Consider the following 133,516-nt stretch of genomic DNA (forward strand, 5'->3'; position numbering starts at 1 on the left):
TTAAAAGCAAATTGACCAGAAAGGATGACTTTGAAGAAGTCTCAGCCACTGCCAGCTTTCCCTGTGAGCTATGTCTTGAGCTATCAGTGTGAATGGACCTACATGTGTGTCCTGTGTGGTTAATTCAAATACAAGAAAGTTTTCCATCCAGTGACAGTCTTTCCACACTCTCTGTGATTTCTTCCAAATGTTTGATTTTGCATTTTGTATGAAATGTTCCAAAAGTTTCCTTCTTTTCACTAGCCTGATTGGGCATTCAGGTCTTCACTTAGAAAATTTGGTATCTACCCAGATTTAATCATCCCCAGCAAAAATGAAACTTATACTCTGTGTTTGCCATCAAATAATGTAAACAATGTGATTGTAAAATCCTTTTCAGTGAATGCACCTTCTAAATGTCCAAAGTTGGTTTGGTCATGCTTTTTGTGACAAAATGTCTCAAGGGATTTGTTGTATCTTTTTTTTTTTGGAAAAAATCAAAGTATGATTTCACTTGCAGAAGATATTCATTTTCCCTTTTTTCATCCTCCAGATGTAAGGTGGGGTTTTGTTTTTGCAAATTTTGTAAATCACCAATTCACTATGAAATTAGTATTGTGGGAACATAAAAATGTGCAAAAATTACAGCTTGCAAAAATTTTCACCCCCCCCCCCAAAGAAGAAAGTAAAGCCATGTCAGTACTGAATCATACACAACTAGTAACTACTGTGGGTCTAACACGCTTTGTGGGCTGTAATGTAGTGATATCTGGGGCATAACAAGATGCTAGTACAGTACTTTGAATACATAATGCACTACTCGTTATAAAGGGAATCAGCAAGTGAAATCATGCAGTACGAGTATCGTCGCTTGTTACTCATTCATATTTGTGCCATAAAAGGTGAAGTAACCATTACTTGACCCTTGCAACCACTGAAATAACAACATGGGACAATGTCAAGTAGAAATTCACAAAAATTCAAGCTCATGCAGTACTCTTGCACATCATCCAGTTATAAATTTACCCTTTTAAACTTTATAGTTTGATGCCTTTGGTAGGTCAAATTGGCCAAGCAAATTTTGCTCATGCTCTAGGAAACGTCTATAGAAAAACCATCATTGCTGATCTGACACAATAGAACTATTCATGCTATTGAGCATCATGCTGGCATTTATTTCTATCAAATTGAGAGCAAACAGACAGAACAGCAAAGGTTGTGATAAATATCAGATACAGTTGTATAACTTGAATGGGAAATGACATAAAGAGGTTGTGATTTTGTGACGGGGGGTCTCACTTTGTATCACCTGAGGGTGGCAACATAATGGAATCCACAACAAAGCTCATCTTCTGATGAACAGATTGTCATATTGCATTCTTTTTCATGGTTATTCAAAAAAAAGAAAAAAGGGTTCGGGCGAGATGGAATGAAGTAGCTTAAAGAGCATGAAAAGTTCTTTTCAAGGGCTGTTCACTACATCGAGTTATGGGGAAGGATGTTAGCCTTCCTTTAGTTGTTGAAAGTTTGCTCTGTAAATGCTTACAGATTGATTGTCCATAAGATCATTTGTGAGTCTTAATGTTAAGGGATTTCAATCGATATCTGACAAGGTGACTGGAAATTTGGTGAATATTCCTTTTAAAAGTTATTCCTCTATTTTTTTTAGTGTTTGCCAAGTAGGCTACTATGGGAAACCAGTTTTGCCACACACACACACACACACAAAATATAGTGGGCTGTGTGAGTTTGCAAAGGCATATTATTGATTGGGAAGAAGTTTGGCAGAATATAACATGATGCAGGTGATTCCCGTTATAACAAAGCCTTGGAGACCAGCAGTTCAATTGTTATCTATTGAAATTTTGTTACAACCGAACATAAAGGTACCGGTATATATGATATATAAAAGATAATATTTTGCGAACCTGAAGTTTTACTTTATTTCAACAAAATTTCATTGTGGCCATGTTCGTTGTAGTGGGAGCGCCCTGTAATGAGAAAATGATACTAATTTTGTCATTCTGGATACCCATTGCACTGGTCCACTCAGCAGAGGACAGTGAACATACTGCAAGTATTGTTACAGCAGCGAGGAATAAAAAAAAGCTTATAAATGATTGTTGGGGATCGTTTAGCCCTTTAATCTGTAAACACAATATGTGGGCAAATGTGACAAGGTCTACTGAGTACCTACATTAATTCTTTTTCTTTCACGGTCATAGCGTAAAAGAATCACAGTATATGCAGTCATCTGTTTTTTGACACCAAGGTTAAATGCCACAAATGATTTTCCATCGGCAAAATATCTTGAGTGATTTGGATACTTGTCTGTAATAATACCCTGTTTTGAAGAAACAAAAACAAAACATGTTTGCCATTGATTTCAACAAAGTTCATTTGTCAGCGAATATATTTCGTGTTAATGAATTAAATTATCTTTTGTATAAATACTATTGTCCTTTTCTGTTTGTGTCTGTGTAGCTATGGTAACTGTATGATTGGCTGAGGATGTAGCTATTATTTTTTTTTTGTGTGTGTGTGTGATTTTACCCATCGGATAAAAAACAAAGCATATCGTGGAATGCACGTTAGTATACACATGATAATGAATGCCATTGCTTCCATTCAGCTTCGTCTATGACAGCTTTTCTGATGAAATTATCTTTCTTTAAAGTATACAGTAGTTTTGATTATCAAGTTTATAGGTCCATTACATGTACTACACTAAAGAGACTTTATTCATTTGACCTAGGTTCTAGTTTCTAGTAATCACACACCAATACTCATGATATGAATCATTCATGGAAATGAAAAATTATGCAAAAATTTTAGGGTATAAACAATGTTTCTAAGTCGGTAAGACAGTAAGAAGTACTTATACTTTGTAATTACGTGCTTCTAAGTCCCGGGCAAAGCACACGAAAAATTCTGAGGTTACAAAAACAATTGCAAAGGAATGACTGCAGTGGATTGCTGTTGAAGTGTGCAATGCACATAAAACACTCATATAAGCAGAAATGATAAACTTGGTATACTTGTACCAATGTATTGTAGGTAGACCTACAGCTGTATACGTATATATCTTCAATAGTGAGGTCTATACCCGAAGCTCCAAAGCTGAATGTAAAGTCAATATTTGATTGCAGACAGTTCAAGATCGTGACACCTTTGTTGTGGGTGTAAGTTTGTACCTCTCTGGGTTTCCTTTTAATTCTTTTGCCCTTTTTCTGTTGGAAAGATTTATCAACAGCCCTTCCATTTTCCTATTTATATATGATTGGTAACAGAATTATGTGGGGCAAGACAACTCAACATGATTCAGGAACTTGTTTTTCTTTTGGTCAAATGCAAACAAAAGCCTTTTGAAAGCTCATTGGCATGACACAAATGTGATGTAGACAGCAATCCACGGACTGCATTACACACGTATACACATGCGCGCGCACACACACGCACACACAAAAGTGATGATGACAAAAATTGTGAAATTAGAAATAAAGAAAATACTATTGGAACTGCACCTATGCATGTATTATCAAAAGTTGTTGTTGAATACGGCACATCCAGTGAAGATCAGTAATTTTCAGGTAAGTTAGTGTTAAGTTGTATAGACCAATACATTTGTATAATACAATATCAGTGGTTGTGTAAGATTTTGAACGACTTAACACAGTGCAATGTAGTTTGTAAACCACTATAGCTTATACTTTTTCTTATAGCAATATAGCAATCATGCATGTTTGGTTTTGTATGTTTGACTGTGTGTTTGAGTTCTTCGAAAGCAGATGTGTCATATGTTGTTCAAACATTCGGGTGTATAAAATTCAAAAACCTAAGTATTATTGCCAAGACTTTATTACTGCCATTATTATTATTATTAATGGCCATGTACCTGACATGTATTATTGCCATTTTCTGGCCAAGACCGTAAGTAGCAATTTTGAAAGCTTAGCAAACATTGCTTGATGTCCTCCTTTCTCATATGAGATCTGCAAAATATCCATTTGAATGAATGAATGAATGAATGAATGAATGAATGGATGAATGAATGAATGGATGAATGAATGAATGAATGAATGAATGGATGAATGAAAGAATGGATGAATGAATGAATGAATGAATGGATGAATGAATGAATGAATGGATGAATGAATGAATGAATGAATGGGATGAATGAATGAATGAATGAATGAATGAATGGATGAATGAATGAATGATGGATGGATGAATGAAAGAATGGATGAATGAATGAATGAATGAATGGATGAATGAATGAATGAATGGATGGATGAATGAATGAATGAATGAATGGGTGGATGAATGAATGAATGAATGAATGAATGAATGGATGAATGAATGAATAAATGGATGGATGAATGAATGAATGAATGGGTGGATGGATGAATGAATGAATGAATGAATGGATGGATGAATGAATGAATGAATGAATAAATGGATGGATGAATGAATGAATGAATGGGTGGATGGATGAATGAATGAATGAATGGATGGATGAATAGGTGGATGGATGAATGAATGAATGGATGGATGAATGAATGAATGAATGAATGGATGAATGAATGAATGAAATAATGAATGAATAAATAGAATGACTGGATAAATGAATGAATGGATGAATGAGTGGATGTATGCATGAATGCATAAATGAAAGAAGGAATGAATGAATGAATTTTGTTATCCAATGCAATAAATAATCGTTTTACATGTTTAGAGTCATGTTCAGTTACGTCATAGAGGAGCAAGGGTAATGATAAGAACCAGAAAGGGCCGTAAAACACCTAGTATTTAATGACGAAAGTGACTTTAAGAGTCTTTCGGTATCCTTTACAGCTTCTTTAATTTTCATTTTTTAAAAAGTCAATATACAGGGTGTATAAAAAAGTTACACTTTTGAAAAAATTGTCTAAATTACATTTCAAAATATTTTGAAGATTTTTTCACATTTATGGACGCCCAATAGTGTCATCTATCAAGTGCAATCAACAAAACAAACTTTTATTCACGCTTGGCTGAACACTGGCGCACTTTGTCCAGAGTGTGAAAAATGACTCGCGCCAAATTGAAAGAAGATGGAAAATTCAGTCAGCGGTCCAAATAAGTGCTCCTTTTAAAACAAATTGCTTTTTTGCTTAAAGCTTTGATTATGTTATGATAGTCTGAGATTTTTTTTTTGGTCAGATTTATCGTAATTTTAATGATTTCATTTCTAAATCAATTGGTGAGAATTAGAGTGTGTAATTACTTTAAGATCTTTAAAGTACAGTTTTCACCATACACGGACACATCAATACTTTATGCCAGTCATTTATTAATGTGGTAATGGTACCAAATTCATCAACATTCAAATCATTCATCCTATTTAGTGTTAATCAATCAATTGATTGACCAATCAATCAACCAACCAATCAATCAATCAATCAACCCATCAATACACCAATCGATATATTAGTTAGTCATTGAGTCGTTCAATTAGTGAATCAACTCATATGATAATCAATTAATAACTTTTCAATCATTGAAATGATTAATCGGCTGATTGAATGAATAAATCAACAAATAAATCAGTTTTCAAACATTGATTAGCTTTTAAGCTCGGGGGGGGGGGGGGAGGGGGAGGTGATATTCCCTATGTCGATCTGCTCCTTTTTATAAAACATACATACAATTGTGACTGACTGATTGTTTGATTGATTGATTAAATGAATGATTGATTGATGGATTGATTGATTGATTGATTAATTGATTAAATAATTAATTGATTGATTGATTGAATGCTTGATTGATTGGATTCATTGGATTGATTGTATTGATTGAATGATCTGAGGATGCATTAATTTTGTACTTTTCTTCTTGACTGAGTGACTGGCATGTGGGTTCGATATGTCTGTGCATGATTTGTGATACCCGTGCTTAAAAGATCTTGATGTTGTTAATCAACCTTTCGTAACACAATGGAATCATGACCAATGTAAAACGTGACAGAAAATTGCCAGAAAATTCCTAAACTATCATAACATAATCAAAACTGTGAGCAAAAGAGCAATTTGTTTGAATGAGAACACCTATTTGGGCTTCTGGCTGAATTTCCCATCTTCTTTCAATTTGGCGCAAGTCATTTTTCACACTCTGGACAAAGAGCGTCAGTGTTCAGCCAAGCGTGAACAAAAATTTGTTTTGTTGATTGTTATAACCTTATTGCATTGGTTGGTTCGAATCTAGCCTGTTGAGTATCTTTGCCCATGATGCTTTATCATGGCTATTACTAAAATACTAGTCATTTCGGTGTCTATTTACGTCGATGTAGGGCAATTTGTCAATCAGTTGCAATAAAAGTCCAGCTTGTGAGAGAGCCGGGAAAGCCACCGTCCACTTTTAATGAATCTGATCATCTGTGGTTAACGCAGGATGTAAAGTCCCTCTTTCTCGTGACCAGCGAGACGCACTTACAGCAAATACATGAGAGATACAGAATGCTTGCTCTAAACTATTATTTCATTATATATATATATATATATATATATATATATATATATATATTTTTTTTTTTTTTTTTTTTTTTTTTTTTTACATACACATTGTTCTTGTTATCATCCTGAAACAAACAACTTCATTTCCGGATACCATTTCCGGATGCGTCATTATTTTAAGCTTTAATGCCTTATTATGTACGCCGAACATGAGGGTGGGCATGGGATACCTTTTATCAGCATAATCATTCCATTTCGAGAGATAAATACAACTTCGAACAGAATGCATGGTATTCCGTCGTTGCTTGATGGTTATTGATTGCTTTATTCCCTCAGATAAACACTTACCAAACAATCGAAGAGTTTAGAGAGGAGGCATGAATTGCGGAAATCCTAACAAAGGACTATGGATACCATTTTTTTTTTATTCAATCGAGGGGATAAACGCGGGGAATAATGAATCAGCAACCACATAAAATGAGGTAACAGAAGTGCAAATAAAAGCGACTCAAAAGCAGACAGAAAACTAAAAACATCCTAAAATGGGGCTTTTGTAGTCAAGGTCGTGCAGAATGAAGAGAGAGAGAGAGAGAAAGGGCCATTCATGGCACCTATAATGAAAACCAACAGACGCAGCACGCTATCACATTGAAAGGAACTGGCGCATGCCAAAGTATGCAATTCAACCTTGGCATTGACACTGAAAAAAGAAAGGCAGACGACTAAACGTAGCCCCCAACAATAGCTGGTGATGCTAATTCATTGTATAAATCGCAAGATATTGTTACTAAAGAGCAAAATGCATATCTCAGGATTCACACCAAACTCGCTTGTTATCAATAAGTTTATATGTTCGGCAATCTTACCGCTTACAGAGATAATATAACCATCTTAACATTTCGACCTTGATAATTATATATACGGCCCTAGTATAGCCGGTTAATGGGTATCTTGCTCTCAAGGTTGCACCCAGCAAGAAGGGATGGAGCCATAGAAATTCCCATAGTGATTTTGACACTTGTTTTGTTAATAAGGTATAAAAATACCATTATTAGTTGGATTCGCAGCACCTAGTTCAAAGACGGTCCAAAGTAAAACATTTGTCATGGTCTAGTTTGGTAAAGTTTACCATGAACACATTCTTGCAATCTTTAGTGATCCCATTACAAGGTATGGAAGCTCTTTTCACTGGTATGTACTTATCAATGTTCCGTACCACCCACAAACAAACCAACACACACACATACACACGCACACACACCCTCACACACACACGCACAAACAAGCAAACATACACGTAAACACGCATACCCTTGAAACACATACATAATACATTATAACATGTTTTATGTACACAGCGAAAATTGTTTTTAGGGGGTTACAATCCAAAGAATCAGTTGTAGTTTGGCAAGGGCTGTTTAAGAACGTGAACGAAAAAACAAACAAACAAAGGAAACACGTAGAAAAAACAGCAAACTAACAGAGTCACGTGTTTGTAGGCCTATAGGTTACAACAATGACGTTACCACGTTCTTACTCTTATTGTCTTTATGTCTTATCTTCTCTGACAAGCACAGGTGTGCCCTGAAACTTTTGAACGACTTCTCTCTCTTTTTCTGTATCTTCTTATAATTGAAGTTATTATGGAAACAGTAGAGGAACAAAGAACCCAATCAGAATGTGAGCATTAATTCGGATGATCTTTAATTTGTCACAAGGTAATAGTTAGTAGATCCTTCAGTAATTTCGAACATCTTTGCTAATAAAAAGTCCATGCATGGATTTGTACTTTCACACACAGACACACACACACACAATATTGTCGACCATTATTGCACAGTCTATGCTGGTACCCATATATATATATATATAGATATATAGATAAGTAACAAAGCTGCAACAAAGTTCATGCTGTATTCACCAATGGTTTATTTCTTCACACAAATTTTCGAGCGTCTCGCCGCCCTTTCTCAAGTGTTGAGTATCAACACTGAGAAAGGGCGGCGAGACGCTCTTGTGAGAGCTCTCCGCAGTTGGTCCGCACCTGAGAGTATATTAAGCGCGTATCTCGCCCGTAGTTGCCCGGAGGTGCGAAATTTTGAGCATGACCAAAACTATTTCCAGGTGAGTCGCGGGGATTGCCCGCAGAGGTCCACGCAGAACGCCAGTAGGAAGCCCTTAGCAGCATCACCTCGCAGGCAACTCCAACGCAGGTACTTCGCAGTCCCCGTATGCGGCCAAGATAACGACTTTCTATGGGACTTCTGCCATTCCTGCAAAGGAATAGATTCCTTCACTGAGTTGTCAGCCCCCACGCGCCTGGCATGCAGGTCACACAGAATACCCGGAAGTAGAACTTAAGTTATAGAACGCGTCAAGCAAGTAAGACGCATGCAAAAACTCGCCTAAGTCCTTGTTCGTCCGCAGAAATTGTCCGGTATGCTTGAAAATCCCAACACGCAACAAGCCCGCGTAGCTTGCCCGGAAAGATGTGACAGGGCCTAAACATGGTTGCGGGTAAAAAAGGATTTGCGTGCGCACCTCCGGGCGACTACGAGTGAGATACGTGCTAGGTACTGTCATGTGCGGGTCATCTGCGGGGACCTCTGGGTAGTAAAAAATTGTTTTTCGCAAGTCGCATGCAAGGCTTGCCCGGAAAGGTGTGACACGGTCTTTAAGGTACACTTGACGTACCTCCTTTGGAAGTAAGAAAAATGATGTTACTCACAAGACGAGGGAATGTGTATTTTTCTTGAAAAAAAAGTGGAATTAACTTTGTCATTGAAAGCTTTGCGGCTTCATGTGTCTTACAAGAAGTTTGCAGATCCTAGATACAACAATAAGGGTAAATGTTGCACCTTCTAGTTTATTTTCTAACTATTCGACAAACTTCAACTCGTTTGATTTTTCTCAACTCAATGCACTGATGTGTTCTACCATTATTTCTTCATTTACTGAATCAGGAGTTAATTTGGGATGAATTCCCTTTAGAGGGATGGTTTAGTTTTGGTTGAGACATGGGGATTAACTGTCGATTTTAACTTTTTGTGAGATTTTATTAGAAACTCTTTACGAAATATTAAAGAGAATACAATTCTAGAAGAGGAATCCAAAGTTTATTTGATGAAAATTGGTTTTGAAATAGCTGCGTTATCCAAAAACAAAGTAAAGTAAAGTGATCCTAACAACCGCCTTTTATTAGGAACTCTTTTTTATATCTCGGCAATTTCAAAATCTACTTCCATCAAATGAACTTTGAATTCCTTTTATTTGTGTGCTCTTAAGTATTTCACTAGAGGTTTCTCATTATCACACACACACACACACACACACACACACACACACACACACAAACACACACACACACACACACACACAAAATGCTGGAAACCTGAAGGCCCATCTCAACCAAAACCATATTATCACTTTAATATACACTTGACTTTCAAACGCAGTTTCCGAATTCTAGTCCCACTAGGATATGTTTTGTGTTGTGTTTTTAACTCATAATACCTCTCCATTTAAATGCATAATTCTCTCTTCTTGACAATGCATGGATAATAATGATGGCATTTTTCTCCTGCCAGAAGTGTAGCAACAGCACTAAAAGATACTGCCCTGGATATCACTATTCATGGCGTCCATTTCTTTAACGCGTCATTATAATTATACGCGTACGATTTATCCAAGCCTAAAAGGCATTTTCGCATTGTTTACCTTTTTCCGTCTTATCTGATACGAGATCTCGTTGCACTCCATTTAGTCCGACACGCTTCTATCCATGGACGCCCAAGGATTATTTCGCGTAGCTTATGAATTATACCATTTTGACTGGAGAAGAGATCACTGACGCCTGTATCGATTATGAAGTTCAGAAGAACAAATCTTTTGTTGGAGGTAATTGAGCAGAGTGGATTTTAAAAGAAAACAACAACAACAACAACAACAACAACAACAATAACAACAAAAAACACATTATCCATGTGCTTGTGGTAAGCACATTAATAATTCTTATAAAGGCCCGCTTCCATGTACAAATGGTTAAAGGTATACTAAACACAAATAGGGCCTACTCTTAACACTGATATGAATCATGATGTATGATCTTGTATCGCCACATTGCTCCTATAAGATATTCATGTGAACATATATGAATATTCTTGCAGGGTATTAAAATGATGCTTTTGATTTTAGGGTGTATACGGTCAGAGATAATAAACGTGCATGTTGTGACAATATACCTGATATAATAGAGCAGTTGTAGCTGAAAGATCGAATAGGGTTTCCGCAAAACTATTCTTGTTTCATTTTGCTTATAGCCCTCTTCGTAGTTCGTAAGTTTTTATGATTTTATTTAGTTTGTTGTTGCAACTTTGTGATAATACATGATGTTAATAATGATGACGATTATCATTAGTAATTATAGTAACGATATTGATACAAATCAGTTTATTTACGATTAGTTCTAAAGGCTCCTGGCACAAATTGATATTACAAACAGTCCTGTAAAGCAGTTTTAACAACTTGCTACGAGTTTTAGATAAGATTGGAGTGATAGTGAGGATCGCTGATATTAGTTGATTTAAGAAACAGTGAGAAATCTGCTGTTTTTTCGATGTTTTGACGGCCAAAGTCTGACTTGGAAAGTCAAGTAGGCACATACATTCTCGTCTGGCGGCACGATTGATTTGTCGCTAGCTTCTTCCAATCATGATACTAGTATTATTGTCAAACAGGAAGCATCGTCCTATTTTGGGGAATCATTAGACTGAAGCCATGCGAGCTACCACAGCAAACAGTCGCAAGTTGCATGCCCCCGCTACGGTGCCGTGAGCAGTGACTGCATTCTTACCAGGTGAATATAATATGACATGACTCCAGGTTTTTTTTTTCTTACCTGTTTTCCCCGTGTTCGAAACAGAACAAGGCGTGAGCGGCGGGCGTGCAAGTGTTGACAGGCGGTGGAAGTTCGGCTTGATATTATACATCGGAACGCAACTTGGCTAAACAAGCTCCGCTCTCCTCAGCGAGCAGTAAACCCGCTTGACTGGACCATGTGCAGACGATGTTCATCTGTATGGCGCGATTTTCTTGGCACAGGTAAGCTTCATCACTTGAGCCTGATCCACCACGGATGCTGCACTAAATCCCGAGCATTTTCTCCCCCTCCGTTTTAAGAGCTAAAACCGACTGCATTGCACCTTTAGTGTGGTTACACACCTTGCTGATACGCACCCAAAATAGGACTATTAACGAATCGAAGTTCCAGCGGCTTTTCCGTTCCGTTTGGCGTTTGAAATCTTCGTAAATTTTGTACTTATTAATCTAAAGTTATTACTATGTGGTATCATGGAAATGTTCGACGATAATAATTGTAAGGAATAAATCTTTTGGCTCTTTGTTTTTTAGAGAAGATTCTCTCATTCTTCCTAATAAACTTCAGTTGTCTTTTCTATTCATGGATGCGCGTCTCGAGTCTTGAAATGGATACACCCCATGACAAGTACGCTCTTATATAAATCTGACGGTCATACATGAACAAGAATATTGAGGCAGCGGCCATCTATTCAGATCCTTATTGGTTTAAAAGTGTATTATCTCTCTGAGAAGTGATATCACAATAGCCTGCATCAAACGTTTAGAGTTAAGAGGTAGCGATTGAAAAGGAAAACAGTAAACAACAAATAATATCTTTTAATTTAAGCCTTTGAACGTGATTCATTAGCACCAAGTTGTTTATGTGCAAACATCTCGCTAAACACGGCTAAAAGTCTTGAAAATGGTACACAGTATTGATGTACGGATGTTCACATCTTAATTATCACCGGACGCTGCAATACTCATGATATTGCATGGGTACATACGATTGCCTGGAAATACAACACAGAAATTTTAGTGGTTGAATTTATGGATCAACAGGAAATCAGTAAGACCACATTTCAACGCCATGTTTACAAGGCGATAACTCGCCATTTTATGATCAGAAATCTCCTTCGGGGTACCTGATTTCTTTTAGTTGTTCACATAGCAGTCTTTGATAATGTACCATCAGTGCGCATTGAATACATTTTATCTCTACCTATGGTGTGTATAAAAACAAGCTACGACTTACAGACATCTGCTTTGCTGTGTTACAGTTCAGTAGCATACTGTCTGATTACACATTTCCCTGCACAGTTTGATGCCCTGTGCAATGATGTCTTTAGGATTCTCCCTTCTCGTTATGTTTTACGCGGCTGGGACGACGGCGCAGGAAGAACCATACTGTCCATACAATGAAACGTGAGTAAAATTTCTTTGGATTCTAACAAAAGTTTTAGATCAACTATATTTGGGCATCTGCATCTTTGTGTATTCACGAGACGATCGAAACCTTATCATAAGGGGAGGGGGACCGACAAAAGTATAACCGTATGCTTGATGGAAGCGTCTATATGGATGAACGTTAGATGTTATATGAAGACAACTCCACACACCTGGAATCTATTCTAATGCTGTCAAATTCTGATTGTCAAGCTTTGTCATTTGTGTAGTACAGTGATTTGTGCGATTGAACCTCATTTGCGTTGGGTCGTATGATGCACTGCCATATATGACCACGACATCACCAAAAGCGAAATTTAAACGCCGGTCGAGCCCTTTATTAATTCATAAATGTATCTCATTTATTGGTTAACCTTAAGTGTGCTACATTATATCCTGTCCGTAGGTATGTATGCGAAATTTGCTCATATTTGAGTAATTGGCACGGAAGGGGTTCATCAGTGTTAATGGTTAGAAAATGTTATTGAAGATAGATGTTGATAATTATACTCTAATATAATAATATCTTATTACAATTTACGACACGTGAAGATTGACTCAAATTGCAGATAGATGATTCAGATTACTAATAACAGACAAGGATGAAAATGTCCGTTAAAGGTAATAATTCTAAACGTAACTTTTTATATTGATTGAAATTCGTCTTCATCATTTTTATCTGTTCGATCTCGGTTTCATAATTTGATTGCTCTAAATATTGATGATAACAGAAAGTTTGTTGAATGCACCATAATCTATGATTACACTTTTTTAAATACAGTAGAATACAATACAGTACAATAACCAGAATAGCCACATCATATTTCATCACATGTTCACAACACATTTACTAACACTTTTGATGAAGATGATTACAGTAGTATTTTGCATAATTGTTGATTCGATCATTTGCCAGTATTTCTTAGATCTTCACGATTATTTCAAAATACCACTGATATTAAACGAAGTGTAATGGTTGATATGAGGAAAGAAAGTATTGAAAATGTAGCAGCCTTAAATGATATTTAGGGAACAAGCAATGGTTTGATGTTTATGAAGAATTAATGTTAACAACGCTTATGAAAAGATGACTGAATGAATTATTTCAATATTGTGATAAGAATATAAATTCAGTAAATCCTAAGCCGTTAAAGATATCCGTAAAATAGCACCTTGATTATGCAACAATATCAAATTCAATAAGACCTGTAATAGGTTCTGAACCCAAATATAATATATTGAAATATAATTTCGAACAATATTGAAATAAGCTTACTTAATTCGTCAATCTAACGTAATGTATCATTGACAAAACTGCAAAAAGCTGAAATTGATATGAAGTAATATTCTAAAAATGAATGATAAACCACAAAGTGGAATTTATTATACCAATATTAAAGATTAAAAGATCCCTATTATGAACGTAAATTATAAATGAACGTTACTATTTATTTTTTCCTTTTTAATTAAGCTTCATAGATACACGGTGATAATCATTTTTTCTGCATGTCTATCATGTCCAACAGCTAAAACAATGGTTTTATTACCGCCGCTCAAACTGAAATTGCAAATATTGTTCACTAATTTCAGCCTAAGACGTCATCTGTGTATTACGGAGTTAGTATGACGTTACTCGGACAGATAACATATTCATTTGCATCTCCATATAGAAAATAATATCTTCTATATGCCGTCACCATTACGAAATATGACCTTATAACTTGCTTTAGATGGCAAACGTGATACCAATACATAAAAAGGATACAACACAGGTAACAAATATAGGCTTATTTGAGTCTTGATCTCTATTTCAAAAGTCTTTAGATAAAGATTGTATATAAAAGATTAATTTCATGGGTTTTTTGACTGTTAACGACGCCCTTGTTCAATCTCAATTTGGTTTTAGGAAATATCGATTGGCCGATTTTGCAAACGTACAGTTAATAGATAAAGTTACAAAACAAGTCTCACGAAAATCTTATTATTGTCAAATTCATGGATTTCAGCAAGGCCTTCGATGCCGTTGATGAATTGAAATTGACGAAAATTTCTTGTTTTAAATACAGCAAATTATTTATGAATATTGGTAAAACGAATTTCGTGGATTGTTGAACTACACACGCCAATTACACTCCGCATACTGAAAATAATATAAAGACTGATGGTTTATTGTTAGGTAAAAGGGGTCATGCTAATTCTTTTTGAAGTTACTATTGATAAACATTTAAGCTGAAATTACTGTATTGCTAACACATTTTTCCGCAATTATCTAGAATGACAGGAATATTACAATAAAACATTATTTTGCCTTAAAACACACATATCTCACTGGCTTATAACACTTTTATTAGCCTATACCATACTGCAATCGCATGTGTGGAATTGTGGTAGATCCAAATCAAACAAATACATGAAAACACTCTATTTTAAACTTCTAGCAATTTTGTTCCAAACAACAAAAACATATTTACATATCCAACACTTATGCGCAGTAACATTTACTAGAATAACCAAGGGATCCTATTGGCTCATAAATCCGCGAGACCTGATGTGCTGAATAAGCTTCCTAACTATTTACGCAGTTATCATCTTTTGTTTAAAAAAAAAACAAATGTAAACTGTTAAAGGGGAATTCGACAATTTGATGATAATATAAATACAATTTGCTTTTTAAATGAATAATCAAACCTTAAAAAAAAAACAGTAATGAAAAAATAAAGATGAAATATTGATAAAAATTATGCCAGAAACGAATGATTATGTTATATCATTATTATTTTAAGCGTTTACAATTATGTTTATCAATTAATAATCAATTATTTTCATAAGTAAAATCAAACCAGACCAAATCGCGTATCTGCCCTCCCGCATTTGCATCCTCCAACTTATTGTGTATGTTAAACCTAGAGAACAGTTTTTAATCATTATATGTGGAAAGGGCTGTAATTTTATGAAGCACTGTCATTCATGTTTATTGCGTCGTGCCCTGCAGCATGAAAGAGAAAAGTGGAATAATTTACTGTATTTTGCATCTACGGAACTTATCAAAATTGTTTGTATAAAGACTTTGATTTTTCGTGGAAAATTTGAAAGAATGAACTTGTGTGGACCAGATGACCAGAATGATCCGTCGATTAACACTTGGGAAAGCATTCTTTTAATTATTTTAACAATATCTTTCTATTAATTTTGCCAATTACCACTTTCGCTCTCAGGTGGATGTGCTGGCAAGCAGCATTTATAAGGATTACTTGAATAATCATTACATCCCAGATGCTTATCCCAGTGAATTTAAAAACCAACATGCGTGTTGGTACGAATGACCCTTTTTTTTTCTGCTCATGCGCAAAGTGGAACTGCGCAAAGTGGAACTACGAACTGGCTTATTGAAAAGCAACCAAAAATTAGCACCTAATAGAAGTATAGTGGGGAAATATATATATATATATATATATATATATATATATATATATGGTGTGTGTGTGTGTGCGTGTGTATGTGTGTATACACTCAGCAAAAAAAGAAAGTAAACGCTTTTTTAAGTTTGGATTTCTCATAGAATATTTGGCTGAAAACTAATGTATTTATATACCATATTGAAGGTAATTTAAATGGCTATCAGCCTGGTAGGTCAACAAAAAGGGAAACTTTATGCATGAGTGAACACTATTGTTTTTCTCTTCCAGGGCACAAAAGTAAAAATTACAAAACTGAACAAGTTGCCATTCATGCGTATGTGCTTTTCCATTGAGCAATAAAGAACAAACAACAAATTTCACACAAAAGAGACATGAATTAACTTGCAAAAATAAACCTTTGATCTCTATGATATCTTTAAAGCCCAAAAGATCAATGAAGACCAAAAATAATGGAGGAAAATAAAGCATCTTATATCAAATCTAAATTCAAATGAAATAAGAGAAGAAGTAAAAATCAACAAAAATGGTAGAAATGTGAGGGTTTTTTTTTCAAATTAGGAAATTGCAAATATTTTTTGGTCTCGAAATTGTCACATGGACTCTTAAATCACTAGATTAAAAGAAATAGATACAGAAATTCTGCCTATTTAATTATCTTTTATGCTTATTATTTCCTATGTCATTTGAAGTATGACTTGACAGAAAATTCTTTTTTCCCCTTTAGTTTCCCATTTTGTTTTTCTTAGAGGTTATAGAAAGATAAAGAGAACAAAAACTTATTTTTCATATTTCATTCATGTCTCTCATTGTGTTAAACTGGTCTTTTGTTGTCAATGTTCTCATAAAGGGCACTTGCGAATGAAACAGAATATGTCAATTTTTGTAATTTTTAATGTTGTGCCTTGGAGGACAAAAACGAATGTACTCAGTCATGCGTAGAGCTTTCTTTCTAAAAAAACAATTAGCTTAATAGCCAATTAAATTACCTTTAATATGCTATATAAAACATTCATTTTCATAAAAATCTTCTATGAAAAACATGATCTCGAAAAAGTGTTTACTTTCCTTTTTTGCTGAGTGTATATATATGTATATATATATATATATATATATGTATATATTAATTTGTACCATGACCTCTGAATGAATTCCAGCCTATGAAAAGACCACACCAATGGGTAGATTAAAATAACTGGACGAGTTTGAGTTTATTTTGTTTCACCACGGGTCACTCACTTCAGCCAATGGCTGTTCTTCCGTGAGTCCGTAAAGTAAAAAATCATACAATTACAAATTCAACATTTTATACATAGTATACATGGTATAGGAAACTTCAAAAAAAATAGACATTCTTTACCTGCAGATCACTTCCTCTTGCAATGTTTCCCCAATCGGTTGTCTGTGGCTGAATCCGACTTCAGAGCACTGTAACTTATGGCGGCCATACCTGGGGGGCTTCGAAAGAAGAACAAAAGCACTTTCAATGAGTTTTGCAATGAGCCAGGGGTGTTGATATGTCAGTGCATGAATTATCTTTTGTTAGGCATACTTGAAGTCCCCAGTTATAAAATTACCATAAAAAAACCCGCTACACCCAAACCGAATTGGTCTATATGCGTGCATATTTCGGCAGCCTACGCACACCAAACCATCCCTCCATGTTTGATCATCATGGAAAAGATGATCGATAGGGTTTTGAAAGTTCACACACAGTCTCTCTTGCAATTATCTTACAGCAATCTTCAGAATGTATCGTCGATAATTACAGCCACGAGGAAGGAATTTAGCGGTATGGGTTACCGGTAAGTCCTTTATGGTATAATGATTATGTACTTCCGTCCTTGCATAATTTTGATATTAATGATGATATGATATGGTGAAATATAGAGATAATAATATGATATGATTATATGGATCAAAGCGATGTACTTTTCGTTACATTTGAATATAAATATAAAATGGCAAAGATATATTCATTTTATATCTGTTTATATCTCATTCTCAATTTTCTCTTCTATCTCTTTTTATCTCTTTTGTTATCTCTTCCTTGCTATTTCTCTCTTCTTCTCTCTCCGTCTCTATATACACAAATGTATAATATCTCCCATGTGGTTACTGTCTGGATCTCCTTTTTTTCTCTTTATTTTTCAGTCTAAACGTATTATGAATGGTTTGCTGGGGAAGCATAATGATTTACCTATATCTAATACCTATTTAAGTTTGTATTATATATATATATATATATATATATATATATATATATATAGATATATAATTATATGTATATATATATATATATATATAATTATATGTATATATATATATATATATAATTATATATATATATATATATATATATATATATATATATATATACATATACACAGTCCGACCATTCTTATCCGGACTTGTGGGCACCGGCGCTCATCCGGATAAAGGATTTAGCCGGATATGGGGGACACAATGTCTATCGATACACGCAGCTGCCTACCCAATGGCTACAAGTTTGCGTGAACATCAGTCACGTCCTCGTCAGCTGATCAGCGTTCAGAATTTTCTGATAATTTGCTCAATGAACGATCACATGACTGTATACCATGCTCTGATTTGATGAAAAATTTTCTGTCCGTGTTCCTGCGGTATAATTGGGAGTAGTAAATGTCTCAAGCATGTTATTTACAAGAAAATTAGATGTGAATATATATAAGATATTATGGGAATGATATGTAATTCATGTGAGTTTGAGAGATCCGTATGAAGGGAGGCCCGATAGGAGAGGTCGGACTGTATGTATATAAATTTGAAATGAAAATTTTGTTTAATTTGCTTATCACCAGTGCTTTATAGCAGTTGTTTCAATGCATATGTGTAAGTGTATATCAATCTGATTAACTTTGAAATTTCGTTCATCATGTGTTATTCTATAGTTTTTTTTTTTAATGATTGTATGGTTTTACATTTTAATCGAAGTATGATTGTATGATAATGTATGTCACTAGTACTAGCTAATACAAATGTACAAAATTCTGCAATTCAGCCATCTGCATGGCACCAAATGAGTTTTCAATAAACTATTACTGCTACTACTTCTAAATTTTGCTCCTCTAAACTTCTCTCTCTCTCTACCTGTCTTTAATTTCTCTCTTTCTCTCTCTTTAACTTTTCACTCTATATTTTCTTCCATTTTCTCTGTTTCCTTTTTGCTTTCTACCTCTCTTTCACTTCTCCATCATCTCTTTATGTGACCATATCTCATTATTCTGTCTGTGTCTTTCATGTATTAATTCTATTTGTAAGTACTTGTACGTCTTGTTGAATTACAAAACTAACACGGCAATACAGGCATATATCGAATATTTTTTTCAAGTAAAACGTTATTGTTAGATCTATATACTCTTCCTTGGGTATGTATGTGGCCCTGAAAAGGGCCTACCCTCTCCTGACGTTTCTCTTGAAAACGGTAAGAACATGCTTGGGGAGTCGAGAGTAGGTAGGCCCTTTTTAGGACCACATACATACCCAAGAAAGAATACGTGGGCACTGTTAAAGGCTTCTACCAACCAACGTTCTACCGCCACGGAAGCCTTTTAAGATTTTCAAATTAATATACATTATATACAAAAAGGATGGATCAGTATTTGCTAATATGTCTGATTGCAATTTCTCTCTCTTTCTCATTATTCTTTCCTTATCTTTCATGTATTAATTTTATTTGTAAGGACTTCCAAGTACGCTTTGCTGAATTCAAAAACTAACACAGCAATATGGGCATTTATCAATCGACATTTAGGTCTATTGTTAAATCTAAGGCTAAGTAAGTAATTCGAAAGATTTATATATATATATATATATATATATATATATATACATATATATATATATATATATATAGACATACATATATATATAAACATTTATGATACATATATACAAAATAATATGGGTTAGTATTTACTAAGGTGTAATTTAAAGTATATTTTGTACACAAGGAAGTAGGATGCTTTTGTCAAATTGTACACATTAAACATGTAATAAGGACATTGAATAAGTACATCAGTAGATATAGATATTTCATTATGTACATTTAAATGCAAAGATCATATGTGAAGATGTATTTACACATTTATATAAATTGCCTTTGAAAATAAATCATCTCTTTCACTTGGACCGACGCATATTATTTCCCACAGCATAATGTATTTCAAGAAACCTGTCATCTTGGAACTAAATGTGACAACAACAGTTAACGCATGTTGCCCTGGTTATGTCGAGATTGGCTCTGATTGCGAAGGTTTGTTTGTTGTTTGTTTATTTCTATTTCCGAAACAGTAATATCATTATACAAAATAAACCGTGTTGAACATAACACAAATCAAGGTTGAAGTATCAAAACACAATGAAAACAAATTGGCAATGATGATAATGGATTGCCCATTTCAGACCCATATGATGAATCTGTTCTTCCGTGGGGTCCAAGATCTATACGCCTATATGTAGGTAAGGAATGACATGGCTGTCACTGTGAAGCTGTGACTTTCAATCGAAGTTTATTATAATGACCAAAAACCTCTTTACATTTAGCTTATCTAATATAGGTACATACATTATACATGAATATACATGCATGTGCTTTAGTTATATACATACATATACATAGATTTTCCTACTATAATCAGGGCTTCAAATAATTTTCTTTTTGGTTTTAATTTTTAAGATATTTTCTTTTTTGCAAATTAGATTTCGCATTTTTCATGTTCTTACATTTCCAATCGGGTGGGTAGATTTCACCATATTTTATAGTTGGTTACAGTTCGTTATTCCGAAGGTTCTCTCGGCCGAAGGTTCGTTATTCCGAAGGTTCGTTAATCCGAAAATTTGATAAGGTTTGTTATTCCGAAGGTTCATTCTTAATCCGAAAATGAAATAAGGTACGTTATTTCGAAGGTTCGTTATGGACCCTATTTCATTTCGGATCAACGAACCTTCGGAATAACGAACCCTATTTCATTTTGGCATTAACGAACCTTCGGAATAATGGACCCTATTTCATTTTCAGCTAAACGAGCCTTCGGAATAGCAAACCCTATTTCATTTTCGATTTAACGAACCTTCGGAATAACGAACCTTCGGAATAACGCCACAGATGTCCGAATTAACGAACCCTTTTTCATTTTCGGATTAACGAACCTCTAGGTATAGGGAATTTGTGTGTTTCGGATTAACGAAACTTCGGAATAACGAACAGCACCCCTTATTTATAGTTTTGCTCTGCCGATATGAAATGTTCCTTGTCCCGGGCAAAAGCTAGCATCGAACTCTGATTACGATTATGAACTCTGATAATCAGCGTTTTCATGTCATTTTAGGTTTTCATCACACATATATTACATAAATTATATCTATCATCCAATAATTTTTTTTCCCTGTAGCTGTAAATTGTACCATACCCGACCTGCCACCTTACCTTAAGAGTGTGGATGAACTGTGCAACTCTGGTTTCTACATCAGTTACCCTTCAACGTGCGAGTTTGGCTGTGCCCTTGGTTACAACCTCAAGGGAAACTCAAGCGTAGCATGTTCCTCAACTGGCGAGTTGACACTACCCTCTTGTGAAAGTAAGTAGCAATATATTTCACCTCTTTTTTTTCTTTCTTTTTGTTGGATGAAATGAATTAGTCCAATGTCGACCAGAGATGGCACATAATTGAGCACGTATGTTATACAATATAGGCGTACTAGGATGTTTACTTGATCTGGCATTGTAAATAGGATACGTTGATTGCATTATTACAAGGATGATTACATAATTATGGACAGCACCTCACAGCAATTAGCAATCTAGTGGAGATGGCGCCTGTCCGGAGATCAGGAGGTCGTAGGTTCGAATCCTGCTCGAGTATGTAGGCCCATGATTTCTTTAATCATGGCTGCTACTAAAACACTGATCAATTCAGTGCCTATTTACGTCGATGTATGGCAATTCGTCAATCAGTTGCAATGAAAACATCTCGACGGAAGAATTTCATAAATTTGAGCCTCATAACAATGTTTCCATTTTATAGTTACTTCTGCCAAGGGAGGAGGTTATGTTTTCATTACCGTTTGTTTGTTTGTTTGTTTGTGCAAAACAACTCAAAAAGCTGTGCATGGATTTGGATGAAACTTACAGGAAAGGTTGAGAATGACACAAGGAAAAGAATTTTGGAAGTGATGCGAAAAATTTTACGGATTCTATGAAGGATTTTCGATATTTTGGCAGGTAGGGTCAATGAACTTGGGATTTCAAGCTGCGCGTTTTTGAGGTTTTCATTGCTCTAGTTTCTGCTAGGGCGAGGCGCGCCGCGCAGCTGAGGGTTTATGACGTAACGAAGCCTTCTTATAGGGAAATCGGGAGATTTTTTTTTTTTTTTAGCATGCATAATGGGTGGAAATTACTGAACTCTATGGAAGAGCAAGATCATCGGTGCAAAGTAGCTGCTTGGCGGAGGTCTGCGCTCTCAGAGTGTTTTTCTAGTTGTAAAAATGTCATATTTCGATGACTGATTACTCTGTCCGTTTGATATTTTGTCCGAACATCTGAGCACCTGAAGTAAAGCTCGAGTTTGTACCTTTTGTCTTTCATTCTTGAGTTGTGAACTGCTCCATTCCCGAGCTGCCAACGCAACTGGAGAGTATAGATGATAACTGCAGTCCCGGTGCACTCATCAGTTACAACTCAACTTGCGACTTTGTCTGCGCTGTTGGTTATGATCTTATTGGAGACGCGTCACCAAGATGTCCGGCTTCTGGTGTTTTCACTCTCCCGTCCTGTGAAAGTAAGAGGAAAAAACATTGAAGTTTTCTTACATGTGAAATGAAATGAACTCTGGAAAGAAATCCTTGCGCGCCATTTTGACGATTTGTCTCACATCGTTAATTATCTATTCGTGTTTATTTGTTGTTGGTTTTTTTTTTTTCTCGAGGCCACGGTGATAAGCTTAAAGGCATTATTCACCATTCGCAGATGAAACGAAAACCCAGCTTTAGTGCTTCAAAATAGTATTAAAATGTGAGTTAGAGATAGAAACAACCAATGTAAAGATTAGAATCAGTGTAACAATGTTAAGTATTGTAAAAAACCAAACAAAATGTAAACAATAGTTATGATAAAATGTTTCTGGACTGAACCGTCTACAGTTTAGTTTGGTGTAGTGAGAAAAATAGTGATAATCTCCATATATCTTAGGCGTTATTGCAAAATGTTTATAATTTATGGTAGGATGTATTGCGAAACAACTGACCTACACATATGCATCATGTAATATATCTAACATTTTTTTTTTAAATTCACTGCTCCCAGTGGTATAGTATACATTTAACATCAGTGGAATTATTTTAATTTGTAGTTGTGAACTGCACCGTGCCTCAACTCCCATCACAACTTGAGAGTGTGGACGAAAACTGTAACACAGGCTCTATCATTACTTACAACTCATCGTGCGAGTTTAGCTGTGCTGTTGGTTTCAACCTTACCGGAGACTCCAGTGTAACGTGTCCGGCTTCCGGCGAGTTAAATCTTCCGTCTTGTGAAAGTAAGGCGGGGTTTGTTATACATTTGTATTTTTGTCGTTTCTTTGTATTTTCATCTCTTTTGTTCTGTTGTGTTTATGTGGGATTTTTTTATCAAGAGGGAGAAAGGAACAACAAAATTACGTAAAAGTTGTTTTTTGCTAGTAGAAAATTTGTTGTTTGCATTGTTTCAAGTGAATAAATGACAAGTTGCAGCGATTGGCCTATAAGCATTACTTAAGTGAACTATTTGTTTTAATTTGTAGTTGTGAATTGCACCGTACCTCAACTCCCATCACAACTTGAGAGTGTGGACGAAAGCTGTAACACAGGTTCTATGATCACTTACAACTCATCGTGCGAGTTTAGCTGTGCTGTTGGTTTCAACCTTACCGGAGACTCCAGAGTAACATGTCTGGCGTCCGGGGAGTTAAACCTTCCGTCTTGTGAAAGTAAGGCGGGGTTTGTTATACATTTGTATTTTTGTCGTTTCTTTGTATTTTCATCTCTTTTGTTCTGTTGTGTTTATGTGGGATTTTTTTATCAAGAGGGAGAAAGGAACAACAAAATTACGTAAAAGTTGTTTTTTGCTAGTAGAAAATTTGTTGTTTGCATTGTTTCAAGTGAATAAATGACAAGTTGCAGCGATTGGCCTATAAGCATTACTTAAGTAAAATATTTGTTTTAATTTGTAGTTGTGAATTGCACCGTACCTCAACACAGTGATAAGCATGGCATTAGTACATTTTGTCTTGATTTGTAGTTGTGAACTGCACCGTGCCTCAACTCCCATCACAACTTGAGAGTGTGGACGAAAGCTGTAACACAGGTTCTATGATCACTTACAACTCATCGTGCGAGTTTAGCTGTGCTGTTGGTTTCAACCTTACCGGAGACTCCAGTGTAACGTGTCCGGCTTCCGGCGAGTTAAACCTTCCGTTTTGTGAAAGTAAGGCGGGGCCTGGTATACATTTGTGTTCTTGTCATTTCTTTTTCTTTTCATCTGTTTTGTTCTGTTGTGAGTGTGTATGTGTGTTTGTTGATTTCTTATCGTTTAGAAGGGAACAGAGGAACAACAGAATGCTATACTTGAAAGGTTGCTTATTCCTACATTCTAAACAATAATGTTGTTTCTTTCGAGTGATAAGTGATAAGCTACAGTGGTAAGCCTGACATTAGTACATTTTGTCTTAATTTGTAGTTGTGAACTGTACCGTGCCTCAACTCCCATCACAACTTGAGAGTGTAGACGAAAACTGTAACACAGGTTCTATCATCACTTACAACTCATCGTGCGAGTTTAGCTGTGCTGTTGGTTTCAACCTTACCGGAGACTCCAGAGTAACATGTCTGGCTTCCGGCGAGTTAAACCTTCCGTTTTGTGAAAGTAAGGCGGGGTTTGTTATACATTTGTGTTCTTGTCATATCTTTCTTTTTTTCATCTGTTTTGTCTTGTTGTGTGTGTGTGTGTGTTTGTTGATTTCTTATCCTTTAGAAGGGAACAGAGGAACAACAGAATGCTATACTTGAAAGGTTGCTTATTCCTACATTCTAGACAATAATGTTGTTTGTTTCGAGTGATAAAGTGATAAGCTACAGTGATAAGCCTGACATTACATTTTGTCTTATAATTTGTAGTTGTGAACTGTACCGTGCCTCAACTCCCTTCACAACTTGAGAGTGTGGACGAAAGCTGTAACACAGGTTCTATCATCACTTACAACTCATCGTGCGAGTTTAGCTGTGCTGTTGGTTTCAACCTTACCGGAGACTCCAGTGTAACGTGTCCGGCTTCCGGCGAGTTAAACCTTCCGTTTTGTGAAAGTAAGGCGGGGTCTGTTATACATTTGTATTTTTGTCGTTTCTTCGTATTTTCATCTCTTTTGTTCTGTTGTGTTCGTGTGTTATCGTTTATGTGCTTTGCTGTTGTTATTTTTATTTTCAGAGGAGAGCAGAGGAACAACAGACTTACATACTTGAAAGTTTGTTCATTGCCACATTATAAACAATATGTTGTTTCGTTTCGAGTGATAAGTGATTACCTCCAGTGTAAACTAATCATCAAGGCATTTGTTTTCATTTGCAGTTGTGAACTGCACCGTGCCTCAACTCCCATCACAACTTGAGAGTGTGGACGAAAGCTGTAACACAGGTTCTATCATTACTTACAACTCATCGTGCGAGTTTAGCTGTGCTGTTGGTTTCAACCTTACCGGAGACTCCAGAGTAACGTGTCCGGCTTCCGGCGAGTTAAACCTTCCGTTTTGTGAAAGTAAGAGGGGGCCTGTAATTCATTTGTATTTCCGTCGTATCTTTTTCCTTTCATGTGTTTTGTTCTGTTGTGAGTGTGTGTGTTTGTGTGTGTGTATGTGTATGTGTGTGTGTGTTGATTTCTAATTTTATAAAAGGGAACAGAGGAACAACAGAATGCTGTACTTGAAAGGTTGCTTATTCCTACATTCTAGACAATGTTGTTTGTTTCATGTCGTGAGTGATAAGCTACAGTGGTAAGCCTGACATTAGTACATTTTGTCTTAATTTGTAGTTGTGAACTGCACCGTGCCTCAACTCTCGTCACAACTTGAGAGTGTGGACGAAAACTGTAACACAGGTTCTATCATCACTTACAACTCATCGTGCAAGTTTAGCTGTGCTGTTGGTTTCAACCTTACCGGAGACTCCAGTGTAACGTGTCCGGCTTCCGGAGAGTTAAACCTTCCGTCTTGTGAAAGTAAGGCGGGGCCTGTAATTCATTTGTGTTTTTGTCGTTTCTTTGTATTTTCATCTCTTTTGTTCTGTTGTGTTTGTGTGTTATCGTTTATGTGCTTTGCTGTTGTTATTTTTATTTTCAGGGGAGAGCAGAGGAACAGCAGACTTACTTACTTGAAAGTTTGTTCATTGCCACATTGTAAACAATGTGTTGTTTCGTTTCGAGTGATAAGTGATTACCTCTAGTGTAAACTAATCATCAAGGCATTTGTTTTCATATGCAGTTGTGAACTGCACCGTGCCTCAACTCCCATCACAACTTGAGAGTGTGGACGAAAGCTGTAACACAGGTTCTATCATCACTTACAACTTATCGTGTGAGTTTAGCTGTGCTGTTGGTTTCAACCTTACCGGAGACTCCAGCGTAACGTGTCCGGCTTCCGGCGAGTTAAACCTTCCATCTTGTGAAAGTAAGGCGGGATCTGTGTATACATTTGTATTTTTGTCGCTTCTTTGTATTTTCATCTCTTTTGTTCTGTTGTGTTTATGTGGGATTTTTGTTTATCGAGAGGGAGAAAGTAACAACAAAATTACGTATAAGATGTTTTTTGCTAGTAGAAAATTTGTTGTTTGCATTGTTTCAAGTGAATAAATAATAAGTTGCAGCGATTGGCCTATAAGCATTACTTAAGTGAACTATTTGTTTTAATTTGTAGTTGTGAATTGCACCGTACCTCAACTTCCATCACAACTTGAGAGAGTGGACGAAAGCTGTAACACAGGTTCTATCATCACCAAGGGCGTACCGAGGGGGGGTGTTTTGGGTGTTCAAACACCCCCCTTTGCCAAAAGGGGGGTGTTTAAGGTGTTCAAACACCCCCCTTGGGCAAAAGGGAGGCAGGCGCGCCGGAAGCAGTTTTGGATTGGGGGGGCAAACATTGGAGGGGGCTCAAGATTAGACCATGCATATGTTACACAATATACACATACACACACACACACACACACACACACACGCACACACATCTATTATTTATATATATAAGAAATATATATATATATACATATATATATATATACATATATATATATATATATATATATATATATATATGTAAAGTGGCGTACGGTGGGTCGAAACATGGGGGGAACCATAAAGTAATTTTGACGGTCTGTATGCTTGTGCGTGAGTGCGTGAGCAATAATGGGACTATACATTACGGAATGTGATACATTCAACAACGCAGTCATTGAGGAACATTGTAAGTTTCCCTTACATGGATTATGGAATGACGGAGTGAAACGATCGACAAATTATATACTGTCAGCAACATAAGGTGAATGGCATAACAATAAAATGCAAGCGAGCGAAGTGAGCGAGCTTGAAAATTTTGATATTCTACAGTTCCAAAACTGGAGTTTTAATTGTAGCTACATATTTCGCTTTGAAATAAATGGGGGCGCATCGGGCGCAACTGCTGGCAATTATTGGCAGCAACATTAGGAAAATGGCATAACGATTCAATGCGAGCGAGCGAAGCGAGCGAGCTTGAAAATTTTGACATTTTACAGTCCCCAAACTCCCGTTTGTAGCTATATTTATCTTTCGCTTTGGAAATTAAGGGGTGGGGGCATCGGGCGCAACTACTGGCAATTACTGTCAGCAACATTAGGAGAATGGCATAACGATTCAATGCGAGCGAGCGAAGCGAGCAAGCTTGAAAATTTTGACATTCTAGAGTCCAACAACTGCCGTCGTAGCTATAAATGTTTTTCGCTTTAGAAAATAAGGGGGAGGCGCATCGGTCTCAACTGCTGGATGCGAGCGAGCTTGAAAATTTTGACATTTTACAGTCCAAAAGCTGCCGTTTGTAGCCATATTTTTTCCCTTTTATTCATATATATACATATTTATTTTATTTTCTTTGTTTATTCATTTATTTTTATTATCATTATTATAATTTTTTTTTTTTGGAGGGGGCTTTTTGGGGGGGCAAAAATGCGTTTTGCCCCCCCACTTTTTGGATTGGGGGGGGGGGGGGGGGGGGGGGGGGGCGGCCGCCCCCCCTGCCCCCCCACTTCCGGCGCCTATGAAGGGAGGTGTTTGAGCTATTCAACACCCCTCTTCAGCAATGCGTAGATGTTGACAAATGAAACAAAAGCTGTCTTTACCGCTTTTATTTCCGTTTTGAATTCCGCCTTTCCTTTCTTTTGCGTTCATTTTTTTTCTCTCTCTCTTCCTTGTTTTTATGTTTGTGTGGATGATGATACATTATGGAGTTACATAATATCATACGCAATAAAGAACTCGTGTACAGTACGTGTTTAATACGTTCTGCACCGCGCGCGAAGCTGACGCGCAAACAGTAGACATTCCCGATCCCTGCTTTGCTTTCTGACCGAATCGCGAAGATACATTGCGCATAATGTTCACCGTTTACCAGTATTATACCGTACTCGGTACCGTAAATTGTGTATGATGCATAATTTTATGTGTGTTTATAAAATGGGTTCAAGAATGTAGCCAATAGGAAGCGCTGAAATGAGACACACCTCCTTCCTTTACTTCAGTACAACTGCACTGCCTGTAATCCTATGGTAGATTGCCGATCGTCTGTGCGCGCGGCGGCTCCTTTGATGAATTGCATGCATACGCGTACGCGCTGTCAATCCTGTAAACAACTTCTAGTTCGGGCTGCCGGCCGGCCGGCCTGTCTAGTTCTTCCCTTGTGCATAACATATGTGGCGTACGTACGTATACTCTACTATACGTACACTTTGTACAGTACAGTAGACCAAGCGTTATGGGACCGGACGCGTACATGGAGTCACTTTGAAGAGCAAATCCAACGATTTAGCAGGTTAATTCTCACGCCGTTTTCAGAGTATGTTGTCTAGTAGGCCTATATGAGGAGTCTATATCAAGTCTTTAAGGTAAAGGGTGCATATTCTATGTAAAATAAGTAAGTTTTCATGCGGGTGTCCGGAAACCCAACCCCCCATTATACTTATACACACTGTACTGTATGTGCGGGACTTCCGCGAGTGCGACGTGCGTAAAAGTTTGGGACGAACATCTTCGGACGTCTTGACCCACAAAGGTACGTGAAAAACGCTGAAAAATGATGTTAGTTTTCGAATTTTCGACCCATTTTATAAAACAAATGATGCACAGGATTATTTCGTGGCGTTAGTGTAGGCGTAGCTCACTCTCGGGTATTTACAATGTAGTGCAACATGCACTCGGCTTCGCCTCGTGCATGTTTCACAACTGTAAATACCCTCGAGTGCACTACGCCTACACTAACGCACTCTATCCTGTGCATCATTTGTATAACAATGCATGCTGCGCGGCAGCCTATTATAGGCACAATGCATGCTAAGTCAGTAGTATCAACTACCAACAGTGGCGTATCTAGGGGGGGGGGGGGCAAGGGGGCACGTGAAAAAAAAAAACGAAAAGAAGAAGAAGAAGAAGAAGAAGAAGAAAAACCTCGCCCGGACGGGGGGAAGGAGAATTGGGGGGGGGGGGGGAGCAGAAAACCAAATCAAACAAGATAAAAACAAAACATGAATTCCGTGAATTCCATGTTTTGTAACGCTGAAATATACAGATTTTCGGCTCGCTCGCTGCACCCGCTCGCCAAAATTTATCAAAAAAAAAATAAGAACAAAACGTAATGATGACGTGGAAATATAAAAATTTCGGCTCACTCACTCGTAGTAATTCAGAGTATTTTTCCAAGTCCTTAGTTTGTTGGCATAAATCGTTATCTATGAAGCTGTCACTATATCTTGATTAGAATTGTAAGATTTAATAACCAAAAAATGACAAGAATTCCATGTTTTGTAAGGTGAAATACGAAAACTGTCGGCTCGCTCGCTGCGCTCGCTCGCCAAAATTTATCAAAATTTATCAGATTTTATATCACCCTCAAAAAAAAAAACTTTTAAGTGCTTGAAAAAGCATATCAAGTGGACTTTTTTTAAGTCCCTACCGGGATAGGATTGGGGTTGAACACTGTTGGTATAAATCGTTATCTATAAGGCCGTCACTATATCTTGATTAGAATTGTCATTCGAAGATTTAATAACCAAAAATGACAAGAATTCCATGTTTTGTAAGCTGAAATACAAAAATTTTCGGCTCGCTCGCTGCACTCGCTCGCCAAAATTCTTCAATATCTATTACATTTAAAACACCCTCAAAAGACCCCTTCTATAAGTGCTTGAAAAAGCACATCATGTGAACTTTTTTAAGTCCCTACCGGGATGGGGTTGGACACTGTTGGTACAAATCGTTATCTATAAGGCCGTCACTATGATTAGAATTGTAATTCGAAGATTTGATAACCAAAAATGACAAGAGTTATGTATAAAGCTGAAATATAAAAATTTTCGGCTCGCTTGCTGCGCTCGCTCGCCAAAATATATCAAAATTTAGGGTTGCCTATTTACATTTAAATCACCCTCAAAAGACCCCTCTTAAGTGCTTCAAAAAGCATATCATGAGGACTTTTTTTTAAAGTCCCTACCGGGATGGGGTTGGAGTTGAACACTTTTTCAGAAATTAGGGGCGCAATTTTCGCGCTTGCCACGGGCGCCGTTTTCCCTAGATACGCCACTGACTATACTAAGTACAGTCAGTATAGTAGCCTACTGGAAGCAGCAAGCTCTGGAAGCTCTGGGAGTAGCAAGTTACTTGCTACTCGATGTAATTAGTAATAGCACATGGACTTGGTAATCTTTAGTAATAGTAAATATGAATTTTTTCAATGACTGAAAGTTAAAACTGAAAAATAACTGAGTGTGAGTCTTAGTATACAAATTGTGGTTGGATGACTTTATTGCGCCTAAAATTCATTAGATATCTAGGTCTAGGAACAGTGGCGTAACTACGGGGGCATGGGGGGGGGGGGGGGCACGTGCCCCCCCCCCCCCCCCCCATCCGCTGATTAAAAAAAAGAAAAAAAAACCTACGAAAATGGTAATTCAAAGGTTAGTAAACTGCTTTTGAAATCGACATGAAAGGATGATCAAGAAAAAAAAATATTTTTCTAAGATTTCTTTTAACCATATAATTAAAGAGGTATAACATTGTTCAAAAAGCCCGGAGACGACAAAAGATTGTGATTCAGCGTGATTCCTGGTTGGCATTTTGAATACAAGCAGGATGTGCGCAGTGTACTCAGAATATCGGAATGGCAAAAAGAGTCGCTGCAATGTTGCGCAATGTTTGATAGGTTGTACGCATTTGCTATCAAAGCTTGATCATTGATTTTGCAGTGTTGCTTTACATAGTTATACTAGTCTATATCAAAATGCCTTGCATTGCCAATAATAAGACTTGACCTTGGCTATTTCCTAACTTTTCCATCTATATGAAACACATACACTCACAAACACAAACAAATTAGGGGATGCTCTATATAAAGTGCAGATTTTGGACATCCTTCTCCCGCTTGGTCACTTCGACGCCCCCTCGCTGGTCATACCTCCCCCAATCATGAACATAAACCGACACCCTTGACTACCAGTGGCGGATCCAGGGGGCGCACCGGGCGCCCCCTCCCTCCAATGCGAAAAAAATATACATGTAGCTACAAACGACAGTTTTTGGACGGTAAAATGTCAAAATTTTCAAGCTGGCTCGCTTCGCTCGCTCGCATTTAACCGTTATTTGCCATTCTCCTGATGTTACTGCCAGTAATTGCCAGTAGTGGCGCCCGGTGCGCCCCCCCCCCGAATTTCCAAAGCGAAAAAATATAGCTACAAACGGCAGTTTGGAAACTGTAAAATGCCAAAAATTTCAAGCTCGCTCGCTTCGCTCGCTCGCATTTAATCGTTATGCAATTCTCCTGATGTTGCTGTCAGTAATTGCCAGCAGTTGCGCCCGGTGCGCCCCCTCCCCTTAATTTCCAAAGCGAAAAAATATAGCTACAAACGGCAGTTTGGGGACTGTAAAATGTCAAAATTTTCATGCTCGCTTGCTTCGCTCGCTCGCATTTAATCGTTATGCAATTCTAATGATGTTACTGTCAGTAATTGCCAGCAGTTGCGCCCGGTGCGCCCCCTCCCCTTAATTTCTAAAGCGACAAAATATAGCTACAAACGGCAGTTTGAGGACTGTAAAATGTCAAAATTTTCAAGCTCGCTTGCTTCGCTCGCTCGCATTTAATCGTTATGCAATTCTCCTAATGTTGCTGACAGTAATTGCCAGTAGTTGCGCCCGGTGCGCACCCTCCCCTTAATTTCTAAAGCGAAAAAATATAGCTACAAACGGCAGTTTGGGGACTGTAAAATGTCAAAATTTTCAAGCTCGCTCGCTTTGCTCGCTCGCATTTAATCGTTATGCAATTCTCCTGATGTTGCTGTCAGTAATTGCCAGCAGTTGCGCCCGGTGCGCCCCCCTCCCCTTAATTTCCAAAGCGAAAAAAAATATAGCTACAAACGGCAGTTTTGGGACTTTAAAATGTCAAAATTTTCAAGCTCGCTTGCTTCGCTCGCTCGCATTTAATCGTTATGAAATTCTAATGATGTTACTGTCAGTAATTGCCAGCAGTTGCGCCCGGTGCGCCCCCTCCCCTTAATTTCTAAAGCGAAAAAATATAGCTACAAACGGCAGTTTGGGGACTGTAAAATGTCAAAATTTTCAAGCTCGCTCGCTTTGCTCGCTCGCATTTAATCGTTATGCAATTCTCCTGATGTTGCTGTCAGTAATTGCCAGCAGTTGCGCCCGGTGCGCCCCCTCCCCTTAATTTCTAAAGCGAAAAAATATAGCTACAAACGGCAGTTTTGGGACTGTAAAATGTCAAAATTTTCAAGCTCGCTCGCTTCGCTCGCTCGCATTTAATCGTTATGCCATTCTCCTGATGTTACTGCCAGCAACTGCCAGCAGTTGCACCCGGTGCAACCCCCTTAATTTCCAAAGCAAATACATATAATATATACATATTTCATTATATATAGCTACAAACGGCAGTTTGGGGACTTTAAAATGTCAAAATTTTCAAGCTCGCTTGCTTCGCTCGCTCGCATTTAATCGTTATGAAATTCTAATGATGTTACTGTCAGTAATTGCCAGCAGTTGCGCCCGGTGCGCCCCCTCCCCTTAATTTCTAAAGCGAAAAAATATAGCTACAAACGGCAGTTTGGGGACTGTAAAATGTCAAAATTTTCAAGCTCGCTCGCTTTGCTCGCTCGCATTTAATCGTTATGCAATTCTCCTGATGTTGCTGTCAGTAATTGCCAGCAGTTGCGCCCGGTGCGCCCCCTCCCCTTAATTTCTAAGGCGAAAAAATATAGCTACAAACGGCAGTTTTGGGACTGTAAAATGTCAAAATTTTCGAGCTCGCTCGCTTCGCTCGCTCGCATTTAATCGTTATGCAATCCTCCTGATGTTGCTGTCAGTAATTACCAGCAGTGCGCCCCCTCCCCTTAATTTCTAAAGCGAAAAAATATAGCTACAAACGGCAGTTTTGGGACTTAAAATGTCAAAATTTTCAAGCTCGCTCGCTTCGCTCGCTCGCATTTAATCGTTATGCCATTCTCCTGATGTTACTGCCAGCAACTGCCAGCAGTTGCACCCGGTGCAACCCCCTTAATTTCCAAAGCAAATACATATAATATATACATATTTTATTATATATAGCTACAAACGGCAGTTTGGGGACTGTAAAATGTCAAAATTTTCAAGCTCGCTCGCTCCACTTGCTCGCATTTAATTGTACAGTTATGCAATTCTGATGTTGCTTCCATGAGGTGCGCCCCCCCCCCCCAATGTCTTGACCCACGGTACGCCACTGAACACCCCCCTCTAAAAAATCCTGGGTACGCCTATGATCATCACTTACAACTCATCGTGCGAGTTTAGCTGTGCTGTTGGTTTCAACCTTACCGGAGACTCCAGAGTAACATGTCCGGCTTCGGGCGAGTTAAATCTTCCGTTTTGTGAAAGTAAGGCGGGGCCTGGTATACATTTGTGTTCTTGTCATTTCTTTTTCTTTTCATCTGTTTTGTTCTGTTGTGAGTGTGTATGTGTGTTTGTTGATTTCTTATCGTTTAGAAGGGAACAGAGGAACAACAGAATGCTATACTTGAAAGGTTGCTTATTCCTACATTCTAAACAATAATGTTGTTTCTTTCGAGTGATAAGTGATAAGCTACAGTGGTAAGCCTGACATTAGTACATTTTGTCTTAATTTGTAGTTGTGAACTGTACCGTGCCTCAACTCCCATCACAACTTGAGAGTGTGGACGAAAGCTGTAACACAGGTTCTATCATCACTTACAACTCATCGTGCGAGTTTAGCTGTGCTGTTGGTTTCAACCTTACCGGAGACTCCAGAGTAACGTGTCCGGCTTCCGGCGAGTTAAAGCTTCCGTCTTGTGAAAGTAAGGCGGGGCCTGTAATTCATTTGTATTGCCGTTGTATCTTTTTCTTTTCATCTGCTTTGTTCTGTTGTGTGTGTGTGTGTGTGTGTGTGTGTGTGTGTTGATTTCTAATTTTATAAAAGGGAACAGAGGAACAACAGAATGCTGTACTCGAAAGCTTGCTTATTCCTACATTCTAGACAATGTTGTTTGTTTCATGTCGTAAGTGATAAGCTACAGTGGTAAGCCTGACATTAGTACATTTTGTCTTAATTTGTAGTTGTGAACTGCACCGTGCCTCAACTCTCGTCACAACTTGAGAGTGTGGACGAAAACTGTAACACAGGTTATATGATCACTTACAACTCATCCTGCGAGTTTAGCTGTGCTGTTGGTTTCAACCTTACCGGAGACTCCAGTGTAACTTGTCCGGCGTCCGGCGAGTTAAACCTTCCATCTTGTGAAAGTAATGCGGGGCCTGTTATGCATTTATGTTTTTGTCGTTTCTTTGTATTTTCGTCTGTTTTGTTCTGTTGTGTTTATGAGGTTTTTTTTTATCAAGAGAGACAGAGGAACAACAAAATTACGTAAAAGTTGTTTTTTGCTAGTAGAAAATTTGTTGTTTGCGTTGTTTCAAGGGCATTAATGGATAAGTTGCAGCGATTGGCCTATAAGCATTACTTAAGTGAATTATTTGTTTTAATTTGTAGTTGTGAATTGCACCGTACCTCAACTCCCATCACAACTTGAGAGTGTGGACGAAAGCTGTAACACAGGTTCTATGATCACTTACAACTCATCGTGCGAGTTTAGCTGTGCTGTTGGTTTCAACCTTACCGGAGACTCCAGAGTAACATGTCCTGCGTCCGGGGAGCTAAAGCTTCCGTCTTGTGAAAGTAAGGCGGGGTCTGTTATACATTTATGTTTTTGTCGTTTCTTTGTATTTTCATCTATTTTGTTCTGTTGTGTTCGTGTGTTATCGTTTATGCGTTTTGCTGTTGTTATTTTTATTTTCAGAGGAGAGCAGAGGAACAACAGACTTACATACTTGAAAGTTTGTTCATTGCCACATTGTAAACAATGTGTTGTTTCGTTTCGAGTGATAAGTGATTACCTCCAGTGTAAACTAATCATCAAGGCTTTTGATTCCATTTGCAGTTGTGAACTGCACCGTGCCTCAACTCCCATCACAACTTGAGAGTGTGGACGAAAGCTGTAACACAGGTTCTATCATCTCTTACAACTCATCGTGCGAGTTTAGCTGTGCTGTTGGTTTCAACCTTACCGGAGACTCCAGTGTAACGTGTCCGGCTTCCGACGAGTTAAAGCTTCCGTCTTGTGAAAGTAAGGCGGGGTCTGTTATACATTTATGTTTTGTCGTTTCTTTGTATTTTCATCTCTTTTGTTCTGTTGTGTTCGTGTGTTATCGTTTATGTGTTTTGCTGTTGTTATTTTTATTTTCAGGGGAGAGCAGAGGAACAACAGACTTACATACTTGAAAGTTTGTTCATTGCCACATTGTAAACAATGTGTTGTTTCGTTTCGAATGATAAGTGATTACCTCTAGTGTAAACTAATCATCAAGGCATTTGTTTTCATTTGTAGTTGTGAACTGCACCGTGCCTCAACTCCCATCACAACTTGAGAGTGTGGACGAAAGCTGTAACACAGGTTCTATCATCACTTACAACTCATCGTGCGAGTTTAGCTGTGCTGTTGGTTTCAACCTTACCGGAGACTTCAGAGTAACTTGTCCGGCGTCCGGCGAGTTAAACCTTCCCTCTTGTGAAAGTAAGGCGGGGCCTGTTATGCATTTATGTTTTTGTCGTTTCTTTGTATTTTCATCTGTTTTGTTCTGTTGTGTTTATGAGGTTTTTTTTTTTATCAAGAGAGACAGAGGAACAACAAAATTACGTAAAAGTTGTTTTTTGCTAGTAGAAAATTTGTTGTTTGCGTTGTTTCAAGTGCATTAACGAATAAGTTGCAGCGATTGGCCTATAATCATTACTTAAGTGAATTATTTGTTTTAATTTGTAGTTGTGAATTGCACCGTACCTCAACTCCCATCACAACTTGAGAGTGTGGACGAAAGCTGTAACACAGGTTCTATCATCACTTACAACTCATCGTGCGAGTTTAGCTGTGCTGTTGGTTTCAACCTTACCGGAGACTTCAGAGTAACTTGTCCGGCGTCCGGGGAGTTAAATCTTCCGTCTTGTGAAAGTAAGGCGGGGTCTGTTATACATTTATGTTTTTGTCGTTTCTTTGTATTTTCATCTCTTTTGTTCTGTTGTGTTCGTGTGTTATCGTTTATGTGTTTTGCTGTTGTTATTTTTATTTTCAGAGGAGAGCAGAGGAACAACAGGCTTACATACTTGAAAGTTTGTTCATTGCCACATTGTAAACAATGTGTTGTTTCGTTTCGAGTGATAAGTGATTACCTCCAGTGTAAACTAATCATCAAGGCATTTGTTTTCATTTGCAGTTGTGAACTGCACCGTGCCTCAACTCCCATCACAACTTGAGAGTGTGGACGAAAGCTGTAACACAGGTTCTATCATCACTTACAACTCATCGTGCGAGTTTAGCTGTGCTGTTGGTTTCAACCTTACCGGAGACTCCAGAGTAACGTGTCCGGCTTCGGGCGAGTTAAATCTTCCGTTTTGTGAAAGTAAGGCGGGGCCTGGTATACATTTCTGTTCTTGTCATTTCTTTTTCTTTTCATCTGTTTTGTTCTGTTGTGAGTGTGTATGTGTGTTTGTTGATTTCTTATCGTTTAGAAGGGAACAGAGGAACAACAGAATGCTATACTTGAAAGGTTGCTTATTCCTACATTCTAAACAATAATGTTGTTTCTTTCGAGTGATAAGTGATAAGCTACAGTGGTAAGCCTGACATTAGTACATTTTGTCTTAATTTGTAGTTGTGAACTGCACCGTGCCTCAACTCCCATCACAACTTGAGAGTGTGGACGAAAGCTGTAACACAGGTTCTATCATCTCTTACAACTCATCGTGCGAGTTTAGCTGTGCTGTTGGTTTCAACCTTACCGGAGACTCCAGTGTAACGTGTCCGGCTTCCGACGAGTTAAAGCTTCCGTCTTGTGAAAGTAAGGCGGGGTCTGTTATACATTTATGTTTTGTCGTTTCTTTGTATTTTCATCTCTTTTGTTCTGTTGTGTTCGTGTGTTATCGTTTGTGTGTTTTGCTGTTGTTATTTTTATTTTCAGGGGAGAGCAGAGGAACAACAGACTTACATACTTGAAAGTTTGTTCATTGCCACATTGTAAACAATGTGTTGTTTCGTTTCGAATGATAAGTGATTACCTCTAGTGTAAACTAATCATCAAGGCATTTGTTTTCATTTGCAGTTGTGAACTGCACCGTGCCTCAACTCCCATCACAACTTGAGAGTGTGGACGAAAGCTGTAACACAGGTTATATCATCACTTACAACTCATCGTGCGAGTTTAGCTGTGCTGTTGGTTTCAACCTTACCGGAGACTCCAGTGTAACGTGTCCGGCTTCCGGCGAGTTAAATCTTCCGTCTTGTGAAAGTAAGGCGGGGCCTGTTATGCATTTATGTTTTTGTCGTTTCTTTGTATTTTCATCTGTTTTGTTCTGTTGTGTTTATGAGGTTTTTTTTTTTTATCAAGAGAGACAGAGGAACAACAAAATTACGTAAAAGTTGTTTTTTGCTAGTAGAAAATTTGTTGTTTGCGTTGTTTCAAGTGCATTAACGAATAAGTTGCAGCGATTGGCCTATAATCATTACTTAAGTGAATTATTTGTTTTAATTTGTAGTTGTGAATTGCACCGTACCTCAACTCCCATCACAACTTGAGAGTGTGGACGAAAGCTGTAACACAGGTTCTATCATCACTTACAACTCATCGTGCGAGTTTAGCTGTGCTGTTGGTTTCAACCTTACCGGAGACTTCAGAGTAACTTGTCCGGCGTCCGGGGAGTTAAATCTTCCGTCTTGTGAAAGTAAGGCGGGGTCTGTTATACATTTATGTTTTTGTCGTTTCTTTGTATTTTCATCTCTTTTGTTCTGTTGTGTTCGTGTGTTATCGTTTATGTGTTTTGCTGTTGTTATTTTTATTTTCAGAGGAGAGCAGAGGAACAACAGGCTTACATACTTGAAAGTTTGTTCATTGCCACATTGTAAACAATGTGTTGTTTCGTTTCGAGTGATAAGTGATTACCTCCAGTGTAAACTAATCATCAAGGCATTTGTTTTCATTTGCAGTTGTGAACTGCACCGTGCCTCAACTCCCATCACAACTTGAGAGTGTGGACGAAAGCTGTAACACAGGTTCTATGATCACTTACAACTCATCGTGCGAGTTTAGCTGTGCTGTTGGTTTCAACCTTACCGGAGACTCCAGAGTAACGTGTCCGGCTTCCGGCGAGTTAAATCTTCCGTCTTGTGAAAGTAAGGCGGGGTCTGTTATACATTTATGTTTTGTCGTTTCTTTGTATTTTCATCTATTTTGTTCTGTTGTGTTCGTGTGTTATCGTTTATGTGTTTTGCTGTTGTTATTTTTATTTTCAGGGGAGAGCAGAGGAACAACAGACTTACATACTTGAAAGTTTGTTCATTGCCACATTGTAAACAATGTGTTGTTTCGTTTCGAATGATAAGTGATTACCTCTAGTGTAAACTAATCATCAAGGCATTTGTTTTCATTTGCAGTTGTGAACTGCACCGTGCCTCAACTCCCATCACAACTTGAGAGTGTGGACGAAAGCTGTAACACAGGTTCTATCATCACTTACAACTCATCGTGCGAGTTTAGCTGTGCTGTTGGTTTCAACCTTACCGGAGACTCCAGTGTAACGTGTCCGGCTTCCGGCGAGTTAAATCTTCCGTTTTGTGAAAGTAAGGCGGGGTCTGTTATACATTTATGTTTTGTCGTTTCTTTGTATTTTCATCTATTTTGTTCTGTTGTGTTCGTGTGTTATCGTTTATGTGTTTCGCTGTTGTTATTTTTATTTTCAGAGGAGAGCAGAGGAACAACAGACTTACATACTTGAAAGTTTGTTCATTGCCACATTGTAAACAATGTGTTGTTTCGTTTCGAATGATAAGTGATTACCTCTAGTGTAAACTAATCATCAAGGCATTTGTTTTCATTTGCAGTTGTGAACTGCACCGTGCCTCAACTCCCATCACAACTTGAGAGTGTGGACGAAAGCTGTAACACAGGTTCTATCATCACTTACAACTCATCGTGCGAGTTTAGCTGTGCTGTTGGTTTCAACCTTACCGGAGACTCCAGTGTAACGTGTCCGGCTTCCGGCGAGTTAAATCTTCCGTTTTGTGAAAGTAAGGCGGGGTCTGTTATACATTTATGTTTTGTCGTTTCTTTGTATTTTCATCTATTTTGTTCTGTTGTGTTCGTGTGTTATCGTTTATGTGTTTTGCTGTTGTTATTTTTATTTTCAGGGGAGAGCAGAGGAACAACAGACTTACATACTTGGAAGTTAAACCTTCCATCTTGTGAAAGTAATGCGGGGCCTGTTATGCATTTATGTTTTTGTCGTTTCTTTGTATTTTCATCTGTTTTGTTCTGTTGTGTTTATGAGGGTTTTTTTATCAAGAGAGACAGAGGAACAACAAAATTACATAAAAGTTGTTTTTTGCTAGTAGAAAATTTGTTGTTTGCGTTGTTTCAAGGGCATTAATGGATAAGTTGCAGCGATTGGCCTATAATCATTACTTAAGTGAATTATTTGTTTTAATTTGTAGTTGTGAATTGCACCGTACCTCAACTCCCATCACAACTTGAGAGTGTGGACGAAAGCTGTAACACAGGTTCTATCATCACTTACAACTCATCGTGCGAGTTTAGCTGTGCTGTTGGTTTCAACCTTACCGGAGACTCCAGAGTAACGTGTCCGGCTTCCGGCGAGTTAAATCTTCCGTCTTGTGAAAGTAAGGCGGGGTCTGTTATACATTTATGTTTTTGTCGTTTCTTTGTATTTTCATCTATTTTGTTCTGTTGTGTTCGTGTGTTATCGTTTATGCGTTTTGCTGTTGTTATTTTTATTTTCAGAGGAGAGCAGAGGAACAACAGACTTACATACTTGAAAGTTTGTTCATTGCCACATTGTAAACAATGTGTTCTTTCGTTTCGAGTGATAGGTGATTACCTCCAGTGTAAACTAATCATCAAGGCTTTTGATTCCATTTGCAGTTGTGAACTGCACCGTGCCTCAACTCCCATCACAACTTGAGAGTGTGGACGAAAGCTGTAACACAGGTTCTATCATCTCTTACAACTCATCGTGCGAGTTTAGCTGTGCTGTTGGTTTCAACCTTACCGGAGACTCCAGAGTAACGTGTCCGGCTTCCGGCGAGTTAAATCTTCCGTCTTGTGAAAGTAAGGCGGGGTCTGTTATACATTTATGTTTTGTCGTTTCTTTGTATTTTCATCTCTTTTGTTCTGTTGTGTTCGTGTGTTATCGTTTATGTGTTTTGCTGTTGTTATTTTTATTTTCAGGGGAGAGCAGAGGAACAACAGACTTACATACTTGGAAGTTAAACCTTCCATCTTGTGAAAGTAATGCGGGGCCTGTTATGCATTTATGTTTTTGTCGTTTCTTTGTATTTTCGTCTGTTTTGTTCTGTTGTGTTTATGAGGGTTTTTTTATCAAGAGAGACAGAGGAACAACAAAATTACATAAAAGTTGTTTTTTGCTAGTAGAAAATTTGTTGTTTGCGTTGTTTCAAGGGCATTAATGGATAAGTTGCAGCGATTGGCCTATAAGCATTACTTAAGTGAACTATTTGTTTTAATTTGTAGTTGTGAACTGTACCGTGCCTCAACTCCCATCACAACTTGAGAGTGTGGACGAAAGCTGTAACACAGGTTATATGATCACTTACAACTCATCGTGCGAGTTTAGCTGTGCTGTTGGTTTCAACCTTACCGGAGACTCCAGTGTAACGTGTCCGGCTTCCGGCGAGTTAAAGCTTCCGTCTTGTGAAAGTAAGGCGGGGTCTGTCATACATTTATGTTTTGTCGTTTCTTTGTGTTTTCATCTCTTTTGTTCTGTTGTGTTTGTGTGTTATCGTTTATGTGTTTTGCTGTTGTTATTTTTATTTTCAGGGCAGAGCAGAGGAACAACAGACTTACATACTTGAAAGTTTGTTCATTGCCACATTGTAAACAATGTGTTGTTTCGTTTCGAATGATAAGTGATTACCTCTAGTGTAAACTAATCATCAAGGCATTTGTTTTCATTTGCAGTTGTGAACTGCACCGTGCCTCAACTCCCATCACAACTTGAGAGTGTGGACGAAAGCTGTAACACAGGTTATATCATCACTTACAACTCATCGTGCGAGTTTAGCTGTGCTGTTGGTTTCAACCTTACCGGAGACTTCAGAGTAACTTGTCCGGCGTCCGGCGAGTTAAACCTTCCCTCTTGTGAAAGTAAGGCGGGGCCTGTTATGCAGTTATGTTTTTGTCGTTTCTTTGTATTTTCATCTGTTTTGTTCTGTTGTGTTTATGAGGTTTTTTTTTTTATCAAGAGAGACAGAGGAACAACAAAATTACGTAAAAGTTGTTTTTTGCTAGTAGAAAATTTGTTGTTTGCGTTGTTTCAAGGGCATTAACGAATAAGTTGCAGCGATTGGCCTATAATCATTACTTAAGTGAATTATTTGTTTTAATTTGTAGTTGTGAATTGCACCGTACCTCAACTCCCATCACAACTTGAGAGTGTGGACGAAAGCTGTAACACAGGTTCTATCATCACTTACAACTCATCGTGCGAGTTTAGCTGTGCTGTTGGTTTCAACCTTACCGGAGACTCCAGTGTAACGTGTCCGGCTTCCAGCGAGTTAAATCTTCCGTCTTGTGAAAGTAAGGCGGGGTCTGTTATACATTTGTATTTTTGTCGTTTCTTTGTATTTTCATCTCTTTTGTTCTGTTGTGTTCGTGTGTCATCGTTTATGTGTTTTGCTGTTGTTATTCTTATTTTCAGAGGAGAGCAGAGGAACAACAAACTTACATACTTGAAAGTTTGCTCATTGTCACATTGTAAACAATGTGTTGTTTCGTTTCGAGTGATAAGTGATTACCTCTAGTGTAAACTAATCACATTGTAAACTAATCATATTATAAACAATATGTTGTTTCGTTTCGAGTGATAAGTGATTACCTCTAGTGTAAACTAATCATCAAGACATTTGTTTTCATTTGCAGTTGTGAACTGCACCGTGCCTCAACTCCCATCACAACTTGAGAGTGTGGACGAAAGCTGTAACACAGGTTCTATCATCTCTTACAACTCATCGTGCGAGTTTAGCTGTGCTGTTGGTTTCAACCTTACCGGAGACTCCAGAGTAACGTGTCCGGCTTCCGACGAGTTAAAGCTTCCGTCTTGTGAAAGTAAGGCGGGGCCTGGTATACATTTGTGTTCTTGTCATTTGTTTTTCTTTTCATCTGTTTTGTTCTGTTGTGAGTGTGTATGTGTGTTTGTTGATTTCTTATCGTTTAGAAGGGAACAGAGGAACAACAGAATGCTATACTTGAAAGGTTGCTTATTCCTACATTCTAAACAATAATGTTGTTTCTTTCGAGTGATAAGTGATAAGCTACAGTGGTAAGCCTGACATTAGTACATTTTGTCTTAATTTGTAGTTGTGAACTGTACCGTGCCTCAACTCCCATCACAACTTGAGAGTGTGGACGAAAGCTGTAACACAGGTTCTATCATCACTTACAACTCATCGTGCGAGTTTAGCTGTGCTGTTGGTTTCAACCTTACCGGAGACTTCAGAGTAACTTGTCCTGCGTCCGGGGAGCTAAAGCTTCCGTCTTGTGAAAGTAAGGCGGGGTTTGTTATACATTTGTATTTTTGTCGTTTCTTTGTATTTTCATCTCTTTTGTTCTGTTGTGTTCGTGTGTCATCGTTTATGTGTTTTTCTGTTCTTATTTCTATTTTCAGAGGAGAGCAGAGGAACAACAAACTTACATACTTGAAAGTTTGTTCATTGCCACATTATAAACAATATGTTGTTTCGTTTCGAGTGATAAGTGATTACCTCTAGTGTAAACTAATCATCAAGACATTTGTTTTCATTTGCAGTTGTGAACTGCACCGTGCCTCAACTCCCATCACAACTTGAGAGTGTGGACGAAAGCTGTAACACAGGTTATATCATCACTTACAACTCATCGTGCGAGTTTAGCTGTGCTGTTGGTTTCAACCTTACCGAAGACTCCAGAGTAACGTGTCCGGCTTCCGGCGAGTTAAACCTTCCAATTTGTAAAAGTAAGGCGGGGCCTGGTAAACATTTGTGTTCTTGTCATTTCTTTTTCTTTTCATCTGTTTTGTTCTGTTGTGAGTGTGTGTTTGTGTGTGTGTGTGTGTGTTTGTGTGTCTGTGTTGATTTGTTATTTTGTAAAAGGTAACAAACGAACAACAGAATGCTGTACTTGAAAGGTTGCTTATTCCTACATTCTAGACAACAATGTTATTTGTTTAGAGTGATAAGCTTCAGTGGTAAGCCTGACATTAGTACATTTTGTCCTTATTTGTAGTTGTGAATTGCACCGTACCTCAACTCCCATCACAACTTGAGAGTGTGGACGAAAACTGTAACACAGGTTCTATGATCACTTACAACTCATCGTGCGAGTTTAGCTGTGCTGTTGGTTTCAACCTTACCGGAGACTCCAGTGTAACGTGTCCGGCTTCCGGCGAGTTAAACCTCCCGTTTTGTGAAAGTAAGGCGGAGCCTTTTCCATCTTTGTTTTGCTGACGTTTTTTCCTTTCCTTTTGTTTGTTTGTTTGTTTTTGTTTGTTGTTGTTGTTGTTGTTTTTTAGATCGGAACAGAGGAGGAACAGAATATCATACTGAAAAAGTTGTTTATTTCTACATTGTAGACAATATCAAAGTTGTTAAATTGTTCATTCTCATCATGCGAGTTTAGCTGTGCTGTTGGTTTCAACCTTACCGGAGACTCCAGAGTAACGTGTCCGGCTTCCGGCGAGTTAAACCTTCCGTCTTGTGAAAGGAAGGCCGGGCTTTTTCCATATTTTTTTGTCGTGCTTCCTTTTGTTTTGCCTTGTTCATTTTTTTTTTCAGATTGGAAATGGGAAGGAACAGACTGTCATACTGAAAAGGTTGTTTATTGTCACACTTTAGACAATTTGTTGTCATTTGCTCATTGTTTAAAGGCACAAAAAGTAGCATTCTGTTGGGAAAAGAAAGTGAAAAGTAGTGAGTAAAAAAACTAATAAGAGAGAAAAACCGTATCCGGGTACTTACCCCCTGGGCAACTACCCTCTGGATAACTACCACCCAGATAATTACTCCCCAGGTCTATTCCCCCTTAGGGCAACTACCCCCCGGACAACTACCCTCCTAGGGCAATCACCCTCCAGGGCCATTACCCCCAAGGACAACTACCACCCGGTCATCTACCCTCCTAGGGCAACTACCCCCAAGGGCAATTACCCCTAGGACATCTACCCCCCCCCCCCCCGATAACTACTCCCTGGGTAACTACCCCCTGGATGACTACCCCCGGATAACTACCCCCAGATAACTACCACCCGGATAACTACCCCCTGGATAACTACCCCCCGGAGAACTACCCCCTGGATAACTACCCCCGGAGACCTACCCCCTGGGTAACTACCCCCCCCCCCCGATAACTACCCCCAGGATAACTACCACCCGGATAACTACCCCCCCCCCCCCCCCCCCGGATAACTACCCCAGGATAACTACCCCCAGGATAACTACCACCCGGATTACTATCCCCCCTCCCCCATAACCATACCTCGAACCCCCCCCCCCCGCCCCCTCCTGATACTTACCTACTGGACAACCCTCCCTCCCCACCCCCACCCCCCCCCCCCCAAAGTTACCACCCGTTGTAATTTTTCCATAAGTTCATAACACCATATCAGAAGATGCACCTTTCTCTTACACTGTCATCATTTACTCTTTTGGCTTGTCATTTTCTACCATTAACACATTAGACGATAAACATAAGAAAAGGAGAGTTGATTTCACTGCAATTCGTATTCCCTTAACATTAGCGAGGGACCCTTCGATATAAAGCCATAGTTTCTGATAGGATCCAGGCACGGTTTTATTAAAGTTATCAGTCCTGACAAGCTGTCAGTTCCACACAATTACCAATCGTTGGAGGTCGATCAAAGCAGATCCATGGTAACAAGTCAGTGACTCGAGCTTATCAATCCAGCAGAACCCATGGTTTTATTGAAATTATTAGAGACTAACAAGATGTCATAACTGGCAACTTTTATCAAACGGTGCCCTAATCTGTCATAAGAGTAAAATGACAGCTTGTTTTACATACAAGTAGAATTGTGCTAGTTTTCAAATTAAATGTTCTCGACACTTTAAAGGGAAATCCAGTTCAAATATAAGTTAGTCTGATTAGAAAGAGTAAAATATTACGAGTGTAACGGTATTTCTTCTTCTTCTTTTTTTTTTTTACAAAACACCCCTTGTTGTTAACGAAGTCTTTTGTCCTGCACCCTCTTTTTGAATAGATCTATAGAGAGTTGTAGTTGACAGAATCCTTTTTTACATTATAGGGCTGCTCTGTTTTATCCCGGCCATTTCAAGAGTATTTTTTGTTTTCACAAAAACTTGAATCCTTCTTGGAATAACATGCTCGTTAATATTTCGTAAGGGGTTTCTAATCATCTCACCAAAAAGATGTTTAAAACCTGAAGTTAGGTCTCGACCAAAACCAGACGATATGAAAAAATGTTTTTTTTTTCAATTCAAATAGCAAATGTTGTTCGAAAATAACAATGAGAGACGTAATTTTCTGGGGGAGAGTTTGTAAGAGGGGTGATTGTTTGGAGCCTAATTTTAATAAGGAGTAATTGTCCAGGGAGGTAATGCTCTGCAGTGATCATGCCAAGGAGGTGACAATCTTTTCCCACATCCTTGGTACTAGTTGTTAATGCCCAATAATGCAGTAGGGCAATTCTGAAATGAGCGTTAACGGTATAACAGCAAAATAATTACAAAATTGATGAAACAATGCAAAGAAAGAAAATTAAGACAGAGACGAAGTACTCAAATAAAGATACAGTGCACTCCCGTTACAACGAACACGGTTATAACGAAATTTCGTTATAACGAAGCAAAAATTCCGGTCCCAGAATTGTCGCCATTAAAGTCATGGTACAAAATTCGCTTATAACGAAGACGGTTATAACAAAATTTTCGTTATCACGAAGTCTTTTCTGAGCGCCACTGACAAAGAAAAACAAAAGAAATGTGCTCCGTTATAACGAAATGCGGATCGCATTCGAAAATGCGTAGCGGAACAAGCGTCTCTGCATGAGCGAACGCATCATTGAATGTTCACTCCGTGTATCACGCACAGTTTCCGAGAGGAACTTGCGTTATTGTAATACGATAATCTGAATTCAGATAAAGGCCGTGTCACACCAGCCTTGCGTGCGACTTGCAAAGAACAATTTTGACTACTCGGAGGTCCCCGTAGATGATCCGCACATGACAGTACCTAGCATGTATCTCAAAAGTAGTCGCCCGGAGGTGCGCACGCATATTTTTTTACCCGCAACCGTGTTCAGGCCATGTCACACCTTTCCGGGCAAGCTACTCGGGCTTGTTACGTGTAGGGATTTTCTAGCATACCGGACATTCCTGAGGGCGGAAAAGGATTTGTGCGAGTCAGCGCATATGTGTCTCACTTGCTGGACGCGTTATACTTGCGAGTATACTGTGTGACCTTTGTACCAGTCGCGTGGGGGCTGACAACTCAGTGAAGGAATTCCTCTACTGGAATGGCTGAAATCTCACAGAATTTCATTATCTTGGCTGCATACGGGACTGTGAAGTACCTGCGTGGGAATTGCCTGGGAAGTACTGCCGCTTAGGGTTTCCTACTGGCGTTCTGCGTGGACCTCTACGGGCATTCCCGCGACTCACTCGGAAAAAGTTTTGGTCATGCTCAAAACTTGGCTGCGGTTAAATCGGACTTGCGTGAGCGCCTCCGGGCAACTACGCGCTAGATACTGTCAGGTGCGGACCAACTGCGGAGAACTCCGGGGAGTAAATTTGTTTCCCCGCAAGTCAAGCCGCAGAAGTTCCCCCGTACGGTATGACAAGGCATGAATGAAAATTGCAAACATTCTTGTTCGCCCGCTGAAAATATACGTGCTGGAAACTACCTCCTCACCACAAGCCCGCGTAGCTTGTCCGGAATGGTGTGACACGGCCTTAAGGTTTGTTTCATTGTTCCGAAGTCCTTTAATACAAAACACACAGATTCTGATACAACTAAATGTCCGTTAGTTCGGAAATGAAATAGGGTTTGTTATTAAGCACATTTTGGCGTTATTCCAAAGGTTCGTTAATCCGATAATAAAATATGGTCCTTATTCTTATTCTTATACGGTTCGTTAGTCCGAAAATGATAGGAATTCAAAACGTTCGTTAATCGGAACATTACAAAAAGTATCGTTAATCCATGGTGGAAAAAGGAGAGTACACTAACAAAACTTAAGAATTGCTATCCTTATAATTGTCACAAATGTACACACTAGTAGTTATGTACAGTATGATGTACTGTATGCATGGCTGTTTTAATATGTATGTACACAGGTTGACCAGATTAATGGAGAACATTCTATGTGGTATAGATATAGTACATACAGGCTGACCAGATAAGTGGAGAATTTTCTAGGTGGTATACAATGTAGCTATACAGTACATGCATGTAACAGGAAATATATCATAGCTCACTCAATCTAGAATGATTTCACCCTTTCCAGAAAGTTCTGGGACGTGCTTACATGTTTGGCTGAGTGAGGCACTGTCCCTGTAGCCCAATGTGATTGGTAGTTATTCTTGGTAATGATGTTTTGTACATAGTTAGGCAGTGAGTCATCCAGGTTTCCTGGAACTTGGACTGGCTAGTAGGTTGGAGAGAGTTATAGAATGTGCTAGAAGGGGGTGAATGGATAGTATATAAGCCAGAGAAATTCTGCAGTAGGCAGAGTACCCAACACCTCTGCTCTGAGAGTTACGTCACTTCTGGCTCTGAAGCGACTTGTTATAGTCAGTCCTGTGTTACCTGCTGACCTGTTATGTTTGTGGAGATAAGGCCTGGGAGACATTTTGCCTGCAGATAATTAATTTGCCTTCATTGGGGATAGACACCATTTTTATGTCAATGGACATTGTTACGGAAAAGCTGTGACGGGCTGGATTCCTAGCTGGACAATATTAAGTGAATCATCATTCAACGCATCAACTGGATGTGGTCGTCACAACATTTGGACTCTGCACGTTTCGCCGTGGACGTATATCGTGGATTTTACCCCGGATCTATACCGTGGACTATCGTAACCTGTGCCTCTGGAGTTACGTCAGAGGAATCATTCATCGGTGCATCGCGGATCATTCGTTTGTGCATCAAGCATCGTATTTGGACATTTCCAGGGATATTGCGTGTAATGCGTACGTAAGTGATTCCATTACTGACTATATTTGTTTCTATTGATCATTATTGTACTGATGTGAAACCGATTACCAGTCTGTACCCACAATATCACTGTTAATAAACCGCCTGAACATCAGTTGATTGTTTCTTTTGTGCGATCATTCTCAGAGTGATTTTGGTCGTAACAAAATTGGGGGCTTGTGTCCGGGAAGTGAATTTAAGCCAAAACTTAGAATTTGGAACGTTCCGGAATCCAGAATATTGGTACAGACAAAATACCAGTTGAGTTGATTGTTCAATTGTATATTGTGTGTTATACATTGTAACAATGTCAATCAGTACAATGGATGTTCAGGCATTTGTTCAGAGGACAGATTTGTCCCTCAAAGATTTGCAAAGGTTACGCAAATGTGATTTGACTGCTATTGCACAGCATTTAAATGTAGATGTTCCACAAGGTGCAAGAAAGGCAGAGATTCTTGACTTAGTAGCTGGTCACATGGAGCTCAAAGAAGAAATTGACACTCCAGATCGAGCTCAAATTTCAGATCAAACAAGGCTTGAGCTTGCAAAATTGGAAATGAAGGAGAGAGAAAGAGCAAGGGAATTAGAACTGGAGAAAGAGAAGATGAGAGCTATCGTAGCTTTTTGTTTGATGGTGAGGTGACCCCATGTACTTCTGGTGAGGCAGGTAAGCCAGTGGTCATCCTGAGGGATACGGGGGCCTCTCAGTCGTTGATGGTGGATGGTGGTATGACTTTTCCACCAGATAGTGCAGTGAATGCAAAAGTCTTGATTCAGACTGTTGATGGCAGTTATATGTCAGTGCCACTGTATAGAGTGGATTTGAAGTGTGACCTAGTTTCTGGTCCTGTGACTGTTGGAGTTGTTCCTGAGTTGCCTATGGCAGGCATTGATTTCCTGTTGGGGAATGACTTGGCTGGGGACAAGGTGGTTGCGTCTCCAGTTGTTTCGGATAAACCAGTGGTGGTTGCTGAAACTGAGCAGTTGCAGGAGGAGTTTCCTGGGATTTTCCCAGATTGTGTTGTGACTAGGTCTCAGGCTCGTAGAGCTGTTCAAGATGATGCGGATTCCGTTGATGTGGAGGAGAATTCCGGTGTTTGGTTGGCAGAAACCTTTTTCAAGGATTTGAATGATGGGGTTGCTGTATTAGGCTCCGAGGCTAACAGTGATGGGCTGTTTAGCAAGTCTTCCTTGGTTGAAGCACAGCAGGCAGACTCTGAGTTGAAAGGCTTGTCTCAGACGGCGTGTTCTGAGGCTGAGGCTGAAAAGGTCCCTGAGTGCTATTATGTCAAAGATGGCATTTTGATGAGGAAGTGGAGACCTCCCCATAGGCCAGCTGATGAGGATTGGACGGTGGTCCGTCAAGTTGTTGTCCCTCCTAGTTACCGCGGTGAGATCTTGAGGATTGCTCACGAGTTACCTGTTGGCGGCCATTTAGGCGTCAGAAAGACAAAGGATCGGATCATGAGGCATTTTTATTGGCCAGGGTTGAATGTGGACGTGGCTGAGTTTTGTAAGACTTGTCACACATGTCAGGTGGCTGGTAAACCACAGCATTCAGTGAAGCCGGCGCCATTGATTCCGATACCTGCGTTTGAAGAGCCATTCAGTCGGGTTTTAGTTGACTGTGTTGGACCTTTGCCTAGGACTAGGTCGGGTCACAAGTACCTCTTGACAATCATGGATATGTCTACACGGTTTCCAGAGGCTATCCCATTGCGAAATATCACTGCTAAGACTGTGGTAGATGCTCTAGTGCAGTTTTTCACTAGGTATGGGTTGCCCAAGGAAGTGCAGTCTGACCAAGGGTCAAATTTCATGTCAGGCATATTTCAAGAGGTGATGTATCGTTTGGGTGTGAAGCAGCTGAAGTCGTCAGCTTATCATCCCCAGTCCCAAGGTGCGTTGGAGCGCTACCACCAGACCCTAAAGACAATGATTAGGGCGTTCTGTGAGGAGTATCCCGAGGATTGGGATAAGGGCATCCCTTTCCTGCTGTTCGCAACGAGGGACTCCCCAAATGAGTCGACGGGTTTCAGCCCATTTGAGTTGGTGTACGGTCATGAAGTCAGGGGCCCACTGAAGCTCATCAAAGAGAAATTTATGACGGAGGATGATGAGGTCCACCTACTTGACTACGTGTCAAAGTTTCGTGAAAGGCTTTCAAAGGCTTGTGAGGTAGCTAGGGAACACTTGAAAGTGTCACAAGACTCTATGAAGAGAAAGGCAGACAAAAATGCCAAAGCCCGAACTTTCAACCCAGGTGACAAAGTTCTTGTACTGCTGCCCATACAAGGTGAACCACTGAAAGCCAAGTTCAGTGGCCCATACTGTGTCAAAAAGAAACTCAATGATGTGAACTATGTGATCAGTACGCCAGACAGACGCAAAGATCAGAGGGTGTGTCACGTAAACATGCTGAAAGAGTACTATGAGAGAAAGGCTAGTCAGCCAGTAGGTGTAACCCAGGTGGTAGAAGAAGAAGTAGATGAAGAGGGAGAAGCTCAAGATGAGAATGGAAGTGAGCCCTCTAGTGCCAGGTTGTCTAACTCAGAGATGTTAGGGAAAGTAGATGAGGCACTGAACTACCTACCTGAAAATCAGAGGAAAGATGTGACTAGTCTGTTACATGAGTACGAAGAATTGTGTAAGGACAAACCAGGCTGCACCCCTCTTGCTGTACATGATGTTGATGTAGGAGATGCTGACCCTATCAAGCAAAACCCTTACAGGTTAAACCCGAGCAAACTGCAAAAAGTAAGGGAAGAGGTTCAGTACATGCTAGACAATGACATAATAGAACCGAGTAAAAGCAGTTGGAGCTCCCCAATCGTCATGGTGCCCAAACCGGATGGGTCTCAAAGATTCTGTATAGATTACAGAAAGGTGAATGCCGTGACGAAAACAGACTCTTTCCCCATTCCCAGACTAGAAGATTGCATTGACAGGGTCGGAAATTCTGCATATGTCAGTAAGATAGACCTTCTAAAGGGATACTGGCAAGTGCCCTTGACCGACAAAGCCAGAGAGATTTCTGCTTTTGCTACACCAGATGGCTTGTTCCAATGCAAAGTAATGCCATTCGGCATGAAAAATGCTCCAGCCACCTTCCAACGGCTGACGAACCAAATCATTGCCGGACTTGACAATTGTGTAGTATACATTGATGACATCCTAGTGTATAGTGACACGTGGGAGGAGCACATTACACACTTGCGGCAACTTTTTGATCGACTCAAGGAGGCCGGATTGGTGATTAATCTGGCAAAGAGTGAATTTGCAAAGGCCAAAGTGGTGTATCTCGGGCATGTAGTCGGTCAGGGACAAGTATTGCCAAGAGAAGCCAAGGTAGAGGCTATTCTAGGCTTTCCCATCCCCCAATCCAAGAAGGAGTTGCTCAGATTTCTGGGCATGGCTGGTTTCTACAGGAAATTTGTACCGAATTTCAGCACTGTAGTCACCCCCCTAACAAACCTGCTGAAGGGCAAGGCGAAGTACACGTGGACTGATGAGTGTCAAAGAGCCTTCGAGAAACTAAAGGCAGTCCTTGCTAATGAGCCTGTTTTGGCAGCTCCTGACTTCGCAAAGCCATTCAAGGTGGCAATAGATGCGAGCGATGTTGGAGTGGGAGCGGTTTTGCTCCAAGAAGATGAAGAAGGCACTGAACGACCAGTTAGCTACTTCTCCAAAAAATTGAACGCATACCAGAAGAAGTACTCCACAATTGAGAAGGAGGCTCTCAGTCTCATCCTTGCCCTCCAGCAATACGAAGTGTACTTGACAAATAGCAAAGGGGAGATCACGGTCTATACTGACCACAACCCCTTGGTCTTTTTAGACCGGTTCAAAATGAAGAACAACAGGTTGTTCAGATGGAGCATGATGACGCAGCCATATGCACTCAAAATCAAACATGTGGCAGGCAAAAACAATGTAATTGCCGACGCTCTGTCAAGAGTGTAACATGAAGGAAGTATCAAAGGTGAAAAGTTTTCACCGCATATCATTTTCAGTGTATGTGTTTAGCATATTCATTAATGTGTGCAAAACAGTTCGATATGATTGTATAAGCTCTGAGAATCCAAGCAATATCATTGTAAATGGTATCCATGAAAAGAGAACATGGAATGAATACAGCTATCCAAAAGACATGTGATAGTATGTGATTATTGTAGCTTGACTTGGATTTTACCTCACATTCACTATAAATAATAATGAGAAATTGTGAAGGTAAAAGAAACCCTTGCTACGGCAAGGCTTTCTTTTTCCCATGGGGGATGGTGTCACAAATGTACACACTAGTAGTTATGTACAGTATGATGTACTGTATGCATGGCTGTTTTAATATGTATGTACACAGGTTGACCAGATTAATGGAGAACATTCTATGTGGTATAGATATAGTACATACAGGCTGACCAGATAAGTGGAGAATTTTCTAGGTGGTATACAATGTAGCTATACAGTACATGCATGTAACAGGAAATATATCATAGCTCACTCAATCTAGAATGATTTCACCCTTTCCAGAAAGTTCTGGGACGTGCTTACATGTTTGGCTGAGTGAGGCACTGTCCCTGTAGCCCAATGTGATTGGTAGTTATTCTTGGTAATGATGTTTTGTACATAGTTAGGCAGTGAGTCATCCAGGTTTCCTGGAACTTGGACTGGCTAGTAGGTTGGAGAGAGTTATAGAATGTGCTAGAAGGGGGTGAATGGATAGTATATAAGCCAGAGAAATTCTGCAGTAGGCAGAGTACCCAACACCTCTGCTCTGAGAGTTACGTCACTTCTGGCTCTGAAGCGACTTGTTATAGTCAGTCCTGTGTTACCTGCTGACCTGTTATGTTTGTGGAGATAAGGCCTGGGAGACATTTTGCCTGCAGATAATTAATTTGCCTTCATTGGGGATAGACACCATTTTTATGTCAATGGACATTGTTACGGAAAAGCTGTGACGGGCTGGATTCCTAGCTGGACAATATTAAGTGAATCATCATTCAACGCATCAACTGGATGTGGTCGTCACAACATTTGGACTCTGCACGTTTCGCCGTGGACGTATATCGTGGATTTTACCCCGGATCTATACCGTGGACTATCGTAACCTGTGCCTCTGGAGTTACGTCAGAGGAATCATTCATCGGTGCATCGCGGATCATTCGTTTGTGCATCAAGCATCGTATTTGGACATTTCCAGGGATATTGCGTGTAATGCGTACGTAAGTGATTCCATTACTGACTATATTTGTTTCTATTGATCATTATTGTACTGATGTGAAACCGATTACCAGTCTGTACCCACAATATCACTGTTAATAAACCGCCTGAACATCAGTTGATTGTTTCTTTTGTGCGATCATTCTCAGAGTGATTTTGGTCGTAACATAATCGTCTTAAGATAAATAAATCTTCGAAATAACTAACCTTTCTCATTTTTTTTTCGTCAACAAAATTTCTTCGGAATAACGAACCTTATTTCATTTTCGGATGAAAAAGCCTTCGGAACAACGGACTTTCTGAAAAGTGAACCTTTCTCATTTTTTGATTTATAAACCTTCAGAATGACGAACCTCATTTCATTTTCAGATCAACGAACCTTCGGAAAATGAACAATATATTATTTTGATCTAAATTATGAACTTTCGGAATAATGATTCTTCGGAAATGCGAACCTTCAGATAAACAAACCATCGGAATCCCGGGAATGGCGAAACTTCGGAATAAGGAGCCTTGGGAGTAACGTACTTTAGTAAGAAAAGAACCTTTGGAATAGCGAACTGTAACTACACCGTCATTTTCTACACATGTGTGACAACACAAACAACTTTATGCTCTTTTAAAAATGTAATATTTAAACGAAATTAAAAAGGTATTCTCCCATTTCACATAGCTTTCCAGCGTATGATGAGGATTCAACAAACATAATTTTTTATGCGTGATTTCCTTCTTTTCGTTATACATTGCATATTATATTTGTTCGGTTATAACGAAATTTCGTTAAAACGAAAAAAAAAAAATGCCGGTCCTGAGCATTTCGTTTTAACGGGAGTGCACTGCACATGAACACACACGAGATAAACCCCTTGTAATGATAGAAAGAGGAAAGGTGAGTAATGAATGACAGGAATAGACTACCTTCACGGTGGACAGAGAAAAGCGAGAGGGAAGAAGAAGATGATGGGTCAAAACCAGGGCACGTGAGGCATGAGATATAAGCTCCTCAAAATAAAGAAGTGTTACATGGAGTTGTGGTAAACGATAGACGATTGTGGTTCAAAAATATTGCAAAAAGTATAACTCATTCTGAAGTGTAATATTTCTTCAAAATGTCTTTAGTTCAATGGTAAAGGCATTCAAACTTAGAAACTCTTTTATACTATACTATCAAGAGAAATCCGAAATTTCGGAACAGTAAAAGAAAATACAGATTTAGCGAAAATAGTTTTGGTTAAAGGCATTGACATTTACTGGATTACCGGGTAGGATATGAAGGGACAGCTTCGTTTTTTATGAATATAGAGTCAAAATACAGAGGGAGAAATTAAGCTTGTACATAAATCGTCCTAAATGCAAACGATACAAATCGTAAATCCTTAAGATGTTGTTTTCATAAGATGATGTATCAGTATGGCATCTCCGTGATTCCTGGCAAATAATACAAAGAACTTCGTTTCCTGTAGTTATGATATTCTTTTTATTAAAAGTAAGAGTGGGGGGGGGATGGGGGTGGGGGGCAATGACCCGGGAGGTAGTTACCCAGGGGGTAATGACGTGGTGCACTGTCCGGGGGGTAATTTCCTCTTGATAGTTATAGGGGAGGGGGAGTTGTAGGCCTACTTATCCGGGGTAATCATCCATGGGAAGTTATCGGAGGGGGTAGTTATCGGGTGGAAGCTATCTGGGGTCTAGTTATCGGAGGAGGGGGTAATTAACCTGGGGATAATTATCCTGGTGGTAATTATCTGGGGGGGGGGGGGGGGGTAGTTATCCGGAGGGTAATTATCCGGGGGGTAATTATCCGGGGGGTAATTATTCGGGGGGTAATTATCCGTGGGGTAGTTATCCGGGGGTAGTTATCCTGGGGGTAGTTATCCTGGGGGTAGTTACCCAGGGGGTAGTTCTCCGGGGGGTAGTTACCCAGGGGGTAGTTCTCCGGGGGGTAGTTATCCAGGGGGTAGTTTTCCGGGGGGTAGTTATCCAGGGGGTAGTTATCCGGGGGGGGGGGGGGGGGGTAGTTATCCTGGGGTGGTTATCCGAGGGGTAGTTATCCAGGGGGTAGTTTTCCTAATAGGAATTGCCCTGGGGGTGATTGCCCTAGGAGGGTAGTTGTCCGGGGGGTAGTTGTCCTAGGGGGTAATTACCTTGGAGGGTAATTGCCCTTGGAGGGTAGTTGTCCGGGGGGTAGTTGCCCTAGGGGGAATTGTCCTGGGGGTAATTATCCGGGTGGTAGTTATCCGGAGGGTGGTTTTCCAGGGGGTAGTGTTCCTGGACCCGAAAAAAACCTGTGATATGCATTGCTACATTTACTCGATCAGTAATCACGTGCACCATACCGGATCTTCCCGCCAACTTGGAGACTACAGCGTCTGACTGCAGTTTGGGCTCTATCCTCGAGTTCGGGTCAACGTGCGAGTTTACGTGCGCAGTCGGCTACAATTTGGTCGGCGAATCGGTTGGAACATGCGCAGATACCGGTGCTGTTGATATCCCTTCTTGCGACGGTAAGTGACAGATAATTCTACTCTTAAACAGAAAAATTCCTTGTTAGTTCAAAGCAATTACTCAATCAATTTTCACCAATTTCTTATGATGTTGATTCCACCTCCAATTTGACGCTTATATGATAATTACCGTGTTGACGCACAAACTCAAAAAGATTTATTCTAAGCGCTGAATAGATATTTTGATGAAAAGTAATTCTTATTTGTTTGTTTCTATTGTTCCATATTCCACGTTTTAACGAATAGATCATATACTCATCAAGAAATTAAATGAGTGAATTGCCGAATACAGCAAATGTAGCAAAACAGCAAAAGAAGCGTCGCCTGTGGGGCGTAGATTCCCAGATGCTAATTTGAGATGAATTCTTACATGAAACTGTTGCATGCACGAAAACACTCTACCCTTGACAAGGATATTAACAACAACAACAAAACTATTCACTATGAATTAATCAGTACATATAGGTTATTATAGTTTGAAAAGTTGCAGATTCTGATAGTAGATATATAGCAGTAATGTGGTTGTGTTCTTTAAAACGTATGTTTACTAAAATATGTTTTTTTGGACATCTCTATTTCTGCCTAGCTGTGACTTGTACCGTGCCACAACTACCATCTCAGCTGGAAAGCAGTGATCCAAACTGTGGTGAGGGTTCTGTTTTGAATTTCGGCTCCACTTGCGACTATGCTTGTGCCGCAGGGTTCAGACTTAATGACTCGTCCGTCGCGACTTGCCCGATGTCCGGGGTTCTCGTCCTGCCTGCTTGTGAAGGTAAGAGACATAAGATCTAAAACTTTTTTTATATCACATATTGATTAAAAATTTACTAATGTGTTTGTTTGTTAGTTGCTAGTCTAGTTTGTGCTTTGATTACATTCAAGGTTGTTGTTTTTCTTAACTATTCATTGATCAGTTATCGATCAATCCATCAGTCTAATCATTCATTCATTCATTCATCCATTCATCCATTCATCCATTCATCCATTCATCCATTCAATCATTCATTCATTCATTCATTCATTCATTCATTCATTCATTCATTCATTCATTCATTCATACATACATTCGTTCATTCGTTCTTTCTTTCATTTTTCTTTCACGTCCTTTGAAAATAGTATCCCCTGACCCAAAACCACAAAAGAGGAGAAAATGTCAAAGAAACGAGTGCAGTCATTCCTAATCATGCCTGTAATGCCATTCAGTGGCGTATCGAGGGAAAACGGCGCCCGGGGCAAGCGCGAGAATTGCGCCCCTAATTTCTGAAAAAGTGTTCAACTCAAAGAGATTTAATCTCTTTGGTTCAACCCCAACCCCATCCCGGCAGGGACTTTAAACAAAGTCCTCATGATATGCTTTTTCAAGCACTTTAAAGGGGTCTTTTTGAGGATGATTTAAATGTAATTAATTTTGATAAATTTTGGCGAGCGAGCCGAAAATTTTGGTATTTCAGCTTACAAAACATGGAATACTTGTCATTTTTTGCTAATCAAATCTTACAATTCCAATCAAGATATAGTGACGGCCGTATAGGCAACGATTTATACCAACAAACTGCATGAGGAATTTAAAAAGTACTCTAAATTAGTACGCGCGAGTTAGCCGAAATTTGTATATTTCCACGTCATCATCACGTTTTGTTCTTATCTCTTTTTTCTTTTCTTTTTTTGATAAATTTTGGCGAGCGAGCGCAGCGAGCGAGCCGAAAATTTGTGTATTTCAGCTTTCAAAACAAGGAATTCTTGTCATCTTTTGCTTATTAAATCTTACATTAGAGTGACGACCTTTATATAGATAACGATTTAAACCAACAAACTGAGGACTTATAATACTATAGTACTCTAAATTGGTACGAGCGAGTGAGCCGAAATTTGCATATTTCCGCGTCATCATTACGTTTTGTTCTTATCTTTTTTGATTTGTTTATTTTTTTGCGCCCCCCCCATGTGTTCGAAACCGTTGGCGTCCTCTCTTGATCCAATCGGCGATCGCTTCAGAACGAATGAAATTGCAGCCGCTGCTCCGTGTAACATTTTTCCTGCTTAATATAAAATGACATGTGTGAACACAATAGACATTGTCATTTTGTGCGCGTCATCGTTACGTTTTGTTCTTATCTTCTTCTTTTCTTTTTTCTTTTCTTTTTGATAAATTTTGGAGCGCGAGCGCAGCGAGCGAGCTGAAAATTTTTGTATTTCAGCTTACAAAACATTGAATTCTTGTCATTTTTTGCTTATTTCATCTTACAATCCTAATCAAGATAATAGTGACGGCCTTATAGATTTATACCAACAAACTGTGGACTTGATAAAAAAATACTCTAAATTGTACGAGCGAGTGAGCCGAAATTTGCCTTTTTCCTCGCCATCATTACGTTTTGTTCTTATCTTACTTGATTTTTTTGCGCCCCCCCCGTATGTTCGAAACCGTTGGCGCATTCTTTTGATCTAATTGGCGATCGCTTCAGAACGAAAGAAATTTCAGCCGCTGCTCCGTGAAACATTTTGCTTGCTAAATATAAAATGACATGTGTGAACACAATAGACATTGTCATTTTGTCCGCGTCATCATCACGTTTTTTTCTTACCTTCTTTAAATTTTGGCGAGCGAACGCAGCGAGCGAGCCGAAAATTTTTGTATTTCAGCTGACAGAACATGGAATTCTTGTGTGAACACAATAAACATTGTCATTTTGTCCGCGTCGTCATCATGTTTTGTTTTTATCTTGTTTGATTTGGTTTTTTGCCCCCCCCCCCCCACATTCTCCCTCCCCCCCTTTTCCGGGCGAGTTTTTTTTTTCTTCTTCTTCTTTTCTTTTTTTCTTTTTTCTTCTTCTTCGTTTTTTTTTTCTTTTTCTTTTTCTTTTTTTTTTCGTTTTTTTGCGCCCCTAAGGAGTGGCGCCCGGGGCACGTGCCCCCCTTGCTCCCCCCCCTAGATACGCCACTGATGCCATTACATTACAGTTGAATATATGTAAGGTTTATATGGCGGGCGAAAGAAGACGGAAGTGAATATAACCTTGCAACTGTACAGCCATGGAATGGATGTCAGGTTTTAACCAATCAGAACGCAAGAAACCGTTCAACTGTCGGCTCGTACGAGTGACCACCACACAGATATCATATATACAGGGCTGCACAATTGCACAGTTGCACAGTTTGTTTATTCATTTCTTTGTTGCTATCGTTGTTGTTTGCATTCTGATTGGTTGAAACTTGACATCCATTCCAGGGCTGTATACAGTCGCATGGCCGCATTATTTACGATCTCTCTCCCCGTCATAGTTTTGCGCCTACTGAACAATATTTTGAGATTATTCACTTTCCTGTCTACAGAACTAACTTGCACTGTTCCAGAACTTCCCTCTCTGTTGTCGAGTACGGACGAAAGCTGTAATAGTGGGTCGGTCATCAATTACAATGCAATCTGCGAGTTTGACTGCCCCGTTGGTCATAACATGACCGGAAATCCTGAGATCACGTGTCCTGTTTCGGGGATGATGTCACTTCCGTCTTGTGAGAGTAAGAGGAATATGATTGTTAGCCCTGACACAACTCCCAACCAAAAACGTACGCATATGATAAATAAACAGAAACACATTGCTATGAAATGCTGGTTCCTCTCAGTCTTTCCTCGTAAAAGCAGTCATTTAATATTTGAATGGAGTTGGAAAGATTTGAAGTCACAAGTACGTTAATTTGGTACTCATAATAAAACAGTCATTTAAATATTTGATATTTTATTGTCCCTCTTGATGAAATATGTATTTTGTTCACATATTGGGCGATGACTTTTATACATACTACAAGCTCTGTCTTTTTAGTGGGTCCCTCCATTTTCTGCACTATAAGCAACTGTATACATGTACTTCACTTCGATCACTTCTGTTTCTTTTTTACTATACAATGTATGATTACTAAAGGTCCTCAATTATTGTACAGTCTTTTCATTTCACTATGTTCTATTTACCTTATTCTCTGTTGTCAAAAGAAGTGAAACATGTTTTGTCGAAAAATGAAATAAACTTTGAATTGAATTGAATTGAATTGAATATAAACTGTGATATCAATTAATCGGTATTGTCTTTGGTACACCAGGTTGGGGTGAGGGTGGGGGGGGGGGAGGGGGGTGGCCTGAGGGCCCAATTCATTTAGTTGGCTCTTTCCCGACTGGGACTGCCCAACCCATAAGTCTTCATTGTATGTCCTTGTTTTGTATTATGTAATGTTAATATATGTGATTGAAAGCCGAATAAATGAATACGATTAGAAAGTGATTTATAAATTAAAAAAAAAAAACCCGACTGAATAACCTGAAGTGTGAGACAAATCTGGCAGTGAAGCATTCTAACATATTCCAACTAAACAGTTTCAGTTCCAACCCAGTGAGTATGAAATCAGCTATCGTCAATCTAAAACAGACATTACCATACTTGTAGCGATGTTGAATGATTTATCAGTGGAAAGATGGACTTAGTAAATAGATAAAGTCAAAATTACACCACTTCATTTCATGTCAGACAAAACTTTGTGATGCCCGCTTTTATGTGTCTGGAATATGCATAGTATTAGTGCGGTATTGACTTTTTATTTTTCTAGGTTGGTAGCAATACTATACTGGATACGTGGGTTTGATGTCTTTTCAGGTCTGCAATGCACTTGGAAAGTTTTCGTATATAGTTATATAAATATTTATGTTTTGTTTTGTTTTGTTTTTTTACTCAAAATTATTGTCTTTTTATGTTCCATACTCTCATTAGCAATTTGGTTGCAATACTTGGTTTGTATGCACGGGTAAAAAAAAAATATTGAACACACTGTTACCTAGCGTTGTTGTGCTATGTATTATGGAGCTCTAGATTTGCGACGCGGACGTTAAGACGACGGTTGCGTCTACCGTTCTCCTCTCTCTCTCTCTCTCTCTCTCCGCAACGTGTGCAAAGTGACTTTAGATTTCGCGAAGACGTAGCCTAAATAATGTAAAATGGTGCCCCCATATGACCGTTGCATCAAGTAGCTCTCTGCGTCGTGAATTTGAGCGGACGCTAAAATGGCTCAGAACCCACCATGAAAACTCACACAGGGCGTGATCGATTATGATATTTTCCGCATACGCCGAAGTTTTTTGTTTTGTTGTCCCTCTAACGTCCGCGTCGCGAAATTCTAAAGCTCTCTATTTTCTATTTCAAGTGACGACATAACGTATCACTTTCACAGTCGTTACCTGCACGGTGCCTGCACTTTCACTTGGTTTGGAGAGTCCGACCGAAGCCTGCAGCCAGGGATCCATCGTCGAATACAACACGACGTGCGAGTTCCGTTGTGGCGCAGGCTACAACCTCGTTGGAAGCTCGTCGGTCACGTGCCAAGCTTCTGGTGACTTTACGGCACTCCCTACTTGTCAAGGTAGTCTTACCGTTTGAATATGTCAAGTATTCCTAAGTGTTTTGGATTACAATTTTTTCCAGTTCAAATAATTATATGCATGTTTGCAGTGTGTGGTTGTGGGTTCTATTTTATATCTCACGTGTTAAATGAAACCAAAACCCAAAGAGCAATGTGGATTGAGTGAAAGCACTAGCAGCAACATTATTAGAACACATCACTGAAAGTTTGTAGGAAATCGGACAATCGATACAAAAAATATAAATTTTTAAAATTTTGGTATTGTAATGACTGTTGTAATGACTGGATATAACTGGACGTCATAAACTGGAGTAGTCTCCTTATCCAGTCATTACAACACAAAAACTTTTGAAATGCTTTTGCATTGGTTGTCCGATTTTCTTCAAACTTTAAACACTAATGTGTTCCAATAATGTTGCTGCTGTCACTCGATCCACATTGCTCTCTTGGTTTTGGTTTCCTTTAATGTTTGCTTCCCTTTCCTTCATAGACGTTAATATCTTATTGGAAGTCTTTAACGTTTGCCAGTGACTTTTCTTTGACATTTATTTCAAAGTTGTGACTTGCACTGTGGGCGAGTTTCCAGCACAGCTTGAGAGTCCCACAACCGGCTGCGTATCTGGTGGCACAGTAAATTTTAACACCACCTGCCAGTTTGTGTGCAGCGTTGGGTACTACCTGGTTGGATCCTCGCTGGTGACCTGTCTCTCTGATGGCTCTTTGAGTCTGCCGTCTTGTCAAGGTAAGAAACTCAAAAAGGAGGACATCATACTGCAGAGTTTTACAATATGGTGCCATCGTCATATCGGTAAGGTCCTGTGCTCATTCATTCCGTGTATTTCAAGAGGTCATTCTGTTGTGGTATATTCTGTACCATTAGTTGATTATAGTAATTCGTGAAATAATAAACCACGACAGCATGGGTCTTAAACAAACTTGAGTTCAGTTATGGCCGTTTTAACACAGCATCTATTTTCCTGTGACCACTAATATCAGCGGTAAACACATGCAAGGAATTGATATTATCTATTTCGTTGACTGATTGAAGGTTTTCATAGGCGACGGATGAGAAACATGAAGCTTGCTTGAACTTGCAGTAAGTTAGCATTTTACCTTTCTATGGATACCGATCACGTTATTGATAACAGCTGAAATTAGGTTTTGAGAAAACAATTAGAAATATCATTAAATCGCAAAGTGTAATTCTTCATATCAGAATTATGTTGTAAGAAACGCTCGGGACTTAGAAATGATCGCCAAGACTATTATCTGATCATCTGATAGATGAATTATGTTTCATCGCTTTGAGGTGTGTGGAATAGAATAAAATGAAACGTGACATCACGTTCCATCCCTTTGTTTAAGGGGCTGGTTTTTTTTTTCATCCAACGTCATAATCGTCATATTACGACGTTGGATTTATTCAAATCTTTATTTCGCAGCCGTGACGTGTTCTTTCCAACCCCCGACGTCTCCTCTCCAAACGTCATGTGATGGGGGCGCCCTTCGGTACCCCGGTTCTTGCTCGTACACCTGTTCAGACGGGATCTTGCAGGGAAACGAGTACAGATTCTGCCAAGCCGACGGAACGTTGTCTGGCACTGACCCAACCTGTGAAGGTATGGTGGCGCCATTGCATAAGCTACTATATCCTATCTATTATGAAAATCCGTCAACTGGATTATAAAGACATCTCACCGGAAGGGAGAATATCTAATCTTTCATAACAAGACTGGTGGAATTTTTACACAAGAGTTGCTGAGGAGTAATGAACAACATTCTTTTCTTTGATAGGCCTATTGAATATTTCCATAATTATCATCATTATTTTTTTTTTCATTTTGCTTACCATAATTTCCCAACAAAAGTGAGATGCTCTTCAACAAGGAAACATTCAGAAGTGAGGATAGACCAGGGAGGTGATCCATCTCCCTGGATGGACTAAGCAGCTTAGTGCAGAGCGTTAAAATCTGACTCTTTTGGAGTATTTTTACAAAATTTAAAGAAAGGATGATCTAATGGGAACGTACAGGGGATATTGTGAAAATCAATATGGCAGGGAAGAGTTATGCCACCAATAGTTATTATATTAGTAAAATGTAATAATGTACACATTTTCATGATATTCCCTCAGGGGTTGGTGTGTGTCCTTTAAAGGTCACTTTTGTATGGTTGTTTGATGCATTATCTGTATATCTTATGTAGGTACTAGTGTTACTTTAATGTGAAAATATCCACGTAAACTTTCATGCTCCACATAACCATATCTAGTGTATATTTGTCTTTATGGCATGTACTGTCAAAGTTTAACAAAATCCGTTGTCGATGTACTCTATGCTGCCACAGATGCGACATGCTCCTTGCCGTACTTTGGCAGATTTCTGACGTCACCAACCTGCACTTCCGGCGGCCAGGTGGCCGTGGGGACGACGTGTGAGTTGGAATGTGAGGAGGGAAACTTGCAGGGGCAGGCGACAGTCACGTGTAACGACGATCAGACCCTATCCTCAACACTCCCACAGTGCCTAGGTAAAGACGTGGTTTTCTTCAAAGAAACCTCAGTAAAATGTTTCAGATAAGTCAATTCTCTGAATAGGACTTAGTTATGAATTCTCGCCAGTGAGTAATCTATATCTAAGTTCAACAGTATAGACTCTTTTAAGGACAAATATTTAATTTTTTGTTAGTAGGCCTAATGTATGACGACAGAGTAATATATATGAGCTTTCATTGAATGTAATTTTGCATATAGGCTGTAAATTTGACTTTTGGAGTCTTTTGTATTTTCGCCATGTTCACCAAATGTTTCCAAAGATGTTTGGTTTGGTTTGGTTTGGATGTGCTTTGGTTTGGATGTGCTTCAAAACAGCCGACAAAGTACTGTTCTTCTAGAAACTCTCACCTCCTTTGCTTTTGAGGATACCTTCTATTATTCGTGCACTGAAACTGCTTTTTAGAATTGACTTGGAGGCTCTACCACTATTCTTCTTTCTTTTACATTTTTGATTTTTGCCGCTCATCCTAATGTGTAGAACCATGCGGAGCCGGATTCTGTACATCCAACCAGTTTTGCAATGCGACGCAGAACAGTTGTAACTGCGCAGCGGGATCACGTGACGAAGATGGCTCATGCCAAGGTAACGCTCTCAGAACAGGTCATGGAAAATGTCGCCCTTCCTCAGTAACTAACGTATGCCGTAGTACGAAATGCCCTCAGACTTAATACAACCTTTATAGGGGGAGGGAGGGGGAGGGGGAGCGGGGATGCTGTGGCACAGTGGATACAACTATATTGACTCCCTATTTCGATTTCCGCCCAGTGCTTACGTCCTTGGACAAGATGTTTTTACCCACCATGTTCCTCTCGACCCAGGTGAAGAAATGGGTACCTGGGGTGTTTCATAAAGCTGTTCTTAAGTTACGAACGACTTATGAACGACTGGTGATCAGTTCTGATGTGCTATACTTATCAAAATTTCAATAATTTAGCACAAGAACTGATCACCAATCAGGCGTTCTTAAAGTTGTTCTTACCCTAAGAACAGTTTTATGAAACACCCCCAGGTAACGCTAGGATAATAATAATAGCAAGGCTCTCTGGTAGAACGGTGTCAATACTAAAGAGGCTACCCTGGATAAAGAAGACCTTTTATCATTGTTATCTCCCCAATAGTGTGTCACTACACTATTGCTTGCAAATCTACGAAAAGCACTGTTGAATATTACTGTCGGTTATCAAATTTTAAGTGCCATCAGTATGTGGGCTATATTCAGTACATGATACATCTAACGTCCACAAATTCACAAAGAATCTAAAAGGCAGGTTTTATTGTGTTTATCGTAAAAAATCCTTGAAGAAAAATAATTGCAAGTTTCTGAACAAATTACAGTTTCATGATAAACTGTACCAGACAACGTAGAAGATCTATGGTATTGTACATTTAAATTTAGACCAGAGCTTTCGGCATTGTTCTCCAAACGGGGGGGGGGGGGGGGGGGGGCTCTTTTTAATCACGCTTTTCAGTAGAGGTGATGAACAACATGGCTAAAAATGGGGAGCAGTTATTATCTCAACCAAAGAAATCCTTAATACTGCCAAACCTCGAGGGAAGTGTTGGCTATGAACCATGCCCTCAACTCGGTACGTTATAAAAAGCTGGTCAGACACCACCGATTCCCGCACACACAGACACAAATACACACACGCACTCGCACACACACACACACACACACATACACACCCCCAACATGCACAGACATACATGTACATGGCAAAAACGTTTTGCCACCTGTGTACTGCATTGCAACAGCCACAGGGAGGCGTAACATTTGTATTTATGAACTTATGACCATTCTATCCACTGTCTAGATCCCTGCCAAGGACAATGTCATGTGACTACAGAAATATGCGCTCTGCCGGACAATGCCACCGAGTACGCATGCGCATGTCGACCGGGCAAGACGAGGGACAGCTCCAGCGGTTTATGTCGTGGTAATCAGACACGTCTTCGTTTGTCGTTGAAGGCCATGGCAATTTCGTCTTGAAAAATGTTCTACTCTTGGGATAATTGTAGGATATTTGAGTTGTCCGATGAGCAGTAGGTTCATATCTTCTTTAGCTAACTGCGTATGCCATTAAATAGATGTGGCAATATTTTCGAAAATAAAAGTTTAACTACAGGTAAACATTGAAAACACTTATTTATGCTCTCCATGGCATCTATGACTGAATACAATTAGAGTAGGATGGCTGTCATTTCAGTGTTATCTTGACAACAATAATATAATAAATACATAGATAAGATTCACATGGCTCTCATTACTGGCGTTTCCAAGCGCATCAATACAAAAGAGAAGTCGAATTGGAATACATAATATACACGTATATTGTGATATGCATATAGCAAGGGAAAGAAAAAATATCACGATTGATTGAATTAATGAGTTTTTATGTTGTGATCAGAAAAGGTCAATGTCTATAGGCTAACTGAAATGCGTGGTACTACAGGCATTCGTGGTAAAGTGCATGATGTGTTCTCACTGTTGCGCTATACTGTCTCCGTGTGTCTCAATCAGATTCAATAGCATTCAGTGGGAACTTCAGCCTGCTTAGAATTAATGGCACGGATGCGGTGTACACTGAAGCCATGTCAGACCATGAGAGTGAAGACTTCCGTTCAGTGGCAGACCCCGTGGAGCAACAGGTGGGTATGGTAGCCTTAAACCGACAAATCACAGAAAGCACATTTTTTTAGTTACAATGTAGGTGTTGTTTTCTTTTTTCGTAATTCAATCTATTATTGATATTTCATAAGAAAAATAAAACACCTTCTTCACTTGAGTCATGTTCTGGTCATAAACCATTGTTTGTTTTGTTTGCAAAACGAAATATGAATAAAAGAAAAATGATTTGTCTTTCATACCAGAATGGAATGGTCAGCTGTTAGAGAGCAAATATGAAGAATATTACTCTTTACTATGGACGAAATACACCTTATGTCATACTTGTCTGTGTTTTAATCAACTCACATCCTTTTTTATCAACCGTGAACGCTATAATAGCATTATGTTTTATAAAGGCTTTCTTCATTCTTCTCCATCATGCCCATGCATCACTGTTGTAGTCATTCAAATGACATGGCGATCTACAACTTGACTTTTAAATGGTGTGAGAAGAATGCTATATTTTTCTTCCCTCATGTAAAACGCCCAAACCCTCATGTGAAAATTGCTACACAATTTCCCCAGGATACTGTTATATACGAAATCGTAATCATTAGTTACCCTCCTCCTCCTTGTGAGAGATACCACACTTCATAACGCTTTATTTCTCTGCCGTTTTGCCAGAGAAATTCGGAATATTGTAGAAGAATGTTATTACTCTTCCCCTTGTACATACTTGTCACGAACTATTGTTCGTCTTCAAAAGTTAAATTCTTGCCAAGTTAAAATGCAGGCTGTATGCCCTCAATTTTTAACGTCACAAAATTTTACATGGTTGAAGATTGATATTTCTTTTCATATCGTATATGAAATATTACGGTAGTGCACCTCATAGTTTTTTTTTTCTGGCTTTTCTAGAGAAATGAAAGACAAACCCCATGTCACTCTGCTCCCCTTTATACCTGTTGAAATTTTATTTGGGGTCTGAATAAATTCATTAGAAATCTATAGTACTGTTTCCTCGGGCCATCCATCATTTTACAAAAAAAAAAAAGCTTCCGGTTTTATTATTCTGAGAAAAAGGTCCGAATTAACTGCACTCTGCAGTATATCAGCTTATGAAAGGAATCTAATTTTCAGGTTTGTAGAAGATTGACACAAATTTTAAAGTATACCCGCTCCTTGTCATCGATGCGAGCTGTCCTAAGTACCTCTCGCTATCTCTCTATCACTATCTGCCTAGCTTGAAGTAGTATACGCGAGTTACGACCCAGCACCCAGTGATATCAGGGTGACGAGCCTCTCTAATGGGAGTGTGGTGGTCGAATACGAACTCATCTTTTCGAGTGCAGGCGATGAGGAGTGGAGGAATGCACTGGAGGCAGCACTCAGCCAACGTGTCGCCAGTAACGACGGGCTTCTGGACGCGTCTCAGGGCGTGTACCTCATCGTCGACATGGAGTCCGTTGACCTTCGCCGTAAGAGCCAAACTGTCGGACAATCTCTGACATTTCAACGTTATTATTGCAATCTCAGTGTTCCAGTGTCAATTGACCCCATCCCTTCAAGAAAAACTAAGAAAACAAACAAACAAACAAACGAACAAACAAACAAACAAACACACAAACACACAACAAAACACAAGCTCACAAATCTAACTTGTTATGGAGTCTGAGGATTAATCCGCGTTCTCATCCCTGTCTAAATGAGCACGTATTGAATACGAGGCTTTATACATCACTTTTGTCTCGTGATTAAATGTTTAGATTGGACTAAATATTCGTCTTCATTCTCGTATAAAACGTCAAAGGATCTAACATATTACTATATAAACGAATTCCACATCTTGAGAGATCCCTCGTGAATTAGCTTCGAGGGAACCATGAACAATGAACGCTTCATTTCCTGCCACGATGGTGAAAGCTGTAACTCTGTGCCATCTGCTTCACCAACGTCATTAGCATCCTCTTCCCTTTATGTAAAATATGTTATTTGCAGCATGCACAGTAGGCCTACTATATGCACAAAGGAATGCCTGTAAAGCGCACCATATAACGCCGTTTATCGTTGCAATGAAATCTGAAATCACTACATTGCCACTACTTACCGATGGTATAAAACGCCACACACATACTAAACATGGAGAGCCGTACGTAACAGGTACACGTGTGTCTTTTCTTCGCAGTTCAAGTCGTGAATGAATGTGCCTCGGACACGCTGAATGACTGCTCAGCAGACGCTGTTTGTATGGACCATCAGAATCTAGGTGGGTTCACGTGCCAGTGTGTGGACGGATACCTTGACCTTTACCCGGATGTACTTCCCGGTCGATACTGTTTTCCAGGTAAGCAGTGGACATTATACTAGTATTGTAGGCCTGTATAGAGTACATGGGTCTTATCAGACTCTCAACTAAATGATGTTTCACCTTAAGCTTGCGAACGGGTTTACGTAGTGAAGATTGAGAAGGCATGGCGCATACATGTTATAGTAGGTTAATACTACTACTTAAGTCGATGACGATCTTAAATATAAAGTGCCTTTGTGACATTTTGTTGTATTTTGAATGTGCAACTGATAGTGAAGTGTTTAAAGACACAATACAATATACTAAAATAGAGAACACGTTTTGTATGTAGACAAGTACAGGGTAATGATAGTTATCCATTGTTGTTAACAAACACTAAATAGCCCCCAGCATCAGGGAGAATATAGATGACATCATCGGCGAAGTTGGAAAGAGCGGCGAAATTCCAGAGTTTTGGTCCAGAAAAGGAGAATAAAGATTTTGCAAGATTTTCCTAGTCAAAGGCAAATGATATTCATAGGATTGACGGGTCGGATATGCATGAACTGTTCGGTTTTAAAAAAAACAAACAACAACACTAAATAGCCATCAGAATTAGTGAGAATAAAGATGACATCAGCACGAAACAGGACTGAATTGTTCACTGAAAGGACTTTTGCATTATCTTGAATGTCATGATAACATCGTAATGGTGATAATAATGTGAAGGTTTTTTTTCCTGATTCCTAAAATTTTGTCTTCTGACTGTAAGAACAAGTGTTTATACATTGGTAACAAGGAAGAGCACTCGTTTTAACCCGAATGCATTCTCTGAAACAAATTTATCGTGCCTAATTGATGTGACAATTTGTCGGAATATGGCTTCTCAGTTTGCATTGATTCTGCTCGGGTTTTTTTTTTTGTGTGTTTTTTACAGACACAGCTGGGTCGATCACATCAGGTAAGGACTTTGCTGTCGCTTTTTCTTCCAATTACCATTCATTGGTATTCGTAACATCATATTGTGAAATGACAGATATAAAAAAAGGTCTTACGTTGGAGATGGATGAGGTGTAGCAAAGTCACATCAGAAATGAATGTCTTTAGAAGGTAATGATTTAGTTCGTCGGACAACATTACCGTTCTTTCATACGGTCAAAAGTACAATCAATTGATGAATTGAAGTTCATTTTTAATTAGGGCAACTTTTCAGTCGAAAAAAGGAGGACTGCATTTTTTTTTAAGCGATGGAGTCAATGAAGGCGTAAATAGCAGCCTATTTTGTGGTCAACTCTCGCAAAGTTTATTGGTTTATTGGTAGTTTCTATCGTGAATCAAATAATATACAAATATACCAGGCCTGAGAGGCTCTGGTTGAAACTATGTGCTTGAGGTGACTTCAGTAGCACTACTTTCTGAGGGGCTACTGATAAAGAAAATCCAACACATTTTCATTTTCTGGTAGAAAGAAAGAGTACGTGTACTCGCATTTGTCTCTCAGAAAGCAGATGGAGAAATTTTCTCCTTCGAATATGTCAGTGTCAGTTGCAAGTCGAGGGAATTATTATGTACTTTTCATAAGATTTATTTTTCTGAATCTTTGTATATCTTCCTTGTGTTGTCGCCCATTTGTGATGTCATCTGATATGGCGATGGCGGCACCGATAGAATTTATATCTTTTGAACAGATAGACAGATTTTCTTCAAACTTCGCTGATGCGTTCGACCAATATCGTTGCATGCACTCAATCCACGTAAATATTTGGGTTTCATTCCCCTTTAAAGCGACGTTGCGGAGGTGTTCACGTCAGATCTCCGCTGGAAAGAACACAGTGTCCCACATTGTGAGAAACACAGTCTGAAACACAGTGTGAAATCTCTTCACACTGTTAAATTCGAGCGTTTTAACAGTGTGAACATAATGTAAGTCTTCAATTCAGAGTGTGAAACAAAACATTACTCTATGAAAACCACACCACAGTGTGAAATCATCTCCACACTGTTACATTCGAGCGTTTTCACAAAGTCGACTATGTGAACACACTGTGAACACACTGTGGGACACTGTGTTCTTTTCAGTAGGGAGCACCCTTTATAAAACGGCACATTATCAAACGAAGGTACACATTGGATTCCACCGCCTGCTGGTGTTTATGAATTTACATGTCCATATCTATTTGCAGAATTCCCATACTTCGTTATGATCATCATGGCCGCCATCTTGGTTGTCACGATACTACTAATCGTGTGCTTCTCAATGACGTGGTACCAGCAGCAGCTGAAGCACCGTTTGAACTCGATAAACTCGAGCGAACAGACCTTCACAAAGGACCTGTCCAACAGACGCTTGTCATCACCTCGGGTGAGCTTTGTCGTTTTTAAATTTTGTTTGTTTGTTTGTTTGTTTGTTTGTTTGTTTTTGTTGTGTGTGTGTTTTTTTTAATAAGGACTTTTAACCCTTCAAGTCCCACTTTAACTAACCAAGTCACACAAACCACATTTTAGTTGTTTGGTACTGAATCTTATTGTCATAAATTGTACTATTGTTCGTGCATGTTTCCTGAGGTAGTACAGTAAAAAATCATCTTCAGTGAGTCCCTACTATACGTTGTTAATCATGTCTGTATTGCACAATTTTTGAAAAGCCTTTATGTTCCTAAATTTGTGAAAATATCTTGAATTGGCAATACGTCTAAAGGGTATTAGGATTAATGTTTCACTCTCACTGTGGCAATCTTATGTTTTCCATTTCTGATTTTGTGAAGACTAAATGAAGATAGCCAGTTTCACGTAACCACTTTCCAGTGTAAGATATGCACTGGAATTCAAAGGTGCCAATTTAATGATGACAGAGGATACTTTTTGCGTGGTATCGAATTAGAATGAAGTGGAGCAATCCTGGGCCTGTCATGAGAAAATGACATTGAACTGTATAAGTTTGAATTGCTTTTATAAAATAGTTTTCAGAATACTGAAAAAGGACATTGGCTCGTGCGAAGAGTTTACAATGCTGCAAGTGAATTGTTTTGCCTAAGTAAGTGAAAGAAACTGCTGCAAAGCGTTGTTTTATATGTATGCACACATAAAATTACACTTAATGATAAATGTATGTACCAACAATTGCACATGCAAATGTGTGCGTATGATATTTGCCATGTTGATTACGCAGAATAAATACTTGGTTATAACAATACTTTTTTTTTTGGGGGGGGGGGGGTTACTTCTTTATAGTTTATACGTTTTCTTTCGTTTCTTCTTCCTCCTAACTCCAGGGAAACTCGTCGAATCTGCATTCAAATACCATATTGTTGAATGGCGCTATGGTGCAAAATGGCGGTATAGTGCAAAACGGCAGTGTGGTGAAAAACCATTCTCACCGATCAAAGCCAAATCGACGGCAATCATACCAATACGACAGAGACAGCGAACCTCCGTCATCCCCGGAGCATTTTCGTCACGATGAGCCTGACCATCACAGATCGCACCCTGATCGTCGGCGGAGTCAGAACACGGACTTAGAAAGCAGGCAGCATTACAGGTCAAAGAACGAACTATTTCCCATTCCGAGAGGTTCCCGCGGACCCAATGCTCTATCGTCAATCGATCGGCAACGAGCGATATCACCGACTGATCGGCGTCCCCGCGGAGAACAATCTGTAACGCCGATTGGTCACTGGTTTCAGCATGAAGTTCTGCCGTCATACACGTCATCACGCCAAAAAATGTGAGTTCTGTTTTTATCAACATTCAGTGTGCACATCCTTTGCATGTAATTCACAAATGACAGAATGATATAGAAGAAAATGGTAAAGGAGAATGGTGACATTATGTCGTTTATTATACATGTATATATTAACGTTTTGAAGCAATAGCGAGACAGAACGTTCGCAGGAGGTCAGAATAACCATCTCTCCTTTGCTATTCCGTCATGAAAGGGAATGCATGTCAGGGAAGAAACATTCCGCCACTACCTACATTTGAAACACAGTCAAAATACGTTAACAAAGTGAAAAAAGGTGACAATTTCCAACCGGGGAGAGACATGGAGGGCACGTTGCCTTATCTAACTAACTAAGAAGAAGAAGAAAAAAAAAAAAACATAACCCGTTAAATTTGCTTTGCAGCCTTAGCAGAATGTCAATATTCTTCTAGACCTATGTTCTCCTTGAACATTGCAAAAATGATCGGCAGGGTGGATTACAGACTCACGACAGAAGTGAAAAATACGATATACCAGTTTCTGTAAAAATAGCTATCCTCTTTGGATGGATGTTCCCGTTCGCACGATGCCACTTTCTGCAACCCATTTCTGTGGGTGTACAGACGACGTACGGTAACATAAATCAGCCCTGCGAAATACAATGGCTTAAGCTTTCGTGCATTAGTACAGTAGTCCTTACCTGTAAATCTGCCTTGTCGTGGCTAATTTTTCATATTATTGTTGTTTTTTGTTTTTGTTTGACAGAAACGTGACCCACCTCTGAAGACAGTGAGTCAGCGGATGAGGACGCTATGCTCGTTTCTTTATCCCTCCGCCAGGAGAAGGCATGCGATACAAGTATCATGTTTGTTTGATGTCCGTCTTTCCGTCCCATATCCCGTTATTGTGATAAAAAAATAAAAAAGTAAGACAAGTAACAAACAGACGAAATCGCTCAATGAATGTCCTTGGTACCTTTACCAGGTACACCAGTGTACATGGAACGATGATTCACTGATTGTTGTCGTTGTTTGTTTTTCTTTTTTTAAGTTCTTCAAGGTCAAAGGTCATTGAACTTAGAATAAAATTGCCTTTTTGCAGCTTTAGCTTCATCTTGGAATGTCCAGAGGTGCTAAAATGTTTTGGAAAGGCCAGAAATAAATATACTCCTAACATGATAGTTGCAAAAGGTCGAAGGTCAATTTCAAAGATCACTCTACTTTTGCCAAACACTCTCATTCCCTACTATGTATTGGGCTGTGGGTCTCCGTTCCTTAAGAGAAATGTAGGGAGACACGTAAAAGATAACTTGACAATCACTCCATTGAACATGACAGTGGTTAAAAGTCAAAGGTCAAAGTCATACGTCACTGTACTTTGAAAAATTGTGTTTCCAATCATAACTCCATCGAGGACTGGCCAATGCTGATATGAAATGATGTAGACATGGTAGAAATTAACTGTTTTTAGTGTGTACATGATTGTGGTAGGAGGTTAGAGTTGAAGCTTATAGGTCATTGTCCTTTTGCTACAAATGTTATTTTCTATCCATAACTTCAGCTAGGAATGCTCTGTGGTAGTATCTGGTACGACAATTAGAATTAAATAATCACTTAGTTGTCTGAAATGACAAGGGTAAAAGGTCAAAAGTCACTCGCAAGTGTAACAAAATTTAGGAAAACGAATTCTGGCCTAAATTCCTTTAGGTATTGAAGTTCATTGTTAATGTTGCTCGTTTTTGGTGTGGTAATGGGGGAAAATGTGGAAGATCTATACTTCCTTTGAGCTGCCCTCGCTTTTGTGTATGTGTGCGTGTGTGTGTTTTGTTCTCTAGGCATGTTTCGTCGTGGGAACCTAGTGATGATACAGCACTCATGCGACTGGCCGAATTCTAAAGCCCAGCTCACACCTTTGCGGTTTTAGCTGCGTATAGCTGCGTCAGTCGAACGCAGCCTTAAAGCAGCCTAACGCAGCACTCCGTGGCAAAAAAATGTAGCAGTCACATTGTTGCGTTGTAGCTCGTATATTTTGTACAAAATGGTTGCCTACGGTTGCCTTAGTTTGCTTTTCACCTCGCTCCAGCTCGCTTTTGCTCGTAACAGTACGATTCAGTACGAAGATTGCTCGCCCCGTTGCGCGTGTACCTCGTTCGCCACTCGTTCGTTGCTCGCTGGTATCTCGCACTAGCTCGTAGCATCTCGCACTAGCTCGCTAGCAGCTCGCATGAACTCGCTTCTCCTCGTTTCACTGCTCATCCACTCGACTGTTTTACTCGTTCCGGCTCGATCCGCTGCGTATCAGTTCGCCCTGCTGCGTTATAAGCTCGTAGGGAGCTTCACTGGTGGTATATAATTTTTTTTTTACATTTTACAGTTACGGGGGGTGGGGGGGGGGGGGGGGAGGACAAGGACTTTTTTGTTCAAATTCTTCAAAAAGCACTAAATTTGGTATACGTGTTGCCAAAACCATACTATTTCAATTTTTGATGGGCTCCAAGAAGGGCGCCCTGAGGCCATATTGGCCAAATCTAATGTGGCCGCCATCTGAAATTCAAAAGTCATTTCCATTGTTTAAAAAGGTAAACATTTCATAATAATTTTCAAAATCTGTATTATAGGTTTTCTGGATCATAGAATGAAATCGAGTCTGAATGTTGTTTTCATGGTCTGAAGCCAGCTTTTCCTTATAGGGTCAGGACATTATTTTCACTACAGGTTATTTCAAAATGGCTTGCCTACGGTCACTATAACAGGAATGACAACCTTGCTCATTACCTGCAGTTGTTGAGGACTGAACAGAGCATATTACTGTGTTAAAAAATTACTTTTCAGCATTATACATTGTGTGGTAATACAATTCTTAGAAAAAAAAGATTTTCCACAAAACCTACAATAACAGCGGGAAACTCAGTTTGAGGTGTTTTTAAAAACTGATATGTTTGAATCTGATGTTGCTGAAAGCACACAATTATTCCAAAAGCTTCATGATTTGGTAAGCATATTGTGTTTCTAAGTCAAGTGAATTTAACTAAATCTAACTAGATTTTGTATGAACAGATGTATACGCAGTCATAGCGAGCTAAAGCGAGCAGCATCGAACAGGATCGAGGAGGAACGGGGTAAGGTGAAGATGAACGAGGGGGAGCGAGCGACGGACGAGCTAGATTCGCAATGAAGCGAGTTACATCCGCAACGGTCCTTGCTAATGCGAGCAGAGTACTAGGAGTAGAGTGAGGTGATGCGAGGTAAAGCGAGGTAACGCGAACTAAAAGCGAGGTAAGTCGAGGTGAAGCGAGCAGGTATCGTAACCATACGCAGTGAAACGCAGTTCAAAGTAAAGCTGCGTTGGCCTGCGTTAAGCAGCTCGTTGTCGCTCGCCCTTGCTCGTCCTTGCTCGCTCTAGCTGGTTGTTCCTCGTCTTAGCTCGTATGAATTTTGATCTTGCGTTCAGTTGCGGATGTTTGAAAAAATTTCAAACTAGCGAGCTAGAACGCAAAGCCTCTGCGTTAGTCTGCGTATTAACCTCGTATTAGCTCGTTTCATTGCGTAGTGCTGCGTTGGGCTGCGTTAGACTGCGTTCGGGCAATACGCAGCTGAACGCAAGCTCGAAACGCAAAGGTGTGAGCTAGGCTTAAAGGCTAATGCAATAAGTGCTACGAAGGAGAAAGCAGCATTCCAAGATAATAATGATATATGAAAGGAATGTCAGTGTGGTTAATCACATTGTAAAAGGTACTGGCAGCTTAGTTCTTTACAAAATTTATCTAAAACATGTGAATATGTGTGTGTGTGCGGTTTTTTCCAAATCAGAGTTATGAAATTATTCTTGGGTATGTTCATTCGATGAAAGGCTGTAGTGAAGGTTTAACTTTTTCTCTGCAACAAGTTACTAACTTTCTGTTTTCATTTCTGCGAGATACACACATACAGGCATTTCATACAGAATCAAACATTTAAACCAAGATCGTTGTGTATGATTTCATGTCATTGAATCGAATCATTAAACCAAATCAGATGCATGACAGCATAGTACATGTACAAATGTAGTTACAAATTTTTATGAATAGTTACTTGCTGTACACGTTTGACAGATTTTCTTTTCATAATGTCATTCCATTAGTGTGCTCTTAATTGTCGTAATAGTCTTTTTGCCACTCTATGTATATAACAGATGATACATGAAACGTGATAGTTGTAGGAGTCACTGTCACACAGTATTTTATTTCTTATCAAATTCTTCGATGTAAAATTAACATGTATAAACAGATACAGAGCGTAATAGCTAATATTCTATTTAAAGAAATCAGAATGTTCGATACAAGACTATACCGACTTTACAGTTTTAGCCATGCAATATGTACGTAATTACGGTCATAATTTAATCAATTGTTCATGATTAATAAGGGGATTTGTGCATATATCAAAATAGTTTCTACGTATATATACAGTAAACCTCGGATAAGTCGACGTCGAGTGAGTCGAAAATCACTTAACTCGAAGCAAAATAAAAAGTCCCGATTTTTCCCTATGTATTTTCTCTAAGAAATATTTGCATAAGCCGAAGTACGAGAGTCGAATTTCGGCTGTGTCGAAGTAAAACATTCAGTCCCTTTTGTACAAAATACGCGTAGTTTACATCACTTGAGCCGAAGAAGATTTGTCTGGCATTCTCATTACATTTAGAGGAGAACAAAAACAATCGGCATGTCGCAGAACCCCGTCCCTGGCCTGCTGCAGGTATAAGCATGCACACTCACCGTACCGCTCAGCACGCATGTCGAATACATGCACATGTATACATGTATACACACAGCACATCCATCCATACTTTATCCATACACTGGGCACATCCATACTTTATCCATGTCAAGCCAGAACTCCTTGGTCAACCAATCGCTGCTTTAATATTTTAGTGACAGGCCAAGTGGGCGGAGCTTGTTTGTGCGTGCCCGGCTGGCTGTATAGTTTTGTTCAATGGAGGTGGGATGGGCCTGGGAGAGTGTTTGTCTCTCAGGGTAGGTTGACAGAGATGGCTACCTATGTTGCACCATGGACATACGATAGCACATGCACATTGCCACATTAGCGCAGACATTCTCAGAACTACGTTTAACTACTAGTACTTGTATTGATACAAATTCCATGTTCAATTTAGAACAAAATAAGAACATTATCTTCAAGAACAGACAAATTTGAATGCAAACACACACACGCACGCACACACAAACACACATGCATGCAAATGTACTATAATACATGCACATAACTGTGAGTCGAAAAAAAATCGACTCTCGCGAGAGTCGAAGTTCACTTAAGTCGACGCATTTTTGTCAGTCCCGAGAGCTTCGACTCATGCGAGGTTTACTATATATATATATATATATATATAATTTCCTTATAATTTATTAATCTCATAGTCAACAAATTATGACTAGATGTCTAGGAACTTTTGATGTATATATTCTTACACACCTATCAGTGCCTATGATAGGATAAATGCGAACGTAACGACTAAGTGAATTCATAAATATACATGTTTATTTCGTTTGTGACAATTTCATTAATCATGTTAGGAAAATATGATTCTTAACAGATGTGCAAGGGAGGGGAACATTTAAAAAAGAAAAGAGTCTTCTGAAAGACAGTTTGTCTCGTTTTCTGAATTGGTTTGCAATGCCACTAATCATGCTAATAATAATATACCACAAGATAACTACTGTAATTCATAGCGTCGAGCGCATGACCTTTATGACTAAGCTAACGAATATCAGCGAACATGCAGTGAAAAAGCAGCTAGCAAAGGTACTGTTAGACTTAAAACGTACTTAAAACTGCATCACAATATACTGTATACTGTCCGAACAGTTCTTCTTAGTGCACTCTGCAGTCATTGTATCACATGAAAGCTTCTATGTCACTGAAACTTTCTCTCCATTCCTATAGCTTCAAGATATATAATTATATTTTGTGAAAATGACGGACGAGCGCAGAAACTCAAGAATTTAATGATTAAGGAATTTAGCTGAATTCTTTTACTTAGCTAAAGAAATCATGCTCAAACTCCAGGGCCAATGGAAACAGCAAGTATACTCAATAACCATTCAACTTTCTGTTTATTTAGGATTAATGTACATGATAATTACTTAAGTTTATATGATTTATTTTTCAAGTTGAGCACTGAATATGCTCAGTATAATGTGGTGAGATGGTACAATTGCACTCATATTCTTACTCCTCAATTAAAGATCTTTGATTTCATGAACTGCTCGAATGTCTAAAGATGTACATGCTAGACCTTGATTTCACGTTAATCCTGTGATTTATAGCAAAGCAGTTGCCACAACGAAATTAATTCTTAGTAATTATCTTGTCATCGATTTGTTGAAAGCGCGCAACCATGATTTGTACTAAACGAAAAAAACCCTTACATGATTAATACTTTCAAGTGTCTTGTGTCTTTTGTTTGTTTGTTTGTTTGTTGGTTGGTTGGTTGGTTCATTCTTTGAAGATTGTCCTGTAGGTATTAGCCTACTAGTTGTTGCTAACAGTGTACATAGTAGATGTAGGCTGAACGGTTGTGGATATGACGACTTCTACTTGGTATAATGTAGCACAAGCAGTGACAAGTTATGTAGAGATACTCATGGCTTCGAGCACGTCAATAATGTGCAACATTATCCTTTAAATGTGTTATTTTTTCTTCTTTCTCCTTTTTTTCTTCTTTGATCATCAGGCGACATGAATTTTATGACCTTCTCTTTTCAGGTTAATCCAGTGATGTCAGTGACATAATGGCTCTTGAAATATGACATACAAAAAACAGACCAAACATAGATCACATATTGTATACAGAGAGTTATGGATGAATGCATGCAGGACGCATTAAAGACATTTGACAATGGGGCATACGGAAGCTTGACACTGGATCACAGGGTCATAGATTTGCTAATTTTTCACTTTTGTTATCAGAAGCATGGCAGTTTACGCTGTTGCCCCCTCCATGAGGAACGCTGATGATAGATAAGTAATACCGGTAAACTATTTGTTACAGCTTCAAATTCGGCATGTTGTCCAGAAGTTATGATACAGTCAAACCTGTCTATAACGGCCACCCAAGGGAAACGGAAAAAGTAGCCGTTATAGACAGGTGGCCGCTATAGACAGGTAATCAAACTTTGTGCGCATTGAAGTCATGTACATGTATCATCATTGTATCCTTACATGTACATGTATGTGTGTACGTATGCACACACCGTGTGTTTCATGCATTTAACCATGCCGGTGTATATGAAATTATTGCACAGTAGTATGTATTTTGTCGTGAAGACAGCTTTACTCTAGTGCATTATTATGACTAAATGAGGGATGAATGCAGCGGTGGCGATCACTGAACGCTGCCCGCACGGCTACAAAGCAGAAAAGCACGCTAAATTATTGGCTTGGCTATGGCTCCATTGTCTTTAACATGGCTTTTCTCCATGGGGGATTTTTCAGTGGCCGCTATAGACAGGTGGTCGCTATAGACAGGTGGCCGCTAAGGCAGGTTTGACTGTAGTAATGATAAGAATACTAATACTTGTAAAGACAGCGGTGATATTGACATGATTGATGGCAACGATTATCTGCATTGTGTCCATGATAATCATTATCATAATAACCCAACTGATGATTATCATGAAATATAAATGTATGCATGCGTGTATGTGAGAAAGAGAGTTATCTGTGTTTTTGTTGTTTCGTTGTTTTTGTTGTTACTTGACACTTGTTCCTTTCTTTATTATTGTATATGCAGTTTGTATCTATTTCTTTTATTTTTATGTTGTTCACGGATTTGCAGAAGAACAGCTTTGCTGAAGCAAATTGCCGTGATTAAGTAACATAAACTGAACTGAGCCGAACTGAACTGAATCATGCATGACTTAAGCTCCTAAACACGCAATATATATGTATACACTTTTGTATATATATATGTATATATAATAATAATAATCATATATTATATATTTTTTTGTTATAAGAAAGGAAATAAACAGAAAAACGGCGGGGGGGGGGGGGGGGGGGCGTGCGCCCCTTTTAATTTTGTGAAGGCGCCTCCCCTTTACGTAATTCCTGGATCCGCCCCTGGAATGGCATATATAGGTCTCAGCAAAAACTGAAGGAGGTCATGTGATTCTGAAAGACATGTTATGAGGTCAAAATATATAGTCAAGACCAAGGACAACAGGTTCTGGCCTCAGTGTTAATGATGAATCCACTTACGGTGACATAATACATTGCAATGAAACATTACCAATCATTGTTAAAGAAGTTCAGCGGGTCGAAGAGCCTATTACATTGGCTTCGTCGAGAACTGTATAGGAGGAAGTGTGAGTCCTCCTGACTTTTGAAGAACATATTCTTCTTATATTGTTTCCCAAACAACTCTCTCTACAGAGACATCTTATTCAATAAAGTTGACAAACAAACACGGCCAACTAATCTTTATTGTACATGCAGTAATGCTGTCTCACCAAAGCATATTCACAGGTAGTTTGGTCTACACATCTTCCGCTACCTCATATTTCTTCCGGGAACAGCACCGTCTTATTCGTAGATTAAAGTTGGAACCCCGGTACGTTGGACTAAAAGGTAAATACGAGGTCCAGCGAGCCCGTCTGATGTACTTCATGCCTACGGGTGGGTCGTAACACTCATTCACGAGTTGATAGACCTCGTCGTTTGTCTTGCTGTCGAGGGTATCGTCGTCAGTGACCATGGCTCCGTTGACATCGAGCATGTTTTGGATCCCCCTCTCTTCTGGAGTACCTGAGGATTATTACACGTACAGAAAAAGAATAAGATTATGAACATTTAGCATGATAAGCTGAACTTTAGGAGGAACAAAAAAATCCAAAACGTAAAAGCTTATGCGTATCGATTCTGAGCTGAAGAATCAACATGTTTATAGCACGACGAGCTGAGCTTCAAGATGAGCTAAACATCCAAACTAAAAACCACATGCATATCGATTTTGAACTGATCAAATATCATGCGCACTTGTCCAGCACCACAGAAATGGATAGTGGAAGCTCAAAGGACTCTCACTGTGTAAGAAAATGTTAAAGGGATGTAAAGTATTGATGAAGGTGAGGATTAAGCTTTTAACTAATGTACGATGCTTAAAAACCATTCAATGTAATGTTAAAGAGCATACAATTCTAGGAGTAATTCATAGCTTAGTTGATGAAAGTAGGTTTTGAATTGACTTAAGGCCACCGCACACTACACGATCAGACTGGTTTTAAAGTCTTAAGTCAAACTGGGTCTTAAGACCAGTCGTACGACCGGACACCGCACACTATACGACCCGACTGTAAAGCGCGCGCAGTGCGCACTGCGTGCGCTTGCATTTTACTGCATTGTGAATGGCTGAAAGCCTACGACCAGTCGTAGAAATTCAACATGTCAAATCTCTACGACTGGCTTTAAGACCCAGTCGTACGACTAAAAAATGGCAAGTCTGTGACGTCACACTTCTAGTCTTAAGGTCTTAAGACCGCTGAATCGGAGCAAAATCGTGCGGCGGGCTTAAGATATCCAAAAGCAAAGTCCTAGTAAAGACCAATTTTATTAGGACCGTTTTGTTTGAAAATTCAGAAGCAATTTTCATCAAATGGACATTGAATATCTCTTAGAATTATATGCTCTTTCATATTTTCTAAAAGGTTTCTCAGTATCTTAAAAAAAATCATCGTCAAAATATATTTGCAGCCTGAAGCACTATCTAAACCGAAGATGCGCCATCCCAACCGTTTTCAATCTAGTGGTTGACAGTATAATACCAGTTGGTGCGCGTTCAGCCGGCACTAGGCATTGCTCATCTCGGACACTTGGCGCGCATCTTTGGATGCTATTCCATTTTTGTACAACATGCAGTATCATAGCATAGAGAGTGCAGTGTTGATTTGGGGTGGTGATAAAAATAGAAGAAAATGGATACCTGGTATGGTGTTGTCTAGGATGAATCCAATCATGCCACCAATGAACATACCCGTCTCGAGTAACACAAGCAGGATCTGGTCCGCCGTACTTGAACCTTTTACAAGGAAAAGGGTGAAAATCAAAACAAATATATTATTTTCGGACATTGAACGGCCTATTCCAAGACTGGAAGATATCAGTTCTCTGAAACTTTTCATGGTGAGGGGCGGTAAATCCGTTGGCTTCCGGTGCACCATTAAAAAAAAAAAACTGGGATAAGTATGATATAAGCGGGAAAGAACTGCACGGCTCTTTACCCATGCTGGGAGTGTCGACGTATACTGAATAATCGTTTATGTATGAAAGCCTACTTTATGCTGTTACCATGTTCCTCGCTCTGCTTATGATGATGGTCCTCTCCATTTTCAAATATTTTTTTTCCAAAACCTTTTCAAGTGTTCCCTCTGTTATAAAGTATACCTTAGATTTGACGAAGACTTATAACAGCGCACCTTCAGTTCCATTGTACTGTATAAAGGCCCTACACAATGACATTGTGTACTGATGGATAAAAATGATTCACGGTTATTTTGACACTGTGTCAAAGTTGGTTATATTGTACCAAAATAGAATGGGGTGATAAAACTGAACTGAAGGCCAAAACTGAATATACCCTGATTATAACTTCGATTATAGGCCCTTTTCGGGACCATGCTTGTCCATTACTCACAAGTATTTCATCTGATACACCATCATTATGATCACTAAAAAATATGCAATTTATACCAATTTGTAATAAGAAGAAAGAAGTCTAATCATTTCTTTGAGTAATCAGCATTTAACTTACAATAACTATACATTTCTAATCTCATATTAGACAACTTTCATTTACAAAAAAACAAACAAACATACAATTATACATTTCTTTCTCGAAAATGTTATGTGCTTGTGAAGACTTAATACATAATCGTCTTGAGTAGTAAGAGTCGATTCTATAGATTCTTGAATGTACCACATATCGAATCGATAAACAGGGTATGGACAGAATCCACGATCGGGTTAAACAACAACAAAAAAAAAAAAAAATGGAAGCACTCCCAACTTGACTGAATTGCCAGTGAGTGGTTCGATCTCCCAATAACATCCTATTTACCAGTCTGAATGCTGTCTGGGTTCTTCTTCACGTACGACGGAACTATCAATCCGAGAGAGAAAGATATACCCACGATGAAGAGGTTCCTTGCCGAGTTCATGTCCGCATACTGAAGGTTTGAGAAGCCCACCGCGGTGACCATGCCTGTATATTATACATTTTGATATAATCAACATGATAAAGGCAATCCAAAAACCAGCCTATCTAGGTACCGAAAGCGCGAGAGTTTTGTTTCATTGTTTGTCTTCTTTGGGGGTTTTTTGGGTGTTTTTTTTTTTAAGGAAAAAGCAATGGATAGAGTGCTGACGTCACAAACATGACAAAAACAAAAAGAAAAAAGTTAGGAAAAATGCTAGTTTAGGTATAAAATCGCAGAGGTTTGAGGTCGAGCAAAAATGTATCAGGTCCATTATATTTCGTTTGGATATTTTGTCTAGGAACAGCGCATAGGCAAAAATATGCCAAATTTTGAGCAGCAAATTGCATATTTTTAACATTGATTCCAGTGAGCAAAAGAAAAAACAAAAAGAACAAAAAGTCATGCTTATATGCCTATAGAGCCGGGGCGACCGAGTGCTACAACAAAATGAAGTGTCACGTAATGCTATTACATAGATGCCTCTTTGTCATCATCCTTGTTCAGTGAAATATGTTTTTGTTTTTGTTTTGTTTTGTTTTTTCAGAGCATTGGTTGTCTGCTCAGGGACCACAATAAATTCCACCAATCTATACATGACACTATCTATTTATTAACTGCAAAATGTAAAATTATATGAATCGTAGGAAATGTCCCTTCAAATATCAAGACACCGAGACACGCCCTCAACATAAACTTAGCGCTGATAATGGATGTGGTACCTATGGTGACAGAGATGACACCGCCGATGATAGGTTCCGGAATGGTGGCAAGCACTGCTCCCAGCTTCAGGAACATCCCGCATAGTAGAAGGATTGACGACATTACCTGGATGACGAAGCGGCTGCTGACCTATCGCGGAGGGGTCAAAATTGTAACGGATTCTGTTAAAGTGTACTGTAACGTGCTACGTAGAGAGCATAATAATTATTGTTATTATCTCTTGAATTGATTGTCACTTTGTAATTTTGTTGGAAGCCCCCAAGAAGAACAGTGTATGCCCCACTGAAAGGGCTATTGTGGGTAGAAAATATGGAATAAATAAATAAATAAATGAATGAATAAATAAATAAATGCATAAATAAATAGATGAATGAATTAGTACTGAGTAAATAAATATATAGATGAATGAATGAATATACAAAAACAAATGATAAATGAGTGGTGCTACAATGTGTCAAACTCAGGCAACATGTAGGAATTATGAAGACAAAGGTAAAGTGCGCTCAGGATCTTCGTGGATAAAAAAAGTGGTCACGTGATTATGACGTCATTTGCCGAACACTTCTGAAATACTTTTTACTTGTGAAGCGCATGACATGTTATTGATCTCAATTTTTTGTTTATTTGAGTTGCAGCGTGCGTCGGCAATCATGATTTATAAGTTCCAGTACAAGGGACTGTCGAACGAATTTAAAATCATACTTTTTGTGATGATATATATATAAAACAGCAATAGTCACGTGACCATCATGGCTATCTGAATTCACATAGCGCGTCCTATAAATACTTAATGGTTTTCTGACTTCTCAGTGCCTGTTTATTTCACCCAATTTTTGGCCGATCTGTTAAATTGATTTGATGACTTAGATTTCCATTTTGGAGTCTTTTCCCGAAAACAAACAAGGCAATCGCCGAATTGTGTCTCGCCCATTCGCGTACAAGGAATTAATATTTTTTATAACTCCCACAAGTTAATTGACCTGCTTATGACCTTTGACCTTGTGGTGACCTTCAACACCCTAAGGGACATTCACCATCCAAGTTTGGTCACAAACGGACAAAGGGATCAAAAGTAATGAGCCATAATCGAAACGCGCCATAAAAACTTAACATTGGGCCCTAAAAATTTGTTGACCCCTTTCTGTGACCTTTGACCTTGTGATGACCTTTAACTCCCCAAGGGACATCTACCGTCCAAGTTTGGTCACATACGGACATAGGGATCAAAAGTTATGAGCCACAATCAAAACGTGCCCTAAAAAATAACATTGGGCCCTAAAAGTTTGTTGACCCGTCTGTGACCTTTGACCTTGTGACGACCTTCACCTCCCCAAGGGACATCTTCCATCGAAGTTTGGTCACAAACGGACAAAGGGATCAAAAGTTATGAGCCATAACGAAATGTGCCCTAAAAACTTAACATTGGGCCCTAAAAGTTCGTTGACCCCTGTCTGTAACCTTTGACCTTGTGGTTACCTTCAACTTCCCAAGAGACATCTACCATCACCCAAGTTTGATTGCCATTGTAGCAGCATGTGCTGAGTTACGTGTGATAAGAGAGTCTTGCAAGTAAACTTAAACGTATGACCTCAAATGACCTTTGACCTTATCATGTGACCTCTTACGGCACCATAACATGAAGGTTCCCCTAGTGCATCCATCACCCAAGTTTGATTGCCATTGTAGCAACATGTGTCGAGTTACATGTGATAAGAGAGTCTTGCAAGTAAACTTTAACGTTTGACCTCAAATGACCTTTGACCTTATCCTGTGACCTCCAACGGCACCATAACATGAAGGTACCCCCAGTGCATCTATGACCCAAGTTAGGTTGTAATCCAAGCAACTTATGTGAAGTTATTTGTCAAAAGAGAGTCTTGCAGGTAAACTTTAACATAGAAAAGAGAGTCTTGCACATACTCTTTAATTTATGACCTCAAATGACCTTTGACATCATCACATGACCTCTGACAACACCATAACATGAAGATACCCCTAGTGCTTCTATCACCCAAGTGTGGCTGCCATTGCTGTAACAGATGCCAAGTTATGCATCATAAGAGAGTCTTGCAGGTAAACTTTAACATTTGTGACGGACGACGGACGGACGACGGACGGACGACGGACGGACGACGGACGGACGACGGACGGACGACGGACGGACGACGGACGGACGACGGACGGACGACGGACGACGGACGGACGCCATTTGGATCCCTTAGTCTCGCCTTCACCTCCGGTGGGCGAGACAATAACACATTGATCACACACTTTTCCTCTTTCCCCCCCCCCCCCCCCAAGTATAGCCGGATAGATTCCAAGCAGAATATACACTTTTCAATATGCAATATTGATTACAACCAATTAGACAAAGACTTGCATGTCCTGTGTTATGAAGTATTGTGACGACTTATTTATTTTTCAGATGAAGATTTGACCATTGACATTAATCTTGCGATTAGTCTCAACTCTTTGTGCTTGGAAGAGAGGAAAAGAGCATCAGATGACTACAATCAAATGATAGGAACAGAAATCAATGACTTCATTTGACGGGTCCGTTAGAATTATGAGTGATTTTAGCTCTTTGATAGCTTTTTTTTTCAATTCAATTCAATCATAGTTCATTTCCAGTCAACGAAAATTAAAAACATAGTACAAAGTATACATGTCATGAAATAATATTGTTCAAACGTTTGCAAAAGATTCATGTAGTATACGAGATAAATTTCAGAACAACATATAACACAATAATTAGGAGGAACAATGTATAGATACTTCGTGGGCGAGCGGAAAATAAATTCGATTATGGAATACAGTGATCCACTAAAAAGCAAAGCTGGTCGGACGTGGATCGCTAGATAAATAATGAGTAAATGATATCTATTCAAGTACAGTATTTGATATAGGTTATTTAAGTTATTTATAACAATGTACATGTTGTTATTTTGAGATACACAGGTCTTTAAAAAAATAGAATACCAATGCTAATGCCCTGACACTGTTCACTGAACCACGTGTACCGGGAAAATATGACAAGAACAACACATTCATACACACATTCAATTACCCACACACATATACACTGTAAGACGCGAAACAGTACCGAGAGGAGAGAAGACGGTAACAATACAAGTCTACGAAGAACAAAAGACAGGAAAGGAAGAGGAGAGAAGAAAGAAGAGAGGTCTGCATACAGAACACGCCAAGTGCTGCGACATCAGGACAGGTGAAAGCTCAAGCATGAATTAAAGCAATTTGAATTATCTAGAATTATAAGTACAGAGTAAATGTTTTCTGAGTTTGTATTTAAATGTGACAAATTTGGGGGAATCTTTTAAACTATTATCTAGATTATTCCAAAGTCTGGGTCCGGTATAAAGGAATGTATTTTGGGCTTGTGCGGTTCTCATTAATGGAAGATGGAATTCATCGGATCGTCGCGTGGGATAGTTATGTACATGACAGTTTCGATGAAATGAATAGTGGAATATTTTAGGTAAAAAGTTACTGTTGTAATTAAACATGAACTGGCCAAGTTGAAACACATACAAATCTTTTTGAGTTTTTAGTATTTTACGGTAAAAAAACAAAACATCTGTATGTTCTCGGGTATGTAAATTAAAAACAATTCTAAGCGCTTTCTTTTGCAATAAAAAAGTTTATCAAGTAATATCTGATATGTATTACCCCAAGTAAGGATCCCGTAGTTTAAATAAGGTAGTATCAAGCTAGAATAAAGAGTTAATAATGCAGATAAAGGAAGAAAATATTTTAATCTGTTCATTACCCCAATGTTACGTGAAATAAGTTTACATATGTTATCAATATGATTCCTCCGTGAAAGCTTGTTATCAACGCAAACACCAAGAAATTTAAAGAAAGAAACTTCAATTCAATTCAATTCAATTCAAATTCAATTCAATTTACTTCTTTTAGGGGAGTAGTATCAAATGTTATCTTGCCTGGGAGGCTATCTAAAGAGTTACTAAAAAGCATAACTTTTGTTTTTTTAATATTTAATGACAATTTATTTGCGCACATCCATTGTAGCTTCATGGCATTTTAGCAATATTGACAAACTGTGGCCGTTATGACAAAAAGAAACTTGATAATTCGACTCGTCAGCACACTGCCCATCCCAGAGAAAACAATGATAATAACGGGAGAGCGACAGAGAGCGAGGGGGAGGGAGAAATAAAGTAAAGATGGGGGTGGGGATGAGAGGGAGCATCGTCAACAGGATATACCTTGGTAAGTCCGATGACGCCGACGTTGGTGCTGTAGGACGTGGGACACGTGCCGGACCCCCAGAATCCGGAAAACATTCCTCCTAACCCTTCTATCCCAATGCCTCGGTTTATGGCGTGCACCGGTGGCGGCGGTGCACCGGACAATCTGGCGCATGCGTAGTAATCTCCGATGGACTCGACAATGGAAGCCAGACACGCAGCCAGCACTCCGAAGACGGAGCCAGCTGAGACCGAAGGGGCACCCCATTGACCTGCATAGTGTCAACGTAGCTATTATTTTATTATGGTGGTTGATGAATATTCATATTGTCATCAACGAAAACATGAAATGACTACCGTTGCCAACTAATGAAGATCATGATAATTATCCGCTATTAAAAAAACCCCAACAATGCTCGTAGGTATACTTACGTTACATACAAAAAGAAAAATACGAACACTGTCCATCATTTTTCCAGGACGATATTATTATTTGTGACGTCACTATGACGTTACTAGGTTTGACTTTAACCACTGCCCTGACTGCGCACAACATTTATTTAAGAACCTGAGTTATTTCTGTGCCTCTTGCGTGTACAAGACTTTCTTAACGTTATGTTATTTTCTTTTGGGTGTGCCTCTAAGAAAATTCAGAAGTATATCGTCATCTTAGCGAATCCGAAGTTACCTACTTCTCAATAGTATTTGATCACTCTGAGTACATCCACATTTCCGGGTGCTTACACCAACAGAGGGGTCGATTCTTATTGATGTCACTGATAGGAAATAGTGCTACTTGCTTTCGTAAGATTTATGGGCGAGATCTGACGATTGCTTGTCACCTAAGCATTCATTCAAGTGGATCATGTTATAGAATAATACTTACATCAGCCCATTGTGGATTTGAAATATCCCCTGCGAACCAGGACCATTCTATTGCATCGTTATGGAACTTCAGGGCGCATGCTGGGAAAAGTTCACACAACTATGATTTCCCTTTTTGATTTCTCGAGAAATACAGGGATATAGTCCTTTATTCCTACATGAAAGTCATTTCCTTATTACCTGGATATGGAACGTAAAACCACGGCGTATTAGCAACTGCCTCGTTATTGACATCTGTACGAAGAGGGTACGTGCTGGAATTCGGGTCGTTGGAAAACACATCCGTCACAGTGAGAATGACGCAGAATATCCATGTCGTCATGACCGCCAGCAATACCTAACTCATGGAAAGACGATGATGATAATGCTAATGACGATAATGATGATCTTTAATGATAAAGATGGAAATGACAATAATTATAATATGGCTTATAATAATGATATTAGATAATAGTAATAATAGTAGTAGTAGTAATAGTAATAATAATAATGACATTATTATTATCATTATTATTGTTATTATTATTATCATCATTATCATTATCATTACCTATTAGTAGGCCCTACTACTATTATTACTACACTGTATTATTATCAATAGATCAAGGACAAAAGGCTATTCCTTTTATTGATATTTACTGCTAAGTTCCCTCTGTATATGTGTATGTGTGTGTGTGTGTGTGTGTGTTAAAGGCATATGTCTTTATGGATACATTATTTCGTTTCCATTACGACTTAACGCTTTCTCATTCTTATTTTGGCATTTCCGAAGAAAAGAAGAAGCTACGATTCAGAAAAACCGTGTCCTCCTTTCAAACTCTTAAACGAAATTTGCAGTAAATCTAAATAATCATGGACTTGATTTTAATCAATTTGTGTCAATGATTTTTGTATATCAAGGAATCTTTCGGAGTGGTACATTAAGTTTAAACTGTGCAAGTCCTGACATGTCTTGCACAGCAGTCCTCTGTTAAACTGACCTTTTTAAAAACAAAAGAGACTTGTCTTTAGAAGTCATGGTGATTGTTATCTTGTTTTCACAAGGGAATTCAGAAAAACTTGTCTTTTACGAGTCTTTCTAAACAACAATATGAGTGGTAAAATATCTATATGACCCCAATTTTAAGGCCTAAAAGTATAAAAACTGACCGGAAATAGCCGAAAGACGGGGAACCTTGCGACGTGACAGTCTTTGTTCCTGCTGTACAATGCACAAGGCACATTGCAGCGTCCTAAGTACTGTGAGAATGTTACGATTAGAACCATGGTCCTAAAGACACAAAAGGGGAAACAGTTACACGAATTCAATGTCAGGCACACAAAACAAGGTATGTTATTCGTTGTATTTGTCACTCGCACAAGATCATAAAAGTATGCATACACAGAAGTATATCTGTTGTATAATTTTGAGGCCCTAATCGTAGCACCTTCCGCTTCCTTTATTTCAAAATTCGCCTGGTAATTGTAAAGCACACATCAAGGGGCTCGTTCAGGCATTGTGTTAACAGTAGAGACCTTTGAATGATATGAAGATTACAAAATCGTTGACGATAAGGCGAATTAAAATGAAGACTTACCCGCCATCATTCATTTGCACAGTGCTCGCATTAAGATTGCGCATTCTGTCTTTCTATGTAACTGTGAATTTAATATCAGATACCTGAACAAGTGAAGAGAAGGAAATATTAAAGACTACTGTGTTTGCTTACAGAGCAGCAACACCCCAATGCTGACTACACTTCTGGGCTGCTACACTCAACAGAGTGATTCCGATCAGACTGATGGTAGGGGCGATTGTCAGAGGGCCGATATATCGGAGGAGGACGCTCGTAATCCCACCAAATCCAACGATGAGTTCAAATGCAGACGAAATCAAAAGCGCACCCTGTACCTGTTGATATCAACCCATGCAATAAAGAAAAAAAAAGATAGACACATCGCGAGATCTTCAGCGTATTATTCCAAATCACTATACTGTCATATGACTATAGCAAAATGCTTTAATGACAGGGTCGGCTTTGATGTCATTACAACTGTCTTCAGTATATTCAACATCTTTAACATATTCAACAAAGACGCCTATATGTATAAGCATGTTGATGTATCAAATAATACACTGTTTCCTTCTGAGTTATACATGTACGTTGTCGTGTGGGAAATCAGTCATGCATTAGTGTGATGTGTTAAAGTGCACTTTTCTGTGTAATTCAAAAATAAAGGAGAATCAACATTAAAGGACAAGTCCACCTTCATATACATAAGGATTGAGAGAATGCAGCAATATTAGTAGAACACATCAGTGAAAGTTTCAGGAGAATTGGACAATCCGTTCAAAAGTTACGAATATTTTAAGTATCTGCGCAGTCACTGCTGGAAGAGAAGACTACTACAGTATAATGTCACATGCGTACAACTATATAAGGAAAATAAAAAGAGAATTTCACAAAACTTTACTTTTTGAATAAAGTGCACAGTTCTTCGACTCGCTACTGACGTATGTTAAGGGTAATATTATTCCCCCTGCTTTCTGAAAGAGAGAAGTCGAGTGTTCTTTTGTTATGTGAGAAAAATGGAAATATGTCGAATTTTCTTTATTCTTTCTTTATATCGTTGTACACATGTGACATCACAAGCTATAGTAGTCTTTTCATCCAGCCGTGACTGAGCAGAAACTTCAAAAATTCATAGCTTTTTAACGGATTGTCCGATTTTGCTCAAACTCTCACTGTTGTGTTCTACTAGTATTGCTGCATTCACTCAACCCACATGTCCATGAAGGTGAACTTGTCCTTTAATCATTTTAAAGTAATTTGGATAAAAATATTGATTTTAATTCAAACGCACTTAGCTGCAGGTCAGTTCATGGGATTTCTAATATTAGTGCTCGTCAAAGGCAGACCTATTACTTGGCTGTTAAGTTGTTGTTGTTGTTTTTATGATGCAGCGAGTGATGCAGCAAGTCACACTTGCGCCGCTATGTAAAGAAGCGATATGCTCTGTTGAAATATAACCATCCTAGTTTGATTTTACAAGCTTTTACATGATTTACAATCTATCGCTAATTGCTACGTTTACTTTGTTTGTTTCTTTTTTTCATATCAAATATCAAAAGGTCAATGTCTTTATCCTTTTTCTTTTTCTAATTGAGCCATCAATTATCCCGACCCATCCAAAGTACTTGACACAATATCAAGTGGTATTGGAATAGGCTCTTGTAATGCCGGTCAGTCATTTTCCTGGTGTCAAAAAGTGTATATCCTGTTGGTGTTCTGCCAATATGCAAACAATGAATAACAACCTTGGGCTATTAACCTCTTCGATTATACCTCTTGTATACGGTCCCGAAACTCTGCTCGCAAATCGTCCTGGGTCACCTCTGTCTCATTCGTTGACATTTCTGCCGAAAAAAAGAACATATAGATACTGAAAGCCACTATTTGACTTTTTAGCCTCTATTCCGATTTACGACCTTCTGATAATCTGAAACAAAGGTTAAAGAACTGTTTGTGCATACATACTTGAGGCAATTTCCGACAAGAGATAAGCAGCATAAATCACTTCATGCTGAATAGCATACAACAAAAGAGTATCGGTATAGAAAGGCCAAACTAGAACATGCCACTCTTGAGAATTAACGACGCAGATTATTTCCTACTTTGCCTCTTCACAAAGAGACTGATACTCACAATTCAAATTTTAATTCCGATGTCATAAAAATTCTTTCAAATGTAACTATTAAAAAACGTCAATGCAACACAAAACATAGAAAGTGAAAACATAGTAATGTTTAAAACATATAAACAGGTGAGCTGGAGTCTACAACCCCTAGGGATTCATTTCAAAGGAAGGAAAATGATAATTTCTCGTTATATTTTTGTTCAACTCATTCTTTCGACCTGATGTAGAATTTCAACAACATTCTCGCCGAATTCAAATTCATGAAATTCTTCGGTCGAGGTGTTTTCAATTGCAACTGATTGACAAATTGCCCTACATCGACGTAAATAAGCACTGAATTAATGAATGCTTTAGTAGTAGTCATGATTAAAAATCATGGGCGTACATACTCGAACATACTCGTACATACTTGAATCTACTTGAATCTACTCGAGCAGGATTCGAACCTACGACCTCCTGATCACCGGACAGGCGTCATCTCCACTAGACCACAGAGCTTTCGCCCGACAGCAAGTGTTGTTGTTTTTTTAATTGAATTGATGAGGTTTATTGTAACTGAAATTGGCAGCCCAGAGGCTGAAGTACATTCAGTTTACAAAGTACATGTATATAGATAAAAAATCACAGTGCTTCATAAGTAATAAAATGTTTACAATTAACATATTAAGGTTCTAATCCTTATAGCATGCAGCGGGCACTGCGTAATTATTAAAATTCATGAATCTCACCGAATGTCGTCCATCTCGATTCATAGAATCATCATGTGGGCGTGGACACATCACCGCATCGTTTTTCCCTCCCTCCTCCCCCCCCCCCCCCCCTCCCCCCCGCCCATTCCCGGCACGCACCTGTCCATCTTTCACGCTGTCATAGCCAAATGCAAGACTATTGTCTGAGATAGAAATAATGCTTATGCACATTGGTACTATAGAATGGTTAAACGTCACGAACCTCCAATAACGGGACACGGCCTTAGTTGAAACGTGGACACTATTGGCAGTACGAAGGCGAAACCTGGACCTTGTACGATTGGCAGTCTGTGGGGTGAGCGGTAATAAAAGATTTGTGTGTGAGTGTGTGTGGGGGGGGGGGTCGGTTAACATTATAGTTGTTTACTTGTTAATTCATTGAAATCTAAAGATGAAATTATAATAATTGTATTATGTTTGATTGAAGCTTGTGTGATTTGAAATTCTTAAAAAATATATTATGTGCATTACCCTGTATTACTCTATGTGGAAATGTAATGACTTTAATTGAACCGAATTACCAAAAAATGTCGGATTTCCCGCCTAATTTTATGGAAATTGCATTCGACTTATTCAGAAGGATCTCACGGTTCATCATTTAATTCTTTGATCACTCAAATTAATTTCCTTTCAGATTTTCATTCATTATATTTAGAGAGACATTCATTCAAAATTCAACGACGAAAAGTTGGCAATAAATTTCGTGCCAGCTGGCTAGACATTCAATTTCATCCCAAGTACCAATAATTTCATTTTCATTAACAGGCACACAAGTCCGAACTTTAAACATTCGAATGCAATCAACATAAACAAGCTGCGTCGTAGGTGATTTATATTGCATTTATACAAATTCCCATTTTCAGTGTTACATAATTTGATTATATAATTTCAACTTTATTTCAGGGTTTCATTCAATCAGTATTATTTTACGTATTTCTCTTCACTCTTTCTTCCAGATTCACTTTACTCGTTATCAACAATGTGGATATAACACAACAAATTGGGCGGGGAACACCAACATTACGATAAAGGACAATAAAGCAACCTTGGGCTGCATCCCCTTACCCCGGCTACCCTCCCCACCACCCCCCCCCCAAAAAAAAAAAAAAAAACACACACACACATTCTTTTTTTTTGGGGGGGGGGGGGAGGGGGAGGGGGGGTTGAAATATGAAAACACGTACCAGACAACCTATGACATTCCTCCAATGAAAGGGGGGGGGGGGTGATGGTGGATGTGGTGGGATAAGAGCATTGCCCCTTGACCCAACCGTGAGCATTAACCCCCCATTCGATTTGGGAGAGAATCTCCAGGCAGAACCCTTGGAAAGTTATGGAAAGTCGTTAATGCTCCTGACTAATCTATAAATGCATGTACTTAACCAGACTATGCAAGAAATAATGTTGTTATGAATAATACAACAGACATGGACTCGTTGAGTGCTTAAAGCCAAATAATGGATGAAAACACATTATGAGATAAGACCAGAACGCTGTCGGGATAATTTGATTGCTCAAAGTGTTAAATAGATTACTCCGAGGCCAATTTCAATGCTGGAATTGTGACATTGCGCAATGACATTCTCGCCTCTCACTAAATGGATGTTTCAACATCTTCGCAAGTTAGAGTACAATAACAATGCAGTTTGTATTCTAGATAAGCAGGACAAATTTACAGATGATGAAAATAAATTTGAAAATGAATTTGAACGACTAACGGTCGGGTATGATGGTCAAAACTCTCTAAATTAAATGGTCACAATAATGGATTTGACCAACGAACTCATGCGGTGCCTGCAAAAGCATATCCCAGGATGCATATCTAAATTATATGTATGTAAGCTGTATATGTGTTATTGATTATGTTTGAAGGTGGAAAAACACAAACAAATAAACTTGAACTACGAATAATGATGGATGGCAATGTGTGACGTAAATGAGGAGACAGGACAACGGTACCTGACACCAAAGGTCGTCTGCAAGAACGTCTGGATGCCACAGACGAAGAACGTGGTGGCGAGGATTTTCGACAGGATTGCGATGTCGCCTGCGACACAGAGATACGGTGCCAAGACGAGGGGGTGCGATAGCACTCCGCTGATCATGGTGAGGAAGTGCTTGAAGTTGAGCAAAAAGAAATAGGTAAAACTAGTACATGTAATAAGAGATGGAATGTACGCTGAATAATCGTAGGCCTATATTCAGAGAAGTTGTTTCAGAGATACCTTGGTGTATCCAGTGCTTCGATTATGCGGTTTTGGTAATATTTATGTTAAATTATACTTTTTATGGATGTTCTTTTTCTTTCAAATGACGTCGTAACAAATGATATTCAATTATTCTGTTTTAATGAATACAGTATACTCGCAATCAGTATGTCTTTATTGCTGTGATTGCCAGGGAACACTTCTGCAGGTTGTCCCTGGTTCCCAGAATCAACGTCCGTTATAAATGCATGTGAAAGAAACATCATCAAAGATTATTAAAGGAGTACTAATTGTTCGACACATGCAACCTTTACAAGCCGGCCCGTAACTGGTAGATTTTAAACAAACCTTCAGGTGCACTATAACCCCGTAAGCCGTTCTCAAATCTTTCCTTTCACCGTCTCGGCTTACCTAAGAATTATAGTGCTTGATACCATTTCCAACCCCCGTCGACTCTCAGCCTTCCAAAATAAGGAAAGTGACAGTTCATTTTTCCGAAGGATCACGTCATTGCGAAGGTTCGTAATTCCGACAATGAAACTAGATTCGATATTCCGAAGGTTCGTTGGTACGCTTCTTCTCTTCATTTTCGAATTGACGAACCTTCTTTCATTTTTGGATTAATAAATCTTCGGAATAACGGACCTTCAGAATAACATCAGAAAATCAAATGTTTGGATTAACGAACCATATTTCTTGTTCGGATCACGAATATGGAATTTGTATGTTCCAGAATAACGAAGGAATAACGAACTTTTTTGTTTCATTTTCGGATTAATGAATCTTCGGAATATTAAAATGAACATCTCTCAGTAGAGCCTACCTGAAAGGCCAGTACTATAGTAGAGTACCACGGCGGTCTCTGCTCCAGGGTGTATGTCATTTCACTCTTCAACTTGCCCAGAATGGAATCCGCTCGCCTTCTCGCTGTATTTCCCTCCTCATCCTCGGGATAGTTGCTCCTCATGTTCTCCATATCGAGGCATGGGATATCCTCCGTATCCGACATGTCTTTATCATTCATCTTTCAGAAACGTATCTTTCTTCTTCTTCTTCTTCGTCTCGTTCTTGCTTTTCTTTTTCTGTTTCTTCTGCTTCTTTTTCTCAGATCATGGCGTGAAGTGTTAAATGGAAGTTTTACAGACAGAGGATAACTATACCACGGCCAGGGGAACGATTCTTTTAATCATAAAGCGGACGTAAGAGTTGTAGGTAGTGTCCCAGGCGATCTCAACACTGTTAATGCAAAACAGATTAGATAAACCCAACCATAACTACACACGTTTTGCAAACGAGCGCTAGCATTATGTGAGCTCTATATAATTACATAGCCCACCTCCGTGTGCGCACACGTGAACAAACGCGTACACATGTGAATATCATGAGATTCATTGCACAAGTTGCAAGGTTTGCCTAGCTGGTTCTACCCAAAAAATTAAATAAGGTTTGAAATAAGACTTCCATAAGCAGGCGCGCCGGAAGCAGTTTTGGATTGGGGGGGGGGGCAAATATTGGAGGGGGCTCACGATAGACCATACATATGTTACACAATATACACATACACACACACACACACACACACACATATATATATATGTACATATATATATATATATATATATGTGTGTGTGTGTGTGTGTGTGTACAGTGGCGTACCGTGGGTCGAGACATTGGGGGGGGGCACCTTGTGGAAAAGTAATTTTGAGGGAGTGTATGCTTGTGCGTGTGTGCGTGCGCTGTCAGTCTGCAAACGTAATGGGACAACAACACATTACGGAATGTGATACATTCAACAACGCAGTCATTGAGCAACATTGGAAGTTTTCCTTACATGGATTATGGAATGACGGTGTGAAACGACAAATTACTGTCAGCAACATCAGGAGAATTGCATAACAATAAAATGCGAGCGAGCTTGAAAATTTTGACATTTTACAGTCCCCAAACTGCCGTTTGTAGCTATATCTTTCGCTTTTGAAATTAAGGGGGTGGGGGGCGGTGGCGCACCGGGTGCAACTGCTGGCAATTACTGGCAGCAACATTAGGAGAATGGCATAACGATTCAATGCGAGCGAGCGAAGCGAGCGAGCTTCAAAATTTGGACATTCTGCAGTCCAAAAACTGCCGTTTGTAGCTATGTATTTCGCTTGGAAATTAAGGGGGATGCGCATCGGGCTCAACTGCTGGCAATTACAGCCAGCAACGTTAGGAGAATGGCATAACGATTAAATGCGAGCGAGCAAAGCGAGCGAGCTTGAAAATTTTGACATTTTACAGTCCCCAAACTGCCGTTTGTAGCTATATATTTTTTTCACTTTGGAAATTAAGGGGGGGGGGGCGGCCCAGGCGCAACTGCTGGCAATTACTGGCAGTAACATTCTCTTTTACAATGGCATAACGATTAAATGCCAAGGAGCTTGAAAATTTTGACATTTTACAGTATAAAAACTGCCGTTTGTAGCTATACTCTACTGCTGGCAATTACTGGCAGCAACATCAGGAGAATGGCATAGCGATTGAATGCGAGCGAGCGGAGCGAGCGAGCTTGAAAATTTTGACATTTTACAGTCCCAAAACTGCCGTTTGTAGCTATATTTTTTCGCTTTGGAAATTAAGAAGGGGGGGGGGGGGCGTTGCGGGCGGGGGTTAAAACTATTTTCCCGGAGCGCTACCTACGTCAGGTGTCACGTTAGTAACAACTAGCGGTGAAAGTGGGACGTATGGTAGATTTTTTTTTTCTCAAGGGAGGGGGGGGGGGGGGGGAAGGCACACGTATAAAAATTACAAAACAAAGAAGAATTTTTAAGAACATGCTTCAAAAGGAGGGTTGGCAAGGGCCAGTTGTGCCCACCTCTAAATCCGCCAGTGCTTAAAGCTAACATTTTGATATTTACACGATTTTCCATTGCCAAAAGCCTCTAAAGTCTGCAACGGTTACCGTTGAATGCGGTTGAGATAATCTGCTCACACGCAACGAAAAACGAATGTCTAAACATTAAGTGGTATGAGAGTTAGAATTACTAGTCTTAGCTAATAGATTTCCCTATTTGTATTGTATATATATATACAGTGTATATTTACTTTACTTTATTTATTTTATGTCTTTATTTATTTATTATGATTATTATTTATTTATTTATTTATTTATTTTTTTTTGGGGGGGGGGGTGGGGGGGGGGCAAAAACGCGTTTTGCCCCCCCCCCCCACTTTTTGGATGGGGGGGGGGGGGCGGCCGCCCCCCCCCCCCCCCCCTTCCTGCCCCCCACTTCCGGCGCCTATGTCCATAAGGGCTGATTTTCAGATGTAAAGTCGCACTAAAAACTTATTGAGCAATTGATTTAAATCGAAAAGACCGGTTTTGTTGGTCTGGTGTTTATAATGACGACTACCACTGTAAATAGTATAAATTTCAGCAAACAATAAAGAGGACATCTTTATCACTCCATGCATTTCAATAGTAAAAAAGAAATGACCCAGGAATTCGGAAGCACGTCCCCGCTCTATAAACCCCAGCTATAACAAGCGATTGTTAACCCCCTGTGTGCAATGTTTATTTCTTGTCCATGATGTATATGTGTGGAATTATTTGGAGCATATTTGACTCAACGGCACCGAAAAAGGTTAACACTGGAACATGTCTGTGTGTTGACGTGATATCGCTGTTGATTGCACGAACAAATAGCGTGCGTTCAGTGACGTAAGGAAACCAGCGTTGACACTTGCGCTTTGCTTATAGAATGCGCACTGATGTGACGATAAAATGGCATTTTCTTGTTTTTAGCTTAATTAGAAATCATTACAGCATTTAAGCACATAGGGCTATTGAGACTAGATAGACATGTAAAACGTGCTGCTTCGTTGACTTTAGCCGTGAAAATAAAATCAAAGATCGTACACTCCTCAACAAAGCAACATTATCTTTCCCCTAGGCGTCATTCATAGTGCCAATAAAATAATAGACAAGATAACAGAGCCTACTTGGAAGTTGTACGAGGAGACACGACTTATTTACTCGAATCTTTACTTATCTAACGAGTGAGTAATGTTGCAATACATGCGCTTCGTCGTTCTTGTATTTTCTCAGTAGTTTTTTATTTAGTCCTACATGTCCCTTGACTGATTTTACGACACCCGATTGTACACTGTATATTGTGATCTTTTCAATAAAAATTTGCGGCATGTTCCCCATACCTATTATGCTCCAAAGATTGAACTTTATTGGCTAATGAGTGGAAGTGAATCGTTTCGGATAAAAGAGAGAAAATAAAATGTGATAGAGGCAAAATCCAGCCAAATAAACAAACGAAAAACAGCAATAAACAAAAAAATATATATAAAATATATATATATATATCACGTGCTTTCCTAACGTAGCCAATATGAGCTTGCCACTTTAGTGCAATACAGTGTACTCCCGCTATAACGAACACGGTTGTAACGAAATTTTGGTTGCAGCGAAGTAAAATTTTAAAGGTCCTGTTTACCTTTAGGAGCAATGATTACAAAATTTTTCAAGATATCACTTTTGGTACATTTGTGGAGGTCTGTTGGATCCACAAAATCCCACCGTATGAAAATTTTTGCAATAAAGCCTAAAATATAAGGAGATATCACTTTTTCTCATTAAACCATAACTGTAGACGGTTTAGTCTGGAAACATTTTTATCATAACTATTGTTCACATTTTGTATATTCAACAATACATAGTGTACCTGACATCGATTATACTGGTTCAAATTTTGACGTTGCTTGTTTCTATCCCTAACTCGCATTTTAAAACTATTTTGAAGCACTAATGCTGGGTTTTTGTTCCATCTGCAAATGGCAATTTATTCCTTTAAGGACCACAACATAATCAGCCCCATGTATCTTTATGGTTTATTCATTCGGTTATAGCGAAATTTCGATATAACAAAAAAAAAAATTGCTGGTCCGGAGGACTTCGTTATAGCGGGAGTCCACTGTATTACCAAACTCTCTCTCTCTCTCCCTCCCTCTCTCTCTCTCTCTCTCTCTCTCTCTCTCTCACACACACACACACAATACAACAACAACAACAATATCCAAATAAAACAGGCGAACAAACACGTATTTGTCATGTTGACAGACAATTTGAGTTGAGTATACAGTAGACATTTCATTGGAGATATAGCATGATGAAACATGGTTACGACCTTTCAATTATTAAATGACCTGCAGCCATGAAAACGCTTACACAATGAAACTCTTGGACATAATTGAGGACAGTAGGCCTATATACCCTTAACATAATCTAGATAATCATGATAAAAATACATATAGATACAATATATATTGTACATAACTCTCCCTCCCTCTCTCACACATACATACACATAGACAAATATTAAAACGAACGGATATTCCTGCTGAGTGTAACGGGCGAGAATATCCAGCGAGATATATGATGAAATGCCTATCAGAGATTGTAATTTTTGAATTTGTTTAAAATAGCATCCATAATATATGTTATCATTATTTCCTGTCTGGCAAACTATGACACAAATTGGTCCAAATACACACGCATGAGCTGCTTGATAGTAGAAACAATGGATACTGAAAGCAAGATATTATTCCTTTTTATATATTGGTTTGGTAGATACTTTATTTTCTGCAAATCAATATATACATAGATTGAATAATCGTGAATATGGGAAACATACAAAGTATATTTGAAACAGAGTTGTTTGACTTGCATAAACAACGATATAAAAGGAAATTAATGATATTACAGTATGCATGTCTATGCAGCTGGGATTACAATAACAATATTATATTTAAGAAGTGATAATGCAGAGGGCCGCCATTGTAAGCATTTCTTGAAAAGATGGCCGGCCCGAGGAAAAGGTAGGTAGGTAAATTGGTAAACAATACAAATTCTGCTGCGAAGATAGCAGGGAAAAATAAACTCTGATGTGTGATGGTGGTGAATGTGCGTGCGAGTGCTTGAGAGTGCACAGGGGCAGATAGGCTGGGATTTAGAATGATAAAATTGGTTTGCTGGAAGAGGGAATGACTTACGATGTTGCTACTATCGGGAGACCAACATAAGTCATATAAATTATTCGTGCTTAATTCGTATTTGAAGTATACTGTGATAAAATATGCTTCTTTAAGTTTGCTTTGAATGAAAACAAGGAGGCACACTGTTTCAACTCCTCAGGAAGAGTGTTCCATGTATCCGGACCGTGATGTCTAATCGACTTTTGAGCAAGTAAAAGCTTTGGATTACTTAAATGAAAATCATGGGAACGACGGGTAGGGTATGAGTGAATGTGATCATTAGTTACTAGGGCATTATGGAAAAATGGTAATAAATTTCGAATGTGTTTATACATAAATATAGCAGTTAGGTATGAATGTATATCATGGGCCTTTAGAGTTTTTAGGCGATAAAATATGGGATCAGTGTGAGCCAAAAAATTTGAATGTGTGCATATACGAAGAGCCTTTTTCTGAAGAAGAAAAATTGTGTTCAATTTGGTTTTGCTACAGTTGCCCCATACAATATTACAGTACATTACATATGGTAGAAATAAGGTGTTGTATAACATCATTAAAGTTTGATCATTAATTAAATATTTTATTCTCCTTAAAACACCAGTTGCTTTAGATATTGCTGTTATAATATTCTGGACATGAGTATTCCAAGTTAGATTGTTGTCTAGGGTCACTCCTAGGAACTTGGTTGAATGTTTCTCAGCAATGTTTATATCATCAATATAAATACTTTGAGGAAGGGTGGGTTGGGATTGAAGCGTATGAAAATGTATAAAACATGTTTTATCAATATTCAATGAAAGCTTATTACTTCTAAACCATTTCGAAATATTACTTAATTCCATGTTAAATGTATCAACCAGTGTTACAATATCCTTGTGGGAATAAAAAACATTGGTGTCGTCTGCAAATAAAATGAAGTTTAAACGAGGAGAGGAATTTATGATATCATTAATATAAATAAAAAAAGTAGATATTCATTAAGATATTTCCGACATGTTTGTTGATTTACAGATCTTAACAAATTTCATTTGTAAAGGGGGACAAAGTGAAAGAGTTCACACGTGAATAACGAATATTGCTGTTATAACATCACAATAGTAAGTTGCCCATAAAAGACATAAAGGTGTATTGTGGTCACGCGATCAGACACGATATACACAAACACGCGCAAGCGGCCATGGAGTCGTATAAGTAAATATTGATTTCACGGAATGGCGGACAAGATACACAATGTCCCGTCTGGTGTTTGGTCATTCAAGATATCAGTAGGACATTCCAACTCCGACAGTCGAGGCAGGCTTGAATAGAATGATCTAATATGCCTTTGTCTTTTTAATGACAAGTCGAACTACTGCACCCAGGGGCGGATCCAGGAATTCTGTAAAGAGTGGGGAGGGGGGGGGGGGGGGGGGGGGGGGGGCAAATTTGGTGCCACTTCCGGGTTTCATTTCAGTTTTTTCTTATAATTTGAAATCTAATATGCCTTTGTATTATTAATGACAAGTCGAACTACTTCACCCAGGGACGGATCCAGGAATTCTGTAAAGAGGGGGGGGGGGGGGGGGGGGGGGCGCAACTTATATATCTGGTGCCACTTCTGGATTTCATTTCATCTTTTTCTTTGTATTTCTTTTGTTTTTAACGAAAAATAAAAGGGGGCTTGCGCCGGTTGCGCCCTCCCCCCCCCCCCCCCCTGGATCCGCCACTGCCACCGCACATCGATGACTATTTCAGATATAGGTCGGCTGAGCTTCCATTTGCGTTTAATATACATTTGTTGTAATCATGTCTTTATTGATAAGTGAAAAACAAAAGACTTGTTGAAATATATAATGGGTCCATGGTCCTATTCTTGACACATGGTAGGTTATGACACACTTGAAATACTTACTGTGAACAAGTAACAATATACAATGTATCTATATTTACAACAGAATTTTTGAGGTTGACAACAATCACACAAAATTAATTAATCACCGTACATTTCCCCACGCAGTACACATACAATGTAATACATTTCTGATTGCTGAAGTGTTAATCAACTGTACTAATTTTATATTTTCCTGGATATGTATTACACAATCTTTTTAAGTGTCAATAACCAATGACTCATATCGTTCATTTTGTCCAGGATGCTCCATCACACTTTGTAACCGATAAATTCAACTGGAGTTCCAACATCTTCCTAATGGTCGCCTATAAATGTTTATCGGACATACAGCACAATCGCAATAGAATAAACAACGCAATATTGTCGCATTTTTATAAATTACATTTGAAACAAAGACTTATAGCCTCAGTTAGTGTCATTCATTCATAATTAATACCCCGCTACCGAGAAAACGGAAAACGGAAAACTGATTCATTGCTCCAGAACATTTTGTCAGGGGTGTTTTATCATCAATCTTTTGCTTACGCATTGTGAACCACGATCATCTCAAGCCCGTACTCACTCTTCACATATTACATCACACACTGCCTATCCGATTGTAAGAGGCAAATCAAATATATACGTTATCATACTGTATATAAACTTTAAATACATATAGTGCAAAATTTATCAGCCATAAATCTCAGCATTATCCTTGAATGCTGACTACAAGGTTAATCCAGTTATGGTTTGGAAAGCACGGTCTCTTGTTTTTGATCTTACCATCCTGCGATGAATCCACTCTTACGATATATATATATATATATATATATTAAAATAATGTTTCAGAGGATCAATCTACAGTGGAGAGATCGTTAGTGATTTTGCTACAGCTGCACACTCCTAACAGCCATCTGAATAGCGTTCAGGCAGATTCGAATTCAGTTTGACATGTCCACATTCTTTGCTCAACTCTAAATTAAAGATGAGCTTACTTTTGAAAGTAAAGTAAACATGGTATTTTTTTTACTTCATTTGTTATCTTTCTCCTTTTCCGCTTTTTTTTATTTCTATCGATAAAAGTAATAACTGAATACATTAATCCTCATTAAGAATGTATCCCTGAAGAATCTTGGTATCTATCAATAATCTAAAATGGCGGAAATACAACATTATACCTTACAAACAATGCTTTTAAGTTGGTTCCGTCTTAATGTCACACTCGTAATGGACTTTAAGTTTTGGTTCTGTCCTTTGTTTCGATATAACCTTGTGTTACTTACTAAATCTTGCTCATCCATTATTGTATGTACTTTTGCAATTATAATTTCTATGTTCGGAAGTATAAAGTGATGATTTTGATATTGTAGGCCTACATAATAATGGTTCAGAGATATTTTTGTTGCATTTTGCTGTTGTTTTGAAATATGAGCAATGAATTAATTCAGTTTGTATATATATATATATATATATATATATACATATATTTATATATATATATATATATATATATATACATATATTTATATATTACATCTTCATTTTTTTGTTAAAACAAAAGAAATAAACGGGGGGAGGGGGAGGGGGCGTGCGCCCCCCTTTAATCTTGTACTAAAGGCGCCTCCCCTTTACGGACTTTCTGGATCCGCCCCTGGAATGGCGTATAGCATATAGGTCTCAGCAAAAACTGAAGGAGGTCATGTGATTCTGAAAGACATGTTATGAGGTCAAAATATATAGTCAAGACCAAGGACAACAGGTTCTGGCCTCAGTGTTAATGATGAATCCACTTACGGTGACATAATACATTGCAATGAAACATTACCAATCATTATTTACGAAGTTCAGCGGGTCGAAGAGCCTATTACATTGGCTTCGTCGAGAACTGTTACTAGGAGGAAGTGAGTCCTTCTGACTTTTGAAGAACATATTCTTCGTTATATTATTTCCCAAACAACTCTCTCTAGTCTCTACAGAGACATCTTATCCAATAAAGTTGACAAAGAAACACGGCCAACTAATCTTTATTGTACATGCGGTAATGCTGTCTCAACAACGCATATAATACACAGGTAGTTTGGTCTACACATCTTCCGCTACCTCATATTTCTCCCGGGAGCAGCACTGTCTTATTCGTAGATTAAAGTTGGAACCCCGGTACGTTGGACTAAAAGGTAAATACGAGGTCCAGCGAGCCCGTCTGATGTACTTCATGCCTACGGGTGGGTCGTAACACTCATTCACGAGTTGATAGACCTCGTCGTTTGTCTTGCTGTCGAGGGTATCGTCGTCAGTGACCATGGCTCCGTTGACATCGAGCATGTTTTGAATCCCCCTCTCTTCTGGAGTACCTGAGGATTATTACACGTACAGAAAAAGAATAAGATTACGAAAATTGAGCATGATAAGCTGAACTTTAGGAGGAACAAAAAAAAAATCCAAAACGTAAAAGCTTGTGCGTATCGATTCTGAGCTGAAGAATCAACATTTTTATAGCACGACGAGCTGAGCTTCAAGAGGAGCCAAACATCCAAACTAAAAACCACATGCATATCGATTTTGAACTGATCAGATACCATGCGCACTTGTCCAGCACCACAGAAATGGATAGTGGAAGCTCAAAGGACTCTCACTGTGTAAGAAAATGTTAAAGGGATGTAAAGTATTGATGGAGGTGAGGATTCAGCTTTTAACTATTGTACGATGCTTAAAAACCATTCAATGTAATGTTAAAGAGCATACATTTCTAGGAGTAATTCATAGCTTAGTTGATGAAAATAGGTTTTGAATTGACTTAAGGCCACCGCACACTACACGATAAGACTGGTTTTAAAGTCTTAAGTCAAGCTGGGTCTTAAGACCAGTCGTACGACCGGACACCGCACACTATACGACCCGACTGTAAAGCGCGCGCAGTGCGCACTGCGTGCGCTTGCATTTTACTGCATTGTGAATGGCTGAAAGCCTACGACCAGTCGTAGAAATTCAACATGTCAAATCTCTACGACTGGCTTTAAGACCCAGTCGTACGACTAGAAAATGGCAAGTCTGCGACGTCACACTTCTAGTCTTAAGGTCTTAAGTCCGCTGAATCGGGGCGAAATCGTGCGGCGGGCTTAAAGATATCCAAAAGCAAAGTCCTAGTAAAGACCACTTTTTATTAGGACGGTTTTGTTTGAAAATTCAAAAGCAATTTTTATCAAATGGACATTGAATATCTCTTAGAATTATATGCTCTTTCATAGTTTCTAAAAGGTTTCTCAGTATTTTAAAAAAAAAAAATCGTCGTCAAAATATATTTGCAACCTGAAGCACTATCTAAACCGAAGATGCGCCATCCCAACCGTTTTCAATCTAGTGGTTGACAGTATAATACCAGTTGGTGCGCGTTCAGCCGGCACTAGGCACTGCTCATCTCGGACACTTGGCGCACATCTTTGGATGCTATTCCATTTTTGTACAACATGCAGTATCATAGCACAGAGCCTGCAGTGTTGATTTGGGGTGGTGATGAAATGGAAGAAACTGGATACCTGGTATGGTGTTGTCTAGGATGAATCCAATCATGCCACCAATGAACATACCCGTCTCGAGTAACACAAGCAGGATCTGGTCCGCCGTACTTGAACCTTTTACAAGCAAAAGGGTGAAAATCAAAACAAATATATTATTTTCGGACATTGAACGGCCTATTCCAAGACTGTAAGATATCAGTTCTCTGAAACTTTTCATGATGAGGGGCGGTAAATCCGTTAGCTTCCGGTGCACCATTAAAAAAAAAAATCTAGGACAAGTATGATATAAGCGGAAAAGAACTGCACGGCTCTTTACCCATGCTGGGACTGTCGACGTATACTGAATAATCGTTTATGTATGAAAGCCTACTTTATGCTGTTACCTGACGTCATGTTCCTCGCTCTGCTTATGATGTTGGTCCTCTCCACTTTCAAATATTCTTTTTTTTCCCCAAAACCTTTTCAAGTGTTCCCTCTGTTATAAAGTATACCTTAAATTTGACGAAGACTTATAACAGCGCACCTTCAGTTCCATTGTACTGTATAAAGGCCCTACATAATGACATTGTGTACTGATGGATAAAAATGATTCACTGTTATTTTGACACTGTGTCAAAGTTGGTTATATTGTATCAAAATAGAATGGGGTGATAAAACTGAACTGAAGGCCAAAACTGAATATTACCTGATTATAGCTTCGATTGTAGGCCCTTTTCGGGACCACGCTTGTCCATTACTCACACGTATTTCATCTGATACACCATCGTTATGATCACCAAATAATATGCAATTTATACCAATTTGAGTTAAGAAGAAAGAAGTCTAATCATTTCTTTGAGTAATTCTATCAGCATGTATAACTTACAATTTATACATTTCTGATTTCATATAAGACAATTTTCATTTACAAACAAACATGCAATTATACATTCTTTCTCGAAAATGGTAAGTGCTTGTGAAGACTTAATACATAATCGTCTTAAGTAGTAGGAGTCGATTCTATAGATTCTTGAATGTACCACATATCGAATCGAGAAACAGGGTATGGACAGAATCCACGTCGGGTTAAAAAAAAATGGAAAGTATTCCCAACTTGACTGAATTGCCAATGAGTGGATCGATCTCCCAATGACATTTTATTTACCAGTCTGAATGCTCTCTGGGTTCTTCTTCACGTAGGACGGAACAATCAATCCGAGAGAGAAAGATATCCCTACGATGAAGAGGTTCCTGGCCGAGTTCATGTCCGCATACTGAAGGTTTGAGAAGCCCACCGCGGTGACCATGCCTGTATATTATACATTTCGATATATTAAAGACAATCCAATAAACCAGTCCATCTCGGTACCAAAAGTACGAGAATTTTGTTTCATTCTTTGTCGGTCTTCTTTGTTTTTATTTTTTTGGGTTTTTTTAAGGAAAAAGCAATGGATAGAGTGCTGACGTCACAAACATGACAAAAACAAAAAGAAAAAAAAGTTAGGAGAAATGATAGTTTAGGCATTAAAATCGCAGAGGTTTGAGGTAGAACAAAAGTGTATGAAGTCCATTACATTTAGTTTGGATATTTTTTTCTAGGAACAGCGCAAGTCATAGACAAAATATGCATCATTTTGAACAACAAATTACATCATTTTTAACATTGATTCCCGTGAGCAAAAGAAAAAAAGAACAAAAAGTCATGCTTATATGCCTATAGAGCCGGGGCGACCGAGTGCTACAACAAAATGAAATGTCACGTAATGCTGTTACATAGATGCCTCTATTGTATAATCCTTGTTCAGTGTAATATGTTTTTGTTTTTGTTTTTTCAGAGCATTGGTTTGTCTGCTGAGGCATGTCAGGGACCACAATAAATTCCACCAATCTATGACACTATCTATTCATTAACTGCATAATGTAGAATTATATGAATCGTATAGGGAATGTCCCTTTAAATATCAAGACACCGAGACACGCCCTCAACATAAACTTAGCGCTGATAATGGATGTGGTACCTATGGTGACAGAGATGACACCGCCGATGATAGGTTCCGGAATGGTGGCAAGCACTGCTCCCAGCTTCAGGAACATCCCGCATAGTAGAAGGATTAACGACATTACCTGGATGACGAAGCGGCTGCTGACCTATCGCGGAGGGGTCAAAATTGCAACGGATTCTGTTAAAGTGTACTGTAACGTGCTACGTAGAGAGTATATTCTTATTATTTCTTGAATTGATTGTCACTTAGTAATTTTGTTGCAGGGCCCCAAGAAGAACAGTATATACCCCACTGACGTGACTGATGGGGCAACCCTGGGTAAAGAATACCGAATAAATAAATTAGTGGTGCTACAATGTGTCGAACTCAGGCAACGTGTAGGAATTATGAAGACAAAGGAAAAGTGCGCTCTGGAACTTCGTGGATAAAAAAAAAAAAAACAGTGGTCACGTGAATATGACGTCATTTTGCTTTTTACTTCTCAAATATTTTTTACTTGCGAAGCGTATGACATGTTATTGATCTCGCATTTTTGTTTATTTGAGTTGCAGCGTGCATTGGTAATCATGATTTATAAGCTCCAGTCACAAGGGAATGTCGAATGAATTTAAAATCATAGTTTGTGTGATGTTGTGTATAGGTACCCAAACAGCCATAGAAGAAGTTTATTCAAGGAAATAGTCAACATGTTTATATAAATTCACATAGTGCGTCCTATGCCTGATGGTTTTCTGACGTCTCAGTGCCTGTTTATTTCACAAATTTTTTGGCCGATCTGTTTTGATTTGATGGCTTAAATTTCCATTTTGGAGTCTTTTCCCGAAAGCAATAGTACACTAATCACTCACTTTTCCTCTTTCTTTTTCCAAGAATAGCCGGATAGATTCCCAGCAGAATATACACCTTTCAATATGCAATATTGATTACAACCAATTAGACAAAGACTTGCACTTCCTGTGTTATGAAGTATTGTGACGACTTATTTATTTTTCAGATGAAGATTTGACCATTGACATTAATCTTGCGATTAGTCTCAACTCTTTGTGCTTGGAAGAGAGGAAAAGAGCATCAGATGACTACAATCAAATGATAGGGACAGAAACCAATGACTTTATTTGACGGGTCCGTTAGAATTATGAGTGATTTTAGCTCTTTGATAGCTTTATGACATTTTAACAATATTGAAAACCTCTTGTTGTTGTGATGAAAACAAACTTTATGATTTGGCTCATCAGCACACTGCCCATCCCAGAGAAAATAACGGGAGAGCGAGAGGGAGCGAGGGAGAGGGGGTGTGAACAAAGTGAAGATGGGGGGGGGGGGGGGGGGGGGAGGAGGTTAGGGGCGAGAGGGAGCGTCGTCAACAGGATGTACCTTGGTAAGTCCGATGACACCGACGTTGGTGCTGTAGGACGTCGGACATGTACCGGACCCCCAGAATCCCGAAAACATCCCGCCTAATCCTTCTATCCCAATGCCTCGGTTTATGGCGTGCGCCGGTGGGGGCGGTGCACCGGACAATCTGGCGCATGCGTAGTAATCTCCGATGGACTCGACGATGGATGCCAGACACGCAGCCAGCAGTCCAAAGACGGCGCCAGGTGAGATCGAGGGGGCACCCCATTGACCTGTACAGTGTCAACGTAGCTATTGTTTCGTCATGGTTGGTGATGAATATCATACTGCCCTCGGTAAGACCATGAAATGAATGGAGTTGCCGACTAATAAAGATCATTGTCGGTTATTTTTTTAGGTGATCCGAGTATCCTTCGGATCACCTTCTGTATCTGTACGGATTCTTTCTTCTTCTTTGTTTCTTTATTTCTCCGCAAAAGTTGTGCAGAGGTTAGCTCAGAAAGTCCGCTGCCTATCAATTTCAAAATTATACCATGTATGCATCATGTCCCAAAGACGACAAATCTAATGTATCATTGTGATCAGTGGACCGTGACGTCACTATGACGTCATTATATGAAAACACATTCTCAATCATATCTCATTAATGGAATGAAATTTTTCAATGAAATTTACGTCACATATATTTCAAATTATGCGCATTCTACTCATGTTCTCAAAATTCATATATTCTCTTAAAACGTGCGCGTACGCGCGCGTTGAAATATTTGTATGCTCCAATCGAGCTCAAAATTTTTTTGCACACGTTTCAGACAATTTGGAGCATTTTTTGAAAAATTGAAAAAATCGGACGGACGCGTACGCGCGCGCGCATATACGCACGCACAGCTCATGTGCAATTGAAATTTCCAGTTTTTTCACTTTGATCGGATGTCTGAAATGTTAAGGAATATTTATACCAAGTTTCAAATCAATCCGACTCAATATGACGTCATACAGGCCCGTCAAAGTTGAAATTCCGCGCGCGCGTCAATGGCGATATACAGTGCAACTATGCCAAAAAACTGCCAATTTTAAATCCGATTTTACTCGTCAGGATGGACGGTGACCCCCCATTTTCTGTACATATTTTGAAAGCTGATGAGTTGTACATGTCATTTCATGGGGTGGCAATGCTGACAAAATGATTAAAAGATATCAAATTTCTTAATAAAGTAAAAAAAGTAAATTTTCAAAATGACGTCATCAAATTTCAAGTTCATTCGAGCATATCTCACTAGTCCTTTGTCAATTTTCACCCAGATTTCAGTATGATGTAGCTTATTTAATGTTCTTTCAAACATAAAATTACAATATTTTGATTGGATAACGGTATCACCTCGTAAAAATGGATTAAAAGTAATCTTGTCAAATTTGACCAGTTTACGTGTTATCTCTATGGGAGTGCAGTTTTTCTGGAAATGAAAATTGACATGACTATCTTTATCGAGAACTAGCTCACTTAAGCTTCGGTAAATTTCTCCCAGATTTTAATATGTTGTAGCTGAGACTTTACGCTACCGTAAGTGTGCCCTTTGTTTTTTCATACGATGTCAGAATCACGTCAAAAAATTGGGTTGAAATTCAGGCTTATCTTCGATGTATTGAGATATTTCTTTCTTTCTGCAACTTTCTTTGCAATAACTCAAGAAAAACGGCCTCTATCACTTCTATATTTTGCACATGTTTAGTTCATGTCACGTGAATTATTTCATAAAATAACAACTACTTGATCGGACACCATCTTGGGTATGTAAATTAGGGTCAAAGGTCATAAGTGTTTCACCCTGTATCTTAGTGAATACATGTCCTATCTTTCCCATATTTTGCATACGCAAAGACCATGTTACAAGGATCATTTCACAAAATAAGCACTTTTTACTCAGATGCCATCTTGTCTGTACAATTTGAGGTCAAAGGTCATATGTACTTCTTTTTGTATCTTCGTTATGACGTGTTATCTCTATGGGAGGGAATTTTCTTTAATGTGAAAATTGACATGATTGTCTTTATCGAGCACTAGCTCACTTACCCTTCGGTGAATTTCTCCCAGATTTTAATATGTTGTAGCTTAGACTTTGCGCTATCGTTTTATTTCCTTTGTTTTTTCATACGATGTCGGAATGACGATAAAAAATTGGTTGAAATTAAAGCTTATCTTCTATGTATTGAGATATTTCTTTCTTTCTGCAACTTTCTTTGCAATAACTCAAGAAAAACACGCCCTATCACCCCCATATTTTGCACATGTTTAGTTCATGTCTCGTACATTATTTCATAAAATAACAACTACTAGATCGGACAACATCTTGGGTATGTAAATTAGGGTCAAAGGTCATAAATGTTTCATCTTGTATCTTAGTGAATACCTGTCCTATCTTTCCCATATTTTTCACACGTATCGACGATGTCGCGAGAATCATTTCACAAAATAACCACTATTTCATCAGATGCAATCTTGGGAGTGCAAAGGTGGGTCAAAGGTCATATGTATTCATTGCTGTATCTTCGTTATTCAGTGTATACAGAATTTGGTACCAAAGATGGCAGATATGACTCCCTTTTCTAAATGAGAATGCAAACATCACACGGACAATGTCTCTAAACAGAGATGAAACTTGTATGGTCATGCCTATTGCGATCAGGACTCGAATCATTGATAAAAAAAATCGGATCACCTTAATTTGTCAGTGATGACAAATTACAATCTCTAGTTAATACTTGTAGGCATACTTAGCGATAAAAATGAAACATACGAACGCAGTTCCATCATCGGTTGCAGGATGATATTATTAGGTGATCCGAGTATCCTTCGGATCACCTTCTGTATCTGTACTGATTCTTTGTTATTTCTCCGCAAAAGTTGTGCAGAGGTTAGCTCAGAAAGTGCATTGCCTCTCAATGTCAAACTTATACCATTGATGTATCATGTCGCAAAGACGACAGCGCAAGTAAAATCATAGTGATCAGTCGACCGTGACGTCACTATGACGTCATTATATGAAAACACATTTTCATGCATATCTCATTAATGGAATGGAATATTTCAATGAAATTTACGTCACATATATTTCAAGTCAAGCGGATTCTACTCATGTTCTCAAAATTCATATTTATCTCAAAACGCGCGCGTACGCGCGTGTTGAAATATTTGTATGCTCAAATCGAGCTCAAATTTTTTTTGCACACGTTTCAGACCATTTGGAGCATTTTTTGAAAAATTGAAAAAATTGGACGGACGCGTACGCGCGCGCACATATTCGCACGCACAGCTAATATGAAATAGAAATTTTCAATTTTTTCACACGGATCGGATGTCTGAAATGTCAAGGAATATTTCTACCAAGTTTCAAGTCGATCCGATTCAATATGACGTCATACGGGCCCGTCAAATTCAAAATTCCGCGCGTGCGTCAATGGGGATACACAGTGCAACTATGCCAAAAAACCGCCAATTTTAAATCGGATTTTACTCGTCAGGATGGACGGTGACCCCCCATTTTCTTTACATATTCTGAAAGCTGATGAGTTGTACATGTCATTTCATGGGCTGGCTATGCTGACAAAATGATTAAAAGATATCGATTTTCTTAATAAAGTAAAAAAAGTAAATTTTCAAAATGACGTCATCAAATTTCAAGTTCACTCGAGTGTATCTCACTTATCCTTTGCCAATTTTCATCCAAATTTCAATATGTTTAAGCTTATGAAATGTTCTTTCATACATATAATTACACAATTTTGATTAGATAACGACATCACCTCAAAAAAACGGATTGAAGGTAACCTTGTCAAATTTGACCAGTTTACGTGTAATCTCTATGGGAGTGCAATTTTTATGGAAATGAAAATTGACATGACTATCTTTATCGAGCACTAGCTCACTTATGCTTCGGTGAATTTCTCTAAGATTTTAATATGTTGTAGCTGAGACGTAGCACTATCGTAAGTGTGCCCTTCGTTTTTTCATACGTTGTCGAGATCACGTGAAAAAACTTGGTTGAAATTAAAGTTTATCTTCGATGTATTGAAATATTTCTTTCTTTTTGCAACTTTATGTGCAATAACTCAAGAAAAACATACCCTATCTCCACCATATTTTGCACATGTTTAGTTCATGTCACGAACATTATTTCATAAAATAACAACTACTTGATCAGACGCCATCTTGGGTATGTAAATTAGGGTCAAAGGTCATAGATGTTTCATCCTGTATCTTGGTGAATACATGTCTTATCTTCCCCATATTTTGCACACGTAAAGACCATGTTACAAGGATCATTTCATAAAATGATCACTTTTTGCCCTGATGCCATCTTGTCTGTGCAATGTGGGGTCAAAGGTCATATGTACTTCTTTTTCTATCTTCGCTATGACGTTATCTCTATGGGAGGGAATTTTTTAGATGTGAAAATTGACATGACTCTCTTTATCAAGCACTATCTTACTTATGCTTCGGTGAATTTCTCTCAGATTTTAATATGTTGTAGCTGAGACTTTGCAGTATCAGGACTCGAATCATTGATTAAAAAAAAATCGGATCACCTTAATTTGTCAGTGATGACAAATTACAATCTCTAGTTTGTGTTGTCACTATCGTTGGCTTTAACCGCCACTGTGACTCCAAACAACATCTATTTCAACACGATGTCGGGCTCTGCGGCCATTTTTTTTTTCACACATCTTATCTGCACAAGATGTTCTTAACGTTATAATGCTATTTTCTTTAGGGTGTGCCCCTCAGAAAATTCAAAAGTATATCTTCATTCTTAACTAATCTATAAATTCTGATCTCAGTGTACTTTTAAATAACATTTGAACACTCTGAGTACATATACGTGCGCATCCCGTTTCCAAGTGCCTACAAAGGGGTCAATTCTTAGATATCTCCCACTGATAGGAAACAATGCTGATTATTTTTAGTAAGATTTGTGGACGAGATCTGACAATCGATTGCCACTCATGTGCATTCAAGTGGATCATGATAGAAAAGTATTTATATCGGCCAAGTGGATTTGAAACATCCCCTGCTAACCAGGATCAACATATCGTTTTAGAACTTCAGGGTGCCCAGTAAACTGGGAAAAAATTAACACGGTAATTGTTTTAAAAATTCATCTATACAAATATATACTAGTATACATGTTTTATACATTTTCATACGCTTCAATCCCAACCCACCCTTCCTCAAAGTATGTCTATTGATGATATAAACATTGCTGAGAAACATTCAACCAAGTTCCTAGGAGTGACCCTAGATAACAATCTAACTTGGAATACTCATGTCCAGAATATTATAACAGCAATATCTAAAGCAACTGGTGTTTTAAGGAGAATAAAATATTTAATTAATGATCAAACTTTAATGATGTTATACAACACCTTATTTCTACCATATGTAATGTACTGTAATATTGTATGGGGCAACTGTAGCAAAACCAAATTGAACACAATTTTTCTTCTTCAGAAAAAGGCTCTTCGTATATGCACACATTCAATTTTTTTTTTGGCTCACACTGATCCCATATTTTATCGCCTAAAAACTCTAAAGGCCCATGATATACATTCATACCTAACTGCTATATTTATGTATAAACACATTCGAAATTTATTACCATTTTTCCATAATGCCATAATAACTAATGATCACATTCACTCATACCCTACCGGTCGTTCCCATGATTTTCATTTAAGTAATCCAAAGCTTTTACTTGCTCAAAAGTCGATTAGACATCACGGTCCGGATACATGGAACACTCTTCCTGAGGAGTTGAAACAGTGTGCCTCCTTGTTTTCATTCAAAGCAAACTTAAAGAAGCATATTTTATCACAGTATACTTCAAATACGAATTAAGCACGAATAATTTATATGACTTATGTTGGTCTCCCGATAGTAGCGACACCGTAAGTCATCCCCTCTTCCAGCAAACCAATTTTATCATTCCAAATCCCAGCCTATCTGCCCCTGTGCACTCTTAAGCACGCGCACGCACATTCACCACCATCACACATCAGAGTTTATTTTCCCCTGCTATCTTCGCAGCAGAATTTGTATTGTTTACCAATTTACCTACCTACCTTTTCCTCGGGCCGGCCATCTTTTCAAGCAATGCTTACAATGGCGGCCCTCTGCATTATCACTTCTTATTCGAAATATAATATTGTTATTGTAATCCCAGCTGCATAGACATGCATACTGTAATATCATTAATTTCCTTTTATATCGTTGTTTATGCAAGTCAAACGACTCTGTTTCAAATACTATACTTTGTATGTTTCCCATGTTAACGATTATTCAATCTATGTATATATTGATTTGCAGAAAATAAAGTATCTACTAAACATATAGTCATTTCCTGAATGAAATTCAATATCTTATTACCTGGATATGGAACGTAGAACCATGGCGTATTAGCAACTGCCTCGTTATTGACATCTGTACGAAGGGGGTACGTGCTGGAATTCGGGTCGCTGGAAAACACATCCGTCACAGTGAGAATGACGCAGAAAATCCATGTCGTCATGATTGCCAGCAATACCTAAAAGAAAAGATGATAATAGTAGTGATAAAGATGAAAATGATGATGATGGTGATGATGATGATAATGACGATGATAATAATAATAATGATAATAATAATATAGTTATCATTATTATTATTATTATTGTTATTATCACTATTATTGTCATTATTGTTATAATTATTATTATTATTATTATTATTACTACTACTATTATTATCATTAATCATTATTATTATCAATAGATCAAGGACAAAGGGCTGTTCATTTTATTGATTTTACTGCTGAGTTTCCTCTATGTATGTGTGCGTGTGTCAGTATAAGTGTGTGTCTGTGTGTGTGTTTGTTTAGGCCTATGTGTTTATGGATAATAATGATAATAATAATAATTATTGACAGTGCTTACATAGCGCATAACACATGGTGCACATGTCCTTGTGCCCTCACAAATTGGAAAGATTATACAAAGACACACTATTCAAATTACAATGATACATGATACAATGGGTACATTCTTTAGTTTCCATTACGGCTTAACCATATGTTAACGCTTCCTGCCTTCCTCAGTATGAATTTGGCATTTCCGATTAAAAAGAAGCCACAATCGCAAAAACCGTATCCTCCTTTCAAACTCTGAAAAGGATTGGCAATAATTCTAAAGAATCATGGGCTTGGCTTTAATCAAAATGAATTAATGGTTTTTGCGCATCGAGGAATACTTCGGAATTAAGTCTAAACTGTATAGTGCTGACATTGTCTTGCAAAGCTAGCAATCCTCTATGTATTTGACTCTACTATGAATAATGATAAAAAACTGTCTTCTGGTCATGATGATTGTTATCTTGTTTTCACAATGAAATTGATGAAACCGTTGTCTTTCACGAGACTTTCTAAACAATGACATGAATGTTAAACAAAAAGGAGACTATAATAGTATAAAAACTGACCGGAAATAGCCGAAAGACGGGGAATCTTGCGACGTGACAGCCTTTGCTCCTGCTGTACGATGCACAAGGCACATTGCAGCGTCCCAAGTACTGTGAGAATGTTACGATCAGAACCATGGTTCTACAGGCACAAAAAAGAACAGCAGGGACGTCACCAGCTTTTTTTGAAGGGGGTGCGTTTTGACTAATGTAACAACCTGCGAGATTTTATATTCATTATACATGTACACATACATTGCTAAAGGAACATATTCATAAGTATAAGTTGTTTTCAAAGTATTTTTCTACATCACCTTTACATTGTACACGTATTTTGAAATTGTGTGATCTGGTGCACACTTGAAAGAGTATCATTTTAAACATCATACTAAAAGACACTATTTTTGTATTTAGTATTGGATACTAATTCTGTCACGGGTAGTTTACAAGTACTATAGGGATCGTACAGTATTCGTTGAGAACTATTTTCAGGTTTCTAACATTTTTGGGTGAAATAATGAGAAACCTCTTATAAAATATGAAAGAGAACGTAATTCTATGAGGAATTCAACGTTTATTTGATGAAAATTTGTTTTTAAATGGCTGAGATATCCAACAAAGAGTGATTCTGAAAAAGTGTGGAAACCACACTTTATTACGATCGCTTTGTTTTACTTTGTTTTTGGATGTTTCAGTCATTCTAAACCCGATTTTCATCAAATAAAATTTGAATTCCTCTTACAATGATATTCTCTGTACTATGTCATAAGTGTTTTAGGGGAGTCTTGGTATCTCGCAAAAAGTTAAAAGCCCAATTCTCATCTCCACCAACCATCCCTTTAACCTGTATCATCCCTTTAACCATGGAACTGAAAATTAAACACGGTTTAATGAAACGCACAAAGTGACACACACACCCACTAACAAGTGCGCCGGAGCACTTTTTTTTTTTGGGGGGGGGGGGGGGGGTTGGGGCAAAATCTCGACGGGGGACATGATTTATATGACGTTGCGAGGGAGCGAAGCGACCGAGCCGGGGGAGGGTGTGTGAGGGGGTATCATACTTTACCCACGGTAGGGATTTTTTTTTTTAATAGCAGAGTACCGAAGTCGCATTTGTAGAGCATCTAAAAGCAAATTTCTAGGGAATTAAACAAGGTAGACAAGATCACTGTGAAGGACTATGATTATAACATACGGGGAGGGGGGCATTATGTGACGATGTGAGATTCTCGGCGAGGGAGGGTGTGGGAGGAAGATACCCCCTCCCATGGTAGGGACTCTTTAAAAAAACCAGAGTATAAAAGTCGCGTTTATAGAGCATTTTAAATCAAATTTCTAGGGAATTAAACATAGTAAAAAATCACTGCAAAGGACCATAAGCATAACTTGTGAAAACTCTTCACTTTACTGTAAGTACGGGCAGAGGGAGTGAGCCACTTTCACTTGTCATTCGTCTTAAACGTATTCATTAAAAGCTTAAATGTGATCGCATTGTTCGAGCAATACAAATTGTTTTTATACTGTAAAGCATAGAAGCATAGAACAAAAGAAAAATGTAAGGTTTACTTAAGGTATGTTTCAGAGGGCACACTCGAGGACGCGAGGCTGCCATCTATACACTAAGTTTACTCATAATAAAGTAAATATTAGTGTGTAGATATAACAACGTTTATTGTTAGTGTATTATTCGCATTTTTAGTTATGAAATTGACAACTTTTAGACGAGAAAAGTGCCTTTATATTTCATTTTGATCTTTGAATAGTTAATCAATTATTTGTTACAGAGGGCCCCTTTTTTTTTTGGGGGGGGGGGGCAAGTGTTCCCTCTGCCACCCCCACCCCCTCTTCCAAACACACTCACACACACACACACACACACACACACACACATACACACACACATACTGGAGGGAGATTTAGTGGAATTTGGTTTCTGAACGAACATGTACAACGAAAAAACAAAACAAAACAAAACAATATTATTTCATTTTGCAACTGATTGACAAATGATTGCCCTACATCGACGTGATCAGTGTTTTAGTAGTAGCCACGATAAAAAAAAACACATAAAAAAAAACCATAGGCGTTCATACTCGTGCAATCGATTCAATTGCTTATTCATGCAGGGCAATTTGTCAATCAGTTGCAATGAAAACATCTCAACGGAAGAACTTAATAAATTTGAATATGTTCATTTGTTTGTTTGTTTGTTTGTTTGTTTGTTTGTTTTTTTGTTTTTACCGCCTAGGACTGGTTCCGGGGACAAGGTAGAATGCGCAAATGTAGAGGGCACCCTATATCATGCATAATTTACTGCCCTTACTGATTAACAAGCAAATATTTATTTAATCCTATCGTTATATGCCCTATATACATATATTATGTCATATGATTATTGATGATATGTCAGTGTGTCCCTAAAAGCCCCCATACATACGCCCAGACACACATCACCACTGATCATCCTAAAGTCCCAAAATCACTGCCTCTCTTATTCTTTTTAACCAAATTCAATGGAAAACATCATAAAAGTTACTTGTTTTGTTTTTCCTCAGAAGTACTTTATTGATTCATATTTATTTGCTTCGATTACCAATAGATTGTAATAACCATTATACAATATAACATATATATATAATATATATGATATGTATGTGATATATATATATATATATATATATATATATATATATATATAATGATATTATTATCCGCGTGTTGGAATAAGAGCATGAAGACGATGAAGACAAACAAGTTGACATAATGCATTAGATTCCAACTTCATTTATTTGTAAACCAAATTTCGACCCTTGCACGCATCTTCCTCAGGGTAACAGTGATATTTTTCTGTGCTGAGCTTCAAATACAAATATCACTGTAACCCTGAGGAAGATCCGAGCAAGGGTCGAAAATTTGGTTTACAAATAAATGAAGTTGGAATCTAATGCATTATGTCAACTTGTTTGTCTTCATCGTCTATATACATACAGTGAAAACTTTGAGCAAAGAAAATGGGTTTTCATCGGGATTCGAACCCGAGACCTCCGGATTACTAGACCGGTGCTCTACCGACTGAGCTATTGAAATCCCTAGATCGGTGTTCGTCCCAAACCCTTAACTCTCTTTGCTCGTGTGGTCAGAAGCTATAGTGTGTGTATGTGTGCCGCACACTCAAAGTTTTTACTATTTATTATCTGTTTCTGGTCTGTTTTTCCTTTCTTGTTTCAATATGTATATATATATATATATATATATATATATATATATATATATATATATGTATATATATATATATATATATATATATATATATATATATATATACATATATACATATTTGTGTGTAGGACATAATCCTTTATTGACATAATCTATTGCAAACGTTTGAACAATATTATTTCATGAGATGTATACTTTGTACTATGTTTTAGATTTTCGTTGATTGGAAATAAACTATGATTGAATTGAATTGAATTGAATTGATTAGGACTGCACATTTTCATTAGAAAAATTATGTAATGTATTGCGGTCGATCAGAAGCACAAGAGCCGTTTAAACATGAGTCAATTCAAGTAAGTCTCAATGAACTTTGGTTGGTATGTGTCCAGACACAGAGTATAAGTGGTTGCTAATTTGTATCGTGATTTTTAGTGAAAATGAATTCTTCTAATGATAATTATTGTTACAATAATCAATGATGAACCTTTCATTTAACACATTTTTAGCACATGACTTTCTCTGCATAATCCATCCCACTGGCGTCGATCCGTTTTCATGATGGGGGGGGGGGGAGGCAAAACTTGAAGGTGGAATATAGCATATGTGCGAAGGAGCGAAGCGACCAAGCGGGGGAGAGTGTGGGAGGGGGGTATCCCACGCCAGGGAGATTTTGCATTTTCAGACCTGAAATTGAACGTTCTAGTGCACACTAGTGCACGGGAGGGGTGTGGGAGGGGTATCCCCCCACGCGACGTCGATTTTGCATTTTCAGCATTGAAATTCAACAATCCGTTGCAGGATGAATGAAATATTTGGACAGTTGTTTATCAGAAAATTAAGGAAATTTTCCTCACTTCGAGAATATAGGGGCACAAAATGACGTTTGCTCCCTTGTCCTCTTGGATTGATGCCCCTGCAGCCTTCCCATCTTTAGAATTCAAATGAAAATAGCTCAAAAAGACATTTGGAATTTAGGAAGCTTTCAATCCCCCACGACTTTTATTGTACTAATAAGTGAAGGGAAAGCAAGCGTGGAAAGGGTTAATCAAAAGGAGATGATTATCCCCTCCCACACGACGGAACTTTTGCATTTTTTTTTCTACGTGAAGCGACAGATCTGGTGCACACTTTCGATGAAACATTTGTAAATCTATCAATCTAAAGGTGTATTAAGGCCATGGAAAAATAGACCAAACGGGAGAGGGTGTGGGAAGGGGTTTTCCCCTCCCACACGTCGACAGACACTTTGGGGGAAATATTTGGACAGATTTCTATCAAAAAAGCGAGAAAATCTTCTCATCTCGGGAATTATGATTATGGGGGGGGGGGGGGGCAAACGATCTGCTTACCCTCTCGATATTTTTATGGGGGAACTTTTTTTCTGTCAAAAAAAAAAAACCCAGGAAAATCTCATCGCGGGAATTTGATGGGGGGGGGGGGCAAAATTATAATATGCTTGCCCCTCCAAATTTTTTTGTGAGGCTAAGGCTCGCACTTGGGTCCGCATTCTCAATCTGGATTGGTCGGAAGTGAAGTGCTGTGTTTATAGACCCTATACCCTTGTAGCACATGTACACGTATACGCAAACGTGTACGTGCCAAAGAGGTGGGAGGAGAAAAATCTCTGTGGTATACGTGCATGCTCCGTACCGTATGGATGTACAGTACGGTCGATAAATTATAAACACTGTAAAATAGATATGTATAAAATTAGTGCTGCCAGAGCCGGGGTGCGATTTTGTATCCCACGATTTTCTTGTCCCTGGTGCAAAAAAATAGAATAGAATAATAAAATAACAATGATAAAAAGAATGATTATTCAGCGTCCGGCGTTGAGGTCACTCGCAGACTTAAAGTGGTATTTTTTAAGGGTCTGAAGGGGGGGGGGGGGTACCCAACGAACCCCCCCCCCCCCCCCGTGACTCCATGAACAGTACACGAATTCACTCTCAGACACACAAAACAATGACTGTTATTGTTTGTATTTCTCACTCGCAAAAGATCATGGATCATAGATCGAAGAAGACCCTATTAGGGACTCAAAATTATGAAACGGCCATACTTCTGTGCTATAGCGCCCGCTCCCTACGACATTTCGAAATTCGCCTAGACTTTATATAGCACAAACCAGGGACTCGTTCAGGCATTGTGTTTACAGTACAGAGACATTTAGACGACGAGTACAGAAGAGTGGAGGATAAGGCGAAATACAATGAAGATTTAACCGCTACCAGTGCAAAGTTGTTATTCAATCAACAAAAATTACGTATTCTCACTTTCTTTGCAACTGCGAATATTATGTCAGATACCTGAACAAGTGAAGAGAAGGAAATGTTAAAGATTACTGTGTTTGCTTACAGAGCAGCAACACCCCAATGTTGACTACACTTCTGGGCTGCTACACTCAGCAGAGTGATTCGATAAGACTGATGGTAGGGGCGATTGTCAGGGGGCCGATGTATTTGAGGAGGAGGCTCGTAATCCCGCCAAATCCAACGATGAGTTCAAATGCAGACGAGATCAAAAGCGCACCCTGTATCTGAGATATCAACCCATGCAAAAGTAGAAACATCACGAGGTCTTTAGCGTTTGATTCCAAATTACCATACAGTAGTATAGCGAAATGTTTTTATGACAGGGTCGGCTTTGATATCATCACAAATGTCTATGACATCATATTCAACATCTTTACCATATTCAACAAAGACGCCTATTATCATGTTAATGTATTGATCAAACAATACACACTGTTTCCTTCTGAGTTACACCTGCACTTTGTCGTGTGGGAAATCAGTCGTGCATTAGTGTGATGTGTTAAAGTGGACTTTCTGTGTAATTCAGAAGTAGAGGGGAGTGGCAACATTCATTTTAACGTTATTTGGATAGACATAGTATCCACTTTAATTCATAAGTACATCTCTACTGAAGGGCAGGTCAGGTCATAGAATTTCTAGTGCAGATATTAAAAGGTACACCACACTATGTACTTTGCTGTTTGCTTTGTTTTTTATGATGCATCAAGTCACAAGTCACACTTTGCGCCACAATGTAAAGGAGCGATATGCTCTGTTGAAACCCCCCCCCAACAAACAATCAGTTTACTTTTACAAGCTTTGTAAATCTATCGATCATTGCTATGTTTACTTTTTTGTTTCTTCTTTCATACCAAATATTGAAAGGCCAATGCCATTATCGTCATGATTGTCTTTTCCTAACTGAGTCAACGATTATCCCGACCCATCCAAAGTACTACCAGTAGTACTTGACACAATATCAAGCGGTATTGGAATAGGCTCTTGTAATGCTGGTCAGCATGATCAGTCATTTTCCTGGTGTCAAAAAGTATATATCCTGTTCGTGTTTTGGCAGCCAATGGGGAGCTTTAGATTTTCGCGACGTGGACGTTCAGAGAGAGAGAAAAAAAAAACTTGGTGTGAGCATGCCCAGAATCGCGTATCAGACGAGATCTATAGCTCGCGCGCCTGAGTTTTCATTACGCGTTCTGGGCTATTTTTACGTCCGCGCAATTCACGACGTAGAGAGCTACTTCATACAACGATCACATGGGGGCGCCATTTTATTTTCATACGTTGCGTCTCAGTGTAATTTAAAACTATAGCAGCGCGACGCAGGGAAAAGGAGAACGTCCAGCTTAAGCGTCGTCTCAAACGTCCGCGCAGCAAATCTAAAGCACCCTATTATGCAAACAATTAACAACCTTGGGCGATTGACCTCTCCTATACCTCCTGCATGCGATCCCGAAACTCTGCTCGCAAATCGTCCTGGGTGACCTCCGTCTCATTTGTTGACATTTCTGTCGAAAAAACCCAACAATATAAAGATACTAAAAGTCAATATTTGACTTCCTTAGCCTCTTCTCTTTACGATCATTCTGATAATTGGAAACAAAGGTTAAGGAAGCTGTCTGTGTGTACATACTTGAGGCAATTTCCGGCGACAAGAGATAAGCAGCATAAATCACTTCATGTTGACCTAACATACGACAAGAAAGTATCAATATTAAAAAGGCCAAACTAGAACATACCACTCTTAAGAAAGACGCAAATTATTTCCTACTTTGTCTGTTCGCAAAGAGAATAACAATGATAAAAAGATCAAATTTTCATTTGGATATCACAAAAATTCTTGAAATTGTACTCAATCGCAAAATACACGAATATACGTTTGAAAGCATATAATACGACAGTATTCACCAAAATTGTAAGAAATAGATGGGCTTGCATTTAAAACACCTGGTGAAGTCATTCAAAAGAACCAATCTCAACAAACAACCAATCTCACCGAATATGTTCACTCTCTAACCTAAAGCCCGCCGCACACTACACGATTTTGTCCTGATTCACCGGTCTTAAGACCTTAAGACTAGAAGTGTGACGTCACAGTCTTGCCATTTTCTGGTCGTACGACTGGGTCTTAGGGCCAGTCGTAGAGATTTGACATGTTGAATTCTACGACTGGTCGTAGGCTTTCAGCCATTCACAATGCAGTAAAATGCAAGCGCACGCAGTGCGCACTGCGCGGGCTTTACAGTCGGGTCGTATAGTGTGCGGTGTCCGGTCGTACGACTGGTCTTAAGACCCAGCTTGGCTTAAGACTTTAAGACCAGTCTGATCGTGTAGTGTGCGTTGGCCTTAATTCATCTCATCATGTGGGCGTGGACTCGTGACTGCATTGTCTTCTCTCCTTCCTCCCCGTATGCACCTGTCCATCTTTAAACCTGTCATAGTCAAATGCAATTATTGTCTGAGATAGGAATAGCACCTATAAACGTTGATAATAGGAGGGGTTAACGTCACAAACCTCCAATAACGGGACACGGCCTCAACTGAAATGTTGACACTATCGGCAGTACGAAGGAAAAAGCTGGACCTTGTACGATCGGCAATCTGTGGGGTGATCGGAAAAAAGAAAAGAAAAGAAAAGAAAAGCTTTGTTTTCTTCGGTAAAAAGTATGCCCTTATCTTATCAGATTTGCTTCCCAATTGATAAGAATGCGTTAGAATTTAAGCGATTTTAGTCCGTGGTCTTTTCTCATGGTTCATTTTTTATTCTTCGATCATTTAAATTCTTTTCATGTCATTCCTTTTAGATTCTATTTCATCAAAAATTAGAGAGAAATTCATTCAATAATTTAACAACGAAGAGGTGGCATTCAATGTTACGATAGCTGGAAAGACGGTCAATTTCGTCACAAGAACTAATTTCATTTCATTAAGAGACACACAAGTCCAAACTTTAAACCTTCGAAATCAATCAACATTGATAAGCTGTTTTTTTTTTTTGTGATTCACACCCCATTTATACACGTCGAATTCCCATTTTCAGTGTTGAATAATTTGATTACATTCATCTTTATTTCAGGGTTTCATTCAATCAGTTAATTTCGATCATGATCATGATGATCTATATCTTTCTTTTCTTTCTACTTTTTCTTCCAGATTCACTTTAATCAATTTCAATTCAATTCAATTCAATTCAATCATAGTTCTATTTCCAATCAACGAAAATCAAAACATAATACAAAGTATACATGACATGAAATAATATTGTTCAAACATTTGCAAAAGATTCGTAAAGGATCTGAGAAAGATAACAACATATATTTATATAATATATATTATATATATATATATATATATATATATATATATATATACAATAATTAGGAGGAACAACACATACATACTTTGTGACCGTGCGGAAAATAGATTCGATTATGGAAAATAGTGATCCACTAAAAAGCAAATCTTGTGGAACGTGGATCGCTAGATAAATAATGAGTAAATAATATGTTATTCAAGGGTTTTTTTGTAACTATTATATTTGATATGAATTATTTAAGTCATTTACAAAAATATACATGTAGTTATATTGAGATACGCAGGTCGGGAAAAAAAAAAGAATAGAATATCAATGTTAATGCCCGGACAGTGTTATAAACAATGTGAATACAACACGATAAATTGGGTGGGAAAACCTACATTACAATAAATGACAATACAGCAGTCTTGGGCTGCATCCCCTTACCCCCCCCCCCCCAAAGAAAAGCAAACAAACAAACAAAACACACACACATTTTTGGGTTGAAATATGAAAACATATAACCCATGACATTCCTCCAATCAAAGGGGGGGGGGGGGACCCAACCATGACCATTAACCTTCCCACCCCCACCCCCATTCGATTTGGGAGAATCTCCGGGCAGAACCCTTGGAAAGTTCTGGAAAGCCGTTGTCCTGATTAATCTATAAATGCACATGTACTTAATGTTATTATAAACAAGTGTGGAATCGTTGAGTGCTTAAAGCCTAAACAATGGATGAAAACACATTATGAGATAAGACCAGAACGCTGTCGGGATAATTTGATTGCTCAAAGTGTTAAATAGATTACTCCGAGGCCAATTTCAATGCTGGAATTGTGACATTGCGCAATGACATTCTCGCCTCTCACTAAATGGATGTTTCAACATCTTCGCAAGTTAGAGTACAATAACAATGCAGTTTGTATTCTAGATTAGCAAGACAAATTTACAGATGATGAAAATAAATTTGAAAATGAATTTGAACGACTAACGGTCGGGTATGATGGTCAAAACTCTTTAAATTAAATGGTCACAATAATGGATTTGACCAACGAACTCATGCGGTGCCTGCAAAAGCCTATCCCAGGATGCATATCTAAATTATATGTATGTAAGCTGTATATGTGTTATTGATTATGTTTGAAGGTGGAAAAACACAAACAAATAAACTTGAACTACGAATAATGATGGATGGCAATGTGTGACGTAAATGAGGAGACAGGACAACGGTACCTGACACCAAAGGTCGTCTGCAAGAACGTCTGGATGCCACAGACGAAGAACGTGGTGGCGAGGATTTTCGACAGGATTTCGATGTCGCCGGCGACACACAGATACGGCGCCAAGACGAGGGGGTGAGCTAACACACCGCTGATCATGGTGAGGAAGTGCTTGAAGTTGAGCAAAAAGAAATAGGTAAAACTAGTAATAAGAGATGGAATGTACGCTGAATAATCGTATATTCAGAGAAGTTGTTTCAGAGATACCTTGGTGTATCCAGTGCCTCGATTATAATGTGGTTTTGCTGATTATGTTGAATTGTATTTTGTATGGCTGTTCTTATCTTTCTTTTTTTTAAATGACGTGGTAACAAACTATACTAGTATTCGATTTGTCTGTTTTAATAGATATAATATACTCGCAATCAGCATGTTTTTATTGCTGTTATTGTCAGGTAACACTTGTGCAGGTTGTTCCTGGCTGCCAGAAGCAACGTCCGTTATAAATGCATATGAAAGAAACATCATCAAAAACTATCAAATGAGTTTAATATTTCATTGTTCGACACATGCAACCCTTACAAGCCGGCCCGTAAGTAAACGATTTTTAACAAATCTTCAGGTACACTGTACACTATTCTCAAATTGTTCCTTTTACCATATCGGCTCACCTACTGATGATCTTAATTGATACCGACTCCAACCCCTGTCAACTCTCAGTCTTCCAAAATTAAGGAAAGTGACAGTTCGTTATTCCGAAAGATCATGTCATTGCGAAGGTTCTTAATTCCGAAAATGAAATGAGTTTCGTTATTCCAAAGATTCGTTCGTAGTACGCTTCTTTTTTTCCACTTTCCATGTTTTCGGATTGATGAACCTTACTTCATTTTTGGATGACCACCAAATCTTACGTCAAGAAAATCAAATATTTGGATTAACCTTATCTCTTTTTTTTTGGATCAAGGAATATGGAATTTATGTGTTTCTGAATAACGGACGTTAACTGGAATAACGAACATTTTTTTTTCGGATTGACAAATCTTCGGAAAATTAAAATGAACACCTCTCGGTAGAGCCTACCTGAAAGGCCAGTACTATAGTAGAGTACCACGGAGGTCTCTGCTCCAAGGTGTATGTCATTTCACTCTTTAACTTGCCCAGAATGGAATCCGCTCGCCTTCTCGCTGTATTTGCCTCCTCATCCTCGGGATAGTTGCTCCTCATGTTCTCCATATCGAGGCATGGGATATCCTCCGTATCCAACATGTTGTTTTTATCATTCATCTTTCAGAAACGTACCTTTTCCTTTTCTTCTTATTCTCCTTCGTCTTGTTCTTATATTTCTTTTTTTTTTTCGTTTCTTCTGCTTCTTTTTCTCAGATCATGGCGTGAGTATTAAATGGACGTTTTACAGACAGATGGAAACTATACCATGGCCAGGGGAACGATTCTTTACCCTAATCCTAAAGAGGACGTTAGGGGTATAGGTAGTGTGCCGGGCGATCTCAAAACTGATAATGCAAAACAGATTAAATAAACCTAAACATAACTACACACGTTTTGCAACCAAGCGTTAGCTTTATATGAGCTCTATAGCCCCAACTCCGTGTGCGCACACGTGAACAAACGCGCACACACATGTGAATGTCCTGAAATTCATCGCACAAGTTGCAAAGTTTGTCTAGCTGTTTCTCCAAAAAAGAAAAAAAAAGAGATAATGTTAAAGATTATGAAATAAAAGGTCTGAATTAAGACTTCCCAATTAGGGCTGATTTTCAGATGTAAAGTCGCACTAAACACTTAGATTAAGCGCCTTATTAAGCAAATAATCAAAATCGAAAAGACCGGTTTTGTTGGTCTAGTTTTTATATTGACAACTACCACTGTAATTGATATAAATTACAGCAAACAATAAAGAGGACATCACCCCTTGCGTTTCATTGTTAAAAGAAATGACTCGGGAATTCGGAAGCACGTCCCCGCTTTATAAACCCCAGATATAACAAGCGATTGTTAGCCCGCTGTGTGCAATGTATATTTCTTGTCCATGATGTACAGTACATGATTTGTGTGTGGAATTATTTTGAGCATATTTGACAGAACGGCACTGAAAAGGTTAACTCTGGAACATGTCTGCGTGTTGACGTGATATCGCTGTTGATTACACGACCAAAGAGCGTGCGTTCAGTGACTTAATGACACTTGCACTTTGCTTATACAATGCGCACTGATGTGACGATAAAAAGGAATTTTCTTGTTTCTAGCTGAATTAGACATCATTACAGCATTTAAGCATTTAAGCACATAGGGGCTATTGAGAATAGGCATGTAAAACCTGTTGCTTCGTTGACTTTAGCCGTGGAAATAATATCAAAGATCGTACACTCCTCAACAAAGCAACATTGAAAATCTTTCCCCTTGGCGTCATTCATAGTGCCAGTAAAATGATAGACAAGATAACAGAGCCCACTTGGAAGGTGTACGAGGAGACACGACTTATTTACTCGAACCATTTACTTATCTCACGAGTGAGTAATGATGCAATAAATGTACTTCGTCATTCTTGTTTTTTTCTTGGTAGCTTTTCATTCAAGTGTCCCTTGACTGATTTTACGGCACCTCGATTGTACACTGTATATCGAAATCATATTGATCAAAATTCGCAGCACGTTCCCGATACCATGCTCCAAAGATTGAGCTTTATTAGCTAATTCGTGAGTGTCGTGAGGTGAATCGTGAGGTGAATCGTTTCGGATAAAAGAGAGAAAATAAAATGTGATAGAGGCAAAAGCAAGCAAGCAAACAAACAAACAAACACAAACTAAAGGTCACGAGCTCTTATCTTGCTATTCAGCGCAATATTATCAAACACTCTCTCTCTCACACAACAGCAACAACAAAGAAAAAAGCAACCAAGTAAAGCAGGCAAACAACAGACAACTGGAGTTGAGTAGTAAACATTTTATTGGAAATAAAGCATGATGAAACTTAATTACGACCTTTCAAATAGTAGATTGCCTGCAGCCGTGAAAACGGTTACACATTGAAGCTCTTAATAATCATAATCGAGGACAGAAGGCATACCCTTAACATAATCTAGATAATCATAATGAAAATACACATACATCCTATTGTACATAGCTCTCCCTTAATCACACACATACACATACACACACATACACACGCACACACACATACACACATACACACACACATTCACATACACATACACATACACAAACTGTTACACATACACATACACATAAACATACACATACACCCACATTAAAACAAACGGATATTTCTGCTGAGTGCTACGGGCGAGAATCCAGCGAAATACAGCCATGATGAAATGCCTATCAGAGACTGTAATTTTTGAATTCGTTTAAAATAGCATCCATCATAGATGTTACCATTATTTCCTGTCTGGCAAACTAAGACACAAATTGGTCCAAATATACACGCATGAGCTGCTTCATTGTATAAACAAAGGATAATGAAAGCAAGATATTATTCATTAAGATATTTCCGACATGTTTGTGAATTTACAGATCCCTAGTTGCGATCTTAACAAATTTCATTTGTAAAGGAAGACAAATTGAAAGAGCTCACACCTAAATAATGAATATTGCTGTTATAATATCATAATAAGCTGCCCATAACAGACATTAATGTGTGTTGTGGTCACGCGATCAGACGATCAAACATCCTCAAAATGGAGTCGTATAAGTAAATATTGATTTCACAAAATGGCGGACAAAGATAATGTCCCGTCTGGTGTTTGGCCATTCCAGATATCAGTAGGGCATTTTAACTCCAACAGTTGAAGCAGGCTTGAATAGAATTATCTATATGTCTTTGTCTTATTAATAACAAGTCGAACTACTGCCTCCAGGGACGGATCCAGGAATT

General features: G+C 38.7%; 1 protein-coding gene and 2 pseudogenes across 1 annotated transcript; 1 reads left to right on the forward strand and 2 right to left on the reverse strand.

The window, feature by feature from the left end:
• Positions 1-20,386: 20,386 nt before the first annotated feature.
• LOC139713528 (sushi, von Willebrand factor type A, EGF and pentraxin domain-containing protein 1-like) lies at positions 20,387-75,207 on the forward strand. Its single transcript, XM_071625255.1, has 41 exons — positions 20,387-20,483; positions 21,622-21,807; positions 22,822-23,007; positions 23,578-23,763; positions 24,504-24,689; positions 25,379-25,564; positions 25,827-26,012; positions 26,734-26,919; positions 34,658-34,843; positions 35,533-35,718; positions 35,981-36,166; positions 36,428-36,613; positions 37,308-37,493; positions 37,746-37,931; positions 38,193-38,378; positions 39,074-39,259; positions 39,521-39,706; positions 39,968-40,153; positions 40,577-40,762; positions 41,025-41,210; positions 41,634-41,819; positions 42,081-42,266; positions 43,041-43,226; positions 43,927-44,112; positions 44,382-44,521; positions 44,770-44,851; positions 56,870-57,055; positions 57,642-57,827; positions 60,389-60,574; positions 62,270-62,458; positions 63,015-63,200; positions 63,901-64,077; positions 64,805-64,987; positions 65,491-65,595; positions 66,828-66,950; positions 67,535-67,662; positions 68,865-69,099; positions 69,807-69,965; positions 72,092-72,270; positions 74,374-74,397; positions 75,169-75,207. Exons 1-41 carry the CDS (start codon positions 20,387-20,389, stop codon positions 75,205-75,207), a joined length of 6,882 nt encoding a protein of 2,293 aa, XP_071481356.1.
• Positions 75,208-82,143: 6,936 nt separating this feature from the next.
• On the reverse strand, positions 82,144-98,336 carry LOC139713529 (solute carrier family 23 member 1-like; annotated as a pseudogene).
• Positions 98,337-107,300: 8,964 nt separating this feature from the next.
• LOC139713530 (solute carrier family 23 member 1-like) lies at positions 107,301-130,870 on the reverse strand (annotated as a pseudogene).
• Positions 130,871-133,516: the final 2,646 nt, after the last annotated feature.

The sequence above is a fragment of the Diadema antillarum genome, unplaced genomic scaffold (genome assembly GCF_040938485.1).
Source record: "Diadema antillarum isolate AM-2024a unplaced genomic scaffold, OU_Dant_1.0 seq00001996_RagTag, whole genome shotgun sequence".
NCBI lineage: Eukaryota > Metazoa > Echinodermata > Echinoidea > Diadematoida > Diadematidae > Diadema > Diadema antillarum.

Bases quoted from the DNA above. Each gene is read 5' to 3' on its own strand.
- LOC139713528 (XM_071625255.1), top strand. From the start codon at position 20,387: ATGTATTTCAAGAAACCTGTCATCTTGGAACTAAATGTGACAACAACA. The intron at 26,013-26,733 runs GTAAGAGGGGGC...TTTCATATGCAG, and splicing joins AAACCTTCCGTTTTGTGAAA to TTGTGAACTGCACCGTGCCT. The intron at 63,201-63,900 runs GTAAGAAACTCA...TTTATTTCGCAG, and splicing joins GAGTCTGCCGTCTTGTCAAG to CCGTGACGTGTTCTTTCCAA.